Source organism: Talpa occidentalis, unplaced genomic scaffold (genome assembly GCF_014898055.3).
Source record: "Talpa occidentalis isolate TD23 unplaced genomic scaffold, MPIMG_talOcc4v2.1 talOcc4.13, whole genome shotgun sequence".
In the NCBI taxonomy this organism is placed as follows: Eukaryota; Metazoa; Chordata; class Mammalia; order Eulipotyphla; family Talpidae; genus Talpa; species Talpa occidentalis.
The window spans coordinates 82598270-82742448 of record NW_023601322.1 but is presented as its reverse complement, the minus strand read 5'-3'; the positions used below and the strand labels follow the sequence as shown (position 1 = coordinate 82742448).

Sequence of the window (144179 nt, the reverse complement as noted above, 5' to 3'; positions counted from 1 at the left end):
CATGGTGCAGCAGACCTCTCCTGTCTCACCTCATGCTCCCCTCAAGAGTGTATTTCAGTCAGTCTGCCCGTTCTGTTCCCCACTCTCAGGTGAAACCTCTCACCCCCTAATCTTCCCACATCTCTAGCCCATACCCCAGTTCTTGTATGCATAAACAAATAAATCTTTAAAAAATAAAATATTGTGAAAAAAGTAAAATTAAAAGTAAAATGATTGTGAAATCTGCAGTTGTGTGTGCACTGTGATACCATCTGACCTTCACTTGGTATGAAATTTGTCATTTACACATCTGCTTGTGTTCTCTTTGTATTATTCCACATTTTGAAGGATCATTTTTGCTTAAAGACATTATGAGACACTAGCGCACATCGGGGGTCTTCATCGGGGTGATTTTTCCATCCAGGGTACATGTGGGAATATTTTGGATTGTTACAACAGTGAAAGGGGGTTCTAGCAGCTAGTAGATAGAGGCCAGAGATTCTGCTAAACATCCTATCATGCATGAGACAGATGCCCACAACAAGGAATCATCTAGCACAAAATGTCAGTAATAGGGAGATTAAGGAATCTAGTTAAGGCAAATGCTGTCAAATTCCTCCTTTAGTATTTACTTATAAATGGCCTTCTGGATGACCAAAATATATTTCAAATAAAAATGTTAGAAAATTCAAAAAACAAGTATAGAAAGTCATTATATCTTTCCAAAAATTTCCTGAACTCCTTCGAATATATAAAATTGAAAATTCTAAGAAGTTCAGTAACTACTACCATTTTGAAGAAGCTAAATTCTTTACATAATATTATAAAATTGTGACCAGGCACTAGGATTTCTGACTCTTGATCTATTTTTTTAGCCTGTAGAATTTATATACTAGTAGAATTATTCCAAAATATCAATAAATTGAATTCCATCAGAAAACATTTGCTTGACTTGTTATGTGATATTGATACCTCACAAAGGACATATAAAGTTCACTTACAGAATCAATGTTATTTTATAACCTATGATGTGGATAATATACATTACCACAAAGGGCTGATGGGTGTGAGAAAGTCTGTAAACTGGAATTATGGATTAGTAGAAAATTATATAGCAATTTAAAATCCAGTATCATCCTCCACCTATCAAAAAAGCATTTATTGTATACACTTGTAGTGTGGCATGATCTTTCTAAAGTTCAATCTCAGGGCAAGCACAATGTGTGTTTTTCCTCCCTAGCAGTATCCATATTTAATGGGCTTTAGCTGAATGCCTAGAAAATAAACTCTTGCTAAGGATAAAGAAGCAAAAATGCTTCTAAACCTCAAATTCCAGTTTGCTGCAACATAAATTGTGGGTCATCTTTAACACATGCACTTGTGCATCAACCCTTATCTAAGAGGTAGAATTGATGAAAACACCAGTCTAGAATCAAGCAGCATTCCTTAAATTCCATATGGTTCTGATAACTGATTATCCTCCCTATAACCTACCTCCTCATTTGCAAAAGAGATGATAGTAATAGTTCAATTAGACTTTCAATGACTAAATGAGGCAATACTGAGAGAGCTTAGAACAATACCTGGCACTTGATAAGTTCTTAATAAAGGTTTGCTATAATTATTTCTTTATTTGAGTCATTATAGTGAGGAATAATGAAAGAATTATAAAAACAGCTGATGAGGATTATTAAAACCTCATTTTTACAACTGGATAATTGAAATGAAAGGCGTTATTATGCCTAAAGTAAACCATTTTCTTAATTTTCTTTGGGCAATAATTCCACTGAAAATGTGTCCAACTAATATTTTTCACTAATTCAAACAAATAAGGACTTCATGTGCACTACCTATGCTCCAGTGCAGATAGTCTAGTGTGGAGATTCAAAACTGAGTAAGACAGATGTGCTGTCCTCAAGAAATTAATGGTCTAAAGGCAAGCCGATATTGGCACAGAACCAAATTACAACAAAAAATGCTTTATTCCACTACATTTTCCACTGGCTTACTTAAAAGTGTTAGTGAATAGTCCACAGTCAATGATAGTGCAGAAAAAAACAAAGAGCTAAAGATTGATATTTCCATGCTTTAGAAAAACTCTATTAAGAAATATACTGATATAGATCTGGGAAATCATTCTAAGCTTCTTATGTGGGTTCACAACACAGACACACACACACACACACACTTAAAGCACATAACATTTTTCCTTTCACCTCATGTAATGTTCAATAAAATACTCAGAGAAGTTCCATTTCAATGTGGACTTCATTGAAATAGGTGATGGAATTGGCCCCAGCACAGAAAAGACAAAACAGAAAACCAAATTATAGGTATTGCATTGAGAACACTCTTGCCATTTGCTAGATTCCCTGCAGCGTAGTGAATGAGGCATGGCCTGTACATATTGTGTGTATTTATAACCCTACCTAGCTTCTGTAATATTCCTAGTTTTTGTCTGCTTAGAGTATCAAAAGAAGAGTATTGTGAAAAGGTATAAATGATAAAGTAGAGCCTTTTGCAGAAAGCAGGAGCTTAAGAAATTAACCAAAAGAATATGCAATTACCCTATGATAATATTGTTTGTGAAACAGGGTGGTCCCCAGGAAAGGGGGAGGTTCCAGGTTCCCTGCCCAACCCAAGGGAGGGTAGAGCTGAGCAGGGAGAGAAGAAGCTGCAAAGGAGACTGAGGAAGGAAGCAGGATGGAGATTCAGAAGGAGACCTGGAGGAGGCACATGGGGCCTAGAGACACGTGAAGAAACTGTGCTTGCCTTTTGGTCATGGACTGGGTGACACAGATGTGGGTGAGAGACCCGTTGGTAGGTGACAATGGCGGTTTTTATCTTGATTTTGATTTTGCTCTTTTCCTTCCAGGCTTGTCTGGTTGTTTCTGACCCTTTTCTGTGGGTCCCCACTGGAAGATGCTTCATACCTGTGGCAGGCTTTGGGGCCTTGCTCTGGGCCAATCCTGCTTGGGTGGACTTTTACCCACGAAGGGACGGGTAACTTTGGGTGCTTGATGCGGCGGATGGCAAAACCCATTTAGAATAGGCAGGTTTGCGGGGTTTGGGCTGCACCTCTCCCTGCCCTGTAACACTTGGGGGGATATTTCTACCTGCAATTCAAGTCATTATCCTTGCTTTGTAATATTTACATTAATCAAAGTAATAAAGCTATGTCACTTTTGGAAAATGAAACAATGTGGTATCACATTACTGATAATTACAGAGGGACCATATTTAAGTGTTATTTAATGTTATAGAAGGAAATTAGTTTTAACCTCTTGTATCTGCCAAAACCATGATGGACTTGAGATTTTACCCTCCTCATAATCTTACAATGTAGGCTGACACAATTTTATGGGCATATTTTTGAGAAGATACACTCCTGAGTGAGAAACAAAGCATGATGTTACTCACAGCACCAGAGTAGCCAGAGTATCAGTTACTCCAGTTCTTTGAACACCAGCTCCTGTGAGTCACTACAAAGAGCCAGGTGCCACCTATAGACAGTGGGGTACATTACAATAAAGGAACTTCTGAGCTTGGAAGACTCCAATATTGGAGAATTTCCTCAAAATGATGCAGAGTGAAGACATGGCCTCCTCCACACACTCACAATTAAACTGCAGTGGAATGAAGTCAATAATCCCCCAAATACAAAGGACCAACTACAGTGCACATCAGGAGCAATAGACCAGCAGAAGAGGGGGAGGAAGTTTTCACTGAGCTGTGCTCACAGTGCAATCCGTGACAGGGAGGGGTGGCTTCTGCATGGAATCCCCTACAGTTGCTGACTGGGGGGCACAGCCCCTCAGGGGACTTTGGAGATCTGGTCCTGAGCTGGCTGAGGGGGTGCACAAAGATGGCATCCAGGACAGAGCATGCACTATCGAAGAACTGTGAGAGCAGGGGTGCAGAGTGAGGATTACTGGCTTCAGACTAAAGCTCCCACTACAGAACAGCTGGAGCCCAAACCAGCAGGGAGACCAGGTCAGACCACATGTGAAAACAGCAGAGAGACCAGGTCAGATGATGGTGTCTCCTCAAAGAAGAGGCTACATTTGGAAGCCAAAGCTCAGATATTGACTGACTAACCTGCCCCTAGGGCTAAAATTGAGACAAAACTGAACACTTTCACTAACGAGTTTAAGCATGGTTTCACAACAGGCACAACACCTCAGGAGAGGTCTCTGTGCTGCAAAAGAGAAAAAGTCCCAGCTTGTGACCCTGTCTCAACTACAATCCATGCCCAGCTCTGCATCAGAGGAGGAAGATGTCACAAGACTCTAGAGACACTCACACTGAGGAGCTGGCTTGGAGGATCCCCACCACACAGTTCTGACTCCCACAGCACAGTAGGACGCTTGAATCCCTGTCATTCACTGAAGGGGACCCTTGAGTACCCCACTGCCTAATCCCTTTTTAACTATTACCCCTGCTGGCACCAGTCCTCTGACGGCTCCAATAGGTACAAAGGCAGTTATCTGAAAGTTCATGAAAACTAAAAATGAGGCCTTCCCTGGTGGTGCAGGCGGTTGAGCACAGCACTGTGAAGCCGTCTGCAGCCTCGGCAGTGCCGGTTCGATTCTGGCCTGCTGGCGAGGGTCTCACATGGTCTGGCAGACCTCTCCTGTCTCGCCCACTCCTCCCTTCAGCAGTGTATTTCCTCAGTCTGCCTGTTCTGTTCCCCACTCTGTCCCTGGTGAATCCTCTCGCCCTCCCACGCATCTGGTCTGTACCCCTGTTCTTGTATAAATGAATAAATAAATATTTTTTTAAAAAAACTAAAAATGAAAAGATAGATCATATCACAATGCTGGAGTAAAGAATAAGCAAAGAAGTTTCTCAATTCTGCAAAACTGCTGAATATACACAAAGAGAAATTCAAGTAACAGTTATAACAGTGCTCATGGGGATTCAACAAAAACAATAGATGATATAAAGATGAGGAAAATGAGAGAATTATAATCAGAACTAAAAGATCTATGAAATGCTATCACCAAATTAGAAAACACAGTGGAGAGCCTCAACAGCAGACAAATGCGAGCAATGGAGAGAATCAGTGAGCTCAAAAGCTTCAATGATTTCTTTTAGGCAAATTAAATGGGTCTCTAATTCCTATTTATAAATTGCACCTGTGAAGCAACCAGAATTCCATTTTATTTCTGTGCATTTCAAGTCCTTAACAAAAAAAAAAAATGAAATATAAATACTTGAGTCAGTGTTGTTGGGTAAAACAAAATTTAAAAGCTGCCCTGTCAATATTTACATGGCAATGTCAACATAGGTTCAAGGGACTTAAGATATTAATCAAAATGCTTTTTCACTTGGGCTAGCAGTTGCACTATTGAGACAGATTTCACATAAATCAAGTTTGATGCCATTAAATAAGACAAACGTGGTAACACTGTGTAAAAGTTGCACTAATCCAAAAATGAGAAACTCATTCTGCCTTCCAAAAGCTAATATAGCAGGAGGCTGAGAAGAATAAAACAAATATACACAATCCTTAATAGAAGGCAGTAAAAGAGATAAGTCAAGTTTTATGTAAAATATTGATTTCATTTTAATTCCAACAGACCAAATTAGTAAATGTCTGCTTCATGCTATTATGTTATTAAAGATTAATGATTAAACTTTTCCACAATAGCTAACTGAACACAAAAACTTACTTATGCACCCTCCCAAAATCTTAAAAATGAGAGAAAAACATAAAATTAAGGTCATGTGGGAGGAAGATAATTTTGATTTATTGTTAATCTTTTCCAAGAAAGACTGCCATTTGAAAGAATCTAGCTACTTTTATTCCACCAATGCAAACAAGAAGTCACCTTAAATTAGGGGGGAAATACTTGACTCTAAAAGGTGTTAAAATATCTGTCAAAATTAATTTTTTTCTTTTCTTCAGACCTTAATTTTTTTTTTAGGGAAAGATGGAAATTTCATGAAACCAAAAGATAGACAACAAGCCGAAGAATTTATATTAGGGCCTCCCTGGTGGCGCAGGCAATTGAGCGCAGCACTGTGAAGCTGTCCACAGCCTCTGCAGTGCCATTTCGATCCTTGCCGGCCTTGGAGCAACCCACATGGCCAGCAGACCTCTCCTGTCTTGCCCGCTGCTCCCCTCAGCAGTGTATTTCATCAGTCTGCCTGTTCTGCTCCCTGCTCTGTCTCTGGTGACTCCTCTTACCCTCCCGTGCATCTGGCCTGTACCCCGATTCTTGTATAAATAAAAAATAAATAAATCCTTAAAAAAAAAGAATTTATACTATACTATTATTCCTATCTAAGGCAAATACCAAGGAACATTCAGACTCTACTCTTTCCCTTTCCCTCTTTCTTTCAAAGTCATGAGTTCTCAACTCATGTTATTTAGAGCCCTCAAACCACATAGCTCCCTGGTGTCCTAGGGTAAGAGAGAGAGGTCTGCCAGCAACCCTTTATTATGCTCTATAGTCAGATTCATTTGCTTTTTTAATAGTAGAAAGTATTGCCAAACATTTTAATTATTTCCCTGATAGAGAATATCTAAGCTTGATGATACTTTAATTATAACCTCCTTAACTCACTTCAGGCAGGTTCTTACCTCATTTAGATTTCTGAGAGGAAGGCCATTTCTGTTCTCTGAGAGAAATTAACTAGCGACCTCGCATAACTTCTACACAAATACTTTTCACAGAAAATGTTTATACAGATGGCCAACAGGAACATAACAAAAGGTTCATATCATCAGGAAAATGCAGATAAAAATGAGTGATCATCTCACACCTTAAGAATGGCCCATACCAAAAAGACTAGAAACAACAAGTTTGACAAGGGTATACAGAAAAAGAAACCCTCATACACTGTTGGTGGGAATGCAGACTGGTCCGGCATCTACGGAAAACTGTATAGAGAATGCAAAAATACTACTTTGTGGGAGTAACTACACTGCTGTGTTCATTACAGCATTATTTACAATAGCCAAGTTATGGAAACAACTTAAGTGCCCAAGAACAGATGAGAAAGATCAGATTACGAAGATGTGGTACATAAACACAATGGAATATTACTCAGCTATATAAAAAAGATGAACTTATCCTATTTTCAACAGCATGAATGGAACTAGAGGGTGTCATGCTAAGGGAAACAAGTCAGAGGAGAAAGACAAATACTGGATAATTTCACTCACATGTAGATGAAGAAGATACAAAACAAAGAGACACGCCAAATTAAACCCAAACAAACCCTAGAAATCAGACTTTAGAATTGAGGCTACCAGAGGGACAGAGTGGGGAAGCAAAGAAAGGAGGGAGCCCAGTGGACTAGGATGGATGTTCTGGGTGCTTTGGTGTTGGGAGTGGAGAAGTAACACATCTGAAGAGGTGTAATCCTATAAATACCCATAACTCATAGACAGTGTTGTAGACCAATGCTCTCTATATAAAAAATAATATGAAAAAGAAAATTTTCAAACATGCCACGTTATCTCCCCTGTTTGGATATGTATAGTAATTCCATCTGTGGGAGGATGTAAACCAAGCTTTGCCTCAGAAAAATAGTCAGTCTGGCAAACTCATTTGTTTCCCATAGAAAGGTGCATTGACGTGTCATCTTGCTAAAGGGCCCAGAGATTTTTCTGAAGGTCTCCAATCCCATCGTAAACCATGATGAACTTTATGTAGGTTACTAGTTCACTAAAGAACAGTGAGAGAACCAGTTTTTCATTCTTACTTCAGTTGTAGGAATGTAATATATCATGATTACACAAACACCACAGTCCACAAACAATAAGCAATAATTCCCACAATGTTCCCAACATTTTATTTCTAAAATGCAACTTTAAGAATATACTTCATTCACTTATTTTTTATTAATGGCTCCCTACTTCTTCAAGGAATATCTTAAACTCCTTAGAATGAGTGGGAGCTGGGGATAAAGAAGAAGCAGGGAGGGTGCACAATAAGTATGGTAGAGGGTTATGGATGATTTGGTAGGGGATGTGGTAACATACCTTTAAGAGGTATGAACTTGTACCACTGAATCACATATAATGTTGTAAATCAAAGTTATGTCAATAAAAAATACAATAAAAAATTCCCTTCCATGCTTTGATCCAGAAACAAGAAGTTATTAAAAGAAGAAAAGGAAAGTTAATGAATATATCAATGACAAAATATTTAACGTGGAATCACTCTTTTCATCTTTATTTAACTTCTACTTTTTTCTACATTGCCAATCTAAATGCAAAATTCAGATCATAATGTGAGCAATGAAGGTTAACAATGTTTTCCCTGTTTTGAACAAGAATCAATTTCAGAAAACCATTATAATACTGTTTGAACATAAAGCATAAAATTTAATAAAAAAGTAAACACAACCATGTCCTTAACAAATAATAAACACTTTAGCATGAACTTTAGACCTATGTATGAGCTTTGTGTAATTTCTATCCAGCTACACATTTTCTTTCATTAATTACCAACCCTATCAAACTAAACTACTTCTTTGGAAAAAAGAAATTAAACATTTTCAAGCCTACTCTTCTTCCAATACTACTGTCATTTGAAGTCATGAGGTGTATGCTGAAGATAAGTTATGAAGATATGTGACTCTAAGACACAGATTAAGTCTAGAATCCAAGTATAAGCAAATCAAATATTTGGATGTCTCCAGGGCTGGAGACTGATGAAGGAAAAATCAAAAAGCTTATAAGGGTGAGAAAACAGGAATCTAGGTTGACAAGAAAGACAGATGACACTTAGAAATACCACAAAGACTGGGAGAACAATAACACAGCAAAGCAACTGATCCTCAAGAGCGGAAGAGCACGTTCCATGGCCGAAATAAAAGAACAAAAATTTGAAATCAAAGACTTGAGATCTTAGCAGTTGAGTAATTCTAATCCATGACACATGGCAGCTGTTCCATGGAGAGTGCTAAATTTGAATTGATTTCTAAGACTTGTGAATTAGAGAAGGACAAAGGACCATGAGGCTAAGATTTTGAAGAGGATATCAGATCAAATTAGTTAAATGAAGTAAAAAGGAAACCTTGTCTTAACTGCCAAATATTCTCCCGAATATGGAGGAGTCCCAGGAAGGAGGTGCAGAGTATAGCATTGAAAAAGCACATAATTCTCAGCTCATTAAACCTAAAACCAAACACATCCACCTTAACTGCTTTAAATGAATATATCTTAAGATAATTGCCATTTAAAGCCAATTCCTCAAAAAAAAAAATCTATAGAGTTTATTTACATTTTTATAATGGATTAAAAAATGAAAGATATATTTTAAGCAAAAAAAGACAAATTTCCTGCAAATGGCCAACAGGCATATGAAAAAATGTTCAACATCACTTGTAATCAGGGAAATGCAAATCAAAACTACCATGAGATACCATCTTACACCAGTGAGAATGGCACATATTAACAAAACTAGCAACAACAAATGTTGGCGAGGTTGTGGAGAAAAAGGAACTCTTCTGCACTGCTGGTGGGAGTGCAAACTGGTCCAACCACTATGGAGAGCTGTGTGGAGATTTCTGGACCTACTAAACATAGAGCTTCCATAGGATCCAGCAATTCCACTCCTAGGTATTTACCCAAAGGACACAGAAACATCCATTCCAAAGAGCACCTGCACCCCTATGTTTATAGCAGCACTGTTTACAATAGCTAAGCTTTGGAAACAGCCCAAATGCCCAAAAATAGATGACTGGATCAAGAAGATGTGGTACATATATACCATGGAATATTACTCAGCATTCAAAAAAGATAAACACATGCAATTTGCAGCAACATGGATGGCACTGGAAGGGATCATGCTCAGTGAAATAAGCCAAAAAGAAAAAGAAAAATACCGGATGGTCTCACTCATAGCAGGAATCTAGAAAACTTAAATAAGGGACCAGGAAAATGAATAACTATAAGAAAGTGAAAATCTAAATCAACAAAAAACTATGAACCAGAGACACTTTTTGGGGGGTGGGGGGCGGGAGGGGAGGGATTGGAGTCAGAATGGGGGGGTTGCAATTGTATGGGGAATATAAAAATAAAATTTATTATAAAAAAAAAAAAAGACAAATTTCCTGGCTTAAATACACAAAGTTGAAAAATTTTAAGTTTAATAAAAATCATGTAAAACTCCTGGGAGTAAAAAGGTTGCTTGTAAATGCATGTTAAGATAACTATTTAACTCTCTGACAAAATTTAAAGAGACTTGATAAATTTGAAAAGACTTGATAGAGTTGTAAAGAAAAAAATCAAATGACTTGATAGATTTGAAAAGAAATCAGAAAGAGAACCCCAGGCCCAGCTGCTTGAGTCAAATTTTTCTCTAGTATCCTTATTAAGAGCAGAGGCACTGCTGACATTCAGCACTATTGCATGCTTTGACTGTGTTACCCACAGAGACAAGAATAGATTTTTATTAGAAATGCATTAGATAAACCGAAAGTATTCTAGGTTGTCTCTCAAAGAAAAGAAAGGTGTCATAAATCATTAGATTATATGAGAAAAAAAATGTTATTTCAGTAAATGCCTTAAAAATAGCTGTAGCGGGCCTCCCTGGTGGCACAGGCGGTTGAGCACCGCACTGTTTGAAGCTGTCTGCAGCCTCTGCAGAGCGAGCTCGATCCTGGCCGGCTGGCAAGAATCCCACATGGTGAAGCAGACCTCTCCTGTCTTGCCCGCTGCTCCCCTCAGCAGTGTATTTCGTCTGTCTGCCTGTTCTGTTCCCCACTCTGTCTCTGGTGAATCCACTCACTCTCCCGCACATCTGGCCTGCACCCAGTTCTTGTATAAAAATAAATAAATCTTTAAAAAAAATGGCTGTAGCTTTAAAATCAGCATTAAAGTCTGCACACAAAAGTCAGATCTGGGCTCTACCTTAAGCAGTGAATAATATGAATAATATCAGCTGAAAAATCAGGAAGCTTAACAATTAGGTAAAGGAAAATCTAAATATAGCTGTGTATGTACAAGTTTAGAGAGGGTTCTTGAGATATTAACCAACATTTTAAGTTATTCTCATTAATTAAGACATTTTAAATTGTTGAAGACATCAGTGAAAACTGGAAAACACATGTCTTTTAAGTCAAATATTTTAAAAACTCGGAAGGCAACAGAAAAAGAAATGCATTACAAAATAGTTCATTAATGTAAGAAACTGAGAAATAAAACAACACAAAAATTTTATGATTTTAAAATTTCAAAACTTCATTTTTTTGGTAATGCTGTAATTATCTAAGTGGCCATCTAAATATAGAAAATGTGCTATTCCTCCTTATCACTTTACAGCTATCAATAAATAATAAAATTATGGTATTTTACATCATTTATATCAATAAATTACAAGCGAGAGTGATTTAGAATTAGAAAGATATTTTAAATTACTCCAATAAAGAGGTGTCTTTTTACTCCTTTTCATTTATGTGCTTTGAATTTGTACCTTAAGTGGTAAGTGTGACTATGCTCCCCTTTGTTCATTTAGGTGCCACAAACTTTATCTCATAGATATGCTTCAGAATATCTGTCAGAGAAAGACTTAATATATGAGATGTGATCTCTTGTCTCAAAGGGAATCAGGACAAAAAGCAGTGACACCACCACTCCCAAAGTGTGAAATTTAGGGCAAGAATTTTTTTAAAGATTTATTTATTTATGCATACAAGAGCTGGGGTATAGGCTAGTGGGGTGTGGGGTGAGAGGATTCACCAGACACAGAGTGGGAAACAGAACAGGCACACTGACTGAAATACACTGCTGAGGGGAGCAGCAGGTGAGACAGAAGAGGTCTGCTGTGGCATGTGGGTAACTCCCTGGCAGGGGATCTAACTCATGGTGCAGTGACTGCAGATAGCTTCATAGGTTGCATCTTAACCCCTTGTGCCACCAGGGAGGCCCTAGGGTAAGAATCTTAACCTGAGTCTGTTTCTGCCTTTGTAATACCTACTTCATAGAGTGGTTGGCAACATTCAATGAGATAAGGTTTGTTAACTTTAGTCCTGTGTAGGAATTAGAGAAAGTGCTCAATAAATGGCAGTTTATATTGCCATTATAATTGGAAACCAGTATGTTAGACAGGACAGGCACTAAAGGAAATGCAATGCAACATATCCTGACTAAGGTGAGTGACAGAGTACCAGGCATTACAGGAGTTCACAGAAAGGGCACGCGAGGAACAACGCAGTTCCCCAAAGATACTTTGAGATCTCGCTTCTTGTTGGACTTTACAGACAAAAGAAAGCTCACAACAGATATGAGAAGTGAAGAGAATGAGGAAGGTCCTGGGGTACATGCATAGGATGTCTTTGATAACTACCTTAGTGCAAACAGAGATTATGTGATGGAGATTACGGGACATGCAACTGAGGCATAAAATAGAAAAGAAGACAGAAGAAAGCTGTAAATGTCATAGCAAGGAGTCTGGATGTAGCCAGATGTGAAATAGTTTCCTAAAGCCATAATTTTTTTACAGGTGTGTTTATATGTACTGCTAAGCTAATTCACATACACTGTCAAAAATTATCTCATGAGATTTCTCAGATTGGGTCTATATTAAAAAGTCAAAAATATAAAATAAAGCTTATCTTTCCTGGCATTTTTCCCCCTCTAACTTCTTTTCCTGGCTCTTAAAATGGCAATGCAGTCCACAAAGCCTAGCACAGAGTGAATATTCAACACATGGTTCTTAAATTTTAAATGAATTTTAGCTATTAATAATAATGGAGAATAGGGACATGTGTATACAATGTCACCTTATAATCCTAAGAAATATGTTTTCCAATAATTCAATCTTTCTCTACTCTAGTAGCCAACAAGGAGGGAAGAGTGAATGATTAGAATTCATCTCCTTCCTCTTCATTGATTGTACATGTCAATGAACAAAGAAATAGCAAAAAAGCAGGAATAAATGGCCAGAGGTGAAGTCAGTAAATGACAAAAAAAGCAAGTCAGCAAAATGAAAAATCACTCCCTAAGTAACATATGTTGATTGTACAGTATTATGTATAATTAGCCTTTCAAAAGCACTTTAACAATGAAAATCATTTGCAAACAGCTATCACTTGCGTAGTCCTAAAGGACTCGCGTCCTAATTGCCCCTAATTACACTTGTTACTGCCAAAATAATGTATGTACAACACAGGGCCCTAGAGTTCCCTTAATGTCAAGTATAAGTGGGGCACATGGCAGTCCATCCAGAGCTAAATACTATTAGGAGACAAGAATTTAAGTGGGTAACCCTATAGGCAATGGAGCCAGGCTGCCCAGGTCAAATCTTGGTCCGATCATAGCCAAAGTTCCTTTGCCTGAATTTCTCATCTATAAAATGAGGCTAATATTGGTACCTTTGCATAAAGTATACAGAAGTTCATTCATGTAAGAATGTTAGGAACTTGGGCCTCCCCTGGTGACGCAGCGGTTGAGCACTGGGCTGCGAAGCTGCCCCCAGCCTCTGAAGCGCTGGTTTGATCCCTGGCTGCCAGCGAGGGTCCCACATGGTGCGCAGACCTCTCCTGCCGCCCGCTGCTCCCCTCAGCAGTGTACTTCGGTCCTTCTGCCTGTTCTGCTCCCTGATCTGGCTCTGGTGAATTCTCTCATCCTCCCACGCTTCTGACTGTACCCAGTGCTTGTATAAATAAATAAATAAATCTTTAAAAAAAAAAAAAAGAATGTTAGGAACTTGACAAAGTCAATAATAATTAGTGGTGTGAGCAAATGATACAAGATTCCCATAGCAGGAAGCAATTTACTTTTATATATGACAAGGGGTGGGAATCATGGAAGGCTTCAAAGCAAGATATTTTAGTTAGGTCTGGAAGTATTGCTATGAAGGATAATGGAGAAAGGATATACAGACAGGGGAAAAAAACAGAACAAACAAGACTGAGGGATATGGAGGTGGCTGGTGTGCCCCAAAGGTGGGGAGTAGCTCTGACCCCTGGAAGCTTTAGAGAGTGAGCTCAGAGCTTAGAGGCTGGGATGTAGATTAGTAAGGACTTCAAATTCAGTAAACTTCAGGCAACTGGAGACTTTTTAAGCTTGAGAGACATAACATTTAATTAGACATAAGGTTTAGAACTTGGACAGCACCTTAAAGGCTGTTCCAACAAAAGGTGAGATAGTGTAACAGCTTCACTGAAAGATGAGGAGTATACTGGAAGGCTACAACTGCTAATTATTTAAATTGTACGATGTATCACACAATGTGCTAGAACCTGTTTATATAATCATTTTCAGTCTTTAACTGGTCTTATAAAATAAAGAGTGGTCATTACACTCTGAATAAACTAAAGAGGAATAAACTAAACAAATATAGCTAGTAGAAGAGCTGAGTCTTCAAACATGTGGGTTCATTGGCATAAGAACAAGGTTCTCATTCTTGCCACAATACCTGGGTCCCTCCCTAGAAGTGTTCCATGGCATTAATATAACACAGTCAACAATGTGGAACTGAACAAGTGTGTCACAAAGTAGATGAAGAGTGGATGATTATCTCTAAACCCACATGAGATCTGGAACTGACAAGTATCTTGACAATGGGTTATGTGAAAAAAGAAGATGGTAAAAGCACTTCTGAAGTTCCTAGCATACGTAACCATCTTCTTGATGAAAGCAACGCTATGTGAAAGGTGGCAATTAGTTTGGAGATTTGGTGGGTTTCAAGTGCCTGTGGGATATCTATGTGGGAAGATCCAGCTGGCAAACAGAAATAGAACTTGAATCTTAGCAGAGAGTTTAACCTATGGAGACTTACGAAATACCCAATATCTATCTTGGAAATCAGGAAAGAGTGGTTTTGGCAGGGAAAATAAGTAAAGGAGTTAAAATAAAAACAGAAGGAAGAGCTTTTGTGAAAGATACTTGATGAAGTTTTCAGGCCTTGAAAATCCAGTAGCATTAATTCCATGTTACTCTACTTGGATCAAAGCTACTAAAGTGCTCTAACAGGGCCTCCCCAGTGGCACAGCGGTTGAGCGCTGGGTTGCAAAGCTGCCCGCGGCCTCTGCTGCGCCGGTTCGACCCCCGGCTGCTCCCCGGCCACCGGAGGAGGGTCCCACATGGCACGCAGACCTCTCCTGCCGCCCGCTGCTCCCCTCAGCAGTGTACTTCGGTCCTTCTGCCTGCTCTGCTCCCCACTCTGGCTCTGGTGAATTCTCTCACCCTCCCACGCTTCTGACTGTACCCAGTGCATGTATAAACAAAACAAACAAACAAATAAATAAATCATAAATAAAAATACATGCCTCTTTAAAATAAAAACAAAAAAAAATAAAGTGCTCTAACATCCATGGATGACAGACATTTTTCAGTTCTTGTCTGTATTCTGAGTAGTCAAATATATTAAAAAACATCCAAAGCATTGCCTAAATGTACAGCGCACACTCTTGTAGAATTCATTGACCATCAAAATTTCTCTACAAGAAAATGAAAAGATTTTCTAGAAGAGTCATAGTTTAAATCGTGTGATACAAAATAGGAGCTCTGCAAAATCACTGGTAAGGCTGAACACAGACACGGCTCTCCGTATTTCCACTCCAAAGCATTATTCAGTGCAGAGACTGCATCTGTTGACACAGTATGCATCTGTCCCTCCTTGGGACTGACTTGAAACCAAATCAATTCAAACTGTTGTCTTAATTGCTTTAAAATTATAATTGCTATTTAATCACTACTAAATTGGGCTTGGCTTTGGTTTCTTGGCAAATTTTATTTTGTTAGTAATATACTGAATTTCCTTCTCTGTATTTTCCTACTTTTTGCCAAAAATTCTTTCTAAAATGACAATATGCAAGTATCATTTTTTAAAAAAACATTATGACTATAGTATCAGGCAAATAAGTTATAATTAAGTATTCTTTTTCATTTAAGAAAATAATACCATCATTAAGCATCATAAAATACAAAACAAGTGTTATACTGGTGAGAATATTTTTCCAAGCATAAATTCCCTTTTACATGGTAAATAAGCCTAACTGATATGTAAGATATCTAACTTAAATTGGCAGGGATTTTGTACAATATCAAATTTCATATGTTGTGTTTTTTTCAATAATATGAAAGCTCAGAGAGAGAGACTGTATGGTCTCACTTATATATGAAATCTAAAAGAAATCAGATTCATACAAACAGAGAATGGCAGTTACACAGCTGGGAGGCTGCAGAAAATATGGAGATTTTGGTTAAAGGATACACATTTCTGGATGTAAAACAAATATATTCTGAAGCTTTAATATACATAATAGTGACTATAGTTAAGACTACAATACATACATATACTTGAAAGTTTCAGTAGATATTAAATGTTCTTACCATATACACAAATCACTGTAATTAAGTGATATATATATTAATGAACCTTAAAGCAGTAATCATTTTGCAATATATGTGTATATCAAATCATCATATACAATACCCTAAACTTATAAAACTAGAAATTTAGAAAAGAAGATAAAAAACCTATACTTTTTTTTCAATTTGTGGAATACTGGTTTGAATTTTAGAATCAGCCAAGGAAAAGTATTGAACTAATATCTGTCAATATTTGAGTAAACAACACAAATAATGTTTATGCAGAGAAACTGTATCTTCTAATAATTGATACATAATTATCCTGTTAAAGTTTAATATAGTCAATCTCTTAATATTCAGATAAAAGAGGTGCAATTAGTTCCTAGCTTACATAATCTAATGTCATATTCAATACAATGTTTCCTTTATTGTTCCTTAATGATTTTTAGGGCCTCCCTGGTGGCCTAGGGGTTCATATAAATTTATTTTAAATAATTTGAGAAATCTCCATATTGTTTTCAATAGGTGCTAGACTAGTCTACATTCCCACAAACAGTGGGAAGTTTCAAAGCACAACTTCATTATTAGATAAGGTGAAGGACCATTTTGTTTGCTTATCTATAATGCAAAACAATTAAAAAATATATAACGTTCTTTCACTATGCACATTTTGGATTTTTGAATCCAAATTAGAATCTAAAATTAGACCCACAATTGTGGTTTAAAGGCTTTTAATATCTTTTCCATGAGGATGCAAAGTTCCACTAATAAAACTTTAATTTCAAGATCATGGACATACAATTGAAGAACTTGGGAGATAATTCTGTATTTGATTTAAGAGACAGAAGTTGCACTAAATTAAGCACAAGGAGACTCACTAAATGCTACACTATTCACTTAAGTTCTGTAACTAGAAAGCTGGAATTAGTTAGTGTCCCCACTACTAATACATTAAAATTTCAATATGAAAAGTTATTCTAATGACTTTGCTCTGATGACTTCTTGTCAGTCATATGCCAAAAAAAAAAAAAAAAAGACCTTATGGAACAGCACACGAGGGCATGGACAATAAGTAATTAACTGCACTTCATTTAAAATCTTTTATCATACAAGCCAGAAAACTGTCTCCCAATAACACTAACTTACTTAAAATGAATAATACATGGCAAGGAATGGGTCCCTGAAGTTCAGAAAGGGGATTTGACTCTCTTGGTGCACTGGGCAGATGAGGCAAGGCAATTCTCATTAAAGTGTTGAGTACAGAGCTGAAGACCAATGAGGCACAGAATAATTACATATACCTCCTCAAAGACAAAGAACATTAATTATGTTCCCTTATATACTCCTCCAGGATCAGGGCTGAAGGGAAGTTATAGATCACACAACAATTTTCTCTAAATGTTCCTGCAAGGAATCTGATTAAATTTTTACGATATTCTGAGGTTCTACTTTCATGTATTTTGAAAAGATACTAAGTATATAACAGATTTATGAGAAGATGAAAATAAACAGAGGGATAATTTTTATTCCTTTCTAGGTTAAATTATTTCATCGACTTGTTAAATATCTAATATATTTAAGTAGCGCAAAGGACAGTCTTTGAGTGGGGTTCCCTTAAATAAAATCAAACTGAGTAATAATTTCTATTATAGGCAAAACTATGTTTTCTTTAAATTTTGCATTAGCAAATTTAAGCATATCTTAGACAATTTTGAAGACATCTCTGGCGAAAGGGGTTTATAATGCTAACTTTGGTGTTTCCGTAAATCTAAGCGGTTTACAAAATAACTCTATTTTTCACTAAGGTTTTGAAAAATTATTCAGTAGCTAAAAGAAATCATGAATTGAAAACAACCATCTATCCTAAATTTATATTTTTAACAGGTACACTATTTCTATTTTTGATAACATTTTAATAAAAAAATGAATGCACACAAAAAATAACAGAAAGGTCCTCTCCGTTGGCGCAGTGGGTTGAGCGCCACACTATGAAGCTGTCTGCAGCCTTTGCAGCCCAGATTAGATTCCCGGCCAGCCAGGGAGAAACCCACATGGCACGGCAGACCTCTCTTGCCTCGCCCGCTGCTCCCCTCAGCAGGGTCTTCGGTTCGTCTGCCTGTTTTGCTCCCCACTCTGTCTCTAATGAATTCTGTCACCCTCCCATGCCTCTGACTGCGCCCCAGTTCTTGTATAAATAAATAAAGCCTTTTTTAAAAGATTTATTTATTTATTTATTTATACAAACACTGGGTACAGTCAGAAGCGCGGGAGGGTGAGAGAATTCACCAGAGCCAGATCGGGGAGCAGAGCAGGCAGAAGGACCGAAGTACACTGCTGAGGGGAGCAGCGGACAGCAGGAGAGGTCTGCGCGCCATGTGGAACCCTCCTCCTGTAGCTGGGGAGCAGCCGGGGATCCAACCAGCGCTGCAGAGGCTGCGGGCAGCTTCGCAACACAGCGCTCAACAGCTGCGCCACCGGGGAGGCCCCAAATAAATAAATCTTAAAAAAAACACAAAAAATAACAGAAAGACCATATTTTCAATAAAATTAAAACATTATTTTCAAAAATGTGTTCTTAAATTTTTTTTGCCATGTACTAGCTTTATTTTTAAATGAATTATCTGAAATGTTCATGACAACAGTTAAGATCAATAATTTCTAACCAATAATTTCAACAGCATATCAAAAACTTCAAAATATAACTTAATTACTTAACTTACAACGAAGGCATACATTTCTTTATGTAGCTTTCTATAGACAAAGATGTTCTGCAATTTCCAATAGTGGTTATCCTAGTAAGGACTTTCATACACATATATAATATTAATGATCACAATGTTTAAGATTAAGATCAGATTTTGATTATTAAAATATTTTTGAAAGGATACAAGGGTTGTAATTTAAGTAAATATGTAAATACATTATATGTGTTTGTGTAGGTTATAGATTTTTAAAACAGTGTTTAGAATTTTTTTTCCTAGGATGATTGAATTAAATTATTTCGGAACTTTTTCCCCCCAGTCCAGAGACCAAATTAAAGGAGAAGTAGGGTAAATGCAAAAAAAAAAAAAAAAAAAAGGCTTTGAGGAATGCTGTAAACTGTAGGTCAAAGCATCCTATTCCACTAACCACACCATCTACCAAACTTAACCTTATCTATAAACTAAACTCCATCCAGGAGTGAAGTCTTTCTCAGCCTCATCCCATCTGATTCTTTAGGAACTATTCAAAACAAGTAGTTTATGGGCTATATAAATAAGCCGCAAACAAAAAAAGAATGAATTTATTTCACTGCTTTATCCTAGAGAATGGTATTGTAGCACAGGATATGAGACAGCTGAGAAGGAACCCAAATATGTGTCCTTACAGGAAGAATAGTGTATTAATATTACACAACACCCAGATTAATATTTGTTTGTTACCCATCACCAGAAGCCACCATTGGGAATTCTAATTTCACTTAGGGATTTTTTTTTTTTTTTAATTTCAAAAGCAACACAGAAAAAAATGGTTTTGTTCTCCTGTTACTAGGTTTATTATTATTTGATTGTAAAGGTATTGAAACACCGGTAGACAACTCATAAAGTATACTGTGTGAAAGGGACCCTTGGTTAGTTATTATGAAGAGGGATACCAGATGTTTAATGTGACCTTATTTTTCTATTTTAAATTGGCATTGTTTCATTAAAGACTGGGAAATGACAAATCGTAATTGTTTGCTTTTGAACATCTGCATGTATATCACTTCCAATTTTGATTCACCAAGTTTAGTACAGCTAATTTGTTTTCTACTTTATTTTTTAAAAGAACAAAGTGAGACTTTAGTCAACCAAATAAACAATTTTGGGGTAAGACAATTTCACTTTAAATTGGATCATTAAATTTGCCCGAAAAGGTCTTACTCTTATAAGATCAGTTATACAGACACCTGTTTTGTTTTGTTTTTTAAGATTTTATTTTATTTATACAGGAACTGGGGTACAGGCCAGAGGCGCAGGAGGGTGAGAGGATTCACCAGAGACAGAGTGGGGAACAGAAAGGCAGACTGAAATACACTGTTGAGGGGAGCAGGGGCTAGACAGGAGAGGTCTGCTTGCCATGTAGGTTGCTCCACGGCCGGCAGGGATCGAACTGGCACTGCAGAGGCTGGGGACAGCTTCACAGTGCTGTGCTCAAGCCACTGAGCCACCAGGGAGGCCCCAGACACCTGTTTTTAATGCTTAAATACTCCTCTATCACTAGAGCAGGCTATCCTTCAAGTCAAGTAAGATATTCTACTTATTCTGTGCGAAAGGCATATCAATTGTATGTTTACACAGCTTTGAACATTAGGTAAAGCCAGTCTGTTGAATTATCTACAGGGTTTTAATCCAAAGAAACAGTTCTCAAGCTTCAGTGACTAAGACTCCCCTGGAGAACTTTAAAGTATAGTTTTTGCTTTTTACCCTGAATGATTTTGATTCGGTAGATGGGGGATTGGATCCAGGAATCTGCTTTTTAATAAATCTTCAAGTTGTTGGTGGTTTGTGATCATACATTTAAAACATTTATATAAAAGGTTGGAATTAACACCTGAAAACATTCTAAAATATCAACTTATTTACATTGTTCACACATTGCTTAGATAAACAGCTGTTGAGGTATACAAAAAGAATGAGAAACTTTTGTAAAAAGCATGCTATCCTACCTAGTATTTACTATCACATGGATTAGCCTATTAAAGTCTTTGTGCAGAAAAGGGCACACGTACACCCATGCACACACATGTGTACACACACACAACTGATATATTTGGTCATTTATTGTTCCATTTAAGTCCATAAATCACAACTTTTAAAATTACTGATGTGGACCTTTGAGATATCTGAGGAGCTGGCTATGTGACTTTTTGAGCAGCTAACTTCCCTTCTATTAATGACAACTGAAGTGACCCAGAAAATGTGAAGTGTAAAAATATGCACAAGATAGGGTAGTAATACTACAAAAAGTAAAATGATAATACGGGATGGCAAAACTATTAAACACTAATCAAATTGAAAAAATAAATAAATAAAAACAAGTTTGCACCAGATGGAAGTAAAGAGTACTCCCAAAATCTTGAAACATCCAAGAGTCATGATTAGACAGAGGGACAATAGGAACAAAAAATTTCATGTTTTAAAAAATGACAACTTAAATGAAATAAATGAATTCATAGAACCAACTTACATAGATGTACTTAAGGAGAAACAGAACATCTGAATAGTCCTGTATCTATCAAATAAGTAAATGTACAAATAAACAATTTTCATAAAGAAAATTTCAGCCTCAAAGGCATTATTGGTTAATTCTAAGAAACATTTAAGGAAAACTTAAGCCATTTCTTATACAATCACTTTGAGAACAGAAAATGAGATCAACCAAGTGTACAACAGTAGTATAACTTTGATAGGAATCTAAGAGGGTCACTTGTTTTTAAAGACTATATGAATATGCAGGAACCAGGTAGCTCTCACTTCTCTGCCAGTGTCCCACAAAAAGATTAATCCTGACACCCTAAAATTTCCATTATGTGAGTTAATTTCTCCTGTACATCTAGAATGGTTATCATACATGACAGAATTGAAAAATCATTCTGATAATTTTTAAGTTCTCTATTTAAATCAAGAATATCAATTAAGAAAAACTAGCAGATGATTTTGAAGAAACAAAACAAAGAACTGTATCACCATAAAATAAGATTAGTTCTCAGTAATGAAGTAAGTTTGATATTTCAGGAAAAGATAAAAAGACTAACAGAATTGAAAAGAATGTTCAGAAACAACTCTGCACAATCACTGAGTTTGATATATGACAAAGGTGGTGCTGCAGAGTAGGAAAGGTTAATCTTACAATTAATACTGCTTATTAATGGGATGTCTATGTCTGTATTTAGCTCTAGATTATTTTACTCTTATTTTTCTCTACTGACAAAAATTCCATTCCACATAGGGTATAGATCAAATATAAAATGTAAACAATAATACTTCTAGTAAGCAACATTGGAAGAATACTTTTTATTAATATAGGATAAAGAGAATGAATATAAATGAAAATATTTGTAAGTAAGCTATTAGGAACCCATATTCATAAAAAATACCATTAAAAGTGTGAAAATACAAGCCACAAAGTAGAGAAGATATTTTCAGTGTACATAGCCACGAAAAGATTCCCTAACATACACACACAAAAAATACGTATCCGCTTCAAGAAAGGATTCATCCAGTTAATAACCCTGGCCTTTGATTAGTTGATTGCTTTCAGCTACTAGCATCTTCAGCATCTCCTGCTTTTGAACTAAGTGTCTCCTGCTTTTCACACTATTTCAGAGCAACACTACCCAAAGGAAGCAGGAATCCAAGTTACTTTTTTCTTGGGGAGGCACCAAGCTAATGACTTTACAGTACCGCTGTTTAATAATTATTTTGTATTTTTAACTCTTTGTCTGTGGCTGTTTCCCTAGAACACAAACTGTGACAGATTTGTGTACAAAACACATAAAGAACTTTCAAAAATAAAATAATAACTCATTTTTAATGGACAAAAACATGAATTGGCATATTCACCAAATAGGATATCCAAGAAAAGCTGCTAAACCTCATTATTCCTGGGGGAAATGCAAGCTAAACCACAATGGTTTATAATTACATGTCCACCAGAATAACTAAAATTTAAAAGATGAAAATATCAAGTGTCAGAAAGTAATCCATTTGGTAAAATTTTTGGTGATATAACTAAAATACAAAATATAGACATCCTATAACTCAGCAAGTCCACTGTTAAGTTTAAATGCAAAAGAAGTGTGTGCATATGTGTATGTGTGTGTACCAAAGTATATATTAGACTTCACATGCTGAAATGTTCTCAGTAAGAAACAAAATCCTGGAAAAAAAACCAACAATCAAGATTTAAAATAATTAGATCAATGAAAATAAACAAACTACTTCTACAAAGAATAGCATGGATGGATCTCACAATATTAAGCAAAAGAAGTTAGACATAAAATAATCATACTATGTGATTTTACTTATATAACATTTTAGATCAGGAAAAGAAAATTTTGTGTGTGTGTGTGTGTGTGTAGAAGAACTGGGGTATAGGCCAGAGGTTTGGAGATTGAGAGGATTTACCAGAGACAGAGTGGGCAAAACAGGCAGATTTATTGAAATATACTGTTAAGGGGAACAGTGGGCGAGACAGGAAAGGTCTGCTGCATCATATGTGGGTTTACTTCCTGGCTGGGGATAGAACTCTGGGCGTAGAGGTGAAGTGCTGAGACTTAACCCCTAGGCCACCATGGAGGCCCAGTAAAAACTAAACTTTGTACTATAAGTGAAGATAACAGCTACTTTTAAGAAGTATTGCCTAGAATAAGGCAAACCTTTCTAACGTGTTCATTTTCTTCTGCCTGATCTGGTTGATAGGAAACTGTATATAATCACTTTGTAAATATACTTGGACTATACACTCATTATTTGCATACTCTTCTGAATATTTGGTATACTTATATGAAAAGGCTTTATTTTAAAAATTGTAATATTGGGGCCTCCCTGTTGGCACAAGGTGTTAAAGCACTATGAAGCTATCAGAAGCCACTGCAGCATGATTTCCATCCCTAGCCAGAGAGCTAATCCACCTGGCACAACAGACTCTCCTGTCTTGCTTGCTGCTCCCCTCAGCAGTGTATTTCAGTAGATCTGCCTGTGCTGCTCCCCATTCTGTCTCTGGTAAATCCTCTCATCACCCCCTGCACCACCAGCCTATAATTTATGAATGTCATTTCGACTTGTACCCAATTAATGCAGTCCCTTCTTGTGTTAATTTTGCAGCAATACGAACGAGCATAATTACTCCAGTCTTGGTACTATGAAGTGATTACACTAATAAATATTGACCACAGAAATCAATCTGATTGCTATAAGGTCACATCACACACTGGGGAGGCCATGCAATACAATTTTGTAAGGAAGTAAGTGATCAAAGAAACTCCACAATGAGGAGGATAATGCTGAGGGTCACAAGTTAACGAAAGAGGTCCCAAGGGCCAAAGATAAGCAACCTGAACAAAATAATGAAGGACTGAATTATAATCAAAAGCATAAAATAATTATCCTTGAATCCATGCTGATATAAATATATAATTAATTTAAAAATGAGGAAAAATAACCAAATACTCCATGCATAAAATTTCCAAAAATTTGTTGAAGATATTCTGCCCCCAAAGAAATGAAACATCACTCTCCACTGTGTTCAAGGCCAACATCAAGTAATACATCATATTTATAGTATATATGCTTGGCATGATTTTGATATGATTTGATGAGAACAGCACTTGAAATTGGAGGTTTGCCTATCAAAGCCCATAGGCACAATCTAAGAGAAATGATCAAACAAATCCCAATAGAGGGACATTCCATAAAATACCTAGCCAAGGTCATCAAAAACAAGAAAAGGTTAAGAAATTGTCATAGTCAAGAGGAGCCTCAAGAAGCATGATAACTTAATGTGATGTGGTATTCCAGATAGTATCCAGAACCCACAAAGGACATTAGGTAAAGATAAAGAAATATGAATTAAGTATTGACTTTAATAATAATGTATCAATATTGGTAGTGACATTAATGGTGACAAATGCACTATTTAATGCAAGATGCAAAATATAGGGGAAAATTGAATATAGTCTGTAATTCAAAAACTTTTCTAAAATAAAATTTTATTTACAAGATCAAAGATGATTAGGGAGGGCCTCCCTGGTGACACAAGGGATTAAGATGCAGCACTGTGAAGCTCTCCCCAGCCACTGCAGCATGAGTTCGATCCCTGACCAGGGATCTAACCCACATGTCTCAGCAGACCCCTCCTGTTTCGCCCGCTGTTCCCCTCAGCAGTGTATTTCAGTCAGTCTGCCTGTTCTGTTCCCCACCCTGTCTCTGGTGAATCCTCTCACCTCCCCACACCTCTTGCCTATACCCCAGTTCTTGTATGCATAAATAAATAAATCTTTTTTAAAAAAGATGATTAGGGGGCCTCCCCGGTGGCACAGCGGTTGAGCACTGGGTTGCGAAGCTGCTCATCAGCCTCTGCAGCAACGGTTCGATCCCTGGCTACTCCCCGGCCACCGGAGGTGGGTCCCACATGGCACACAGACCTCTCCTGCCACCCGCTGCTCCCCTCAGCAGTGTACTTCAGTCCTTCTGCCTGTTCTGCTCCCCGCTCTGGCTCTGGTGAATTCTCTCACCATCCCACTCTTCTGACTATATTCAGTGCTTGTATAAAATAAATAAATAATTCTTTTTTAAAAAATTTAAAAAATTAAAAAGATGATTAGGAAACTATGTAAGATTATTTTTAAGTAAAAAAAAAAAGCACCTTACATATATAGCTAAATTTTTGTCATTATGATGTAGTTTTGACCAATTCTTAATGCTTTCAAATGTCCTATTAGTTCCCTATTCCTTCAAGTTCATCCTTCTTAATAGTCACCTATAAACCTGTTTTAGTTTCTTTTAAAGGAGTTCAGTTAAAGTAAGTATAGGAAAAAAATGAGCTTATAAGGAATCAAAAAGATTAGTGCCATCTTTGACACTAGCAGAAAATGAGATCTCAAGCAACTCACTAGTCTCCTTATTTCTTCATATTTCTTATCTGTAGAAATGTAATGTAAGATATATTTTTAAGCGCTAAGATTTCTAGGTATTAAGATACTCTTAGTTATTAGGAATGATCAATGAAATCTTACCTCAAGAATCTTCTATCATTTTTAGTAGGCATCGCCAGCTATTAATAATTCCTGATAGTGGAGGAACTAGAAAAAATAAATGGAATAGAAATAATTGTCATAATAGGTCTACTGCTTAGTAGATTTGGTTCAATCTCTAAGAAATGTATTTTTTTTCCAAATTTTCTAAATATTCTATAAATAACCTGAAAATCCAGGTTATTTTTATTTATACCATTTGTTGAAATACAACTTAGTCTGACATAGCATATAATAAGCTGTAGAGATTCTAACAGTTTGCAAAGACTTTGCCCTAATCCTGATTTATACCTTTTTAAACCAGATTTTTCATAAATATTGGATAATAAATGCATTAGTTAACATAATGTCTTCTTCTCCTCCAACTCCTCTTAAGAGGACAGTTTTTTCTGGAAAACACTAACTGGCCTATACCCCCAAAACAAGTATTTTGTCCCCCTTTATGGACAGTTTTACATAAATCGTTGCCTAATTCTTATTGACTGCATTTTGGTCATTTGACCAAGACTAGCTGTGAGAGAAGTTGGAAAATAACAGGAATTTTTTTCCCTAAATAGTCATGTTTACAACAAATCATCCTTCTGTCTTGAAGATGAAGGAAGGATGTCGCAGATATGTAACCAGCATCCTCTGCCATGGGTGTGTCCGAATTTAACATTTCAGAGAGAGAGCAGTTCTTGAATGGTAAAGTCCAAGAGTAATAGTTTGCTGAAGTATAGAGAACATAAAAAATACTACTGTTGGGGTATTTTAAAATACTTGAGGTGAGGACATTGGATGGATTATTATCCAGGACACTTAATTTTGGGAGAAATCTGTGAGAAAATTAATTTCTACAAAATCAGATGTGATTTTTCATAAGAAGAACATTCTGTAACAGGGTGGAAGAGTCATTCCATAGAGTCAGTAGACTTTTAAGTGCATCCCTTTACCCATCAGACTAAAAGATACAGAAGGTAAGGATGAATGAAGGATTTTGAGCAATACGGGTAAGAAAGAAAGCATGTCCCTTCCCAAACTCCAAATAGATTTGGAGTTTGATCACAACCTGGTCATTCATTATTTTTGTGATGATTGACAAGGTCTAAAAGCATCTTGTTTCCTCATTAATAAACAGTCATAATTTCCACCTCAAAAGTGTCTGGGAAAGATTAGCCAAAATAACATTAAACATTGCTGAGCTCATAGTATATTATCAAAAACATTCAGCTACACAATCTCCTCCACCCACAAGTTTCAAACCATTCTGATACAGATTTTTTTTTTTTTTTACATTTGAAAGTAGTGTTTTCTAGAAAAAAAATTAAACAGAGTACAAGAATACTCTGGTAATGCATTAAATGACCTTCAGTTAGAAAGGTACATATTAGAGGTAACTTATGATGAATGGGGGCCGTCTGCTAGGTCATAAATTCGGCCACTTGTTTTTCTTAGTAATCTCTATTAGACATTGGGAAAGAGAGGGTGCTGTGAGTCTCAATGCCATGTTGGAAGAATAAGCAAATATCTGCCCAGGGTGCCACTTTGCTAAGAGCTTGCCATATGTCCACGATGCACTGAAGCATCAACAGCACATCTCATTTATATCCCCATTTGACAAGCACAACTTAAAGCAGGCTTGCACGTATGTGCTTGTCTAATTCCCATTACTGCCAATTATGTGCACACGGCAGGAAAACCACGTCTCTTCAGAATAAGGCTTCTTTTTCCAAAGAAGAAAGCCTGTAAACTTAGAAAAGAGCAAATGATTTCCTGTATGTATTAGCACTTTGTCTACCAGTGGATATTTAATTTTATAACCTTAACTATTATTCAGTTGTGACCACATACCCTATATGAGCTTTCAAAAAAATAAAGACATTTTTAATCTATTCCCTGGCAAGCCCTAGCGGCAATTTGTCTTCATAAAGCACCCTTGCCATGTCATTTTCTGAAATTCAGAGTCCAAAATTTGTCTCAAGGCTAAGATGCATTAGGAAAAGAAATGAAATACATCAAAATAAAAACACTTCTATGTCTTTTTATTTAAATTCTAATAAACTAGAGTGTGCCATTTTTAAAAGGAGATAAGGAAATTTTAAACCAGTTTTCATCTTCAGATTCTACAAGGGAGTATTCATGACATATTTTTTTGCCATAACAGCTCAATACATGACACTGTAGCATAAACAAGAAGCACATTTCTATGTTCAGTTACCCCCAGGATATTTATGATGCAAACAAAAGTCAAAACCTAATAATATTTTCTTATTTTAAAGTGTTTAAGATTAGAGACCATCAGAGAAAGTATATTTTCATAAGAGAATATATGATCAAAACTGTGGCACTTTAAATCATAACAATAATAAAGCAGATTGATTGTATTCTTTCACCAAAATCTACCTACATTTTAGAGAAACCAATTTGAAGCATAATTGACATGTATTACACTAGTTTTATGTATACAGTATATTGATTTCAAATCTGTACACCATCTAAAATATTTACCATAGTAAGTCTTCCCATTTACTCTTGGAAACTTCTCAAATTTGTAATAGTATATTATCATATACTATGTTATTGGCTTTGGACCCTATGCAGTACACTCCCTCCCCTAGTTTGTTTTATTGCTGGAAATGTGTACCTCATGATTCCATTCACCCATCTGATCATCCCTCTCCACCCGCCAAGGCTCTTTTTGATTAATAGATCCTGGTTGGTTTAAATAATTAGTCAGTTGGGAGGTTCCTTTTCTTGTGCTTTAAATTCCCGCAGTTATGATTTTAATTCACCAATAAAGAGTAAGTCCATGAAATCCTAAACTCTCACTCTAGGCCTCAATAAAAAGAATCCCAGGTCATGCGCTCGCTCTCTCGCGCTCTCTCTCTCTCCACACTGACCTCACTGTGTGTCACTGGGTATACTTTGTATGCTCCAGAGTCTCTAACTAATAAACTTTTCTTTCTTCTCAGTTTCCTGATGGTTATCACAGAAGGGCTTACTACAGTCCTAATAACTACAAGGTTCAATATTAGGTCCAGCCCTAATATTGGCTGACAAAGGAAAATGCCTACAGGGAAACTCACTGGAGTCCAGGTCGGTGCCCCAAGCACGTCTAGCCACTAGCAAGTATGATTATAAATAGGCTGAGACAGACACAAAAGAGCTATACAGAAGCCTTTTAGTTTGACAGAGTCCCATGTATTTCTTTATTTTTACTGTCATTGATTTTGGGTTCAGATTCCCCCCTCAAAAATCTCTAAGACCAAAGTCAGGGAGGTTACCACATGTGTTTTCTCCTAGGAAGTTTATGTTTTCAGGTCTTGCATTCAAATCTTTAATCATTTTCAGTTAATTTGTGTGCACAATGTAAGACGGTGGTCCTGTTTCATTATTTTATATGTGACTGTCCACATGCAGTGACCTTTATTCAAGGAACTGTCTTTTCCCTGTTAAGTTCTTAACTCCTTTGTTATATAAATTGACCATTTATGTGTGGGCTCATTTCTGGGCTTTCTTATTTTAAAGTGTTTAATATTAGAGACCATCTATGTCTCTGTTTTTCTGCTGGTACAATACTGAGAAAAACCCATATATTTTTTAAAGATTTATTATTTATTTATTTGTTTGTTTGTTTGTTTGTTTGTTTGTTTGTTTATTTGTTTGTTTATACAAGCACTGGGTACAGTCAGAAGTGCGGGAGGGCGAGAGGATTCACCAGAGCCAGATCGGGGAGCAGAGCAGGCAGAAGGACCGAAGTACACTGCTGAGGGGAGCAGCGGGCGGCAGGAGAGGGCTGCACTCCTTGTGGGACTCTCCTCTGGTGGCCGGGGAGCAGTCGGGGATTGAACTGGCACTGCAGAGGCTGCGGGCAGCTTCGCAACCCAGCTCTCAACCACTGCACCACGGGGGAGGCCCCGAGAAACCCATTTTTTATGGAAAATCAAATAGTAAAATAAAATCTCTTCTCACACTATAATACCAAAAATAAGCCAAGACCCAATGCTTCGAGATGCAGTTTATACTTGCTTTATTTATCCCTAGTAAACATATTGGCTTTGTCCACAGTGGAGACTAAGCAGAATAATACCTTCAAGACTGAACAAATAAAAAGCAACAGTGAACTAACAAGACATTCTTTAAGTTGGGTATGTGCAAAATAGCTCTTTTTAAGAGTCATGGTTCAACTTGGTTATTCTAAACAGAAATGGGATTAGTTGTTATTTAGCTGTTATTTTTAAGTGAATTAGATAAACACTCAGATTGATTTGGGTTTCAAATCAAACTTCTGGAAAGCTAAAAAACAAAGTGCTGTAAATGTACATGAAAATGCATCATTAAAGGGACAACCAAGTCACCAGGTTCTGGCTTGCTCCTTAAACTCGCAGTTTTATTTTATTTCATATTTAAAGAGAAGGTTTATTAGGGAAAGGGACAGAGGAATAAAGGAAACTTGCACAGACACAAGTGGGCAGGAAGAGCTGCCCCTAAAGAGACAGGTTTGCTAAGAGAGGCCTGCATGGTTGCAGGTGGGCAGCCTTGAGGAGAGTGGCCTCCGCTGAGGGAGATTAGTGAAGTGAAGTCACTTGCAGTTTTAAACTGGCTGCCAAGTCTCTCTCTGTTGAGTGGCTGTTTAGGTTGCTGGCTAAATAGCTGGAATCACAATATCATAATATAAACAAATAACTTCTACATTGCTCCTCTCTACCTCCTCAACAGCCCTAAAGTTTTTGACAGTATTTGAGAAATAAAACAAATAACATGGAAAAAGGTGAAAATGTTAATATGCTTTATAATCCATTTAAATAAGTACATTTTCAGGGAAAAATGAGTTTCTTTTCCATTCACATTAAAGGCTACTTGCCACAAAAATTTACTCATCACATCTACCTATAACGTGTTACTTTTCCCTTTAAAAACAAGGATTAACTAGCTGATATTCATAAACCACATTTATGTCCAGCCAAAAATTTTCTCTTTTTGTATATATTACCTAAGTCTGATACTGGCACCAAACAACTTCCAGATTTGAAATCTGGAAGTCACTTTTGCCATTTCACCACACTTACAGCTAACCCTAGCCCTCCTTCCATCACCACTGGCGTTACTCTCCTTCAGGCTAGACAAGGGTCCAGTATCAGCCTCCACTGCAGCTTCTCGGACTGATTCTTCCCTGCACTGTGCACATTTCTGAGAGAGTAATCTTTCCATGTCTTGCTTCTGGCTAGCTTAGCTCTCCTGCCAAACATATTCACCAGTTCCTGAAAGTCTTCAAGGAAGTCATTCAAGTCCCCACTGTGAACTGACCCCAACTTCTCCCATGTGGTTTTCCAATTTCTCCCCTTCAAATCATGCTATGATCAAACATTTACATGACCAATCCTGGAAACCCCTCCTATTGCCAAGTCCCCCGTATCCACTGTCCAACATATTTCCCTTCATTTAGTGAGTCAGGCTCCTCAATCATACAATAAATTCCTTCTCAATTCTACTTCCCTTCAGGTCTCTGCTTTCATTCCACTGCCTAGGGAAAGTCTTTGTCAAAAACCCAGAACAGGTTAGGTCTTCTGTTTCATACTCAATGAAATTCCTGTTTTGTTTTGTATACATGATTAGCTAAATATTGATTAGCTAAACATTTGCATAATTATTTGTTTAATTCTGCTTTTGCCACAAGAAAGCAAATGCCATGAAAATGAGGACTGGTATGTGTTTTCTCTGTATTCATAGCCCCTGGGAATACAGCAATCATTTCCTTTTTCTTTTTTTTTTTTTTTTAATCTCCTACCTGCAACTTTTCTGTTCCCAAAATGGAATGTTTCTTAAATGGAATATGCACGATCGGAATGTGCCATGAAGATGTGCACTATATGCATGTTATCTGTAGTCTTCTCACTTTATTCACCTTTGTCTCCCTGATAGCACTTTGTACAAATCAGTAAAGTCTGTGTTCAGTACATGTTTGTTTAATCTAGTTGACTACAAAATCATTAAGTGAATGGGTTTTTTGACACTGTAAAAGCCATATGTAAAAAATGACCTTTGGTAGGTTGGAATTATTAGCTCAGACTTCAGATAAATTGTTATAAGAACAAATTTACACTTTTTTCCATTTCATTAAAGTGAAAGTCTTAAAACCAGAAACTTCTTGTATTATTTCTACATAAATTAGTTTTATGTACATCATGTTTAATCTGCAAATAGAACTTTCTTCACATTCATACAGTTCAAACTCTTTTCAAAGTATTTCTTTTTTTCTATGTATGTACTAGACTTCCTCACATAGATCAGACTTCTAAAAAGTTAATATTGTTTCAGAAACACAAAATATTTGCTTGATCTGTGGGTCTCTCCATGTCATCAATCCAATCAACTTTTCTTGAGGGTTGACAACATACCACAGCAGATTCAGAACTTTTTTCCAAAAATTTTACATGGAAATTTAGCATAGCAAAGGAAACTATTGCCAAGTTTATGGAGACATTTCATCAATGATAACCCAAAGGAACATAAAAAGATGTTCATAATCACAGACCTGAAACCATAAAATACACAGAAGACAGCATTGGCAAAACACTCCACAACATGGTCTTCAGTGATGCCTTTGTGGATTCATCTCCAACAGTAAGAAAGTAAAATAAACTATAAACAACTGGGACTACATCAAACTAAAAAGACCATCCTTAAAAACACATTCTACTTAATGGTAGAAAATAAAGACATCTTTACAGACACATCACCCAAAGCAGTGATAGTGAAGGCAAAGATAAACAGCTGGGACTACATCAAATTAAAGAGCTTCTGCACAGCAAAAGAGACAATAACAAAAACAAAGAGAAACCCCACCAACTGGGAGAACATTTTTGCACCCAACACTAATGATAAAGGACTGATCACAAAAATCTGCAAAGAGCTGATGAGACTCAGCAACAACAAAGAAAATAATCCAGTCAAAAAATGGGCAGAAGAGCTAAAAAGAAACTTCTCTGAAGAGGAAATGCAAATGGCCAACAGACATATGAAAAAATGTTCAACATCACTTGTAATCAGGGAAATGCAAATCAAAACTACCATGAGATACCATCTCACACCAGTGAGAATGGCACATATTAAAAAAACTAGCAACAACAAATGTTGGCGAGGGTGTGGAGAAAAAGGAAATCTTCTGCACTGTTGGTGGGAGTGCAAACTGGTCCAACCACTATGGAGAGCTGTGTGGAGATTTCTGGACCTACTAAACATAGAGCTTCCATATGATCCAGCAATTCCACTCCTAGGTATTTACCCAAAGGACACAGAAACATCAATTCCAAAGAACACCTGCACCCCTGTGTTTATAGCAGCACTATTTACAATAGCTAAGCTTTGGAAACAGCCCAAATGCCCAAAAATAGATGACTGGATCAAAAGATGTGGTACATATACACCATGGAATATTACTCAGCATTCAAAAAAGATAAACACATGCAATTTGCAGCAACATGGATGGCGTTGGAAGGGATCATGCTCAGCGAAATAAGCCAAAAAGAAAAAGAAAAATACCGGATGGTCTCACTCATAGCAGGAATCTAGAAAACTTAAATAAGGGACCAGGAAAATGAATAACTATAAGAAAGTGAAAATCAAAATCAACAAAAAACTATGAACCAGAGACACTTTTTGGGGGTGGGGGGCGGGAGGGGAGGGATTGGGGTCAGAATGGGGCGTTTGCAATTGTATGGGGGAATATAAAAATAAAATTTATTATTTAAAAAAAAAAAGAAAATATTTGCTAACCATATATCTGACAAGGGGCTAATATCTATGATTTACAAAGAACTCACAGAACTCAACAAAAAGAAAGAAAATAATCTAATCAAAAAATGGTCAGAAGAACTAAGTAGACATTTCCTTTTTTTTTGTTGTTAATTTTTATTTTGTATTTTTGCATAGAAGAACTGGGGTATAGGCCAGAGGTACAGGGGGTGAGAGGATTCCCCAGAGAGAGAGTGGGGAGCAGAGCAGGCAGATCTACAGAAATACACTGCTCAGGGGAGCACCCCTTCTGCAGAAAGAGGACTACATGCATGATCTGTTGCTCTTGTGGTAGTTAGATTAGTTTAATTACAATGCAGGTATTTATGTAAACATGATTATGCTATTTGTAGTCAATTCTTTGTAAATTATTTCTTATGATTATTGCAGATGTTAAAGGGAAAAATGAGCATCGTTACCATCACAGCAGTTTTTATAATTGAGTATTGAATAATGAATGAGTCATATACAAGAGTATAATTTAAGAGCTGTTTAGCGGGCACATTATTTCTGTTGAAAGATATAATATTACATAACAGAAAGGCATCAGTGTTAATATCACTAAATTTAAATTTTAAAAGAATTCCTTTTCAAAATTTCTTATAATCAATGTAATAAAATCAAGTAGATATTATTTGAAGCCTATAAAAAAACTAGGAAGTTTTCAAATGCTTGGTATTAGTTGGAATTTACCACGATAAGGCCTATCCTTCATATTGAACTAAAAATGTGTTGAAAATATGCTATTTTATTTTTAACAATAGTTACAAATAGAAGAAAAAGAAAAGCTGAAAATTTGAGAATCTAAATTTTTTTCTTCTTTATTAAGGCAGTGTACATTATGATAACTGCTTTTCTAAAAGTTTGGTAAGATTTTATAAATTTACAAAAGAGCAATGCATAAAAAGAAAAAAAGGGAGAGGGCCTCCCCGGTGGCACAGCGGTTGAGCGCTGGGTTGCGAGGCTGCCCGCGGCCTCTGCGGCGCCGGTTCGATCCCCGGCTGCTCCCCGGCCACCGGAGGAGGGCCCCACATGGCGCGCAGTCCTCTCCTGCCGCCCGCTGCTCCCCTCAGCAGTGTACTTCGGTCCTTCTGCCTGCTCTGCTCCCTGCTCTGGCTCTGGTGAATTCTCTCACCCTCCCACGCTTCTGACTGTACCCAGTGCATGTATAAACAAAACAAACAAACAAGCAGACAAATAAATAAATGGAACATGCCTCTATTAAAAAAAAAAAAAAAAAGGGAGAATATGCACAATCAAAGAGTTTCTCTGGAGGATCTGATAAATAATATAGATGTAACTATTTGGAAAATCTATAAAAGCATAAAGAAGTTTTCAATACCATCTATTCCTTGGTCATGTATATATTCCATATTCATAGTTAACTATTTTCTTTAATAGTGTCTTAAAATGTACCAGAGAATTCGATTTAGGTTTTACTTTATTTTAAAGATTTATTTTTATTTATGCATACAAGAACTGGAGTGTAGGCCAGAGGGGCAGGACTGAGGGTGGCGGGGTGGTGAGAAGATTCACCAGAGACAGAGTGGGGAGCAGAACAGTTGGATCTACTGAAATACACTGCTGAGGGGAGCAGCCAGAGAGATAGAAGAGGTCCGCTGCGCCATGTGGGTAGCTCCCTGGCTAGGGATCCAACTCTTGCTGCAGTGGCTGGTGATAGCTTGATAGCTTTGAGACTTTAACCCCTGCACCATCAGGGAGACCCCTGACTTAGGTTTTAAATATTTTTTAAAAATTTGTATATATTTTATAGCATTCTTTATTTTTCACTGACATTTGGTACAGCTCATGGAAACTAAATTTGTGAAAGGTGTGAAGGCAGTAAATCTAACTGTACATATCCTGCAAAAAAAAAAGTAAAGGTCAAGAATAAACAAGGGCCAGCGAGTGATCACTTTATAGCAAAATTTAATTGGCTACTGCAGCTCAAAATGTCACAAGGTTGATATATAAAGAAAGTCAGGTCATCAATTTGAAATAAAAAGCTCATTTTTACCACTTCTCAACAATCATCAAAGGATGTTTAAGTTACAGAGATTGCATTATCACCATTTGGCTTTCACAGCCCTGACAGGTATCCTTTCTCTTCCCACAAGAGTTTGTTTAGCTGACAACAGAATGTGCCAGACCAATTGTTAATGACTTTTTTCAATATGGCACAAATAATCTTCACCAGGAATACATTTTTAATTAGTTATTCACACATTTTATATGTTCTTGAATCATATTATCGTTTCAAGCTTCATTTTCATTATTATCCTATTTATTTAAAATAATGTCTCTGTGGAGTGCTTACTCTGTTCCTAGCAGTATGCCAAGAATTTTATAGAAATGATCTCATTTACTTCCTACAACTATTATTTTCATTTTATATATGAGAAAATTAATTTTTAGTTAGGATTTCTTTATCTATTTAGAGGCAAAGCCTGAGACTTTCCCAGATGTGTATGAGTCCTGAGATCATACCCTTAGCCAAAAACTCTCCCTGCATGAATAAAGAACATAATCATACTATTCAAATTATCATCTTAATGAATATTATTGCTCATAAAATATTAACTTCATTTTATTGTTAGATTAAAAACTAGAAAATAAAATTCCTTAAATGTAGCAAGAAGATAACCACTTTCGTAAGCAAAGCTGCTCTCAAGTCTTGATCTCTTCAGACTATGAGCATTAGCAATTAATACCAGATTGATAAATATTTTGTATCAAAGATCAGAGCAAGTTTTTTCTATTCACCCCAATTTATTCTATAGAAATAGAACACTTTTAAAATATACGTACATATTAATTGCATGCATTAATTTCTAAATTATAGACACTAATATATACTTTAGAGCAAATGGAGAATCTCATAAGATCAAATGCCTGCAAACACTTGAACAACTTTTGGGCCTCCCCAGTGGCGCAGCAGGTTGAGCACAGCCTCTGCAGCACAGTTCAATTCCCAGCAGGCCAGGGAGATTCCCATATGGAGCAGCAGACCTCCCTGTCTCGCCTGCTGCTCCCCTCAGCAGTGTATTTTGGTTCTTCTGCCTGTTCTGTTCCCTGCTTTGTCTCTGGTGAATTCTCTTACTCTCCTGCACCTCTGGCCTGTACCCACAGTGCTTGTATAATTAAGTAAATCTTAAAATAAATAAATAAGCAAATAAATAAATAAATAAATAAACTTAAACAAGTTTCAAACAGTACATGACTCAGCACAGTATTCTCTAGACTTTAAGAAGCCCACTACATCCTAAATCTCTTACATTATGCAAAGCATGGACTTCCCTTGATCTCTTCAAATTACATTAAAAATGTAAAACCTTTCCAGTTCTATCTATCTATTTAGAACTTGGGGAACACAACCTGTGGTTATTTGTTCAGTATATCCACTTACCTAACCTTCCCACATCCATAATATTCCAACTGGTTGATCTATGATTCCAACTGGTTGATCTATGATTCCAACTGGTTGATCTAAAAAGCCCCGGAATTAGCGAATACTGACACCGTAAACTTGTGTGACACTGTATTCAGAGGTTAGAGGTTGTCCAAACAACTTCATGCCCTCATAAAACATACTAATGCATTATACAATAAAGTCATTCCCAGCATATGGTAGACTTAACACTGAGTACTTTATGTGGTTAACACAAAGACAAACATTTTTCATTTTGATGGTAAGGTGCTATTACATTTATATCAAAAGACATTAATACACCAAAATGCCTATAATTTTGTGAAGCCAAGGCTAAATCAGTATTTAGAAGGTATTGTTTTCTCTTTAAGAGAATCATTTAACAGAAAATATTAAGTAAATAATAGAAGTACTGGTTTGTGAACAAAGTAGGGCATGAAAATTCTACAAGAATTAGTTAGGCTTGAAAAATAGCAATATAATTTTAAAACTAAAAGTTGACCACGGTCTCAAAAGAAACATCAAAATTATGCCAACTCAAATTACTTTAATATTCATTGTTGTTATTGAAATAAGAATTAAGGAATAATGTGGTTAATATTAGAGGATAGTATCTTCAGGCATATCTTCAAGCTAATGTTTTATTCAATGTGACACTGCAAACATTAACTTTTACAAATCAAGCCAACAAATAAAATGTGCTACATTTTAAATAATGTGCTTCACTTTATAAGGACAATAAATACCAAGTAAGTGCTTCCTAAAGGATTTCTAGATGTTCATTTAAGCCAGAAAAATGAATAACCATACAAAGCTAAGCAAAACTGAAAGTAAAGTAGATGTCATTCCTCAAGCTATGTCATAAGAAGAATGTAAGGAAAATGTGGCTCCATTTAATAGGTACATTTAAAATGGCAGGATCGGGCCTCCCCTGTGGCGCAGCGGTTGAGCGCTGGGTTGCGAAGCTGCCCGCGGCCTCTGCGGCGCCGGTTCGATCCCCGGCTGCTCCCCGGCCACTGGAGGAGGGTCCCACATGGCGCGCAGACCTCTCCTGCCGCCCGCTGCTCCCCTCAGCAGTGTACTTCGGTCCTTCTGCCTGCTCTGCTCCCCGCTCTGGCTCTGGTGAATTCTCTCACCCTCCCGCGCTTCTGACTGTACCCAGTGCATGTATAAACAAACAAACAAACAAATAAATAAATAAAACATGCCTCTATTAAAAAAAATAAATAAATAAATAAATAAACCATTAAAAAAAAAAAATAAAAAAAAAAAATAAAAATAAAATGGCAGGATCTTTGTAAATCAAATTAGGACAAAAAATACGGCAAATTAGCTTCCATACAATCCATCACTGTCTTTTATTTTCTGAAAATCGGTGAGATGTCCTTGATTCACATAGCTTTACAGGACCTGTTTAATGAGGATATGTATGAAATTTTGGATTTTATCCACAATCAGCTCCCTCAAATTGTGTAGTTTTATGGCTTTCTTAGGTATAAGGGATAAAAGAAAATTCATTCTTAAAAATGAATCTATTTAAATAAAATAAGAATTATTTCCTCTGTTTTTATTTGGAATGTAATTTTCTCCTTTGAGCTGATTTTATAGAAAAAAACTATAAATACTAAAATATAAAGTAAATACAGGCTACACCAGAGTATTTTAGACATAAGTGGTTTCCTACCAAAGGTCAATAGTTTTTTAATTCAGAGGTAAATGACACATGAATGATTCTACACATAAAATCCGTGTAATGACTGTATGTAAATGATACTTCAATAAACAAAACTGAGTGAGAAAAATTATAGAAAGAGCCGTGAGTAACACTGATTCAGGAGATTTATGGAATTAGTCAACTCCTGGTCAGTGCTTACTGAAAATGATGTTGTGGCAATGATCCAAAAATAACAAATTATACTTCACAAGGATTTGTCATAAAAATTGTGACAGACAGTAGCTGGGAGGCAAATTAGAGCTGAGCCTGAGGCACTTCAGTCTGCCTGAAAGATGAATCAAATATATGTCTGGCTAGACTGAAATGTATTCAGCTTCAACACAGCAAAAGGGATTGGCAAAGTCACTACGGATAATAGGTAGAAATATACTTGTACACATGACAGTCATCATCAGCAATCCATCACCTTAACGGCCTCTCCACCGTCCACCAGAGGACAGTGAACGTGAAGGATTGAACACGAAAATTCCGTCTACTTTCAATTTATGAGAGTAAGGTTTGAATCGAATACTTATTCTTTCCCCTATGATATTTTATTGATAGATATTTATTTATTCCCCCTTCTCACATGTTTCTCTCTTTTCCTCCTTCCTATATTCCTTCCTTCTATTCTCCCCCTGCCATATTTCTTTTTTCATTTCTTCTATAGTCAATTGTTTGTAGTACACTTCATGACTATCACAATCACCTGTCCTTACAAGGCTCGTTTGGAGTTTTTTTTTTTTTTTTGTTATAATCTGCTTCATCAGTTATTTCCAGCCTCATTCAACAAACATCCAGGTGTCAACAACACACAGATTTATTCTGAAATTTATTAGTGTTCCATGTGTCCATAATTTATAATTTTAAATGAGGATGTTCAATAAATCTTCTTTTTAATCTTTTTCCTGTTCTTGATATTTATGTTGCTATATAATCTAAGGTCATTCTTTCTGTCTTACTACCATTCCAAAGTATGCATATGGTACATTTATGATATCCAATACCTGTAGCAGCTACCAGCCTTCCTGAGAGAAAGAAATATTACAATACGAGGTTGTTGCTGCTGTGGTTTAACCATACAACCTGCTGATTCTGAAATAATTTATTCTAACTCTCTACTCCTAGAGCCTGCATCAAGTAAAAAATCTTTCATTTTTTAAAATAAGAAAGATATACATAATAAATAACTAAAGCATGTTGTTAATCTTTCACAACTAACCTTTAGCAGAAAGAGACTGTCAAATTAGCTTCCACACAATTTATCATTGTCTTTTATTTTCTGAAAATTGGTGAGATTTCCTTGATTCACATAGCTTTACAGGACCTGTTTAACGAGTTCCTAAGGATACATATGAAATGTCAAACAGATATTGCTATCAGACTTTCTAGTATTTTAATGAGATCCTTTTACTTTCCCTTCTCTTTCTCATTACTTGCTCCTTATAGGCCCCAATTGGTCATTACTTTGGCAACAATAGATGATTTTATAGATGTGACTACAAAGTCTCTGGAATAAAATTCAAGTTCTTTAATTTGAAGATAAAATAGTCAAAGTTTATTGTAATATAAATATAGATGTTCGGCCTTTTCTCCCACTTCTTTGTATTAAGGACTCCATTATACGCTAACTGTAATACCCTCAAGTCTCAATCAGGAATCTGAATTTAGAATTATGAGAAAAAGAAAAAAGTAGATAGCTGGGAACCTTATGAAGCTGACTTAACCACATATAAGTGGTTACCTATCTATATCTATGAACCGTGCCTAGCAAAGTGCGTGACAAAATGTACTCAATAGTGATTTTAATTTGTTTCCTCTTCTCGAAATCCCACTTTTGTGTCTTTTGTCGTGCTCAACATTTTGTATTTCCTGAAAAACCCCAACTCATGAAAAACTCCACTATCTTAACAAAACTGTCCCAAATCATTATTCTTTTTTATTTAAATTTTATTTTTATATTCCCCATATAATTACAACCCCCTTATTTTCACCCCAAGCCCTCCTTTCCCCACCCCCCATCCCTCATAGAGTGTCTCTGGTTCATAGTTGTTTGTTGATTTTGATATTTTCTTTCTTATAGTTATTATTTTCCTTGCCCCTTAGTTAAGTTTTCTAGTTTCCTGCTATGAGTGAGACCATCCGGTATTTTTCTTTTTCTTTCTGGCTTATTTCGCTGAGCAAGATCCCTTCCAGATCCATCCATGTTGCTGAAAATTGCATGTGTTTATCTTTTTTGAATGCCCAGTAATATTCCATTGTGTATATGCACCACATCTTCTTGATCCAGTCATCTATTTTTGGGCATTTGGGTTGTTTCCAAAGCTTAGCTATTGTAAATAGTGCTGCTATAAACATAGGGGTGCAGGTGCTCTTTGGAATTAATGTTTCTGTGTCCTTTGGGTAAATACCTAGGAGTGGAATTGCTGGATCATATGGAAGCTCTATGTTTAGTAAGTCCAGAAATCTCCACACAGCTCTCCATAGTGGTTGGACCAGTTTGCACTCCCACCAACAGTGCAGGAGAGTTCCTTTTTCTCCACGACAAAACTGCATGGTATTGGAACAAGAACAGACACACAGACCAATGGAATCAAATAGAAAATCCAGAAATAAACCCACAGATTTATGGTCAACTAATCTTTGACAGAGCAGCAAAGAATATGCATTGGAGCAAAGAAAGTTTGTTCAATAAATGGTACTGGGAAAACTACCATGAGATACCATCTTACACCAGTGAGAATGGCACATATTAAAAAAACTAGCAACACCGAATCATTATTCTTAAGAATTTATGTTCTTTTGTTGTTTGATAGTGACAATGTCATCTGTCATAATTTTATTTTCCTCTTCTCCAACCTGTCATAATTTTAAAGAGTGATTGATTACAACACAGTGGAAACTCAAAAAAAAAAATTTTTAGTTAAATTAAACAAAACAAAAACAAACTATTAGATTCTGGCAACAGAACTGTGGTCACCAGAGGGGGTTGGGGTAGGAGGGTGGGAGGAATTGAAAGTAGAAATCAGTTTTATGGTGGTAGGTGGTGACTAGAATTATGGTGGTGGGCATGGTATGGCATATATGTTTACTGAGGTATGAAACTGAAACTTAGCAGTGTTGTAAAGCAATGTTATCTCAAATGAAAACAAATTAAAAATCAAATAAATAAAACTGAAACAGTGTGTTAGGCATAAGGTCAGAGAAAAGATACCTAATTCAATAAAGAAATAAAGTAAAGGAACAGAAAATATCAAACCAAAGCAAATCCTACAAATCTGACTGGGGAATAAGGGTTACCTGAGGGGAAGGGTGGGTAGGGGAGAGTGATGGGGGTGCTGAGGAGATCTGAGTTGACAATGGTGAAGGATTATGCGTGCTTTAGTGGTGAGGGTAGTATGGTAACATACATCTGAAGAGATATGAACCTATTCCCCTAAATCATGTATGGTGTAAACCAAGGCTCTCTCAATAAAATAAAATTGCTAGGTATGCTTCTAGCATAAATGAAAAAATATTACCCAAGAAGAAACCTAAAATGAGTAGACATGTAATATCCGCCAGATGTTATAATTGATATCCATGAATTTTTTAAATTATCTTTGGATTTCTACCTGGTAGCAATGCAAGTAATAATTATCTAAAGTTATTTTTGCTCATTCTTGATGATCTTTACTACAGGTTCTTTTTATTTTTATTTTCATTTTTTTTTTCTTTTTTTTATTGTTATTTTCAAAGGAATAATATCAGATTCATTGATAAAACCTTCTGGGATTTTTGTTTACTTATATTTTAATTTTTCACTTTCTTTTTACTAATTTTAGAAATTAATTTCTTCTACATGAGATGGGGATTTACTTTTTAATTAGTTTTATTTCCAATATTTCATTAGAATCATGTTTGTCATAATTTTTTAGTGCACTGCTTTTGATATGTGAGGCACATAATGTTGGCCAATTACCATTTACATTTCCTCTTGAACACAAACATTATAGCTGTTTGTGTTTGACTTTAGAAACCTCATTATGCTCTATCAGGAAATATGACCTGCTGGAAAACAAATTTTGCTATTTGTTAGCATTCACTCCAAGGCCTAAATGCAAATAATTTTTTGCTTGTTTGAAAAAATATATACTTGACATTTTGGAAATAGAAAATGCATAAAATTCTATAAGATCAACTGTAGTTATTTGAGATCATAATTTTCAATAGTCTTATTTTATATTTAATTTGTCTGAATGATGGATATTAAATTTCCCTCAATGATTACTGATTTTACACCTCTCAGATTGTCTAATAAATTTCAAGCAAACCATTAAGTGCCTAAAGTTTCCAAATGTTGCATTAATCTTCTTGTTCTTCATGATGAATTATTCTTCCTATTATTGGGAAACACTCCAACATCTTCCTTGGTTTATTTGTTTTGTTAATGAATATATATGTAATGTCTTTTATAATAAGTACGTATCTTGATTTAAAGGGTCTTAAATCAATCTGAGTCTCTGTCAGTTTTAATATATGTATTTAACACATTCACATTTACTGTGGTTACCAACATGGTTGTTCTTTCTGCTATTTCATATTGTATTTTTGTTTTGACTATGCTTTCATTGTTTTTCTTCTTTCTAATTTTTTGGGGAAAAAGGATGTGACTTTTTGTTCTCTTTTGTCCTTATTAGGTTTTTTCTTCTAGTCATTAATAAGTTTTTATCACTGTGTTTAAGATTCAATCATCCTGGTTCCATTCCAATAGGATAAAAACATAAAAATGCTATTTCTATGTTACTCTTTCTCGCTGTTCCTGTCCCTTATCTCCCATGTTGATAGTTTGGAATTTTCATTTCAGATTGTTTTTAAACATTTTAAAGATTCCACAGGTAAAGTTAGCAGTAAGTTTCCTAATTTATTTGTTCCCTGCTGATTTTTGAATCCCACTATTACTTCATTTCTTTTACAGCACTTTTTCCTTTGAGGATGTTTTATCTTTCAAATCAATATTCTGTGTATTTCCTCATAATAACTTAGAAAATAGGCCGCATATATATATATATATATATATATATTTCAAATAATTTATAAGTTTATCATCTGTTTTTAGTGATAGCACTATTAGAAAGACGAGAGCAGAGCCTCCCCTGGTGGCGCAGTGGTTGAGCGCTGGGCTCTGTAGCACCAGTTTGATCCCCGGCTGCCAGCGAGGGTCCCACAAAAAAAAAAAAAAAAAGAAAAAGAAAGAAAGACAAGGGCATAGTGCATACTACTTTTAATCCCATAATTCATACTTAAAAGTTGTCATTTACTACCACTACTACTCACTATGAACAAATAAGAAAATTTTAACAATTCACTTTCCCCTCCTCAGTATTTTCTTCTGCATCACCAAATTTGGACTGACTGTGCAATTATTTTTATCTTTGTAGTCTTTTATTGTAGTCAATGTTTAGGTGAGTACTTTACATGTATACATCACCTATTATTTTAGCCATTACCTATTTAATTAAAAATGGAAGTCAGTACTGTATTATTATATTATCAAAATCTATTTTTATTTTTAATACAAATATAAATATGCATTTTCTCTATAAAAAACTACAGAATGCTTGTTTGTGAAGATATAGATATCAAGCCCTCACCTATCTTTGGCAACTCTTGCTAAATTCAAATGGAACTTTCTTGAAGGTTGGAAGTATATATTCTGCACTGCTTTTGATCTCAAAGTTTTTCAGGGTGCATTAGCTTTTTATTTTTTTAATTGGGTTCTCTGAGATAGTCTGTATTATCAATTGAATTGAATTGAATTGTATGAAAAAATCAATTCTACAGTTTTCACAGGACAGACTTCTCAGGCAAGGAAAGAAAGAAATTAGAATCACTCCAAGTATCCATTGCAAACTTTGACAAAGTCCATTATCTTTACTATTTTTCAGTTCACAAGAGTAATTCAAACTGACTGTAAATATTTAAGTGTAGCAGAACTGTGTTACATAGAAGGAAGTCACCTATGTGATGGTGCACGGGTGATAAAGTAGTGGAACAAGCATGGGGACTACTCCTGAAGGGAGAAACCAATTACTGCACAAAAATGAATGATGATGTAAGAAAATTTTAAAAATTAAAAAATAAATAAAAGAAAGAAGTCCCCTATGAGCCAAGCCAAAGTAAGAAAATGAATGAGAGCTTTTTTAACAGCCATTTAGATAAGTATCTAATGTTTGTTTTTGTTTTTAGGCATTTATAAATATTTAAGGTTTTATTTTTGTTACCTTTTAACAAAAACATTGGCATAAGTGGGATTTAATTTACTTAACTTTCCATTTTTAGGCAACAATTTTCTTGGTTCTAATATTTTACAATTTGGAAGTGAGAGTAAAATGAAATGTACTATGTATGTGTGCGTGTGCATAGTATACTTACAGTTCTAGGAATCGCTTTGCCCAATCAAAGGGTACATACATTGCATATTTTAATGCCTATCACTAATTATTATTCTATGCCCATTCTAATTATTATTAGAATAATAATAATTCTAATGAAAAGGACAATGTGATTTTTTTTACCACATTTGTCATCAATGCTGGATGAGATATTAAACATTTTTAAAAGTTGACTTTGTCAGCAAAAGATTCTAATGGAAACACATTCCTCTTCCTCCAGAAGAGCAAAAATAATTCTAATTAAGGAAACAAACCAAAGTCTCACCGAAGGGTTATAATAGAAAGAGTAGTTCACGTGATGATTAAAATAACATTCTAACATGCACCAATTTTTTGCAATTTTCCACTAAGTAGTATGAAGAACTATGCCTGTAAAATATTCATCAACCAGAAAATAATTATTTCCAGCTCAACTGTGACTCTTACTAAAGATATAGCAGAAAATTATTGACTTCACTGGACTGAAGTTAAGGGTGTCTTTTGACTCTGGAATAAATTTTCAATTGCCTTTTTTTTAAGTCAATTTAAAATCAGAACCCAGGGGCCTCCCTGGTGGCCTGAGGGGTTAAGTCTAAGCACTGTGAAGCTACCTGAAGTCACTGAAGCATGAGTTTGATCCCAGCCAGGGAGCTACCCACATGGCGCAACAGACCTCTCCTGTCTTGCCCACTGCTCCCCTCAGCAGTGTATTTCAGTAGATCTCCCTGTTCTGCTCCCCGCTCTGTCTGTGGTGAATCCTCTTACCCCCCACACCTCTGGCTTGTCCCCCAGTTCTTCTATGTAAAAATAAAATCTTTTCAAAAATAAAAACAATAAAATCAGAATGCATTGTCAGCTCTACATTAATTTTCTACCTTAAACTTAATTATTTCCTCTAACAAAATAGCAATATCATATATACTAAACTAAAATGAGGACTCTAGTGATGTTATATTTTCTTTTATGTTAATAGAAAGAATTAAGTAGAAATAAAATTACAACCCATACAACTAAATTGAAATCACCACTTACCTGAGTCCTTCAAACACTCATTTAATCAATATGTGTTTTTAATGATAACAGTTACACGCTTGCTGAGAGAGCTTAATTAAGAAATACAATGATGAAACTGGTTAAGGTACTAAAGAAAGCCATCTGGACATTTAGTCATTCAACCCATAGACTATCTGTATTCACTTCATGTTTATAAAATGCATTTAGGAATAATTTGGTGAGCCAACATAGCAATACCAGATGTACTTTGCAAGCTGATTACGAAGCAGATGGTTTTATGATCACACTCGTGTTTTAAAAGGTGTTATTCCATTATACAAGGCTCGCATTTATGACACATGCTTCTTGTTTAGCATTGTGGATGGTGTCATCTTGTCAGAGTATCTTGCACATTTCACTTTCCTTACATCTGTTCAGCAAGTATGCTCACTGATTCTCTTAGGGGATAAATTATCCAATTACGTTGGAAGTATGGTATATTATACAGCTCTAATTCCCTTATTAACATGATGACATCAGTATAACTTATAGGATCGGCAACCAAGGAAACTCAACAGATGTCTAAAAGCCAAATCCAGTTGCCCTCCAGTTTATTAAATATCTGATTCAGGTAACCTAACAAAAGTTGATGTGAACACTTTGTTCCTTAATGGTATCTTTCTGCTATATGCTATATCAGTTTTGCTTAACTAAGCTCAAAGGTAAAACATAATCCAGAAGTAATTCTACATTAAGGGACTATAGCCATAATTACTCTAACCACACAAAAGTAATAATAAAAATATTAGCCTCTACTTAGCAATAATAAAAAATAAATGTGAGTACAATAATAAGCATGCCTTTCTGAAGAAAGTAATTAAGCCCTATACCTTTTGCTCATGCAATACATTTCAATTTTGTCACTTCTTTAGCATGTAATGAAATGGAAAAAAAGACATTTCCGGAAAAAACCTGACTTGCCCATAAACTCCATCTAAGGGTCCTGACATTCTGGTAAAGCTTCCTGCCTGATTTGTCAAGGTAACACACTTCTGTATTTAAATGATCCAGTGGAATTTATCCTATTATCTTAAGTGAACAGGTTAATAAAACTGATAAGAAGTCGTCGTCATTAAACTAGCATTTCCTTGCCACCTACTAAATGTTGCTGTGCTAACCACTAGGAATCATCACATGCCTTCAAGGAAATCATAGTATATTGTAAAGCAATAGGTAAATAATTGTGTGTGTGTGAGGGAAAGAGAGAGAGAGACAGACAGACAGAGAAAGACAGAGAGACTGAGAGAGGTTAAATATGTTGGAGTGAAAACACAATAAAATGTTAATAGAATCTGGAGAGATTGGGTATACCCGGTGTGTAGTGTAAACTTGGAAAAGAAAAGAAATCAAAATGCTTAAAAGTGAAAAGATGAGGAAAGGAGCACAGTTGTTTTTTATTGCAAGCTGAGAGTGAGAGCATGAGTAAGATTAACTGGACTAGGGTCAAAAATAGGGTGAGTGAAGACAAGTGAAATAACTGAGAAATCAGGGCAGGGAACTTGAAATTTCACCTACTAAGCACATATGGATTTTGAGGCCATGCAAATTTTGTATTTGTTGTACATAAAAAGAGAGAAGGAGCCAATATTTTAGTATTCAAGGAATGAGAGGCTGGCCTGTGTGGGCCTAACAGACACAATATAAGGTGACATATTCTGATGACAGAAGCTTCAGCATGCGAGGTATCTCTGGAAGGAGGGTGGGACAATGCTCTGGATACAACAGAAAGAAACAAAAAGAGTATTTGTTCCACTTTCAGGCCTAGAGGTACAGGAGTCATAAAAGTTAGCCACTACAAAGAAAGCTATATTATAGTAAAAAATGCAAATTAGCAGATGTAAGCATGGAAACCAAGAGATTTGCAGGATTAATAATTATACATTTTCACTTGGAAAATGTCTCAATAATAAGCTAAAATGTACAGATGGCTAGAAAAGAGTAGTTCTGATATAGTATCTCAATATTTTTGATTTAGAAATATTTAAAAGACATAATATTGTAATTATAAGCATATTTCTATAATGTACCCTGACACACTAAGGGTCAAAAAAACAAGAAGCATAGTCTTTGCTGCAGAGTTGCATTAAACAAATCTTCATGTTCTTCCTGCATTAACTTAGCCACGCATATGACGCCTTTAGTACACAAACGATGACATCTTATACATTGGACTGACACTAGAAAGACGCTCATCTGATATTGTCAATGCAAAGGCAATGAAAAATGGATTTAAGTCCTATAAATATATTAATAGGCATGACAATAACAAGGAACACTGTTTCTTAAATAAAATATTAAGCACGATTTTATAAATGCATTTTTATTTTTGGTATCGTGTTTCAATACACTTAGAACACAAAACTTCTCTATCAGTGGATCCATATAGAGAGCACTTTTCATTAAGAATGTAGGTTGTGGGCCTCCTTGGTGGCGCAGCGTGTTGGGCACTGCGCTGTGAAGGTGCCTGCAGCCTCTGCAGTGTGGGTTTGATTCCCAGCCGGCAAGGAAAAAACCCAGCTGGCACAGCAGATCTCTCCTGCCTAGCCCCCTGCTCCTCCAGCAGTGTCTTCGGTCCGTATGCCTGTTCTGCTCCCCACTCCGTCTCGGGTGAATTCTTTCACCTGCCTGCACCTCTGACCTATACCCCAGTTCTTGTATAAATAAAGAAATAAACAAATCTTAAAAAAAAAAAAAGAATATAGATTGCTTTTGTTTGTTTGTTTTCCACAAAGATAGCATCAAAAGCAAAGAAGGAAGCCTCTGTCCTTCCAAAGCCAAAGTCAAAGCAAACACTTTGAAGGCCAAGAGAACAGTGCTGAAAGGCATTCACAGTCAACACACACGAAGAATGAAGATCCATAGGGCACTCATCTTAAGAAGGCCTAAGATATTGCAGGTCTGAAGGCAACCCAAATATCCTGACACTAGTGCCCCTGTTAAGGGGAAAGGATGTCCTGTGCCAATACCATACAGGCTTTGTGGATGCCACCCGCACACCATCAAGATGCTGGGAACTACAAATCCCATGATTTCCAAAAGGAGGTTGCAAGGACCTAAGGGCAGAGTTAAGTAGCCATTTTCTCTGGCTTGTGTTTATAACCAGCCATGTTAGTGGGGTCTTGCTCTCTTGGCTCATGCTCTTGGCCAGACAGCGCTTGGTCTCAGTGGGTCATTGGGATTTCAGTTAAGCGGAACAGGTAGGACGCATTTAAGAATTTATCTCCCTCTTTTCCTCCTTGGGTTGTTCATTCCTCATTCCCCTTTCCCTTGTAAATAAACCTTTTGTTAACCTTTTGTGTATGCCTGCAGTTTAAGTCCTCTTTAAGCATGTGGGTGAAGACCCACTGGCAGGCAACCTGTTTTATATTGGGGTTGCCCTGTAACACCCCCAGGAGAAACAAGCTTTGACCACTGTGCCATTATCAAGTCCCTGACCACTGAATCAGTCAAAAAGAGAGTAGAAAATAACACTCTTGTGTTTACAGTAGAGGTCAAGGACAGCAAGTCACAGATCAGACTGGCTGTAAAGAAACTCAATGATATTGACATGGCCAAGGTCAATATCCTGATAAGCCCTGAAAGAGGGAAAATGGCAAATATTTGAGTAGGTTCTATAGTGCTTTGGATGTTGCCAACAAAATTAGGATCATCTAAACTGGGTTCAATTGGATCACTCTAAACATAATTTTTTCACCATTAAAATAAAAGAATAACCAAGCATACATTGTTGCAACTGGTTCCTACATTTATTTTTGTTTGTTTTTATTGAAGTAGGATTGCCTTGTAACATTTTGTTTCCAGAGGGCATCACTGAAAATCAACATGAATAACATACTACATTAACTTCACCATTGAATCCAAGTCTATCCTTCACTATAGAATTATCCCTTTTGTCCTGATTTCTCCAACCTTCTTCCTTTATCCTTGCTGGTAATCAGTAATTGATTAATGTTATAATCTAAACACTTATTTTTAAAATTTTAGTTAATCTGTTTGTTTCTCTGCATACCGCATATAAATGAAATCACAGTGTTAGTCTTTTTCTGGCAAGCTTATTTCACCCACCATAATACTCTGTAGTTCCATCCACATTGTTGCAAATAGCAGGATTTCATCTCTTTTCTTTTTAACCAAATAGAGTTCCATGTGTATATACACCATATCTTCTCTAGCTATTCGTCATCCAATCAGCACTTAGGTTGTTTCAAATTCCAGTTCTTGGCTAGTTTAAATAATGCTTCAATAAACATGGGGTTGCATATATTACTCAGTATTTCTGTTTTATTTTGTTGTACTCCAAAAGTGGGATAACTGAATTGTATGGGATTTATATATTTTTAAAAGATTTATTTATTTATTTATTTAGATAAGCACTAGGTACAGTCAGAAGTGCGGGAGAGTGAGAGAATTCACCAGTGCCAAAGCAGAGAACAGAACAGGTAGACTGACGAAATAAACTGCTGAGGGGAGCAGTGGGCACGGCAGGAGAGGTTTGTCACGCCATGTCGGACCCTCGCAGGTGGCCGGGGATCGAACCGGCACTGCAGAGCCCTGCGGGCAGCTTTGCAGTCCAGCGCTCAACCACTGTGCCACCAGGGGAGGCCCTGGGATTTATATTTTTAATTTTTTGAGTAATCTCCTTACTTCTTTCCATCATGTGCACACTAATTTACATTCCTACAAACAGTATACAAGCTCACTTCTCTCTATACCCTCTCTGACACTTGTTTCTTGTCATTTGGATAAAAGCCATTCTCACAGGTGTGAGATCATATCTCATTGTTGTTTGAATTGCATTTCCCTAATAATAAGAGATGATGGATATATTTTTGTATGCCTACTGGCCATCTGTATGTCTTCTTTGGAAAACTGCTCAGATCTTCTGTTCATCTTGTAATTAGGTTGTTTTTTAATTGTTGAGTTTTATGAGTTCTGTATATTTTTTGGATGTTAACCACTTGTCAGATGTATTTGTACTAATAACTTCTCCCATGCTATAGGGAGAAGCATTTTAATGCATTTTTTGTTGTTGTTCAAAAACCTTTAGTTTGATGTAATCCCATTTATAACTCTTGCTTTTGACTCTTTTGCCTTTGGAGTTGAGTTCCTAAACATCTCAAAGGCAATCAAGGAGTATAATGCCTGTTTTCTTTTATAACTTTTATGGTTTCAGGTCTTACATCCACGTCCTTAATTTATTTTGAATTAATTTTTGTGTATGGTGTGCTACAGCATCACCCCGATCTGTGGGACTTTCTAAGTGCTGAGTTTTTTAGGTTAATTTTATTTCTTTAGGAGTCAATCGTTGCCATCTTACTGACATCAACTTCCTACATTTAAAAATATTTTTATTGTATTTTCTTGTGTTAAAAATGACAATATTAAAAGTTCAAGTCCCCAAAACTGGGGGGGAAATGACAAATATTCCAAAGACAAAACCATTTCACAACTTTGCTATGGAAACTATCTTGCTAAATTTGTAATTATAAGGAAAATCAAAATCTAAAACTATAGCCTTGTGTTTTTGGCCACAAAACTATTACATATGGGTGATTAATCATTCTGTCATCTTCATAAGTCTGTTTTTCCCACTTCTGGTTAGGTATAGTATTCTAGAGTTGGATGGACATAAAATCATTTAATGTTAGAACACTGTCAAAATTCTAATTAAAACTGATCTTTCTTAACTATTTCTGTCAGTATTTGGACTTGACACACATCAGCAATAAACACATATTTAGCATTCTCACATGAAATACAATTTCTTTAACATTTTTTCATGATTTCTAAATATCTCGCTTTGTTCTGTTTACCTGTTCAAATTTCCTGATCTGCTTCCACTGATAGAATACTATTTATCCTATTGATGTTTTGTTCTATTGAATTTACAATTGGAGGAGAAGGGTATTATTTATTTATTTAATTATTAATGTTTCTTATATTGACTGGACACATGCTAACATATAATCATTTTTTAACTATAACCAATAGAACAGAAGTGAGGCAACCATAAGAATTTGAACATATATTTTTTTATATGTAGTCTGATTGTAGTCCTTCATTAGAACTGCTAAATGTCAACAGTAAAGATAAAGATGATAGCTTGGCACATGGCAGGCTGATGGTGTTGTCAAGAAATCTTTATCCTATCATCTCGGATTTCTGACAGGAGGTTATTATTCATGATTGCTTAATTTAAGCACTATTAGAATTATCAGTCTTTTTTTTCATCCAAATATCAACGATTAGAGCAACTCCACTTAAAATTTAGTACTATTCTATAAAGATATATACAGTATTTAAATCAGCATATAATCAAACATAGCTAATGAGCTACTCTCCCAAAACCCGAAGCAAATTAGGTCGCCTGAGAGATAAATTATGGAGTGAGCACTTCAACATTTAAGACTGTCTTCCTTCCATTTACATTCTTCTGTTGAAGTTTTATGTGAAAGTTTCAATGAAAATGATCTTTGGATTCTCCAGCATCCTAAAATCGGTCATTCTAGACCCTTTGATTTTACAATTGATCTTGATCTTCTCTCCATCCTAGGGCCTATGCAGCCTCTGACATTCTTTCCTTTATCTCCAGTTTTCAGTTCAACAATCACTACTTTGACTTTGTAACAGAACTTTGTTTTTTGACTTTTTTACATTACATATAGCATATTTAAAAAATGATTTGGTTCTCCCTCTCTGGTTTTTTAATAATAGTTCACTCTGGGTAATCAAGATGGCTGGTCAAACTACATACAGCTACAGTGCCCCCACCAACTTGGTGGTTTGTGATTCCCCACCTCAAGATAATCCATATCCTATTCCCCTGTTTTTTCCTTTTGATTCTTTTTTTTCTGTGACTTTCTTTTCACCTAGTAATAAGGAAACTAGTAAGGAGAGGTAACATTTCAGTTGTCTGAAATAATACCTAAATCTAGGAAAATAATGGAAATAGTTGAGAAGTCTATATATCATTTCTTTTTTATTTTATTTATGCATACAAGAACTGGGGTGTAGGCCAGAGATACGGGAAGGTGAGATGATTTATCAGAGACAGACTGGGGAGCAGAGAAGGCAGACTGACTGAAATACACTGGTGAGGGGAGCAGTCAGCTTCCTGGTGGGGAATTGAACTCAGGCCACAGTGGCTGGTGATAGCTTGATAATGCTGAAACTTTAACCCTTGCACCACCAGGGAGGTGCTATATATATCACTTCTAATTCTTCCCAGAAATAATATGATCTACTTTTCTTATTCTCTGATCAAAATATTACATTAAGTAGGATTAAGACCCCAGTGAAGTGGGGTATTTTTTTTTCAAATTTTGTATTCATTTTCCAGCAGTAAAAATGAAACAGAAAATTCTATAGTCAGTTTTCAAGCATGCTAGTAAACCCATTCATTTTTAAAAATGATAAAAGTTATCAAGTATTTATCATGTCTCTGACATAGAGATCTATAGATATGTAGATACTTGACCATACCCTATCAAATATGACTATGCCTGAGTCAAATAGTTGAAAGGAAAAGTGTCTCTTATAGAAGTATAAAAACTCTCCAAAGAAAAGCCAACTATGGAATTTAAACATCATCATTTGAACATCACCATTAAGAAATTAAAGGAGTTAAACAACGATTATTAATAGGTATTGATTATAGGTATTGGAGTCAAATACCCTGGCTTTCCATAGAGGGACACGGTATTACCAATGAAATTAAAAAAAAAAAAAAAAAAAAAAAAACAGAATTTGATTTAACCTCCTGATCTAACACTAGGAAATAAATATATGGAGGTGGGAAGAAATTCAAAAGGTGCCATGGTATTTCTGGTGATTTTAGTGCTAAAAATAATACAAAAGTATTGAAAAACTCAAAATGTTCATAACAAACTATATCTTATAGTTTAAAAGTGTGAGTAATATAGACACTGAAAGCTTAGCAAAACACTCTAACTAGGTCTGTTTTCTTTCAGGGATTATAGCTCCATATAACATGGTTTCTTTGAAAATTATATATGATAAATTTATGATAAATTAATTATATATAAAATTCCATACATTTTATCCACTTTTCTAGGTGTTTATAGCAGGAAGTTACCCCAGACCTTGTTGTTCTCTCAAGGCTGGAAGATGAATCACTTCACATTTAATTTTTAACTTGATATTTCATATTTTAAAATAAAATTTTGCTGAATCAAAGCCAAGGATGCCCTCTAGCTGTGGAACACAAAAATATAAGCATTCATTTTAGGACAGATACAGAATAAACAAGACAAATGACTGAAAGTGTCATCCATAATACGACGGTGTCTAGGAGGGCCTACTTGAGGTTTTCTCTGTGATCTTAGTATCAAAACTAAGATCAATACTTAGTATCAATACTTAACTTCTAAACAATAACAGATATTTTATGTTATGAACAGTTGGAGCTTCAAAAGAACTGCACTTTATCCCTATATTTTTGCACGATCATATTAGAGTTGACTCATGGCTCATCCCTAAAAATTTGTATAGAAACTTTTATTTTGTAATTTTATCCTACACGTTGTTTATCTATTTATAAACTTCAAAAAAATCTATGTGATTAAACTCTTTCAATTTGCTCTATCTTGAATAGATGCAAGGTTTCCTTGCACAAATCAAATCTCAGTCATTCACAATTCATTTGTGGAGGCTTACAATTGTTCTGGGTTATCAGAGAGAGAGATGTGCCGTTAAGGGGCTGGGTGGGTGGAGATGTGAGACTAGCTCTGTCAAATTTTAATTGAAAAATAACCCTCCATAGGCAAAAGCTTTTGGTAACCAAGAAGCACAGTTTCCAAGCAGCAAAGGCTCTGAGTTTCTCCATCACAATCTCTTTTATCCCACAGTTCTCTCAACTCCTTCTCTCTTCTGTCTATGTACTGTATCTAGGTGAGCCCAGCAAGACAATTAAGATTGCAGTATGTATTCTAAGATTTCTAATTCTGTGTCAGCCAGTGACTATATTTTTCCTTCTTTCTTTTCTTCTCTTTTTCCTCCTTCTTTTACCTCCCCAACTCCCCTTCTACTTCCTTCTCCTCCTCCTTTTGTTTTTTCTTAATACTTTCAGTAGCCTTTATCTACAGTTTACTCTTTTTTATTTTTTAATTTTATATATATTTTTACATCATTTTTCACTTTGTCCCAATGTATGCATTTTCATCGTGGTTATAGTCCCCATACAATTTCCACCCCCCTTGTTTTGATCCTACTCCCTCCTCCCCACCCCAACCCCCGGTAGTGTGTCTCTGGTTTATAGTTGCTTCCTGATTTTGATTTTTACTTTATTATAATTAGTCTTTTTCCTGGTCCCTTGTTTAGGTTCCACATGATCCAGCAATTCCACTCCTAGGTATTTACCCAAAGGACACAGAAAATTAATTTAAAAGAGCACCTGCACCCCTATGTTTATAGCAGAACTATTTACACAATAGCTAAGCTATGGAAACAACCCAAATGCCCAAAAATAGATGACTGGATCAAGAAGATGTGATACATATACACAATGGAATATTATTCAGCAATCAAAAAAAATAAATAAACTCGGGCCTCCACTGGTGGCGCAGTGGTTGAGCGCTGGGCTGTGAAGCTGCCCACAGCCTCTGCAGCACCGGTTTGATCTCTGGCCGCCAGGCGAGGGTCCCACATGGCGCGCAGACCTCTCCTGCCACCCGCTGCTCCCATCAGCAGTGTATTTCTTCGTCAGTCTGCCTGTTCTGTTCCCCGCTCTGGCTCTGGTGAATTCTCTCACTCTCCCGTGCTTCTGACTGTACCCACTGCTTGTATAAATAAATAAAAATAAATCTTAAAAAAAAGATAAACTCACACAATTTGCAGCAACATGGATGGAGCTGGAAGGGATCATGCTCAGTGAAATAAGCCAGAAAGAAAAAGAAAAATACCAGATGGTCTCACTCATAGCAGGAATTTAGAAAACCTAAATAGAGTTTACTCTTGATTGAATCTTGTCCTTTTGGATGGAAAGGGAAGAGGTTTTGTAGATTTATGTTTTATATTACCCTCCCCCCACCCCACATACACCCCCCAAACTGCATTGAGTTGTTTTGGATAGATAACATTCCAGGCAGCAATAAAGAGTAAAAACATTAGACACCTTCACTTCAACATAAACTCTACCTACCACTTCTATTTATATTCCTTTGGACAGGAAGTGGTAAGGTAGTCAAATATCTATCTCTAAAGGAGGTTAAAACAGAGTCATATTCTAGTTGGCCAAATATATTTTTGGTTGTCCCAGCTTTTAAAATAATCAATGATTGTTCTGCAATATCAGATGAGAAAAACAGTTAATATCCCAAATTCTCAATCTCCATCACAATTATTACAGAATTATCAATCTAGAATATTGTACAGCAAAGAAGAAATCCTGAAACAAGGGTTCAGTAATCAATATTTGAAGGAATAATAATAACAAAAGAGATCAACTAAAGATAGGAAGTTAAGGTAAGTAAAAACAATATTGATAATGCAGGAATCAACTCAATGGTGAAACACTATTGGAACTGTTTCATAGGAACAGGTTTTGTCTATTGAAGAGAAGAAGAAATGGAAAGTGTAAAATACCTGACTACCCTGGAACAAAATTTCCTATACAGTAAATAGAATAGAATGAGGGAACCCATCAATTCTTCACCCAGGAGTTAGCAAGACTGATAGACCATACCAGCAATTTGTCAAAGAGAAATCTGAGCTTGACTTCAAAAGTATTTGGGGTGGAGGGGAATCTTTTGGTCCATATATTAAGGAATTAGTTAGTCTTACACACAATACCCATTTATTATCCTAGCTTTACAGGTAAGGATCCTAAGATTTAGAAAAATGACATAGTTATTCAGGGCCACAAAGCTAAGAACTTTTAATGTTATTAATACACATAGAAGGATTCTGATTCCTATTTCATGGCTCTTGAATCTAGTTAAATATTCTCTTAGTAGTACCTAGCTATTCATCAACTTTTGCTTCCTCAGTCATGGAAGGGTCTTAGCACATCAATTTAGAATTCCTTTTTTCAGAGGCAAGGAATAGTGAGTCAAAAAGTCAGTTTAACCTAGTCATTTTATAATTAGCTAAATTCTACATTTCCATGAGGATTTATTTAATCTGTTGCTCATTCTGCCTTTATGCTCCCACTTATGAAGCTTTTTATTCATCTTCTATTACAATAGTCTTGGGTATAAAGAAAATCTGACTTAGGAATTTCCCATTCATAATATTCTCAATTTAACCAGGTATTCAACCTGCCCTACACCTCCTACATAAATCTAGGGAGTAAAATTCAGGCAGTAGCCTATTTTATTTTATATTATTATTTAAATTTTATTTTTATATTCCCCATACAATTACAACCCCCTTATTTTCACCCCAAGCCCTCCTTTCCCCGGCCCCCAACCCCATAGAGTGTCTCTGGTTCATAGTTGTTTGTTGATTTTGATAATTTCTTTCTTATAGTTATTCTTTTTCCTGGTCCCTTATTTAAGTTTTCTAGATTCCTGCTATGAGTGAGACCATCCGGTATTTTTCTTTTTCTTTCTGGCTTATTTTGCTGAGCATGATCCCTTTCAGCAGCATCCATGTTGCTGCAAATTGCATGTGTTTATCTTTTTTTGAATGCTGAGTAATATTCCATGGTGTATATGTACCACATCTTTTGATCCAGTCATCTATTTTTGGGCATTTGGGTTGTTTCCAAAGCTTAGCTATTGTAAACAGTGCTGCTATAAACACAGGGGTGCAGGTGCTCTTTGGAATTGATGTTTCTGTGTCCTTTGGGTAAATACCTAGGAGTGGAATTGCTTGATCATATGGAAGCTCTATGTTTAGTAGGTCCAGAAATCTCCACCCAGCTCTCCATAGTGGTTGGACCAGTTTGCACTCCCACCAACAGTGCAGAAGATTTCCTTTTTCTCCACACCCTCGCCAACATTTGTTGTTGCTAGTTTTTTTAATATGTGCCATTCTCACTGCTGTGAGATGGTATCTCATGGTAGTTTTGATTTGCATTTCCCTGCTTACAAGTGATGTTGAACATTTTTTCATGTGCCTGTTAGCCATTTGCATTTCCTCTTCAGAGAAGTTTCTTTTTAGCTCTTCTGCCCATTTTTTGACTGGGTTATTTTCTTTGTTGTTGTTGAGTCTCATCAGCTCTTTGTAGATTTGTGTGATCAGTCCTTTGTCATTAGTGTTGGGTGCAAAAATGTTCTCCCAGTCGGTGGGGTTTCTCTTTGTTTTGGTTATTGTCTCTTTTGCTGTGCAGAAGCTTTTTAATTTGATGTAGTCCTAGCTGTTGAACGTTGCCTTCATTATCACTGCTTTGGGTGATGTGTCTGTAGAGATGTCTTTGATGTGCATATCATGTAGTGTTTTGCTTATATTTCCTTCTATGTATTTTATGGTTTCAGGTCTTATGTCTAGTTCTTTAATCCATTTTGAGTTGGTTTATGTGTATGGTGTGAGGTAGTAGTCAAGCTTCATTCTTTTGCATGTAGCGACCCAGTTTTCCAAGCACCATTTATTGAACAAACTTTCTTTGCTCCAATGCATATTCTTTGCTGCTCTGTCAAAGATTAGTTGACCATAAATCTGTGGGTTTATTTCTGGAATTTCTATTCAATTTCATTGGTCTGTGTGTCTGTTCTTGTTCCAATACTACGCAGTTTTGATGATTATGGCTTTGTAGTACAGTTTGAAGTCTGGGAGTGTGATGCCTCCATTCCCTTCTTCTCTTTTCAGGAGAGCTTTGGCTACTCGGGGTTTTTGGTGATTCCATATGAATTTCATCAATAATTGTTCTATTTCAATGTCATTGAAATTTTTTTTTTTTTTTTGTCGATTCCTTTGCTCATGAGACTTGCATATTAGCTACTCAGAGGCCTTCTTCCTGTTCTCCATTCTCCAGGAAAGGTCAGATTGTCATTGAAATTTTTATTGGAATAGCATTGAATCTGTATATTGCTTTTGGTAGGATGGCCATTTTAATAATGTTTATTCTTCCAATCCATGAGCAGGGGATGTCTTTCCATTTCTTTGTGTCTTCTTCTATTTCTTTTAACAGTGTTTTATAGTTTTCTTTGTATAGGTCCTTTACCTCTTTTGTTAGATTTATTCCCAAGTATTTGATTTTTTTTTTGTTTCGATAATAAAAGGTATGGTTTTTTGGATTTCTTCTTCTTCAGATTTATTGTTTGTGTATAGGAAGGCTACTGATTTTTGCATGTTGATTTTGTATCCTGCCACTTTACTGAACTGATTGATGAGTTGAATTAGTTTTTCTGTGGAGTTTTTGGGGTTCTCTATGCATATTATCATATCATCTGCAAATAGTGATAGTTTGACTTCTTCTTTTCCTATTTGGATTCCTTGTATGTCTTTCTCTTGTCTTATTGCTCTGGCTAGGACTTCCAGTATTATATTGAAAAGCAGTGGTGAGAGTGGACATCCTTGTCTTGTTCCAGATCTTAATGGAAATGCTTTCGGCTTTTCACCATTGAGAATGATACTGGCTATTGGCTTGTCATATATGGCCTTTATGATGCTGAGGTATGCTCCTTGTATCCCAAGAATTTCAAGGGCTTTTATCATGAATGGGTGTTGCACATTGTTGAAAGCTTTCTCAGCATCTATTGGTATTATCATATGGTTTTTATATTTCTTTTTATTGATGTGTTGGATAACTTTGATTGATTTTCGGATGTTGAACCATCCTTGTGTCCCTGGCATGAATCTTACTTGGTTGTGGTGAATTATCTTATGGATACATTGTTGTATTCTGATAGCTCAATTTTTATTGAGGATTTTTGCATCAGTGTTCATTAGGGAGATTGGCCTGTAGTTTTCTTTTTTTGTGTTTTCCTTGTTTGGTTTTGGTATTAGTGTAATGTTGGCTTCATAGAACGTGTTTGGTATTGTCTCTTCCTTCTCAATTTTTTGGAAGAGTTTGTGAAGGATAGGCACGAATTCGTCTCTGAATGTTTGGTAGAATTCATTTGTAAATCCATCAGGTCCTGGGCTTTTGTTTTTGGGGAGGTTTTTGATTACCATTTCAATTTCGCTGCTTGTAATTGGTCTGTTTAGGTGTTCTATTTCTTCTTTATCTAGCTTTGGGTGTTGTAGAGTTGTAGGAATTTGCCCATCTCCTCTAGATTGTTGAACTTGTTTCCATATAACTCTTCATAGTAGTTTCTGATTATTCTTTTGATTTCTGCTGTGACCGTTGTGATTTCTCCTCTTTCATTTATGATCCTGTTTATTTGTGCTTTCTCCTTTTTTTCCTTTGTGAGCCTGGCTAGGGGTTTGTCTATTTTAATTATTTTTTCAAAGAACCAGCTCTTGGTTTCATTGATCTTTTGGATTTTTTTTTTTAGTTTCAATTTCATTTATTTCTGCTTTGGTTTTTATTATTTCTTTTCTTCTACTGGTTTTGGGGTTTTTTTGTTGTTCTTTTTCTAGATCTTTGAGCTTCGAGATTAGGTTATTTCTTTGAGTGCTTTCTTGTTTGTTGATGTGAGCCTCTATTGCTATATATTTTCCTCTTATTACTGCTTTTGTTGCATCCCATACATTTAGGAAATTAGTGTCCTCCTTGTCATTCAATTCGAAGAATTTTTTTAATTTCTCCTTTGATCTCCTCATTAGTCCAGTGGTCTTCCAGTAGTGTGGTTTTCAATCTCCATGAGGTAGGAGATTTCCTTGCCCTCTTTTTATGGCTTATTTCTAGTTTGATGCCTTCATTGTCAGAAAATATGGTTGGTATGATTTCAATCTTGGTGTATCTGTTGATGTTTTCTTGTGTCCGGTTATGTGATTGATCCTAGAGAATGATCTGTGTGTGCTTGAGAAAATGTGTACTCAGATTTTTTTGGGTTTAGTGTTCTATACATTTCTGTTAAGCCCAAGCACTCTAGATCCTTATTTAGAGCTTTAGTGTCTTTACTTATTTTTTGTTTAGTTGATCTATCCATTGTTGATAGCAGTGTGTTGAACTCTCCCACTACATATGTGTTTTCTCTGATGTCTGTTTTCAAAGATGATAATAGTTGTCTGATATATTTTGGTGCTCCTTTGTTTGGTGAATATATGTTAATGAGTGTTATTTCTTCTTGAAGTATTGTCCCCTTGATCATAATGTAGTGACTGTTGGGGTCTCTTTACCTTTTTGAGTTTGAAATCTGTTTTATCTGATATAAGTATAGCTGTTCCTGCTTTCTTTTTTGGTCCATTTGCTTGTAGGATTGTTTTCCATCCTTTAACTTTGAGTCTATTTTTATCTTTCATAGCTAAATGTGTTTCCTGGAGACAGCAAAAGGTTGGGTTTTGTTTCTTAATCCAGCCTGTGATGCTGTGTCTTTTTATTGAAGAGTTTAGTCCATTTACATTTAGAGTTAATATTGATATGTTAGCATCTGTATTTGCCATTGTGTTTGTCTTTCCTTTGATTTTATTTATTTATTTTTAATAACTTTTTTTTGGCCTTCTTTCATTGTTATTCGTCCCTCTGAGGTTCTGGCTTTAGGACTCCTTGTAGTATTTTTTGGAGTGGGGGTTTAGTCGTAATGAAATTCCAGAGTTTCTGTTTGTCTGGGAAGGTCCTTATTCTTTCTTCATAGAGGAAGGAGAGCTTTGTGGGATAGAGTATTCTTGATTGGCATCTGTTTTCTTGGAGCCTGTTGACTATGTCCCTCCACTCTCTCCTTGCCTGTAGTGTTTCTTCAGAGAAGTCTGATGTCAGTCTGATTGGTTTTCCTTTGAATGTTATCTGTTTCTTCCCTCTTGTCAGCTTCATTTTTTTTCCTTGTCTTGGATTCTTGGGAGCTTTACTATTATGTGTCTTCCTGTGTTTTTCCTTTCATCATGGAAGTTTGGTGTTCTTCTTGCTTCTTGTATATCAATTTTCAGCTCCTTCTTCACGTTTGGGAAGTTTTCTTCAATTATTTCCTTGAATAATTTCTCTGTTCCTACATCTCTGTCCTCTCCTTCTGGGATTCCTATAAATCTTATATTTCCTTTCCTCATGGAGTCAGATAGTTCCCAAAGTCTTTCTTTGGTCTTTTTCCTTCGCACTTCTCTTTCCTTTACTGTTTTGGTTCTTTTTATTTCTGTGTCTTCAAGAGTACTTATTCATTCTTCCATTTCATCTATTCTGCTTTCATAGCTTTTCCCAGAGTTCTTTAGCACCTCCATTAATTCTTTGATCTCCTGCATTTCTTTACTTCCCTCTTTAGGGAGTCAATTTCATTCTTCTTAGCATTGTTTTCCTTAATGACATCCATCAGTTTTTTCATCATGGCAATTTTAAATTCTTTTTCTGGAAGGCTCAAAAGTTCTTCCAAGTCACTGTAGTTGCAAGCTGGTGGGTGCTTTTTTTTTTTTTTTTTTTTTTTTTGTGGTGTGTCTTTTTTCTGAGGCATTGCTACTTTGCTTGTAGTTTTTCTTTTCCCTGCTGCCTGTCTTCTAATTTGCCTTATGCATTGGGACACTGTGCTGCTGGTACTGGCTGGCATCTTTTTGGTGTGTTCTTTTGGGAGTTTCAGAAACTGGCAATCCAAATGAGTCAAAAACTGTTATGCCAGAAGTCTAGTGAGGCAGTGGTACTTTGAGTATGTTAATGGTCACTGTCACAGAATCTCTCCTCCTTCTGTGTTTAGTTACAAAGGTGCGTCTTCAAGTCCCACAGACTTCCCTGGAGGTGGGGCAGCTGGATTGCACTCTGGGTTCAAATCTCTGGATCCTCCTCTGGGCTCCGACTTCCTGCCTGGTGGGACTGGGCTTGTGGGGGCCTTCAGCTCAACTCCGACTAAGCAGGGAACTTTCTCCCTCTGGCTCCAAAGGGAGCCTTTTGCCAGATTCAAGCAGTTTTTATTGAAGAAAGGTTCCTGTTCTAAAATGGCGCTTTGGAGACAGGCCCTTCTGCATGCCCGGTCTGCCCCAAGCATAGTTGCCCGCTCCCCCTCTGGGTTCAGACTGCTAGCCTGAAGGGGCCTGGCGTGGGCAAACTTCCCAGCTCACCTCTGGCTCCTCCGGGAGCCTTCTGTCAGTTTCAAGCAGTCTTTATTGAAGAAAGGTCCCTATTCTAAAATGGCGATTCGGAGACAGGCACACTCTCCTGCATGCTGGATCTGCCCAGGCAGTGGGTGCCCGCTCCTCCTCTGGGCTCAGACTGCTGGTCAGAAGGGGCCTGGCTTAGGCGAACTTCCCAGCTCACCTCTGACTCCTCTGGGAGCCTTCTGCCAGTTTCAATAAGTCTTTACTGAAGAAAGGTCCCTATTCTATGGGGTGTTGGTGATTTTTTTTTCTGGTCGCCAGTAGCCTATTTTAATAGTCTAGGTGTGCTACCATATGCTGAAATAAAAACAAAACAAAATGGTGAGCAAAATCAGAAAAGGCAGCTTCTGATACTGAGCTTAGTTTAGTAAGGAGAAAGATATTACACAGCACAATAATAGCCACATAATTTTAAAATTTATATGTACCAGTATTTCCCAAACTGGTAGACATAGTCTCAACAGACTTGATAAATGCACCATGATGTGATCTGTGCTGCAGTAAGATTAGAAACAACTAGTTTAAACATGACTGGGAGGTTTCTTTATTTCAAAAACATCAGAAGATTTATTTTATATTTTGGTTTTTTTTTAAACATTCTTTTTTTTTAAAGATTTATTTATTCATGCATACAAGAACCAGGGTACAGGCCAGATGTGCATGAGGGTGAGAGGATTCACCAGAGACAGAGCAGGGAACAGAACAGGCAGATCCACCAAAACACACTGCTGAGGGGAGCAGCAGGCGAGACAGGAGAGTTCTGCCATGCCATGTGGGTATCTCCCTGGCCGGCTGGGACCAAACCCATGCTGCAGAGGTGTGGATAGCTTTACAGTACTGTGGTCAACTGCCTGTGCCACCAAGGAGGCCCTATTTTACATTTTGAATGTCTCTTAACATTATGAATTATAAAGAAAATTCTAAATGTGTTTGATTATAGAGTCATTTTTTTAGCCAGACTTATTGCTGAGAGGTGTATTGCACAGAACATAATTTGGCAAATGTTTCAAAATGAAAGCTGAAACACTAGGGGTAGAAGATGAAATTTTTCAAGGAATAAACATGCACCAAAAGAGGAAAGAAGCAAGAGCATAATCTGTTGCAAAACACAGCTACAATTAAAAGTTAATTTATGTAAACTTACAATTAATTATATTAGAAACAAAAGTAATACTCAAAACTCATTCCTTCCTTGTTTTTGTTGTTGTTGCTGCTATAATCCTACTACTATCTTGTTTTTTTAAAGATTTATTTATTCATGTGCACAAGAACTGGGGTACAGGCTAGAGGTGTGTGGGGGGGTGAGAGGAGTCACCAGAGACAGAGTGGGGAGCAGAACAGGCAGACTGACTGAAAAACACAGCTGAGAGGAGCAGTGGGCCAGTCAGGAGAGGTCTGCTGCGCCATGTGGGTTGCTCCCTGGCTGGGGATAGAACTCGTGCTGCAGTGGCTGCAGATAGCTTCATAGGTTGCACCTTAACCCCTTGTGCCACCAGGGAGGCCCATGCTATTTATGTTTTTGAAGTCACAGCTGTTCAGTCTGCATGGAAGCTGCTATACAACAGTATACTATTGCATTTCTCTTCTGATCCCCACACTAAGTGACATCTTGTTGATAATCTCACATAGGTAATGGTGGGACTTATACCATGGATAAGAGCAAATACCACAGATCAGGGCTTAACTTATTGCTTTATTGACTTACTCTAGACTTAAGACAGTGAAGGACAAAATGTTAATGCAGACTGAATTTTAAAGTTGGCTGTCTATAGTGAGTCATTTGAAAAGCAGAGTGCTCTGCCAGTATTAAAAAACACTATCCAATTAATCAAAGTTGCCCTTGTCATTTGTGAATAAATGAAATTTCAACATTTCTTTGTTATCTTCATTTTCATCTACACATTCATGTGACTGATCATATCAATCAATATTCATGTAAGAATTATTCTATTCACCAATTGAAACCACCATTTGTACAGGGATATAAGACTTCAGTAACAATCAATGAAAGCATCTTATGGGAATCAAGTGGGTCAATGTTAGTAAAATTTGACTAAAATATATATTTTTTAGTCTTTTGTGCAACTTATCTTCTATACCAGTAAAATATATATGTACACACATATATATATATGCCCACCTTTTTTAGACAGGTCAAATAAACATTTACAAGCATATATTAATCCCACAAGAAATATTCTCATGAAAGTACAAAAATGAGCAGGTATGAGGATGGTCAATTCTGTATTATGTATGATGACGGGTAAACATGAATAATTGAAAGAATACATAGAATAGAATTTGAACACATGCAGCAATTAGAAGGATAGGCTTAAAAAATACACAAAAAGAGAAATTACAGTCACATAGTGAAATAATCCTTATAAAGACATAATAGTGAAAATTTTAAAATCAAATTAGGCAACACTCATTTTGCAAAAACATTTGCCCTCTCAAAAGAGATACACATCAAACACAATACAATAATAACATCATAGGGTAGTGGGTGAAAATAGGAATCAGTAAACAGGTAAATAAGTAAAACAGGTAAACAGGTAAATAGGTAAAACGGGTAAACAGGTAAATAGGCAAAACAGGTAAATGGGTAAAATGAGAAAGGAAACTTGCAACTACCATTGATGAAGATTTGCTATGAACAAAAGACTATGAATAACTCAGTCCTGATATAGCTCTAACTTCTGGGGGGATAAAAAGCTGATGTTTCCCAGAATCTTGGCAGTTCATTGCTATACAAAGTGGGTAGTTAGGGCCTCCCTGTTGGCCTAGGGGGTAAGTATCAGTGCTATCATGGCTAAGGCCTGAGTTCAATCCTGGCTAGGGAGCTGACCCACATTATGGTGCAGAAGACCTCTCCTGACTCGCCCACTGCTCCCCTCAGCAGTGTATTTCAGTCGATCTGCCTGTTCTGTTCCCATGCTGTCTCTGGTGAATCCTCTCACACCCTGCATCTCTGGCCTGTACCCCGCTTCTTCCAGGTACACAAAAAAGTGGGTTGGTAAAGACATGTACATAGATTATTAGTTCTCAGCTTTAAGCACTACTGATGTTTGGCTGGGTAATTCTTTGTTGAAACAATAGTGTCTATATAGTTAGGATTAAGTATGAAAAAGTAGAACATGAAGCAAGCACTACCCTATCTGCCAAGAACTTCCAGCTAAGATAACATTGCAGGTAGGGAGCAAAAGACAACAGGTATCACTGACTCAGCCAACACATTCAGGTAGGTCAGCCCTGGCAAAGAAAAGGGGTGAAAATCTTATACCTACAGTTCTCTAAATTCTAGTTAATTAGCTAGGAAATCATTGATGGACCTGAATGTAGTTTCGGTAGAACGGTAACAGGATTCCCAGGTACAATGAATTGAGAATAGTAGAAAAATGAAGAAGAAGAGATAGTGATTTTAAGAATCTTAACTATGAAGTGGGGAAAAGTTTTTCTCTGATCAAAATACTTTGAGAGAAATGTATTGAATTTCTTCATGAAGAGGCTAAATGAACTGCTAAATTTAACTCCTAAATGTATATTAGGATGTACATTTTCTCTCTCATTTGGTTTCCATGGACAAGCAACTCAAAAGACTTGCAAATTCTTTGCTCCTTAATGGTCACATTCAAATTAATTTTTTTTCTAACTAGATTTTTATACCATTCTTTTCATTCTATCTGAAATTTCCATTTATATAAAAATAGAACTGTAGCAAGATTTCCTATAAAAATTACTCATTTACAAATCTATAAATTCTCACATATTTTAAAACTTGTTTCTCCCATGCCAGTAAGATTCATTAAGTTTGAATCTTACCTCAAAAGACTCCGCTTCATTTTTTAAAAAATTTCAATAATTTAAGAAAATTGTAATTTTTAGGAGATGTTTATATGTGAAATATATTTATGAAATCACAAAGGTTTCAATTTCTGTCTAAAGATGTGTTGAAAACTTAAATGAAAATTCATTTAGATGCCTCATTCTATTTGTGACATAGTGTCACATGGACAGTAACAATAATTATTTTTTAAATCTTCTAATGAACTTAACAGAATGCTATGCAAAATAAAAGTGACATTATGTGCTCAAAAATATTGATTAAAATGAATCAAAGTCAATCACTGTATTTAAAATGAATATGAATTGGGTTTTAATAATGTTTTCTGAACTCAGCTCTAATTTTAATTTGTTGCATAATCTTGCACCTATCTTGGGTTAATTGGCAGAGTTAAAAGAATAAATCACATATGAAGGAAATTATGGTTTATAAAGTGCATTATCTCATTAATTATTGCATGATCAATCAATAATTTGGTGAATGGGAAAAATGCACGGTGGTCATAAATTACTAATATAACCTATACATTCATATCATAGACTTGTTATAAAACTGCCACCAGTGATTTTTATGACAGGAGACTGGAGTTGCCCTCCCAATATACCTGTGTGACCTCAGGTATATTTGTTACTCCTAAAATAGGAATCTTTCCTGTGTATCACGTTTATCTTATGAAGTTACAATCAAGACCAAAAATGAGATAAGGGGCCTCCCTGGTGGCACAGGGGTTAAGCACCACACTGTGAAGCAATCCGCAGCCTCTGCATCATGAATTTGATCCCCCCGCCAGCCAGGGAGCAACCCATATGGTGCAGCAGACCTCTCCTATCTCGCCCGCTGCTCCCCTCATCAGTGCATTTCAGTCAGTCTGCCCTTTCTGTTCCCCACTCTGTCTCTGGTGATTCCTCTCATCCCCTGCATCTCTGGCCTGTACCCCAGCTCTTGCATAAATAAATAAATAAATAAATAAATAAATCTTTAAAAAAAAGATCAAATGATATAATAGAAAATAATGGTTTAAATTATTAAGAGGTAAATATTCATCAAGAACTCTACACTGTTTTCATTTAATCATTACAGCAATTATAAGGTTGATTATAATTCCCATTTTTATAAACAAAGAAACCCTTGGGATTACATAATTAGCCCAGGGCACATAGCTCTAAGAGATAGAATTTAAACATGGTATCAGATAATCTTATTCCAGAACCTCAACTCTTAATCAAAATTCTTTATTCCGGCCTCCCCTGGTGGTGCAGTGGTTGAGCACTGGGCTGTGAAGCTGCCCTCAGCCTCTGCAGCACCAGTTCAATCCCTGGCTGCCAGCAAGGGTCCCACATGGCGTGCAGACCTCTCCTGCCACCCGCTGCTCCCCTCAGCAGTGTTTTTTGTCTTTCTGCCTATTCTGTTCCCCGCTCTGTCTCTGGTGAATCCTCTCACCCTCCCACACTTCTGACTGTACCCAGTGCTTGCATAAATAAATAAATAAATCTTAAAAAGAAAAAATTCTTAATTCCTGTGTCACCTGTACCCACCCAGCATTTATAAAACTTGGCTATATAACATTAACTAGCTATTTGGAATTTTTAAGACATAAAATTCTTACAATTCTTTAGACTTCCTAGATATATACGGGAACAAATCTAATCGAGACATCATAAAAATTCAAATAAAACTCTGGCAAAAGAATAATGGTAGCAGATTGATTTAATAGACATATTAGCCTAGTGGCTTGTCAATTACCTGTCTCCTACACAGAAACTAATTATACTCTTTGTATGTTATATGTATAAATACATATAACTAAATCCATTAGTTATCAACTTGATGATTTATTATTTATTAATTCACTTTAAATCAGAAATTGAAACTTGCAGAGTTAATCTTAGACATTAAAAAAATCTGATAAATCCATCTATTTTTCTTTTAATTCAGAAAATGCTATCACAGGTCTTTGAATACTTTCTTTAAAATTCCAACTTTCAAATTGTAGTGTGAAATTTGGAGAACAACACTGCCATCCAGGGGATGAAGGATTAAAAGTGCAGAGCCAGAGACACAATGCACAGGTTCTCAGCTGAATTGAAACACTTGGTTGTGTTATAAGGTGAATTATTAATAATAGTTTCAATACTAGGGAATATAAATGACATGCTTTAAAACCATGGCAGGCTTCCCCATGATAACTTCTCTCTCACCCACTCATTCAAGAAAGAAAACCATTATACCAGTACCAGCCCATATATTTCTATTTTAAAAAACAATTTTGGGCCTCCCCTGGTTGAGTGCAGCACTCTAAAACTGTCCGCAGCCGCTGCAGTGCCAGTTCAATCCCACCCGGCTGGCGAGCGTCCCACATGGTGCGGCAGACCTCTCCTGTCTTGCCCGCTGCTCCCCTCAGCAGTGTATTTCATCAGTCTGCCTGTTCTGTTCCCTGCTCAGTCTCTTGTGAATCCTCTCACTCTCCTGCACATCTGGCCTGTACCCCAGTTCTTGTACAAATAAATAAATAAATAAATAAATAAATAAATAAATAAATAAATGAAAACAATTTTATTGAGGTATGATTGATATACAAAAACCTATGGTGTTGTACATAATTACTATACACAACTTTGTGAGTTTGAAAATAAGTATACAACATGAAACTGTCACCACTATCTATGCTATTAGCCTATTCATCACCTCCAAAAGTTTCTTACTCCTTTTTATTATTACTGTTGTTATTTAGATGATCAAAACAACACAAACTTTATCCTCTTAGCAAATTTTTACATATACAATAAAGTATAGTTATTTTATGGGCACTATACTGTACAGCAGATCCCTAGGACTTACTCCTTTTAGATAACTGAAATTTTGTAACCCTTTAATTAAAACTTCCCCATCTCCCTTCCCCTATTCTCTGGCAACCACCATTCTACTCTGATACAACGATTTGACTGCTTTAGATTCCTAATATAAGTGGCACTACGGAGTATTTGTCTACACCAAACAAAGCATAATAAGGGAAAATAATATTCAACTGTTTGCGTAAATATTTTTAATCTAATCATCCAGTAGTGGACATTTAGGTTTGCTTACGTGACTTGTCTATTATGAATAATGACACAATAAACATTGGAAGTATAAATATTTTTTTTCAAGATTCTGATTTCAATTCCTTTGGCTGTATAACCAGAAGTGGGATACAGAAGTGGTATTTTTGGTCATATGGGGTTCAGTTAGTTGTTTTTAGAACCCTTGTAATTTTTTCCCACAGTGGTTTTATCAATTTACATTTCCACATTGTACAAGGATTCCCTTTTCTCCACATCCTCAACTATACTATTTACATTAATATTTTGTTTGGTTGATTATGGCTCTCTCAGTGAAGTGATATTGTGGTTTTGATGTTTCCTGGAGAGTTTTTGACATTGAACTTTTTTTATACACCTGATAGTGATTTGTATGTCTTCTTTGGATAAATACCTTTGTCCATTTTTAACTTGGATTATTTGATATTTTTCTATTGAATTATACAAGTTCCTTATATATAGATTGAACATTAACCCTTTTTCAGATATAGGGTTGGGAAATATATTGAATCATTCTGTAGGTTGACTTTTCATCTTGCTTATGGTTTCTTCACTTGTGCATCTTTTTAGTTTGATGCAATACTGTTCACCTATGTTTGCATTTGTTGCTTGAGTTTTTTTTTTTTAAGATTTATTTACTTATGTATACAAGAACTGGGGTACAGGCCAGAGGTGTAGAGGTGAGAGGATTCATCAGACACAGAGTGGGGAACAGAAAAGGCAGATTGACTGAAATACATTGCTGAAAGGAGTAGCAGGCAAGTCAGGAGAGGTCTGCTGTGCCATGTGGGTAGCTCCCTGGCCAGGGATCGAACTTATGGTGCAATGGCTGAGGATAGCCTCATAGGTTGCATCTTAACCACTTGAGCCACCAAGGAGGCCCCTGTTGCTTCAGGTTTTTGATGTCATATACAAGAAATAATTGCCAACATCAATGTCAATAAACTTTTACTGCTTGCTTCTAGAATATATGTGCATAGTCCAATTGGGTAAGAGTCCAATTTCATTCTATTGCATGTATTCAGATTTTACATTATTTATTGAAAAGACTACTCTTTCCCCCACTGGGTATTCTTAGTATCCTCTATTTCTAGACTATTCAGTTTCATTGGTATATCTCTCTATTTTTATGCCAAGCTATATTGTGATTATCATACTTTTATAATACATTTTATAAAAAGGAAGTAGATGCTTGCAGCTCTGTTCTTGCTCAAAATTGCTTTGGTTATTCTGAGGTCTTTGTGGTTTCTTTATACTTAGGATTGTTTTTTACTTTTTCTGTTAAAAATGCCATTGGGATTTTGATAGGTAATCTATAGATTTTGTTGAATCTATAGATCACTTTAGGAAGTATAGACATTAACCAATTTTAGTTTTTCAGTACATAAACATGGTATGTCTATTTTTAGTGTCTGCTTTCTTTCTTTCATCAGTGTTTTATAATCATCAGTTACAAATTCCTCAGCTCCTTGATTACATTTTTAAGTATTTTATTCTGTCTGCTGTCATTGTAAATGGGAATTTCTTCTTAATTTCCATTTTGCATAGTTCATTTTAAGTGTATAGAATTATGACAGAATTGTTTGATTTTTTTTATCCTGCAAGCTTACTGAATTTGTATATTAGCAACTTCTAACATTATTTTTGTACATGTGTGTGGGACTTTGGAGATATTTTACATATCATTATGTCATCTGCAGAACTAATTTTACTTCTTTTCTAATTTGGATGTCATTTATTTACTTTTCTTGCCAAATTGTTCTGGCTAGGACTTCCAGTACTACCTTGAGGTGGTAAAAGTGGGCATCTTTTTCTCCATCTTGATGAGAAGGAAATCTGTCAACTTCCACCATTAAGTCTGATGGATACCTGAAGGTCTGATATATATGATCTTTTTCATGTTGAGGTACATGTCTTCTATACCTAATTTGTTGAGAGTTTTCATCATGAAAGGTTGCTGAGTTTCTCTTGTTCATGTATTTTCCTGATTCTGTTTGGGTTTATATTGCTTTTATCTTTTAGCTCGCTGAGCTTCTGAAAGACAATTATTTTGAATTATTTCTTAGAAAATACATAGATATCTATTTCTCTAGGGTCAGTTACTAGAGCTTTATTTTGTTCCTTTGGTGGTATCAAGTTTATCTGATTTTTTTGTGAGCCTATTAACGCTGCATCACTGACTGCACATTTGAAGAGGCAATCACCTCTAGAAGACCTTCTAGACTGGCTCCAACAGGGAAAGTCATTCACCAGTCAGTCTGGTGAGAGATTCAGAGTCCTCAGGTCAGATAGTTAGGGGATCTCTGGATGGTGGGTTGTACAGATGGTGAGGTCCACAGAAGAGCAGGCCCACTGTTAGTTCTTCAGGGCAATGTACCTGGTGCTAAAACCTGCAGGCAGATAGGCCTGTTGCTAGGTCCATACCCATACCCCTCTAACAAGTACAATAAAATTAGAATACATGTGAGGAAAATACTTAAAATGGGGGAAACATGATCAAAGCAATAGGAATGAAAAAGGCAAATGATAAAATTCAGCAACAATTTCTACTCATATAAAAGATGATCAAAGAAAACTACTTGAAATGTATTATAATACATTATGAACGTATTATAATGTATTAAAATGTATTATAATGTATAATAAGTAAAAATAGGATTTCAAATGATAAAATATTAATTCCTGAACAAGCTAGACATACTGGCACTTGTTATTACTTATCAGTGTTTTGAAGTTGTAGTAATCTAGTAAGACAATGAATTAATGGGTATAAATACTGAAAGCAGATGTAATTCTCTTTCTAACAATATTGTGGTATACCTTCAAAAGATTCCTTGCTCAAAAATAAAACCCATAAAGTTAAGTGATTGTATAACATGTGTAGCAAAAATAAATTATAGCTTATATATATTCTGGCACTATCCTCTAATACAGGCAGAAATGAGAGAACATATACCACTCAAAAGTACAGCAAAACCCATGAGAACATATTGTATATTTTATTTGTTTTAAAAGTTTATGCTGGCATATGGTGCAAATTTAAAAGCTACAGAAGGTTTAAAAAAAAAAAAAAACAACTTTTCCCATGTTCCTGAGCCACTGACTTCCCCTTCAGGGAACAAAGATCCTACACAGGACCTCCCTGGTGGCGCAAGGGGTTAAGCACAGCACTGTGAAGCTATCCACAGCCTCTCAGCATGAGTTCAATCCCCGGCCAGGGAGCTACCCACATGGCGCAGCAGACCTCTCATTTGCTGCTCCCCTCAGCAGAGTGTTTCAGTCAGTCTGCCTGTTCTGTTCCCCACTCTCGTGAATCGTCTCAGTCCCCACACCTCTGGCCTCTACCCTAGTTCTCGTATGCATAAATAAATAAATCTTTAACAAAAAAATCCCACACCATTAAGTAAATGTGATGTGTATGTATACATCCTTCCTCCAGACACACACAAACAACAGCATGCTATAGTATAAGACCATTTGATTTATTCCCTAAACAATGTATTATGAAGAGCCTCCCATTCCAGCAAATAAAAAGCTGATCATTTTTCTTGATGTATCCATTAATTCCATTAGTTATGTGTCAATGGGAAGTTGCTCCAATCTTTTGCTATTACAAACACTTATTTAAAGAATAGCCTTGTATATGCATCATTAATTCATACCAATATAACTGTAGTGTATTCTCTTAGAAGTAGAATTTCTAGTTCAATGATAAGCACATTAATTTTTTTGAGGTGTGACTGATACACACGAAACTGCACGTAATTAAAGTGTACTGTTTACCCCTGTTTTGATGTATACAGTGTGATACCAAGGACCAAGTAAAGATAATGAACATCTCAATAACCACACAATATTCCTTCATGATCTTTTGTAATTTCTCCCTTCCAGCATTCCATCTTCCATGCCCTTTGTCCATGGGAAAACACTCATCTATCTTTTGTCTACACATTAGCAATTCCTAGAATTTCACATAAAGAATAATACATTATGTAGGTCTTTTGTGTAGTTTCTCTCAGCATAGTTATAGTGAAATTCATCCATATTGTAGTGTGTACTATTTTTATGTGTGAGTGGTAGTCCATTATGTGTGTTTACTACAATTTATTCCTATACCCACTAAATGGAAATTTGAGTTGTTTCTACATTGTGGTTATTACAAATAAAGCTTCTCTGAACATTAATGTGCAAGTCTTTATATGACATGTGTTTTCATTTCTTTATTGATGTAGGAGGGTAAGATTTAGATCATATGGTTGGTGGATGTGTAATTTAAGAAATTATCATGTTACCCTCATACATATGCTTGAAAGTTCCAGTTGCTTAACATCCTCCCCAGCACTATTTAATTACTTAATTCTAACTGTTCTAATAGGCCTATAGCAATATCCTATTGTGGTTTTAATTTGTGTTTCCCTGAGGATGATGTTGAACTTATTTTTTCACGTGCTTCTTATGCATACAAGAACTGGGGTACAGGCCAGAGGTGTGGGAGGATTCACCAGAGACAGAGTGGGGAGCAGATCAGGCAGACTGATGGAAATACACTGCTGAGGGGAGCAGCAGACGAGTCAAGAGAGGTCTGCTGTGCCATGTGGGTAGCTCCCTTGCCAGGGATTGAACTCGCACTGCAGTGGCTGTGGCCTAGCTTCATAGGTTGCACCACCAGAGAGGCCCTCCATATCATTTTAGGTGAAGTAGCTATTTAACCTTTTGACAATTTTTTTTTTTAATTGGGGGAGTGTGTGTGTGTTTGTGTGTGTGTGTGTGTGTGTATATTTAACGAGTTTGGAGCATTCTTTATATACTCTAGATAAAATCTTTTATAAAACAAGGTATTTTCCCATGTTGCCTCTCCATGTGTGATTATTCTTTTTACTCTCTTAACAGTATATTTTGAAGAGGAGACATTTTAATGTCGATCAGTCAATTTATTAATGTATTTTATATGGATTCTGCTTTTGTTCTGGAAAAAAAAAATGTTCTGCTTTTGTTAGGCAAAATTTTTTTGCCTAAAGCTAATACACACTACAGTATGTTTTGTCCTGTTTTCTTCCATAAGTTTTATTTTTATATTTTCTCTCTAGGTGTGTGATCCACTTTAAGATGTTTTCCTTGTATTTATTGTGAGATGTGAGTCAAAGTTAATTTTTTTTCAAATGGTTATCTAATTACTTTTTTTTCAATTTTTGAAGTCTACCTTTTCTTTACCAAATTATCTGCAATTTTGTTGAAAACAGGTTGTCTGTATGTACATGTATGTCTATTTCTTAATTCTGATCTTACTGCTAAATACTCAGATTTAGTTGTAATCTAAAAAATATATCACCACAATTTTTAAAAGTAAATAATGGCAGAAATGGTAGATCCTGGGCAAGTGAGATAAGAAAATGCTTACTTCTGAGGTAATTTTTTCTTTTCATGTAAAATGGGGTTTATTGCCTGAATTGTGTCCCCCACTCTGAAATTCATATATTGAAGCTCTAACACCCAATGAGATGGTATATGAAGATAAAGCACTTAGGGATGTAGTTAGGTAAAATACGGTCAGAAAGATGAAGTCCTCATCTGTGAAGACTAGCATTAGAAGAGAAATCAGAGAAGAGAAATCAGAGAAGTCTCTTGCCCAGGGTGTATATTAGGAAAGATATGTGAGGGCACAGCAAGAAGGCAGCCTATTCAAACCAGGAAGAGAAGGCTCACCAGAAACAACCGTGGTGACACCTTCATCATGGACTTCTGGCCTCCACGACTGTGATAAAACAAACGTCTTGTATAAGCTACAGAGTCTAGGTATTTTGTTATGGCAGCCCCAGGAGAAAAACACAGTGGCATGTGAGAAGCTCTTGAGAAACTTGAAATTGGAAAACCTGACTCTCTATTGAACATGTCTGTGTTGACTTACTTCCACTAACTGGAACACTACAATGCAGAGGAAAAAGGCTGCCACAGTCCCTTTGAATGATGATAATTTTTGTTGTTTTACATATCTGACAACATTTTAATTGCTCCAGATCAGTCCTTTGAGAACAGAAGGGGAAAGTGGCTTGATGTGTTGCTTTCTAGAAGAACTTAGAGCTTGCTGAGTACAAATATATTATTACTAGAGGAAATGTGAATAGCTTAATGAGAGTATAGTGTAGAATCACCTCTGAAAACAAGCAAATTAAAATTTAAGATTGTAATATCAAAAAAGGAAGATGGATTAACTTTGAGGTAATATAGCAGAGACAAGTGATTTTACATTAATACAGTCACAATGAAAAACTTGTTGCTTGATAAAAAGAATCCAAGGTTGCTGAGAGTTTATAATATAAAAGAACACTGTATACAAGAAATTTCAAATTAAAGTCAACTATTGTAAATATAACAGTCAACTGTGGATGTGAAAAATTCACTCTGCTGAAGGCTATGGAAAGGATTTTTAAAAGGGATGGATTGAATTTGCTCTGGTCTTTGAAAGTAGCACTTAAGAATGTAGATTTGGCAGAAGGACCATCACAGGCAGTGGAAAGAGCTTGGGTTGACAAAAGCCACCAGAAAAACAAAAAACCAAACCAAACAAAAACAAACACCAAGCCTCAGGAAACTGGTGACTAGAGAAATGAGGTGTTGAAGAACAAGCAGGGTGGAGAAAACCCTACAGAGCCTTTAAAAGCTACAAACTCTATATTTAGATTACATTTTCTGAAGCATTACAGAATCACAGCAACACCATTCTCTGAAAGCAGAAGACACATTTTCTATAAGGCGCTATATTTATCTTTGACACCTTCTTTCCCATGTATTTATGTATGAAGTACCTACTACCCACCTGGGGAGAAAATGTCCCTGTATACTAGGACCTGGGCTCTAATGAAGGAAAGTAAATGAACAAATAACTACTATGATCTATTCATGGCAAAATCTATCTTTATGTGGCACTAGCCAAACAGGAAGTCAGTAGTTAATCCATTTGTGCTCAAATCACACATTAAATTAAAACAATATCAATTCAAATATAAATCTGAGTAACTGTAAATGGAGTACAGAATCAGGGCCTGAACTTTGCTTTCTTCTTGCATGGGGGCTCCTAAGTGAATCTGGCTTAAATATTCTTTCAACAGTCTTGAAATTCTTAACAATCTATGTGCATTTTAGTTTTGGAAGTGAAGTTCAGCAACTGTGGGATAGACGCCAAGGTCTGTCCTTAGGTCAAGTGTGGTTCTGAACTTCACATTTTCCCTGGGAGTTCTCACTTCCCACTCCACTGTGTCTTCCCTGAGTTTTATGGCAGGGGTCCCAAGTACCTGGGAGGGTCTGCACTTGACAATGGAATACCACATAAACTACCAAATTAAACACCCATGACATCTGGAGAAATACTACAAAAGAAAACCTGAATACACTGAAGATCTCAGAGGCCCCCATCCCTATTTGGACCAGCAAGAGCGCAAAACCATTTCCAGAGGTTTAATATCAGAACAAGCTCTGTTCTGTGAAGAAGTCATGTAAGAACCTGATGGCTGTGGGAAAACCACCACTTATAACCAAGGAGTCTGCTAAGGAAGATTTTCACAGTGGGTTCTGGCTTTTGCATCTCCAGGGTGTAGTCTTTAGAAGTTAGGAGAATTATAAAACCCTTAGCCCTCTTCAGCATATAGATCACATACTACTTTAGGGTGAGATTAACTTGGGCAATCGAAAAATCTAAATTTATAAAAGAAAACCAAAATCCTGCCCTCACTCCCATCCCCATCCCATTGAGAATAATTACATTTTTACCATCAAGACTCAACTGTCCTTTTTGTCCTTCTTGAGGTACACTACTCTGTAACAAGGTATATAAATCGAACTCAAATTCCGAATTGAAGAAGTAGTTCCCAGCTTCCTGGGTTGGAATCTTCACCTTGATTACCTAATAAACGCTGCATCTAACCATTTTTTAGACTTCAGTTTAAAACCTGGAAACAACCCAAATGCCCAAAAATAGATGGACTGGATCAAGAAGATGTGGCATATATACACAATGGAATATTATTCAGCAATCAAAAAAGATAAACTCATGCCATTCACAGCAACGTGAATGGAACTAGAAGGAATTACACTCAGTGAAATAAGCCAGAAGGAAAAAGAAAAATATCAGATGGTTTTACTTACAGCAGGAATATAGGGGAACCCAATAAGACATCAGTGTAAAAAATAATAACAGTACAAAACACAACAAAGCAAAAAGGGACAATTATAAATCAGAGACATACTGCAGGGGAGGAGGAGGGAGAGGGATCAGAGGGAGAAAGGAGCACAGGGGACTGAGGTGACGGTGCACAGGTGCCTTGGGGAAGGAAACTCTATGGGGACTACACCTGAGGGGGTGGGGGGAAGCAAATATTGTTTAAAAATGAACAATGATGTAAAAAATAAAAATATTAATATTAAATTAAAAATGGAAAAAAAGAGGAATCTTTTTACCGCTTTTTGAATGAGGGCTCCTGCATTTTCATTTTGCACTGGGACCTGCATTTTATGCAGCCAGTCCCAGCTCCTGCAACAGTGGAGACAGTCCCAGCCCTTAACTCTGGCCAAGACATTAGACTCCTTTGAAGTCCATTTCCACATCTGTAAGAGAAGAAAAATAGTTCCTATCTCATTGAATTTCCTGAAAAATTTGGAGATAATTGATGCCCCATCATTTGAGTCATGTTAACACTCAAAACTACAAGCGTTACCTTGTAATACATTATCTGAGACTCTCCCTCAGGTCTCCTCTGCCTATAGGCTAGTACTTCCAAAGAGCCATTCTCGCAGGCACCTGCAAAACAAGGTGTATCTTGGTTTTGCTTTAAATGTTCACTATGTAAATTTAAACCTGACGGTGAGCAGGGAAATGAGCCCACGTCTTTTATATATACATATATATATGTATATATATGAGATACCGGAATTGTCAGGCCTAGTGTCCCAGCCAGGAACAGATCCCAGGCTGCAGGGGCAGTGCTGAGTCCCAGCCACTAGGCCACCACGGGATGGTGTCTCACGAAGCCGCAGCAGGAACTTCACAGACTCTCAGGCAAGCAAGCGAGAAGAGGCAGGTTTGTTTAGATTTTGAGGAGAAAAGGAACAGAAATAAAAAGGGACTCCCAGGCCATGAAACCAGGCCTGGGAGGGGCAAGGAAGCCAAAGTGGAGTCGTGTCTCAGGGAATATATATCTTCTTTCCCTAATTATTCTAAAGCTCCACCAGTCTCTTTGTGATTGGTTAGTTCTCGGCTGTTCCACTTAATTTGCTTACTGACCGGGGGATCTTCACATTCCTTATCTAACAGGTTTGTCTTTCCCCCATTTATTGCATCTTTATCTTTATGGCCCAGTCCTCTGGATGAGCATCCCTGCATTGAAGTTAAACAGCTGCCCTTCTAATTTGTCCATAAATTAAACCACTCTCTATTTCTCCAATCTCTGCCTCCCTTTACCACCTGAAGGAAACCAAGGCCAGCTTTAACAATGTTGTCCTTGGATGTTTGTTTTTCCAGGTGGAATTAGTTACATTCCTCTTGCTGCCCTCATCTCTGAAGCCTTCCTGAATTCTCCGAGGTCCCCTCCTGTAGTGTCCCTAAAACTGCCTAATTACCCTAACTCGCCCTGTGTCATATATATATATATATATATATATATATATATATATATATATATATATATATATATATAAAGATGTAAGAATATATGTAAAAAATGTGAGGCTGGAATATAAGGCTGCCTCTAATAATACGTGCCTGTTAGAATCTCAGGAATCTACACAAACGTTAGGTAAAAATTCGGAGCAAAAATTGGCCACTAAAGTGCTCTTTGACCTAACTGGGACCTTAAAATCCAAGGTCTTTAAAAAGTCGGGTCCAGCCTACCAACAAGTACCACCAACAAATCAGCACCTCAGAAGAATTTTCTAAGCGGAACAAAAACAGCCAGCACAGCGTCCAGGCGACAACCCCCCGGACCTGGTTGCTTGTGGAACGCGCACTTCCGGCGCGCGCAATCTAGGCTCCTGAAAAGCGCCCACCGAGGCTTTCTTTGCCTCAAGAATCCCTCGTACTACCCATACGCTGGCGCGAAGGAGAGTGAGTAAGTTTGGCCAAAAGAGGCCACCGTTGGGGGCGGGGTTACGCAGCCGCGTTGTGGCCCACGCAGTTCACGTGCCGGCAACATCTGCGGATGTTCTTCCTGGCGCTAACATGGCTCAGCCTCGGCCTCCGAACCTCAATAACGAGGTGAGCACCGGGGTGTGGCATCTCCGGGACACTTTTAGGGCGCTCGGAACAGCTCCTCTGTGTCCTTCCGACGGCGTGGGGTCTAGCCGGGGAGGTGTAGGGGGCGTGGCTGCAGGCGCTTCTAGCAAGGCTGGGGCGTGTTGTGCGAACTTGCAGCGTGGCGGCGGGGACACCCTGCGGGGTTTTTCTCGCTGAGTGGCTGAAACGAGAGACTTGTCTCTGGCCCTCCTGCCCCGTGAATTTTTGTCTGTGGGTTTTGGGGAAAATTGCTTTATCTCTACAGCCCACTGTCTTTGTAAAACGAGGCTCATGCTAGTACCTGCCTCTCAAAGTGGTTGTGAGAAATTAATTGGAATTTGTAAGTGTTTGCGAAGTGCTGACAGTAAATCCGCGGGACACTTTCCCTGAATTTGACTTTGAGAAGTGCCGGAATGGGATAAATAGCTTCAAAGAAGTTGCTGGTAAGGCTCACTTGGTTCTAAGGATGTACGTGCACTCATCACAGTTCTTCCTCCTGCTACAGGACATTTCTTTGCTTCATTTTACAGCAAAGAAAAAGCTGTTTATGCTTCTCTTCATGTTCTCTTCTCATTGTCTTAAATCTAATCTCATCTTGTTATAGGGCAGCCCCGATATTGAACGGGTTGCCTGGCTGTGGGTCCTCACCCGCATGCTTAAAAGGGACTTATTAATACTCCACTACAGGCACACACAAAAGGTTAATAAAAGGTTTATTTACAAGGGAAAAGGAAATAAGGAAAATGTACAACTCAGGGAGAAAATAGGGAAATAAAGTGTTTAATGTGTCCTACCCGATCCGACGACCTGGAAACCCAAAGGCACTCTCAGAGCTGGCCGGAAGCTGCTAGCTAGTGGAGAGCCAAAATGGGGGACCCCACCCCCCCAAACCCACGTGTCTGCCTTCATACCAACCTGGCTGCTTAACCCCACCCTCAGGTCCCAGCCGCCTTCCCTTTGGTGGTGATGGGATTTGGAGTTCCCAGTGTCTTTGGCTTTGGCCTGGGTGGGGGTGGAGTCCACAAAGCCTGTGTGGAATTAGCTTTAGGACATCCTTTTTCCCCTAACAATCTGACACTTGCCTTCATCATGTCCTCTACGTGTTAATGTTACCAGGCTGCCAGAAGCTCGGGAATCTACACAAACATTAGGTAAAAATTGGGAGCAAAAATTGGCCATCTAATTGGGACCTTAAAAACCAATTAGACTCTACCACTCTTCCTTCCCTTCGATTTTCTCCTTCAATTCAAAGAAGTGTTAAATCATCTGAGGAATTAAGTGAACTGGAAAAGTAAGGGTCAAATGAGAAACCCACAGCGCCAGCAAAGGAAGCGCTTTTATTCTCTTTATTCTGTGGAAGTATGTGTGTACTGTGAGCAAGGCACTGTCATATTATGCAGTTGTGTAAGTCACACTTTCAGTGTTCCAACTTAGAGACTCAGGTAGAATAAGGTAAGCAACAGCCACCTGTAACAGAGAATAAGGTATGATATAGAATAATGACCAGAAAAACTAGTAGTGCCAAAAAATTGCCTAAGAAACCAAAATCAAGTGATGACATTTGCCCTTGGTCTTTAAGGATTTCGCACAGGAGTTGCAGTCATTGATTCAACAAAGTATAAGAAGACCTATAAGTAGGGACACAGTAGTAGTAGAAAAACCGTTGGATGGCATAGGAATGGTTAATTCTCCATGAAGGACTAAAAGTGTGAAATAAGAAGTAAAACTGAAATATATTGCTACCTTACTGTCAGCTTACTAAATCTGAATTTCACTTGGCAGTGAAATACAGAATATTTTGAAGGGAATCTCTGAAGGTGTTTCATTCATAAACTTATGTTATATTTGTGCTAGTTGTACGAAATGTTTGATGTGATTTTTTTTCCCCCCCTGGGCTATAAAAGACCTTAATGAGATGCATGTCCTTAGGAATTTACCAGAAATACAAATGAGCTATCTGTTGAAAAATCAAATGAAATTACTGAGAGTAGTAATAATAGAGTTTACCACTGTTTCTTTAAAGCTTTTTTTCCCCAGCTAATTTCCAGACCTCTTCAAAATAGTTTAGATTTAACATTTAGAAGGTCTTCACTAATTCACTTATGGACTGAATGTTTATTCTTTTTACAGCCAGCATGCTTTCTACTCTGAAGACAATTATTTATCTGATTCTCTCTCTCTCTCTCTCTTGGTATATTTCTGTCGCCTGCAACATATATGTCATATATATTCTATGAATGTTTACTGGATGACTGAATAAACTTTGCAAATCAGGAGGTACAGTATATAATTCCGGCACTAAAGTCATATATATTCTAGTGTGAAGGTAGGGGAGAAGAGGGCAGACAAAAACAAATGATGAAAGGTCACAATTTAAGTTCATAGGGAGTAATACATTGAAATGAAAAACAAATTTGTCTGCATAAAGATTGCTAAACATCCCACAGAAAAGAAGAAGGAAACCAATTAGAAAAAACAAATACAACAGATAAAGGATTAATGTCATTATGATAAAGTAACTCATAAAAGGTAAGAGAAACTGTTGCATAGACATTTCTCCAGAGAAGAAATGTATCTCATAAAAACTTCATATTCACTATTTCAGGTCTTTGCAATACTTTTCCAGCACCACCCTTACCCTAGTCCTCACCACCGCTGTCTTAGTCTAAGTGTATCTCCCACCAGAACTATACTGTCTCTCCCTCTACCCAAACTGCAGCTGGGGCCTCTCTTGTTCCAGGCCTGAGAATGTGCTGTTGTTTGACCTGAAACCAGCCCTTTTCCTCTCATTAGTCCATTTTATGCCTTTTTGTCACTTTTTCAAGAAAACCATTCTTGAGTTTCATTTGCACCTTTTATGTGAAGGTCTTCATATACTTTTCCCTTTAAAATTTATAACAGTGCTTAATGTGTATGAGTGTGAAAGAAATTTTATCCCCTCCACCTGATTGGAAGATTTTGTTTACCATGGTACCCTCACCACCTATCTGTTGAGTGAACAGCTTGAGGCATCGTTTTTATGTTCCTTAATTTAATCTGGATCTTCTTAACTAAGACTCAGAAGTGTATACTAGAATTACTGAAATTTTGCATAAATTGATGTTTATATGTCTATCTCTGTGAGGGAAAGAATCCATAGATTTTATTAGATGTATGAAAATTAATAAATCTTTAGTATTATTTTTGGGATATTGGTACTCATTTATTTGATTGAGATTCTTGTTTTGTAATTTTTAGTAGTTGCTTTTTGTGACCATTTTATTTAGAATATATTTAATTTCTGAGAATGTCTTCTGTGAAAATGAAAACCTGTGTACATAGGCTTCCATTTAGATGATGTTAACTTTTAATTCTTCTACCCCAAATATTCTGTTCTTTTCAAGGTTTTTCCAAGAATAAAAAACTGATATTTGTAGAAGTTCCTGAATCAAGGTTGTTAAAATGTTTTCTTCTGAACTAGTATAAAGTATTACTTTTTTAAAAATAAACCATCACATTTTTCTCCATCTTATGATTATTTGTTGCATGTTTTATCTTTACTAGTACTTTATATGGACTTGAAGAGAAAGAATATTTAACTCACTTAATACAGCAACTTCTCTAACCTCTTGCCATTATACCTCATTGATAGAGGTAATTGGTAAATAATTGTTAGGCAGATGAAAGTGTGGACAGCACAATTTGAGTCACCTAAATGTTCAAATAAATAGGAAAAGTTCCTACTTTTTCCCCTCCTTTTCTGTTGGAACCAGAGAAAATTTCAAAACCATAAGTGAGTAGTTTGGAAACTAGAGCTGTATTTCCTCTGGTCATTTGTTTCTGTAGCAGTTATATGAAAAATCAGAATTAGATGAAACAATCTAATGAAATATTTTAATTCTATAGGAGGTAAAGGGCTTTATAGAAAAGTGCCATTATTTTGTTCTTCATAGAAAATTACCAAGAAAATTGTTGGGTTTTTTAATTTAAAAAATTTTTTAAAGATTTATTTATGCATACAAGAACTGTGGTACAGTCCAGAAGTGCAGGGGGTGAGAGGATTCACCAGAGACAGAGTGGGGAGCAGAACAGGTGGATCTACTGAAATACACTGCTGAGGGGAGCAGCAGGCCAGACAGGAGAGGTCTGCTGCGCCATGTGGGTCAGCTCCCTGGCCAGGGATCGAACTCCTGCTGCAGTGCCCAGTACTGAGACTTAATCCCTTGTGCCACCAGGGAGGCCCAATTTTTTTTTAATTTCCTGTAAAATAATAAAAGTGGGAATTCAGGTGCTAGAGAACAAAGTAGCTTGCCTCCAAATATTGTAAAAGAAAAATGTCAAGAACTGTGTACTTCTGAAATTATTGAATACAAAGCTCCTATTTTGTATTTGAGGATATAGTACTTTTTAATAATTTTTACTGAAGTAGTAAATCAGAGTCCCTCCCTAAGAAGAGAACCATTTCTGTTTGGTTGTTCAAGTATTCTGGGAAGTTTTGCTAGGTGGCAGCATATGCACAATAATGATTACGTTGTAGATAATCACGATTTTTTTTTTTAATTGTTGCTCATTGGAAATAAAAATATAATTCAACAATAAGTCATCACCCAAATAGCCAAATTAAAAGTGTTATCTGTAAAATTTTGACTGCTTTTGTTAACTGTGAAATAGTTTAAACAAATGGGAAATCACATAACAAATGTCAATATTTTGCCATGTTGTAATGCTTAATTCTTCCCACCTTCTTTTTCACTACAGAAGTAATGATGACTCTCATGGTGTGTATTTTCTTTGTTTTTTTCATGATTTTACTACATTCATGTCCAGTGTATAAAAGTGTGTTGTATTTTTTCCACCTTTGCATGTTTGATATCATACCTTATAAATGAGGTATCATACTACAGAAATGATGCTGAAAAGTTAATTTTTTTACCACACATTATTTTCAGGGTTCATCTATGATAATACATGCATATATCTTGCATTGGTTTAAAACACTGCATTGCTTTTGCTTATATATAGTATTTTATTTTATTTTTTTTTAAAGATTTATTTATTTTTATACAAGAACCATGGTACAGGCCAGATGTGCAGGAGGGTGAGAGGATTCACCAGAGACAGAGTGGGGAGCAGAACAGGCAGACTGACGAAATACACTGCTGAGGGGAGCAGCGGGCTAGACAGGAGAGATCTGCTTCACCACGTGGGATTATTGCCGGCCGGCCAGGAATCTAACCCGCGCTGCAGAGGCTGAGGACAGCTTCACAGTGCGGTGCTCAACTGCCTGCACCACCAGGAAGGCCCTCTTATGCAACATCTTATACAAATGCTGTAGTGAATAAGTTTGTGTATAGCCTTTGCTTATTGCTGGAGATGTGGTTTTCTTAACTGATTCCTAGAAATAGGATTTTGACTAGGTGTTGCAAGCTTTTCTTGATTTGGAATATACCATTTTCTATTCCTACCAGCAATGTATGAGAGTGCCTATTTTCTCACAGTCTCATGAACAGAATATGTTGTCTTTTTTTTTTTTGTATGTGCCATTCTGATTGATAGGCAGTGAATATCCAGAAATTTTAAGAAGTACAAATGTACTCAGATTTTTCTTAGTACTGCTAGCTCCCCTAGAATGATAATAGTTCTTAGAATAATTGTTTTCTGGGCCTACCCTGGTGGCACAGCAGTTGAGCGCTGGGCTGCGAGGCTGCCTGCAGCCTCTGCAGCACCGGTTCGATCCCCGGCCACCAGGCGAGGGTCTCACATGGCAGACAGACCTCTCCTGCTGCGCCCTGCTGCTCCCCTCAACACTGTATTTCATCAGTCCGCCTTTTCTGTTCTCCGCTCTGGCTCTGGTGAGTTCTCTCACTCTCCTGTGCTTCTGACAGTACCCAGTGCTTGTATAAATACAAAAATAAATCTTTAAAAAAAAAAATCGTTTTCTAATAATCATGATTTTTTGTTACAGGTTAATTCAAATGGATGGCAAAGGCAGTGCTTTACCAAGAGTTGACTCGCCAGCAAATAGTCAGCTGAGAGTCAATTCAACATAGCACTTAATATTATCTCTAGACCAAAGTTTGCCTTCAGCTGTGTATAACAGAAATTTGCCATCATCATCACCCAATAAGTATAGCTTATCTTCTCAAAAGGAAATTCACTGTGGCTATAATGTTCTAAGAGACTATATAAATGAAAAGATGTGTTTATTAAGAAACATATCTATTGGAGACAGCAACACTTATGTTGTAAAACACATTCTTTAGGTGTCTGCTGACTTGTGGGCTTTAGAATGTAGAATCATAGAAAGGGGTTTTAGTTGCATGATTCAATTTAGGTTATGCTGCAACTGTGCCACTAATTGAACTATTGCATTACAAAATTGAATTTCTTAAGTTTATAGTTGGGTGACCATTTTTGGGAATCTCCCTGACTTGAACTGCTTCAGCTTTTGCTCTTTGTGGTTTGCTTTCCTGTGTTTGTGTCGACTTTTCGCCATAATTCCTCTTCTCTTTTTCTCCATCATGTATGTTAGCTTTTCACTTGATTTACTAATGATCATGTTATTGTGCAGTCTACTGCAAGAGGTAATCCAGGTTATGTTGCTATGTTCAGATTTTACCAGATTAGCCAAGTGTATCTGTGTGCCCGTGTTCTAGGTAACACCACACTTTCAGCACATGTATTTTGTGTATATGTGTCTTTGCGTGTAAGTCTTAACTCATTTTCTTCTAATCTTACAGTATTAATTTGGTTCTTTTGCTACATGGAGGTACTTTTGGGGGGGGGGCTGTGAATTTTAGTGATAATGGCCTATGGATTTATCTTTATTTTTAAAAAAAATATTTATTTATGCATATAAGAACTGGGTTGTAAGCAGAGGTGCGGGCTTGGGTTATGTGTGTGAGAGGGGATTCCCAGAGACAGAGTGGGGAGCAGAATAGGACAGATCTACTGAAATACACTGCTGAGGGGAGCAGCAGGCTAGACCGGAGAGCTCTGCTGCACCACCGTATGGGTGGCTCCCTGGCCAGCTGGGGATCGAACTTGTGCTGCATTGGCTGACAATATCTTGATAGTGCTGTCTTTAACCCCTGTGCCACCAGCGAGACCCCTGGATTTATCTTTAAATTTCTGTTGTTAAACTCCTTCCCCTTGTTTCTTTTCTGTCAGCACGTTTCATTTCCATTATTATGCCTTCTTGCTCCCTCCTTTTTTCCTTGCTCACTTTCTCTTTCCTTATTTCCCTCCCAAACACAATATGCTCCTTTCACATTTTTAACAATCATAGTTCTGTTTGCTTTTGGTTGGAAAACTACCAAAGTGCATTGCCTTCAAGAAGTGCATTGGCCTTCTGATAATATTGGGTGTCTTAGGCCAGTATGTTGACTTTTGGGTTAATTTCTCACTATGTGAGGGACAAATAAACTGACAGCCTTTTAAATCACAAAAGACTTTTGGTAGCTCTTTGTTAAATGTCGAAAAATAAAGTCATATGTTTGGGGAAAGCTATGATTGGGGTGGACAGTGTGAGGCAAAAATTGTACTTCATTATTACATAAAGCGAATATACTTTTAAAAAATACTATCAAATTGTTTTTCTCCCTGTACACAAAATACTGAGAAAGTTAGAAAAGCATTTCCTGGCATTGACTTGCCACTGAGTACATGAAGCATTCCCTTTGCTTTTAGAATTCCCTTATGCAGTAATGACAAACATAGTACTTCTTAAATTGGAATTTTAAAATTGGAGTCTTGCTTTCCCATGATTGGAATGTAACCAGGGTCCAGCTCTGCCCATTGCAATTTATTAGTTAACTTTGGCTAACAGCAGTTAGCTAATGGTATGTAATCATCTCATGCACCTGCAGGGTACAGCATTTAGAAGTATGTGTTAATATATTTTAATGCATAATATATCACTTGCTATTCACTTATTTTTTGAATCATTTAGCTATCAAAAAGATTTATCACAAACTTGTATTATGTCGCTTACGAAAGGTAGCAACTCTTTTTTTCCAATTAAGCCTAGTCTAAGTGATATTTCCTTTCTGCAAGTAAGATTTTTTTCCTAAATGGACCTAACTTTGAAGCAGATTCAAAGTGATAAACATAACTAGTGGGAAAATAACCTGATTTTTCTGCATTCTGTTAATACGTATTTGAAGCAGAGAATGAGCAACTGAGTATTGCTACCTTTTTGATCTTTTATTTAACAAGTATTTGTGAACACTTACCTGCCTAATACCCCCCACTATGCTAGATAATGAGATGCATTGCTGGGGTGAAACCAGATACCTGACCTTCATGAAATTTATAATCTACTGGGAAAAACGACACATTGAAGAATTCACATTCATTCAAAGTTTTTAAAGGGGAATTTTGAATCTCTCAGGTAAGCCAGAAAGGACTTTGAGAAATGTGAATTAAGCCAAAATCAGAAAGAAGTGTTACCACAAGGAGGAAGAGCATTCCTTCTGGAGAAAACATCAGATGTAAAGCCTTGGTGGTAGATGTGAACATGGTGAGGAGGAAAGACTAGAAAAAATTCCCTTGTGCGGTTGGGACCATTGAAGTAAAGGAAAGGTGTGACATCAGGTCTGCCTGTGTGTTTAACTATATCTATATATATATATATATATACACACAGACACACACACACACACACACACACACATATATATTCTGGCAATGTTATGGATAATTGATTAGAGAAGGATAAAAATGATAGGGAATCCAGTTTTGAGTTACTGAGCCAATAGAACTAGCTGATCAAGATAGAAAAAAAAAATGGTGCCATTTGAGAGATAGAGAATAAATAAAAAGGACTGAGTGATAGATTCACTATAAAGAATTAGAAAAATGAGTTGCTGATAATTAGCCCTAGGTTTTCAACTGAATGAGTTGTTCTATACCCTGAAATGTGAAACCCTAGGGAAGTGCTTTGAGGTGATTTTAAACATAGTGAAAACATTTCAAATAGACAGTTGACACACTTGAAACTAAAAGAAATCTCATGAAAGTAGAAATTTTTGAGTCATCTTTGTTTAGGTAGCAAATTAAAGCTGTACACGCTTAAGATTTGTTTAGACTAAAAAAATCATCACTTAAAAAAGAGTTAGCCTAGAACTGCCCTCTTGAACTCTGGCATTTCTTGGTTTTTTTAGAGGTGGATGAGACTTCAAAGAAGACCTAGATGGAATGGCTACAAAGGGAGATGGAAAACCAGACACATATTCTGTCTTAAAAAACAAGGGGAAAGTTTTTTAAGGAGAAACTGGGTAACAGTGTCTAATCCTACTCTGATTTCAATTCAGATGAAGTTTGAAAAATTCCCATTGAGGGGCCTCCCTGGAGGCTCATGGGGTTAAGCACATCACTGTTAAGCTATCAGCAGCCACTGCAGCAAGAGTTCGATCCCCAGCCAGGGAGGTGACCACATGGCACAGCAGACCTCTCCTGTCTGGCCTGCTGCTCCCCTCAGCAGTATATTTCAGTCAGTCTGTCTGTTCTGCTCCCCACTCTGTCTCTGGTGAATCCTCTCATCCCCCACACCTCTGGCCTGTACCCCGGTTCTTTTTTTAAAAAGATTTTATTTATGCATACAAGAACCGGGGTACAGGCCAGGTGTACGGGAGGGTGAGAAGATTCACCAGAGACAGAGCGGGGAACAGAACAGGCAGACCTACTGAAATACACTGCTGAGGAGCACAGCAGGTGAGACAGGAGAGGTCTGCCATGCCATGTGGGTATCTCCCTGGTTGGCCAGGTTCGAACCTGCTCTGCAAGGGCTGCGGACAGCTTCACAGTAATGTGCTCAACCGCCTGTGCCACCAGGGAGACCTGTACCCCAGTTCTTTTATGTATAAATAAATCGTTAAAGAAAAAGAAAAATTCCTGTTGGATTCAGGAATTTTTCAAAATTATCATTGAAGTCCTTTATGACAGATTTTAGTGGACTTGTGGGAATAGAAATCAGATTGTGGTTATGAGATATGCGAATGGAGATAACAAGATATTTTGACTATTTACAAAAACTTGACTCTCTGGCATTTGAAGAGAGAAGAGGGTGCTACTAGTGAATATGTTCTGTCTTGTCCTTAACAACAGTGACTGTTTAAAAATCAGTGCGTAATAAATCCATTTAAGAGATTGAAGGTGCTAGAATAAAGGGACAGTCCTATAGTGAGGGTTTTAGGAAGGCGGAAAAGGATGGTATCAGAAAAGCAGTAAAAAGATTATCTCACATCTGTGTAGTGTTATTTCTGCAACTGCCTTAATAGAGGAGAATGGATAATGTAACTAAATTTGCATTCATGTTATTAGACAAATGATGGTTCCCATCTGAGGGTTATTTTCTCCATGAAATTCAAAGAGAAGAATAAGAAGGTGAGTTGTTTTAGGGTAGCAGACAAATATTTAAAAGTCATTGTAGAGTAATATTTAAAAGTCGTTGTAGAGTAAAGTAATATTACAGTTGCTAGAAAGCATAGGAGCTCATTTGAAGCTAATTAGGATGAATTTATAATCAGTAGACTGTCTCAAGCATTTCCTGGCTGTTGGGGTTGCTTTGATGAACTCAAAATGTTGTTTTCATCCTGGGTTAAGGTTTTGATAACCAGAGGGATAGGGAGTTTAAAGTGTTAGCAGCCTAAACTGGGTAAAAGGAAGACTATGAAAAGGACTAAAACTTTTTGAAAGATCAGTGAGCTGGTCACAGTGAAGTTAAAGATTGCAGTCGATGAAGCTGAGCAAGCTGATGGAAGAACTTGTGGTCTCAGGGTGGAATATATAAGTTAATGATTTTAGAAATGGAGTAGTTATGAGTGATAACGGACTAACGGTACTAACTGTATGATCGTGGAAGTAGGTGACTGAGATGGAGTAGATTAGGTCATTATAAAAGAGGAAGTCAAGAAATGAGACTATAATACTGGATGTCTACATCATTCAGAATGATGGCAAAACTTAAAGTAGAGAAAAATCGAAAGTTGGTTGCCAGTACCTTTAATAGTAGGGGGTGAAAGATAATAATGACTGATAAGAGAAAGCCTAGTGCCATAACCTTGAAGAAACAGGGTAATGGTCATATTGTTGTTTTGGAAAGAATTTGAGGGATTGTGTGTGCCAACAAGAGACAGAAAAGTAAATATTACAAGGTTCCTGTCCTCTATGAACTCATAGACTAGAAAAAGATAGTCACAGGAGCAATTATGAAGATTAGTGCTACCTACAACATAGAGTAAGCCCTGCAAGGGTGGAGTAGTTATCTCTAACTGAAGAAGTCATTGACAGTTTCACTGGAAAAAAATATGTTAACTGAATTTTATATAGTTCCTGAAGGAAAGAAGGGGAATACATTCCAGGATCAGTATAAGATGTATTACTACTAAATCTGATAGATAAAAATAAACTCAAAAATGGCTTCCCTGGTGACCTACGGGTTAAGTCTCAGTGCTGTCACCTCTGCAGCCTGAGCTCGATGCCTGGTCAGGGAGCTACTCACATGCGGTGCAGCAGACCGCTCCTGTCTCACTTGCTGCTCCCTCAGCAGTGTATTTCAGTAGATCTGCCTATTTTGCACCCCGCTGTCTCTGGTGAATCCTCTCACCCTTCCCTTGTCCCACTCCCAACACCTCTGGTCTACACCCCAGTTCTAAGCAAAATAAATAAATAAATATATGTGTGTGTGTGTGTATGTATATATATATATATATATATATATATAAATAAAACTCAAAATGATTAGCATCCCACTATATTAATACTGTTACATAGTTCTTTATAGTGAGAGAATTCCTATTTTGACGAATATATTTTTTTGTTTGTTCTTAGCTACTTTTCTGTTGTGGGATGACATAAAGTGTGTGCATGTGTGTGCGTACGTGTGTGCTTGAAATAATTTATTAAAAATAAATGCAGAGAATGCTTAATAAGTAAAATGTAGTCACTTTCACACATTTTCTTTTCTTAATACAAACTCTTTCAGTGGATTAAATTTCTACCATTACTCTTATTTTAAGATTTAAGAATGCAAAGGTGAATATGATGGTTTCTGATCAGGGAACTCACAGTTTATTATGTTCCAGGCTTAAAATACTAAACACTGGGAATACTGTAACTTTTTAAAAAATTGTTACTTTCTCTTAGTTCTCAGACACATTTTTAGAATGTTGATTCATTCCTTTCACTGTTTGTGGAAGAAGTTTGATTTCATCAGACTTAATATAGTTAAATAAAAATTTGGTTAAAGTTGTAGACTAAGTTGATGATATTTAGACTTAAGTTTGTTTCTTTCTTGAATTAACAGCTTTTCTACTTTTGGTTTTATTTCTCAAAGGTTGTGAAGATGAGAAAAGACGTGAAGAGAATCCGAGTTTTGGTTATCCGAAAACTTGTCAGGAGTGTTTCCAGACTGAAGTCAAAAAAGTTAGTCATTTAAAGTAATGGTCCTGTGACTAATATGTCAGTTATTTTTGTTCAGTATTTACAAAACTTGAGGGTGGGACCTAGAGGAATAATTAAATGTCTCTCTGATACAGCACTTTGTTAAAGTAAAGAGGATCTGAGTGTACTAGAATGTGCTGTGTCAGCATGTCTTTCTGTGGTGTGTGCCTGATAATCCCTTGAGAGATGTGAATTCTTATGTTTTTTCAAAACTCATTTTGGTCGTTCTGACCATAACTTAAATCATGTATGAAGATTTTATATTACTCTGTCCCTTCAATTGATAATTAAGTTGAAATCTTCAGTATCTTGTGAAAGCGTTTATTAAAATATAGTATTCTGATTTTTAATTTTTTTTTAATTATGTGAATTATCTATGAAATTATGTGACTTATATGTGAAAAATTGAATTTTTAGTATCACTACCGTTAAAAATAAGTATAATTTTTATACTTTGGGCATGAATACAGTCGTCAGGTGTTTTGTTCCTGATTAATTTCTTTCTCTTGTAAATGTTTCAGGAGATTGAGCTGCCTGATATAGTCATACATTTAGAATCTTTAAGTATTTCTTTAATTCCGCAGAATAAATTTTGCTCTAATAAAATTTTATGTAACCTTTAATAGTAGCTTATGAAATGTTTATTTTATTAATAAAACATACTATCAATTGAGTGATTAAAAACAGTTATTTGGCTTTCCCGTTAAGGAATTAGAAGGCATATTATCTATCAGTGATACAGTCATGTATGTAATGCTGGGACAATATGTATTTTTGCCAAAAGGATTTGTTGATGAGATTGAAGTATGTGTTAGGCAGAGGGGAAGAGTAGTTCAGGATGACTAGGTGCTTGGTTTTTAGAAATTTATTGTGCTTTTTTAAAAGAAATGAATTATCTTCATTATGATATGAGTCTCAAATTAATGTTTTTCCTGACTGCATGTTGTAATGTGTTTTTTGCAGGGGTACTGAAGATGCGCTGTCCAAAAACCAAAGACGGGCACAAAGATTGCTTGAAGAAATTCATGCCATGAAGGTAAGAACATGTGTGTATGTGTGTTTTCTTTCTGTCAGCCTGTAAAATGTGTGTGATGTTACTTATTTGAGGAGCTGTGTCTGTGTGTGTGTGTGTGTGTGATGTTGCTTCTTTGAATATTATTGTGAGCTGACAAAGAATTATTTGTGTGGGTCTGTTTGGTGAAGAATGCAGTACATTTAGAAAATTGTAATATGTTTAAACTTTGTATTTTTCCATGTTTTTTACTGAATTTTGTGAAAGTGCTAGACAAATTTGAGTTAAAACTGCCAGGCTAAACTCATTGATGTTTAATAATATCTCGTGCCTAAGTTTTTTTTTGTTTTTACTGTAACTTAAGGCATAGTCTACGTTGAGTTCAGGAATTAAAGTGTTCATACTATTTGGTAATGTAGATGGTAATATTGGCAGCTGACATCATGCTTAGCCTATTGCCAACTCAATAAATTTTTGTGTGGTGGTGTCAGCATTTTATTTAGCTCTGTAGTAACTTGAAGTAAAATTAGTATTGGACCAAAATGATGCGTACTTTTGTTTCTTCAGCCAGACTCTTCACTAGCATAATTTTTAGGTCTTCTCACTGCTCTTATTTTGTGGAAACTTTCATTTACCAAATGACATACTATTAAATGTCTGGGAGACTGTTTTATTGCGGAACTTAAACACAACATTTGGTACCAGCAATTATCTTAATTTCAGGGTCATTTCGCATGTATGTTTGACTACTGCATTTTGGTATAACTTTCAAGTTTTGAGATAGAAGAGCAAGAGAATTTTCTAACAGTATCTTAATTGAGTTAGATTATCAAAGCTTCTCATCATTTTTCCCTTTTGCAGGAATGGCAGAATTTTATGGGACAAAGTTATCATAATTAATCTTAGTGGAAATAGACTTAGGACCTGAATCTCATGGTTCTTCTTTGGAGTAGATTTATTTGTTCCTTGTGGGGTGTTTTCATTTGTCATCACCTGTCTCCAGCAAACAGGACTGCAAAATTCATGGAATCCATGTGATAAATCTTTCTTTCTCAAAGATTTAATCCCATTTTAATCCAATCACACAGTCAAATACTCTGGCTCCTAATTTTCATCTGTCACGTTGGTTTGTTTACGCATCACTTTGACTTTCTCCTATACTTTATTTTCCCATGAAATTCCTATAAGAAATAAAATCTTTAGAGATTTTCACTTTGAGGATAATACTAAGATAGAAAGTTATCATTTATCTCTGTCTCTTTCACTTTCTCTTAACCTAAGCCCTTACTAAATTACATTCTTACCTAAAAATTTCCCTGTAATTTCTTCTGAATAGTCATTTTTGTAGTCCTAAATTATTCAGAGGTTTTGAACTGCTATGTAATTGTTGATTTTATTTTACCATGGAAAGGATGCATTATATATATAAGTGCATGTGCAGAGCATGAAGAGTTTCAGAACAAACACCACTCAATCTTCACAATGCTTTTCCTCTAACTCAATGAATTTTATTTAGTTAATTTCAAAGAAAAATTTTCCTGTTTGGTATATGTGTAAAGCTTCCTCCTTAGTTTTCTTACATCTCATCAACAGTAGGAAGTCAGATTCAGTGATAGTTAAACATCATAGGTTCACAAGATAACTGAGTCACCACCATAGATCTTTTTTTGTATTTTTCCTTGTGTTTCATAATACCAATGTAATTGTTGCATCATAGGAAGCTAAATTTCTAAGCCTGTATTCCTTGGATTTATAAAATTAGTAGTATTTGTATTTCTTGAATTCTTGGCAACAATTATGGTGGTCTAGATTAAATGTTCCAACTTCAACTTTTGTAAAGCTGTTTAAAACAAGATTCACTTTAAATGAAATAAAAATAAGTAAAATAGAATAAAAAGAGAACTAGAGACACTGTGTTTGCTTCTCTGTCAGGTTAATTTCACTTCTCATTCATGGCTTTTTTGTATAATTGGCCAGCTTTCTAAAGAAACAAATATATAGGGCATTTTTTAAAATTGAATGGTCATTTGTAATTTTCTAAGGAAATGTTTATCGTGTACATGGGAGTATCAAAGAGTTAGTCACAAAACAGACAACTCAAAGTCACAATTAAATTTTGAGAAAAACCTCTACTTATTCTTTTTTCCAGATGATTTTTCCCCCTTGGCTCATATACCAATACATTTTTAGTCTTGTTCATGACTTACTGTCCTGTATTTGCTTCCTATGATAATAGGGTATTTTGTTGCAAGATTGAATTCCTCAAGAAGAAAACCTGAGATATTTTTAAAAATGGGAATTTGTTTTTTCTGGCCAAGGGGGGGAAAAAAACGGCCTGCTCTTTATGATACTATATTATCATAGGTTATAATTTTATAGATTCCAATGTATGAAATACCAAGACGGACTGTCTTTTCTATTAGTTTTGATACTTTTACCTTTGAAGATAGTATAAACATTGGTTTTGAAACTTCCTTTTCTTTTTTTTTTTAATTAAAGTAGCATGTCACCTTGTATAGATCGCCAAGTTATTTAGCTAGAAAAGAAAGATGGTAAAATTAAGACATATACTGAAATCAGTCAAAACGAACAAGAAATCTCAAATAATAGTGGCAACAACTAGCTTTTATTGAGTAATTACTGTGTGCCAGAAACTATATTGCATGTTTTATATTCTCTCTTATGAGGTAGATATTATCCTTATAGACTAGGGGAATGGGGACTTGAGCAACTTGCCCAAGGTCAAATAGTTGTTACGTGGTGGACTTCTTCACTGGTTATAAAACTAATGTGTTAGCTACTTTACTTTCTATAAGACAAGAACTTCCTGAAATATGTCTAGACTTTACTCTCCTAGAGATTGGATGAGATGATATGATTAACATGGTATTTGCTCTCTAGGAATAAAAGACCCAAAGATGTGCAAAATGTTTTCAGATTCTTTAGTTCCTCACAGATACACAGGGTTACCTAGGTCTGCCTCCCCCTTTTTTTAAAACACCCTCTTTTAAGGAGATTACTTTTCCCTGTGGTGAAATAGCACTGGTAGTGTAAAGATTAAATAAAGCCTTTTTAATACTTGATGGTATAAAATTTTTTCAGTTCTGTGGCTATAATTGTGAACTGTGTTAATTGTTTGCAGTTGTCTTCAGGGCAGTTAGAACAAAGTAGTGTTTTGCTTTAGATGCTTCAGCCTACTTTTTGGTTAGATCATAGACAATACTTCCATCTAATATCCCTGCTATAGACTAAAATCAGAAAACAAACAAAAAGGTGGAATAATATGAATTGAAAACTACAAAACTGGCTTCTAAGTCCTACAGTTGAGATATAATTAAAGTTATGAACTTGGAACTCTTTATGCTTCAGTTTTTTCATCTAGAAAATTAAGATAATTGAGTAGATTATCTTCCAAAAAGTCATTCCTTGCTCCTCAGTCCTGTTCTTTTGTCTGAATTAATTTGGAATTTACTGCCTTCACTCTCTCATTCTTTTGATCATCAGCAAGACTTTTTAGCTTCATACTGAAATAGTATTTTTTGTGATAGTCTAATAATTAGGTTTTGTCTTTTAATTACAAAGCAGTTGACATGTTTTTACATCTCATTATAATACTACTTACTTTACATAAATACTTAATTTTCTAAATACAGCTATTCCTTATTTTTTTTGTCTTTGGTTAAGGACCTTTCTCTGTGCTTACTTTTTTTTTTTTTTTTTTAAGATTTATTTATTTATTTATAATACAAGCCCTGGGTACAGTCAGAAGCGCAGGAGGGTGAGAGAATTCACCAGAGCCATAGCGGGGAACGGAACAGGCAGACCGACAAAATACACTGCTGAGGGAAGCAGTGAGCTCGGCAGGAGAGGTCTGTCGCACCATGTGGGACCCTCGCTGGTGGCCGGGGATTGAACTGGCGCTGCAGAGGCTGCGGGCAGCTTCGCAGCCCAGCACTCAGCCGCTGTGCCACCAGGGGAGGCCCACTCTGTGCTTACTTTTAAGCTTCTAACAATTTGCAATGATGATAATTATTTTTCAGATATGACAGTCATCCTTGCTTTAGTACAGAGACATAGTTTTTGGTATTTAAAAGATGACATATGATGAAACTCTAAAATTTACTCTAGGTCTTTGTTTCTTAACACACTGGTAAGTTTGTGCTTAGGTGTCTCATGGGAAAAGTCTTTTGCTTCTCCAATTCAGGGCTGTTCAGCTCTTATTGTGCTATATCCCTTTCTTTATTGCTTCAAATCCTGGATGTTCCTCAGCTGATAAACTTGTTTTCTGTCCTAGTACTTGTTATCATCTCTCCTTTCCCTTCTTACTAGATTAGTATCTTCTAATAATACGCTGTGAGCACGACCTGCTCACTCCCCTTCTCTCTTCAGCCTATTCAGTTTAGCGTCTGCCTACCTGTTTATCAGTGTCCTTGAGCAGGAGTGACACTGAGCCTCATGTGCTGGTTACCCCTTCATTCTTTCTTTATCATCTGTCTCACTCTCTACTAGCAAGTTTAACTGTTATTATCATTACTCCAAACACTTTGGAATCTCTCTCTAGTGAAAATCTTTTCTGTAAGATCTGCACTTATATTTAGCACCACTTTGGTGTTTTCAAATGCACCTGAAACTCAACATTTTATAGAATGCATTTTTTTAGCCAAGCTAAAATACTTTTAAGATTGTAGGATATCTTATGAAGCCTAAGGTTGTGAGCAGCTTAACCTCACCAGGGATTGGAGTTAGGACATGGAGAGCTCTCAGAAATGAGGCAGCTCTGTTTGTTTGCTTCATTCCTGTCCCCTTTTCCTTCCCTTTTATGCTCTCTCCGCTTTTCTTCATCTTCACCTCTCCCTGCTCACACTCCTCCCTCTTTCTCCCTTAATCTCTGACTCTCCAGAATGCTTCCATTCCTTAGCCCACAGTCACCTTATCATGACAACCTTAACTCCAGAACCCTCATGCTTTTTGTTCATGGAATAAACTCCCATTTGCTTCAGCTCTCAGCCTGTCCTGGGTTAGATGTTCATCTTGGTCCAGTCAGCTCTCCCATTGGGATAAGAGGGGTAAAAGTAAGGTATCACAAGGCAAAGAGTAAATAAGCAGATATTTCAAAAGTGGTCGGTATCCTAGCATTGATCCTAACAGTTTGTACCTCACCGCCATGCTGTAGTAAGATGTTCTTCTCTTCCAGAATTGATGATGGTACTATCATTTATCTAGTTTTTTAAGCTAGAAATCTAGAAATCATTTTGAATTTCCTTTCCCCTTAGCTCCCTCTTGCTCACAATCTTGTGTTTCACCAACACCTTTATATTTGTCCTCTAAATGTGTAGCCATTTCTTAGCTCAGGTCTTACAGTTCTCACTTGGACTTTCTGCCTCTGGCCTTATTCCCTTCACATCACGTTCAGCACTGTAATCAGTGACCTTTCTAAAATACAGATCTGTTCAGAGTACATTCTCCCTTTGTGGCAGAAAGGTATTTCGTCTTACTTTACTCGAGCCTCCTCTCTTCTTCATCTGCCTATTCCATACTTTTGGTACCAGCCTTATTGAACCCCCAGCATAGCTATGCCAGTGCGTCCTTGCATTTGACCAGGATTTTTACACACAACACATCTTTCTAACTGAATAAAACTTACTGTTCACTTCAGTACTGAATTATTTTGTTACTTGGTCTAGGAAAATTACACTGACACTACCCATTGACCCTACCTTCTATATACAACCCCTTAGTTTGTATCTGTTGGTGCCATTATATCACACAGCAACCTGCTTTCCTGCCATTCCTACTCTTTAGAGAGACCATCTTAAGGAAACAGGTCTTTGTACTCAATTCTTTGTCCCCAACACTTACTAACGTGTCAGGTATGTAGAGTATGCTGCTTGGCTAGCTGGTGACTTTGACTCAAACTTTCCTCCTTGTATCGACATGTTTAGAATGGTAAGGTTGCATTGAGTCTCTGTAAATAAGTGGAATACTAAACAACTGATACTAGTTGTCTGTAACCACAGAGTCATCTTTATTTTTGTTGTTTTTAATGTTAAGGATCAGAAACAGAAGAATGAGTAGTCTTCATTTTATAGTACTCTTAAGCAGTGATCTAAGGCCATCTGACTTAACAGTTTTTGAACAGGCAGATTTTTTATTGCTTCTAAAGTCAGAGCAAGATACCCTGACTTAATATCCTTCTATACCCATGACATTTGAAATAATAAACAGAAAGAGTGATATTTTAAAAGATCACTATATACTACTCTGTTTCCACTCATGCAGTGGCATTTAAAAACAGATCATCAGGTTGGAATTCCAGTTTGTTTCTTGACATGTGGTTTCAGCATCTTTAAGCCAGTATTTTGAATAAGGCATATTCCTGAAACCCTTAACATTGTTGCATTTTTAATATGGAGGTATTCTTGATTTTCATTGTGGGCTTGTTAGTATAAAGATGTTATATCAATTCTGTAAAGGTTTTGATATGTTTATATTTTTTTAAATGAGAGCAGTTGTGACACATGAAAGTGGCATTCCATCTCTGTTTTTGAACCTGCTTGCTTCAATTTGAAAACAAAAGTTACAGCTTATTGGCCACAGTGATGGAAATGCAATTACTATTTACAATTTATTTTTAAAATAAGGACTGATTTTGGAATTGCTTCTGTCCTGATAAAACTAGTTCAAAGACTACTGAGTATGTAAACAGGATTTAGGGGAAGGCAGTAAGAAAGGATTATCACATGAGCTTTTTTAAACTTTTTTTTTTTATTTTTGTTTTGATTTTATTATGTTTTGTAATTCTGGAAATTTGAACTTACAACCTTGGCAGAACATTTCTACTAACTGTGAACTTATCCAAAATCCCTTTTCAACTATTCATTCAAAAATTTGGACAACCAATACTACTGTCCTGATTCCATTATAAACTGATGTGGTGACTGAGAGAAGAGGCAAATATTATAACATATTTTGTTGGAAACATAATGGTAGGCAAACTACCATAGAGAAATACAGCAATAAGGACAATAAATAACTGGTCTTGCAAAATGGGATTTTCTTTTCTATTCAGCTGGGATATCACCTGAACTTGGGGTTAAGCAGATAAATTTTTCTCAGACATTTGTATTCATTAACTACAACACACATCTTGTATTGATAGACTTCTCTTGTAATAGAAACTATGTAATCTTTTTGTTTTTTCTATTTGCTAAAATAACTTATGTTAATGTTTTGGCTACTCAATATTTTGTGATAACAAGAGCTCAATGTTCCATTTTTCTTGAATATTAAGAATTTCATTAAATTTTCTCTGCCTGCTATTAAATTATGTTAGCTATATAGTGCTCTAAAATCGAAATCATGAGGGGAGTGATTGCTTTAATTTAAAAAAGCTTCTTTGGCAACTTATAATGAAAATGGATAGTTCACTTTTATTCTTTTAAAAATCAAATAGTTGTAGGAACCTAAAGAAAGGGTCTGTTCATTTACTGACTTACAGGATTTAAGGAAGATCTTACAGAAGGGGGGACACTGATTTGTAACTTGTAGCATCACTGTGATTCTGTTTTGGAAAGGGCATTGTAGATAACTAAAATACACAGATAACAAGCATGCATGTCTAAAAGTACATTGTGTGGGCCTCCCTGGTGGCGCAGCAGTTGAGCGCTGGGTTGCGAAGCTGCCCGCGACCTCTGCGGCGCCGGTCCGATCCCAGGCTGCTCCCTGGCCACCGGAGGAGGGTCCCACATGGCGCGCAGACCTTTCCTGCCGCCTGCTGCTCCCCTCAGCAGTGTGCTTCGGTCCTTCTGCCTGCTCTGCTCCCCACTCTGGCTCTGGTGAATTCTTTCACCCTCCTGCGCATCTGACTGTACCCAGTGCATGTATAAACAAAACAAACAAACAAACAAATAAAAAACATGCCTCTATAAAAAAATTAAGTAAAATAAAAGTACATTGTGTGACTTAGGAGAGCTGGTCAGCGATCTATTTCTATTATAGTATTACACACTTAGAACTGTAATTGTTTCCTTACATGTCTCCTTTTTTGGAGGAGAGGATATTGTTTTTCTATCTCCAGGGTTTAGTCTACTAAGAGAAGTACAATCATAAAAGAAGACATAAAAGAAGACAAATCAGCAGGTATTTCTGCAGTGATAAAGGTGGCTGAAATATGGAATGAATGCAGCAACAAACAGCTGAAGATAGTGGCTGATATGGTAGATGAAACTATAACTCAAAGTCTTGTAAAAGCAGTAGATGATCAAAGGTCTTTGAGTAATCATGTGCTTTCTTGAAAAATCTGAAGGAGAATGGAGAATTGACTACAGGAAAAGAGATTGGTGACAAAATAACTAGTTAGGAAGTAGTAGTTGACTTAATTTTCAAATGCCTCATGGAGACATTTATTATGCTTGACTTTATGGAAGATAATATGCCATGCAGTTTATTGTTCCTGCTCCACAAAAATCTTTCTTTGTCAAAGAAAGGAGCTGGTACACACGGTTTTAAAAATAGGATAAGTTTAATAAGTGCTTCAGAAATTTTAAAGAAGCAATAGATTGCTTTAGATAGTAACCGAGGAAGGTTTCTTGGAAAAGGTAAAAGTTTAATAACAAATACTCATGTTTTTGATTTATTAAATTGATATAATTTCCTTTATATTCTTTTATTGAAATATGCTTAGGTAGTAAAGATACTGTTTTATGTAACAACTTCACTTCTCAGACTTACATGTTATTTTACAGGGCTCGGAAGCTCAGCTTTAGTTCTAAGAACAGTTCATAAACAATAATAAGTTCTTAATAAGTTCTTACTGTATTAATTATTGCTTACTTTGTACCAGGTTCTTTACTAGAGCCTATAAATCATCTCTAACCTTCCTTGTAACTCTTCAAGTTTCCAGGTTAGCCCTATTTTACTTATGTAGAAACTGAGGATATAAGGGTTAATTGTTTTGCCGAAGGTCACACTACTAGAACATGGAAAAGTTAGTATTCAGCCCTCAGTCCATATCTGTCTGAATCAGTAACTCATTTTCTTTTTTTTTTCTTTAAAGATTTATGTTTTGTTTATACAAGAGCTGGGGTACAGGCCAGAGGTGCGGGAGGGTGAAAGGATTCACCAGATTGGGGAGCAGAACAGGCAGACAGACCGAAAGCACTGCTGAGGGGAGCAGCAGACGAGACAAGAGAGGTCTGTTGCACTATGTAGGTAGCTCCCTGGCCGGTTACGAATGGAACCTTTGCTGCAGAGGCTGTGTGCAGCCTCACAGTGCTGTGCTCAACCCGCTACACCACTGGGGAGGCCCAGTAACTCATTTTCTTAACACTCTGCTAAGCTAGCCTCTCTTTAAGTATTAAATGTACAACTTTATCACAAATAATTGATTGTTATAAAGAAATGGGCTTTTTCTGTATAATTTTAATGATCACTTAATTAAAAAGTAAAAATCATTGAGTGTATTATTGTTATCTCTTGGGAAAAAAGATAGGTTTCATTTATAATTTGAAGTAATTAGAATAGTCAGCATTCTTAAATATTTAAGGCCTGCTTTTTCATGACAGATGTTGTGTATGCATATAATATTTAGAAATTGTATTTGGACGCAAAATATCGAAAGAGTCATTCCCTTGGGACCATGAATTAGCGGCAATGATTATCTTTCTAAACAACTTTATTCCTTGCCAAATCTGGGACTATATTTTAAACAAATTTGAATGTAAGATAATTTTAGTATTAATTGATGTAGATTGTTTAAACTAGTAACACATGGACATGTATTTAAGAATAGAATATGACCTTTATTATATGTTCCCTTAAAAAGGATTACTGGAAACTTGAAGTTTCTAGAGAAAATACTTTGAGGGAACCAGAATTTGTAATAAATAATTTGACTTCCTTGGGATTTTGAAATACCACCTCTTATTCTTTCACTTAAGGACCACATTGTTTTAATATATCGCTACATCCCTGTAGCATATCCCTGTATCTTAGTCAAAATTACATATTTATAATGATTGCTTCCGTCTCCTAGTATAATTTCTCTTAGACCTTTTGGTGAATTTCCTGATTTGGTCCCTATGGCAGAAAATATGTTTTATGGGTATCTGTAGTTATGTAAGTTTGAGGGTTTTATTTTATTTTTTTCCTCTAACTTTTTAGAGTTGGACAAGGAAAACATAAACTTGCAATAGATAAAAAAAATTTAGGGGTTAAAAAAGTAATTATGTTAAGGTTTAATTTTGTCATTGTTTTATTTGATATGATGAGTAATAGTAACACCTATATACTTCTCATCTTCACTGATTTTAACATGCTATCCTGAATAGATCTAAAAGTGGTTTTAAATATTTTATTTATTCCTTAATAATTTGCCACAAATTTATGCTCTTTGAAACAAATGTTTGGATTCTAATTCAAAAATAGTAAACTTTTTCCCTCAAGGCCAACCATTTTATAGAAGAGAATTTGTAGAATGAAAAAAAAAAAAAAATCTCTGTTCACTTAGTCCTTAAAATGCAATATTCTGCATAGAATTTGTAGGCTGATGTAATGCTGCGTCTCATTTTCTCTGCCTACCTCTCTGAACAGTGATTTTATGTGCCAAGAATAGTTAAGTATTTATGTTTTTTTCCTTTGGCATTAAAAATGTGATCATGTTCGGTCACTTAGGTTAAAAAAAAACTATTTCGTCCTATTTTCTAAAATTTATATTTAATGTAAGAGATTGGACTGTAATCATAAGGGAATTTTGAAACTTCATTTAATAATTTGATAATGTTTGTTCAGTTAATTAATGTATACTTTTAAATGAAATGCAAATCTTTGGACTTAATTCAAGTTTTTGTGTTTGTCCACCGAAGTCGTGGTTATTTTCATGTCAGTAGTTAATCTGCTATCTTGATGAAAATAATTTGTAGTTGAAAGATGCATCAGTTCAGTTTTTAAAATATGAAGAATCAGCTTTTTATATGAAAGTCAACTTGGAACTAAAATGAGACATTACTATTTGTAGACATTTAGTATTTCTTTACCTGTCTGCCAGCAAAAACCTAATACTAGTAAAATTTCCTAATAGTAAACTTGTTTTGTTTTATACTGTTACTCTCCTATTCAGGAACCTAAATCAACTTCCTAGTATGTACCATGCCAGGTCTAATTCCTCCTGCATATTAATAACCTTTTTATCAGTTCACTCTCCTCATCCTCATCAGCTTTGCCTGTCATCTCCATTTCTAGACAGGACAATCACCATCATGTTCCCTAGGCATACATTGTGCATTCCTGCTTTTAAGTTTTCCTGTAGCTTTATACGATAACAAGGTACCTCACACATACTTGTGCAAAACCTTCACTAGCATCTACACTGTTAATTTTTTGGGAAAGACACTGAATGATGCCTGAAGACTCATGCCTGGAAATGTTTATCGTAAAGGATGGGGAGATTATACAATTTGAGAAAGACTTCTCACTAATTTGTGTATCTTTTTATCATTCCCACCATTGAGAACTACCACAACTAAGCACAAATTATCCTGCTTACTTCATCTTCATACATATATTACTTAGTGAGTTTTTAGCAGTTGGTTACATTGCATTTTCCTTTGTATAACCATGTCAGGTATTTGCATCTTATTTCAAAAATTAAACTGCACCGTTTTGGTTGTCTTTCTGTTTAGTGTCTGGTGTTCTACACACCAGAGGCTCTCAGTAACACATTTCAGAGGTTAATGTGCACATCTATAATTAAATTTTTAAAGAGATTATAGCTAAGCACAATTAAATTTTTGAAGACATTATAGCAAAGTACCTTTAAATTTTTCTAGTGAAAATGAAGATAAATCCTTATCAAAATTGTGTACTTATTAGTTCCATTTATTCTCCGTCTAATTATGCTTAGGACTTCCTTATTAGCTTGCTTTTTACTTCAGGTTTTGGATTTTGAATTTCAAATATCAGTGATTTTTTTAAAAGTGATATTAGCAATGTATTGATGACTTTTGAAATGTAGAAGGACATAATTATAAAGACCAAAAGGAATAAAACCATTTGTATTATTTCCTGAAATGTTTCACAATTTGGCTTGGTACTGCTTTTGTACCTTGAACTAATTATGTGTCCTTGTGTTTGTTTCTTTATCTTCAATCTGGAAATAATTCCTGTTTGACTTGTTTGGCAAATAAACTACACACTATCAATAGTCTCAATATAGGGCATTCTATAGTGTACTATAGTCTTTAACTCTATGTAAATGGTACAGATGAAATACTCAAGATGCCCATTACACCATTTTGACAAGTTTAAAAACTTTTTTAATGGCAGAGTGGTTCTGAACAGGGAACATCCAGTTCATCAACATTGTCGATATTGCATTGTGACTTTAGATCAGAAGATGAAATCATTCTTATTGTTTTAATTAGGACTGTAGGATTCAAAAAAACAAAACTTTTTACTTGACATTATTTAGTTCTGTACTTCACCAGGAAAATTCATGTTGAGTCATCCTCATGACCAATGCTCTTGATTTCAGCTCAACAAAAATATATTAGCTCTGTACTCTGCATGCCAGATAACTCTACTTGTTTATGGAAGTATAGAAATTAACATGTTGGTGTCCCTTCAAAAGCTTGTATAGTCTAATGAAAGAGATGACAAGTGAACAGAGCACTTGAGTAGTTCATTGGATTAGTGTTAATATGCTTTGAGACTTCAGTCCTGACTTCCTGTAACATGATACACCTGAGGTAAAAAGAGAAAGTTTCCTGATCCACTGTTATGTATTTGGGGAGGAGTATTGGAGAGGACAATGTAATAAAGAAATTATTTAGTGTGTTAATAGATGGTGTGCTATGGAAAATATATAGGACAGAGTGAAAAAGATTTGAGTGGTGATCTGATGCAGTCAATTTGATGTGTAAATCTGGGGTATTGAAAAGATATAGGTTAATGATAGAGACTTTGGGGAGTGGTTTATTGACATGTATGCGATATTTTAAGTCATAACACTGACTTGTGATTTAGCTCATTCTAGGAAGCTTAAAGTTTAAAGGAACCAGAAACTGTCGGGTTAAGTTACTCCCCATGCCAGTTATTTGATGCCTGTAAAAGGCTAATTTATTGAGCTTCAGAATTGGAGGTGTCCATTTACTCACTGCCATGGGTCAGGCCGCTCAAGGTAATATCTACACTAATCAAATACATGAGTCAAAGAAAAATGATTTGTCCCAAGTATGTGTGTGCTTTATAAAAAAGAACCTTCGAGAACTAGCAGAAGACAAATTGAGCTGTAAGAATTTTGTAAATGGGAATTTTGTCCTGGAAAAAGAGAAATATTTTGAGGAGCCTTGAAAAAAATTAGTCATGAGACTGGATGAAATCACTAGGAAATATTATGTAAAAGGCAAAGAAAAAAGTATGAAGAAGAGAATCCTAGTCCAGTCTTAAGGTAGGCAGAAGAAGATGAAATAGCAAAGGAGGGTGAGAAAGAACAACCAAAAAAATGTGCCCTGTAAGTCAAATGGAAAAAAAAGTAAGGAAAAATTAAATTGTTAAAAGTTGATGATAAGCTAAATAGGGGAAGATGACTTAGGCGCAACTGATATGTGTAGTAAGAAAAGTACGAAGACTGGCTCATTAAATTTAGCAACATGGGACTCTTGTGATATTCACAAAAATGGGACTGTTGAAATATTTCATGCAAAAGTCCACTTAAAATGGGTTTTATAGAAAGCAAAGTTTAGAAATAACAAGAATGACAAGTATTAGAATTATGGGTACCGCATGCCCACGTTTCCCAGTGATTTTCCTGATTTCCACCCCAGTGTAATTTTTATTTATTTTTTTTTTTTTTTTTTTTTTTTGTTTTTTTTGTTTTTTTTATAGAGGCATGCTTTATTTATTTATTTATTTGTTTGTTTGTTTTGTTTATACATGCACTGGGTACAGTCAGAAGCGCGGGAGGGTGAGAGAATTCACCAGAGCCAGAGCGGGGAGCAGAGCAGGCAGAAGGACTGAAGTACACTGCTGAGGGGAGCAGCGGGCGGCAGGAGAGGTCTGCACACCATGTGGGACCCTCCTCTGGTGGCCGGGGAGCAGCCGGGGATCGAACCAGCGCCACAGAGGCTGCGGGCAGCTTCGCAACCCAGTGCTCAACCGCTGCGCCACCGGGGAGGCCCAACCAGTGTAATTTTTAATATGCTTCATTTCACTCTCAGCTGTATCCTGGTTAGAATATCAAAGTGTTTGATTAATGTGGTTATTATGATGCACTGTTGTCTTTATTCCTTTTGACACCCAAATTTAACCAGTGGTATCCCTTTTAAGCTAGTTTATGTGATCTTTATAACAAAATATTGCTGGGCTGAAACTTTTCTTCCCTTTGCTTTCCGGCATTTCTCTAAGAAGCACTGCTTCATTTTAGTGGTATTTAATGGCCAAGAGTTGAAATGTGAGTAGATTTTAGTTTGGGGAAAAGGGATTTAGAGAAAGAAAGTCCACTAATAGAAAGTTAAAAAGCAAGTATTTGCCAACAGAACAGAGGTGGGAGAATAGAAATATTCAGGGGATTTTAAATGGGTGGTATCTGAAATTCCTAGAAGTATATTATAACATTGGAGCAAAAAGATATATTAAGACCAAATAATAAAAGGACTTCAATATCAGACTCTCTGTCCTTGACTTCATTTTATAGCCAGGACAGTGACATAATGGACCTTGAAGTTACTGGTCCAGAGGCAGGAAATCCACCTAATCTATAAAGAAGTCCTGAATCTGTGGGTAGGATAACAGTAGTCCAAGGGAGGAAGTCAAAATCAGCAGACACGATGGAAGAGGATGTATGGGGTGGGCCAGGTGGGGGGGGATATAGTAGGAGCATGCTGAGGAGGCCTGCAGTGGCAGGTAAATGAGCTCTCACCTGAGCAGCAGAGGTGGCAGATACCTTAGTAGCAATAAAGAACACAGAAATTGCTGAAAGAGACAGATAATTTACTTAGAGAAATCTCTTGGCAGTATACTAACTATAACCTAAATAAAATTCCATCTGTTAGAACTATATTAGCAAATAGTAGAGCAGTGTTTAGGAAATAAGGATTTTGTTGTCACCAAGGGCTAACCATAAGATTCCCATTGTGGAAAGTTCTCTCATGAGTTATTTCAGAGAAATGCAATTCTTGCCTCATTTTCAAATAGACAAAAAAAAAAAAAAAATAACTTCAAAGAATACAGACCTCTCTTGCCCTTGTAATTCTTTGCACCGGGGACTAAGCCCCCATATCCTAAATATCATATTGAACTTCAGTCACATTTCAGAAAATGCAAGCATGTTTTATATTTTAAGTTAGAAGCCCAGCTGTAATGAGAACCTCTTAGAATTAAAACGTTGTCAAGCTTACTACCTCCAAGTTCCTTTTTGTCTTTTCGCAGTTTCCCACCCCACTCTGTTTGATATAGATTAATTTGGTTGCAGCCTACTTTTCCCAGCTCAGCCAGAGACAGCACTGCTCTGGTTGTATGGTGTGAATCAGTATATTGCAGTGGTCAAACAAGTTTCTGGAGAGAAAAAAGACAAGTAGATAGCCAAATAACCAAAATTGGGATTACTTCATTTCAATTGAATTTGCTATTTTGAATATGAGCAACACAGTAGCATTTGGCATGGTGTGGAATAAGGGAGAGGGACTATTCCGATAGATCCAGTTATTAGTAGATGACTACCTTCAGCAAGTTAGTTTAAACTAATTCAATTAGGAAGCAACTACAATAATTTCTCATCACCACTAACAACAGGATATGGCAAAAAGCAACATGTGGAGATTCTAGGCCTGGCCCTTGCTATAATCCTGAATGAATCTTTCATTTTCTTGGGTCATTTTCTCTTCTGTCAAATTGAGTAGATGAAAGCATCCCCAAAACTACTGTGAACCTCAGTAATTCACTGGAATGATTCACAGGACTCAAAAATAAAAAAAGGTCTTTATACTCCCAGTAATGGTTTATTACTATTCAGTGGAACAAAATTAGCAAAACGGAAATGTATGTGAAGTGTTCAGGTATGAGCAAACACAGACACCATAAACCACATTCGTAGCATAAACAGTTGGTACCCAGTCACCCAAGGGCTCATAGCTCCTAGGAGCTGGACAAAGGTCATTCCTGAAGACAGGACATTCTCCCTAGGCAGCCACAGAACTTGAACAACCTAGACTTACGAATTAACCCTCTGTTAACACTGGTAAAGAATTGTGTGATGACTGAAGTTCCTTGTAGTTCTAATGATTTGTGATTGCAATAATAACTCCTAGCATGTATATTATAAATAGTATAGTATTTTACTTTGTTTTGCAAGTATATTACATATTTTTTTTAAGATTTATTTATGCATACAAGAACTGGGGTATAAGCCAGAGGTGGGGGGTGGTGAGAGGATTCACCAGAGAGAGTAGGGGACAGAACAGGCAGATCCACTGAAATAGACTGCTGAGGGAGCAGCAGGCAAGACAGGAGAGGTCTGCTGTGCCATGTGTGTTAGCTGGCTGGCCAGCCAGGGTATCGAACTCATGCTGCAGTGGCTGGCAGCAACTTGACAGCGCTGTCTTTAACCCCTGTGCCACCATGGAGGCCCCATATTTCATAAATCTGTTTGAAAGTTAAAAGAAGTAAACTGATGCTAAAGATATGCTAGATTGTCTAAAAATAAAAGAATAGGTGACTTATTTAAATCAGCACAGAGTCCTGCTGATTGATGAATCAGTTTGAAGTTTAAGATTTTCAGACTTGAGGAAATTTTAAGGAAATCTAAGGAAAAGAAACTATTTATACTTAAACATTGTTTCAGAAGCTAAGTTCAGTTATTATTTGATTAGCAAATTACTAATGGTTTAATTTCCTCTGCATTGATTGAACATTTTTTAAAATGAAAAACTTCTGCACCATTTTTATACAGTTGAGTAAAGCTGCTTATGTTTTATTTGTCTAATTTGGTATGAATCTTTTACATTCACTTGAAAGCTGTTTAGTATAGTTTAGCACCTTTTATATATCTCCAGTATCTTTATTTTCCCATTGTTTTTCCTTAATATAGCCTTTTTCTCAGAGAAAATTTTGTATCTTTATTTATATTTTTTGGAAACACTTAATGTTTTCAGGTTATATTTAAAATTTCTTTGAGTTAGCCTTTTTTTTTAATTTTCTTCTTCTAAATTGAAATGTATCTCATTTTTTTTTAAAGATTTATTTATTTATTTATACAAGCACTGGGTACAGTCAGAGCACGGGAGGGTGAGAAAATTCACCAGAGCCAGAGCAGGGAGCAGAACAGGCAGACAGACGAAGTACACTTGCTGAGGGGAGCAGCGGGTGGCAGGAGAGGTCTGCGCGCCATGTGGGACCTCGCCAGGCGGCCAGGGATCGAACCGGCACTGCAGAGGTTGCAGGCAGCTTCACAACCCAGTGCTCAACCACTGCGCCACCATGGAGGCCTATCTACATTTTTTTAATCCCATGTTAATAATATTAATACACGACTTAGGTATAAAATTTGCAAATTAGCGTATGGAATTTTTATCTGCATTTAAAATTGCAGAATATTGCAAAAAGACATTGGAATCAGTTTCATATAAAACAAAGCTAACTGTTTCTGTCTAGTTACTCATTTTACTAAGAATTCTACATGCTAAGAAGAGCACAATATGAAGTTATTACATGATCTGGTTTCTCTTCTTTGATACTTTCAGTCGATATTTTCTTAACCACATTGTAAGTTGTATACAAAGGGATCAGATGACTCTTTGCACTGAGCACATATTTAATACCCTTGGATTAGATATGTAGCTTCTACCTAAAATATCTGTTGCTGGGTATTGCAGTGGATCTCAGTTTTCCAGTTGGCATGAAATCTTTGCAGAAAAAGCAAAGTCTTATCTTGTAGCTGGTATCTGCCTGGGTAGTTCATGTCTGTCTCCCAGTCACTCACTACGTCATCTCTATGTTTCAGTGAATCCCTCCGTAGTGTTTTAGTTTCTCCCATGTTTATAAAAGTAAAACCTAGAGTAATGTAGAATACTTTTGAGGAATAAATGTTCTGCTTCGCAGCTCTCCAGTAGTCCTGGCTGTTTTTTTCTAGCATTTCTTTTCAGCTTTGCTTTTCTAAAGAAAAAGCCCACACTGACAACTAATTATTTTTTGGTCATATCCTGAGTTTGACTTTTCCACTGATGAGACTTTACTGACCTCTTTAATTTTTCTCTTTTTTACTAAGACATAGACATTTAAAATTTCTCCACTCTGTCCAGTTCTCTTCAATAAATGTGGCATTATCTAGCATCTAATAATCAAAGCTGAAAAAGGTACTGCCTCACACTTCTAGGCTCTTCATTCCATTTTCTGTCAAGAAAATTTAAGACAAAGGTTGATGTTTGCATAAATTATTTCCTGACTATTTTGTAGCTCCTCAGGCCATTTTCTTTTGACTAAATGGGTTACTGCCTACCCTGTCCAGCTTATTTCCTTCCCATGTCCCAGAAGCAGAACTATTCCCAATAAGGTGATTGGAGTGTCAACCGCTAGAGAACAATTAGTTGGAAAGCTGGAATTGTTGATACTCTTGAGTGTCCAAACCTCTTTTTATCTAAATTGGGGCTTTGAGAGTTTTATCCACAAAGTTTGCAGTACACCTGTTTTTCAAAGCTTTTGTTGAAAACCATTCATTTATTGTGAAGAGTAGATGCATTGTAATAAAGTATGGTACTGTAACCCCAATCCAGGAAACTACCCATTCCATGCATTCTGTGAAAACTGTGTTACTTGTGAGCTTACAAAAGTAAATTCCTAATATCCCCTACAGTTAAGCCACAGATCTAGTAAAGTTTATGTTTACTGGCTTTTATAATCAATTTAAAATGTAATTCTTTAGATTTGTGACCAAGTTATAACCCATCATTAAAGCTATTTAATCCAAGAATATTGAAATTAATTGCTAAAACTTCTCTCTTTAAAAGTGTGTTATGTATTTGGAGTCAGAATATACATATATCTAGAATTTAGAGCAACGAAGGGGCAGTTTATAAATCCTGGCAATTTTATGTGAACTTTCCAAGTATCTTCTGCAGCAGTTTCTTAGGATTCAAAAAACCTGCGGATTACATTCCCTTTTGTCTTCTATAGGGAATACCAATATTTGAGGTGCTGTCTAGCCATATGTGATAAAACATCAGAAACTGGTTCTAAATGCGTTACCTGATCTTTTCTGTATAAAGTATAGGGAATGAGGAATAATGCTATTATAGTTTTTACATTTCCTAAAAGCACATTTGATTTATTAGTTCCTCAGTGTTTATTTATGTACTTTTTTTGAACAAAAAGTAGTGTGTTAAATCTCCAGTCAGTATTGCATTTCCGTTTCTCATTTCCTGTAGTTTTTGCTTAATCCTGTTTCGTTTTTGGCTTTACCTGAATTTTTCTTTGACATAGGATATTACTTCCTGCTTTCTAAGTGTTCCTATTTCCCAGGTATGTCTTTGCCCATCCTTTATTTTTTAACATTTGTTTGTAACTGTGTTCCTTGTGTGTCTTCTATGGAAACACAGGCTTTTTATTTGTGATCCATTTTGAAAGGTTTTTTCCCTTCTAATAGGCACATTAAGCTAATTAACATTAAATTATATTCCTCATGTTCGCTCACAACTCTTTCGTATCATTTTATATTCTATGTACTGAATAGATATCTGTGTTGTTATTCACTGTGTTTATTTCTCCAGTTGATGTATCTTTTTCGAGATTAAAATAAATTTTGCTGATATTTAGAAAGATGTGTGTTTTTGTTCCATAGTTACTTTTGTGTTTGTTTTTGATAGTGTCCTTACTGTCACATTTTTAATGTAATCTTTTGTTTTCTCATTTGTCAATCCTTTGATGCCCACCTGCCAAATTTAGACAGTGGTCAGTGATCTTATCCTACTTCCCATTTCTCCTTTTCTCTTATTTTTTTTATTTATATTCTTTTTACTTAGGCTAAATATGTATAGTTTACCTATTGTTCTTTCTCGTAGGCCCCCATATTTGTTTTAATTCCAGCTCTACAAACACATACTCAACATCAATCCTTTTATTTATCTAATGTTGGATGAAGCTCCTTCAGATGATTCTTCTAGAGAGGCACATGTGTAAAATATTTTCGGAATTTTTGCAAGTTCTAAACTATTTCCGATAGACTTGAAATGCATAGGGCTGTTTGAATGGATATAAAACCTTGGATTTTACATGTTATGTTGAGTTCCTTGAAAATGCTCCAACAGGCTCGTTTATTGTTCTGCTCTGATACCAGCCTAATTTCTTCACTGTTACAACTAGATTAATGTTTTTACCTAAGGGCTTTGAACTTTTTTCTGGTGTTTAAAATATATTAGTTTTACTAGGATAGGTTTTGTTATTGATCACTCCAAGTCACTTTAGCGACATAGTAAGTAAGGTCTTTTGTTTTTTCTCTTTGGTGGGTTTTTTCAGAAAGTCTTTTTTTTTTTTTAGAATTTTAGTTTTAAAATTATATTGGCTTTCTTTTGCGAATTATATTGGCTTTCTTTTGTGAATCCTTTTGAGAGGATTCACCAGAGACAGAGCGGGGAACAGAACAGGCAGACTGATGAAATACACTGCTGAGGGGAGCAGTGGGCGAGACAGGAGAGGTCTGCTGCGCCATGTGGGTTGCTCCAAGGCCTGCGGAGATCGAACCGGCACTGCAGAGGCTATGGAGAGCTTCACAGCGCTGCACTCAACCGCTTGCGCCAGCAGGGAGGCCTCCAAAGTGAAACTTTTTAATGGATGAAGATAAGGAGTTAATACATGTCTTTTTTCTGTAGGTTCCTTAATTTTTCTTTGCAGTCTTACCTTTACCTGTATATCTGAAAGAAGCAGTATAATCCCATTCATCAGTTCTCCTCAACTCAGTGCTTCCTCATTCTGTTGCCTCCAGAACCACAGTTTTTGTCATATTGTATATCTACTGTGATTCAGCATTGTTTTAAAATCAATCATTGGATTTTGTAATTTAGTTTAATTGGAGCAATATTATGAATTAAGACCATAATAATATTAATTATTTTCAAACAATAGCTTGATAACTATTAATATAGAAAATTTTAATTTTTGTGTGATCTTAACTTATCCTTTACTTCATTAGTGGAATGGACATCAAACTTGAATTCTTTTTAAGAGTTGTGTAGAAAGGTAATAAAATTAAGGTCATACAAACATTGAGTCATTTTACTTTCTCCGCTTTTTTGATTTTCTAAAGTAAATCTGGATTAATTGCATAATAGAAAAATAAAATTGTAATTTTCTCTAAGTTTCTGCATTATTCTATAAATTGATATGATTGCCAATATCCTGAAATGACATTAAAATAAGTAATGATGTCTTTTTGTTTTATTTTACATTTTTGAAAGGTTAGGTTTATTAGAAGAAAGGAAGGGAGAAGACTTGCACAGACAGAAAGAAAGCAGTAATAATATCTGTAAATTTAAGAAGGCTTAAGTTAACATTTTGAATTATTTTAATATTAATTCAGCTTAAGAAATATTATTGTGAAGGCAAATTAAACTTTCTGGCTTCCATGAAGTCTCTATATAATTATCTTAGGAGTATTAGTTTTTTTTTTTTTTTTTTTTTAAATACAAGAGCTGGGTACAGGTCAGATACGCGGGAGGGTGAGAGGATTCATCAGAGAGAGAAAGTGGGGAACAGAACAGGCAGACTGATGAAATACATTGCTGAGGGGAGCAGCAGGTGAGACAGGAGGGGTCTGCTCGGCCAGTGGGGATCAAACCAGTACTACAGAGGCTGCGGACAGCTTCACAGCGCTGAGCTCAACCACCTGCGCCACCAGGGACGCCCAGGGTATTGGTTCTTAAATTCATTTTGTTATGGTTTTAGTTTTAGAAGCATGATAATTCTTCCTCTGATAGGCATTGTTCTCTTCTAAAACTTAAGGATTTTTTTTAACAGCAAAATATGGATAATGACAATTTAAAATTAGAATTATAGCTAAAATTACTTTGTTTCGTTCTTTCACAGGAATTGAAACCTGATGTCATAACTAAATCTGCTCTTGGTGATGATATCAACTTTGAAAAAATCTGCAAAAAGGTATATCTGCAATAGATCCGGTTTCTTTTATGAAATGTTCCTTCTTTTATTGTTCACTTCTTTTGCTTGAAGAAAAAAAGTTCTGAATAACTATTAATATTTCACAGTAACTATTAATATTTCACAATTTTTCCCCAACATAAGCTTCTTTTTTTTTAAGACTTTTTATTTATTTATGCGTACAAAAACTGGGATGTACGCCAGAGGTGTGGGGTGTGAGAGGATTCACCAGAGACAGAGTAGGGAGCAGAATGGGTGGATCTGTTGAAATGCACTGCTGAGGAGCGCAGCAGGCAAGACAGGAGAGGTAGACTGCACCTTGTGGGTCAGCTCCCTAGCCTGAGATCCAACTCATGCCACAGTGGCTGGCAATAGCTTGATAGCACTGAACCTTTAACCCCTGCACCACCAAAGAGGTCCCCCACATGAGCTTCTATACTGCCACCAAAAAATATTTTTATAGTAACTTAAAAATTTTTCTTTCCTGTGATATCACATCTTTAAGTGCTAGATAATGACTAGTTTGTTAATCCTGTTAATTAAAGACTATAATTTTATTCTTTCCAAATCATTTTCATGAATATTTCACTTAATCCATGCAGTTGCCCCTTGGAATGATAATTTTTAACCCATTTTACAAATGAGAACACTATAGCTCAGAAAGAATGAAATGAGTTGATTAATGCTTGTGCCACCATTATAAGGACAGTTCGGACATTTACCCAAATCTTCTGCTTCTTGTGTTTGCTACTCTTGCTTCTTCCTTGTACTTCCCACTTTTCATTTCTACCCACTTGCTACTGCCTATGTAAGACTGTTCCACGGATGGTGGATTAATTGATTTTTTCTATTGCTTGTCTATATTCATTTCATTGACAATTGTTGTAATCCCCACCAAGTCTATGTTAACTGCATCCCATAGATTTGATGTGTTTGTGTTGCATTTTAATTTCTTTGAGTTCAGAATGTTTTATAGTTCCTTTGAAGCTTCATCTATGACCAGTGGCTTAATTATGTTGTTTAATTTCTGAACATTTATGGGATTCTCTGTATATCTCCCTGTTACTGTATTTTTTATGATCCATGGGCATGTTTTTTCATGTTTTTTGACTTGGTTAATGTTTCTGTTGTGGTTCAGAGTGTGGCTTTTTTGTAGTGAAAATTACATTTGCAAGTGTATTCTGTTGAGATGAGGGTCCTATCAGTGTCAGTTAGATCAGATTGGTTGGTGGTGACTACTATCTTCACTGATTTCTACCAAGTTGTTTTACTGATTACTAAAGATATATATATATTGAAATCTCCAATTGCAAATCAATTTGTCTATCCTTGCCTTAAGGAAAAAATACTGTCCATTATATCTGTGTAAACCAGCGCTTACTCCTCTACCCTTGATTCACCAGAGACAGAACAAGCCTACTGACTGAAATGCATTGCTGAGGAAGCAGCTGGAGACAGGAGAGGTCTGCTGTGCCATGCGGGTCATCTCCCTGGCTGGGGGTCGATCTCATGCCGCAGTGGCTACGGATAGTTTCATAGGTTGCATCTTAACCCCTTGCGCCACCAGGGAGGCCCTGGATATGTTGTTTTAAAGGATTTGTTGTAAGAATATGAAAAGCTGTTGTTTGTTTGGAAGAAGGGAGGATTGCTGTTATCCTCATCATCCTTGTCAGAAAAGTAACACCAAGTGTTACTTTTATGAGCTTGATTTTACAAGAGCCTCTGTATTTTATATTAGCATGATTTTACAGTAAATATACTTATTTCATAGGATTCATTCATAAAAAGGCAAAAAGTAGTTTTACTATACTTTTTTTTTTTTTTTTAAAGATTTATTTATTTATTTATACCATTACTGGGTACAGTCAGAAGTGCAGGAGGGTGAGAGAATTCACCAGAGCCAGAGCAGGGAGCAGAGCAGGCAGAAGGACCGAAGTACACTGCTGAGGGGAGCAGCGGGCGGCAGGAGAGGTCTGCGCGCCATGCGGGACCCTCCTCTGGTGGCCGGGGAGCAGCCGGGGATCGAACCGGCACTGCAGAGGCTGCGGGCAGCTTCGCAACCCAGCACTCAACCGCTGCGCCACTGGGGAGGCCTGTTTTACTATACTTTTAAACTCGTGGTTTGGTCTCTATTTCAGACAAAATATGGTATGTGAAACAGAATAGTGGTAATTCTGTAAAAATATGGCAAAGTGTATTTTTGTTTTCATGAGCATTTTAAAAAATAATAACTTGAGCCTTTACCAAAATAAATTTTTTTGACTTTCTCGTTGCTGAATTCTAAAAGTATTTCATTCATGTTTAATTTGTGGTGACAATAAAAAGCAGTTTATTTTAGTTCCCTAGTAATACTATTTCCATTTTAGCTCTAACAGTAAAACTTTGCAGTATTTATTACTTAAGTTTAACTTTAAAATATCTAAAATAAAATATCCCATATTTTATTTTCCCCCCTTTCAGCCTGATTTTTTTCACTTTAGAAGGTTAATGTATTACCTATAGTAGCAATTCTTAAGCATATTTTCTTCCATTTACAATACAATCCTTTGTTCAGTCTTCCAGTGTGTAAAATGTCATTTATCTTAAAAATGTGTCCACACATGTCTATGTTAGGTTATCATTGTTATTGTGTTAATAAGTTTTATTTGCATATAACTTGATTTGTAATGATGAGATTTATCTTAGTAAGTCAGCTAGAAAGTTTACAATCTCATTAAAGTATTTTCAAGTGAAACCTGATTATATTTCTGTTCTTTTGTACTTTCTCCAAATTGAAGGAAGGGAGGGAAACTAGGCAGGGAGGAAAGGAAAGCAGTTCTGTTTCATCAAAGTTATTGATGGAACTGTTGAGGGATTTAGGGCCAAGGGAAACGGCCCTGCTTAAGAATCACACGTTTCTTCCAAGCTATTTACTTGAGCTCTACTTTTACTATTTCATTTCATTTGTGATTTACATTGGATTTACATTAGATTTAGGTTCTTTTATTTACCACTTTTTAATTAGTTAAACCTTTAAAACAAAAATAAAGCAAGCAGTGGAGTGTCCTAAATGGAGAACTGATGATTTTGTCAAGGAAGGGGGCTGGGTAGAAGATAACTAAACGGAAAATAAGTGTATTACATATTGCTCTGCACTATATGTGTATGTATTACGTATACTTCTGACTATCACAATAGAGCAGAGCAAACTAATTTGCATAGCATATTACAGCATGCACAGTTCTTTCATACACATTCTTACCTCACTTTATTTTATCTGTTCTTTATAGAAAACAATGTATGCACATAATGTGTGTACACTTGTGAGTGTGTAGTAATAGTGTCTTCATTTTTCAAATGTGGGAAGGGTTAGAATGGTTCAGTAGCCAGTTAACACGAATATGGTGAAAATTTAGAACTGGAGAGTTAGGAACTGTAACTCTGACCTTTCCTGACAGCTTTTACCGGAAGTTTAGGAGCTTCTCAATTCAGCACATCTGTTGTGTGCATAGAAATAGCCTATGCACTATAGTAAATTTGAGGGGCATAAAGGACAGAGTATTTTGTAGAAGAAAATGTTAACTAGTAGAAAATTTGTTAGACAGTTATATTAAGCACTGTTGGCTAAGAGGAAGCAAATTAACATGTTTGTTAACATATGTCAGTTGCCTGACTTGTTAGATGCTTTATAATGCTAGCTCTCAGGAAAGATGATACTAATCCCATTTAGCAGATGAGACATCAGGCATATAAATATCAAAATCATACCTACAGTTAGTAGGAAATGACAGCTTCAGAGTCTAAATCAAGGTCTCACCTATAAAACCAAATTTAGAACAATAATGGAATAAGTCCTCATAGGTAACACTACATTGTAGAATGGCATTATAATGATTTTAAGAGTTCAACAAATGCAAGAAAGTCTTCTGTTTCCTTAAGAGTGGACTCTGAGCGTCAGCTTGCTTACTCTGCCACGGTGCGTCTGATCTAGTTGAATCGGGACTGTTTGCTGTTATCTCACTAAATGCGAGTACAGATGTAAGTGTGTTGGTTGATATCTTCAGGTAACACCTAGAATTGGAATTAAGTCTACTTAATATTAAAAGTAGTGTTACTAATTTTCTACCACTACCAGTTCATTTTGAGTCAGTGTTCTTAAGCAAACATTTCAAAGGAATGGACATGGCATTTAAGAGAGCCTTTTCATTTTTAGACTGTTTACATTCACATGTACATTCTCAAAATTCTTCAAAATTGAACACCAAATGCTTTGTGTTCACAATAAATAACCATATGCCAAAATAAAAAATTTTCCATTAAAAGATGATGTGTTTTTCCTTTTTTATTTAATTTATTTGAAATGGAAGAAACTGGAGGTGTGTGAAAACCACAGTTTCCTGAGAATTTTCCACAGCAAACACTGTGTCATTTTTAAATAAGGAAAGCTGTGGTTTCCTTCATATTCCCCAATATTGTGAAGACTTTTTCATGCAGGTGTAAAAACTATTTGTTCATAGAGACTACTTAGCCTTTTAAGCTTCAAAATAAGTTTATTTAAATATAAACTGACTACATAAGCTTCAAAATAAGTTTATTTAAATATAAGCTGTTTGTATTTGAATTCCTTCTGTGTACTCCATAACATTTTCTATCTCTGTGAATTTTATTACCTCTGCCTTGGTTTAATTACTGGTATTCGTGCCTCATGTGTGAGAGTATGCCTTCACATAAGGGCTCAGTAAATACAAAGAGAAAGAAAATAAGTGAGGAAGGAAGATGGACAGGAGAGAAATGGTTAAAGAAATTGAAGTCACCCCCAACAGGGGCTGCTCGATTTATTCTAGTGAGCTCCCACTAATTTAGCCCCATGTCTTGAAGAAAAGGTAGACACCTGAAATGCAGCAGAGACCCCACACAATGCCAGGGATAGAAATCTGAGCCCACTTGCCTCATCAGTCTATATACTTTTGTTAATATTTAATTCCTTTCCCAAAAACATTTGAGAGGCCCGGAGTTGTCACAAATTGGCAGAAATGCATCTGAAATAGTTTAGAAGAAAACATGTATAAGAATACAAAACTGATTTCAGAAACTTGATTTTGAGTTGTAACTTTGTTCCTGACTGGCTAGGCATTCTTGAAATCAGGTTAAAACTCAGTTTAATTGCTGTATAAAACCTTTGGATCATATTCCTTTACTTTTTGTTAAAATTTACTGTAGGAAATTAAATGTAAAGATTTCAGTTGCTCTCTTAATACAATTAAAGAGAAGTTTAAAGTGACAAATTTGACATTTTTTACTTAGGAGAAATTAAAAGGTCTATTTAAATGATTGCTATGGTTTATAAAATTCGTTAGTTTTAACTAGGACTTTCTTTAAATCAAACATTTTAAGAACTACCTGTGTAACCTTTTATTGGTCCCTAAGAAAGAAAAATTAAATCCACTGTACTAAAAAACACAGCATTAATATGTCATTAAATTTTCATTTGCACAATTTTCCCCATTTGAATATTTTTTCTACTTCAGAAATCATAAGGTACAAAGATTTGCAAATCAGAACATCATCTAAACTAATTAATTAGTTCAGCATCAAAATTAATTAATTTAAAATAGCAAACTATACGGAATTTTGAAGGACAGGCATCAGTATAACTCCTCTCCAGTGCATTCAGTCTATTAGCAAAGATTCTCTATTAGCAAAAATTCCTGTTGAGCAGAGGGAAGAGACTTGGCATTTCTGCATTCTAAGTAGTGTTGCTTTGCCACTAGCTGCAAAATTCTGGTAGGTCTCTTACCATTTCTGCCTCTTTGCTCATTTCTCTAGACAGGAACTCTTCCAGATCAAACATTCTGGTAATGGATTTTAGTGTCCCTTCAAAGTTGCTGTTGCACACACCACAAGATTTTTATGGTCTTTTTGTACTTTCTATATTTTGTTACTATTAAGCAACTCTAACATTTTTTATATTTCACTATAACAAGATTTGTTCCCTAAGATGGTCATTTTCATCAGAATTTCTGGTTTATAAAACTTAAAAGCATTAAGAACATTTTGAAAGTCATATACACAAATAACATGGTACAGAATAAGTATGGCACATACCTGCAAGGTAACTTTTTTTGTTATAAAACAGGGTTTCCAGCTAAATGAGTAAAAAATTGAGAAGCTGTGTCTTTTTCTTTTTAACTAAAGGTGCTTCTGTGTGAACCTAAAAACAAATTGTGTGTACTTTGTTTGTGGCATTTTTTTTTTTTTTTAAGATTTTTATTTTTTATTATTTATACAAGCACTGGGTACAGTCAGAAGCGCAAGAGGGTAAGAGAATTCACCAGAGCCAGAGTGGGGAGCAGAGCAGGCAGAAGGACCGAAGTACACTGCTGAGGGGAGCAGCGGGCGGCAGGAGAGGTCTGCGCTCCATGTGTGACCCTCCTCTGGTGTCCGGGGAGCAGCCGGGGATCGATCTGGCGCCACAGAGGCTGCAGGCAGCTTCGCAACCCAGCGCTCAACCGCTGTGCCACCAGGGAGGCCCTGTTTGTTGCATTATTGAGATATAATTGACATATAATATTGTGATAGCTGACCCTCCTAGCCTTTGGCAACAAACTTTGTGCTCTCTGCTCCTATGATTTTGGTTTTTTTTTTTTCAGATTCCACATAAAAGTGATGGCATGCAGTATTGGGTTTGTTCTTTTTGATTTATTTCACATAGCATACCTCCAAGTTCAGCCATATTATCATAAATGGAAAGAGTTCCTTCTTTCACATGGCTAAATAATATTCCATTGTGTGTGTGTGCATGTATATGTATATAGTGTATGTCAGTGTATATGTCTCTGTGTGTGTATGCCATACTTTATCAATTATCTTTATATGTCAATGGACCCCTACATCATATCCATGTCTTAGCTAGTGTGAATAATTCTGCAATGAACTTGGATTGCAGATACCTCTTAAAGTTAGCAATTTCAATTCCTTTATGTGTGTGTGTACATATATATATATGCATATATATAAATATATGTGTGTGTGTGTATATAGGCGGTGGAATTATGAGATCAGGTAGCTTCATTTTTAATTCGTTAAGGATCTCCATACTGTTTTCCATAGTGATTACATCAGCTTACATTCTCACAATAGTATATCAAGGTTCCTTTCTTCTAGAACCTCACCAACACTTGTTATTTCTTGTCTTTTTGATAATTACCATCCTAACTGGTGTGAGGTGGTGCCTTACGGTGGTTTTGATTTGTTTTTCGCTGATGAATAGTGAAATGAACATCTGTCTTCTCAGGTACCAGCTGGCTCTCTGCATGTATTCTGTGGAAAAATATCTATTCATATCTTTTGCCCAGTTTTAATTTTTTTTTGTTTTTGCTCTTGAGTTTTATGAGTTCCCTACAATATTGGATATTGACCCCTTGTCTTGTGCATGATTCACCTATACTTCCTCCCATTCAGTAAGTTTTCTTGTTCATTTTGTTGATTGCTTCTTTTCTATGTAAAACCTTGTTTGGTATAGTTCCGGTTGTTTATTTTTGCTTTCATTGCTTGTGATTTTGGTGTCACATCCAAAAAAGTCACTGCTAAGAAAAGTGTCAGTTTTTTCCTGACATTTTCTTCTAGAAGTTTTTACATTTTCAGGTCTTATGTAAGTCTTTAACCCATTTCAAATGAGCATATTTCTTTTTCTGCATGATATTTTCATCTGTAGTGTTTGTTATAGTGTTACTTTTCTGTCTTCTCTCTGATGTAGCACCAAACTCCTCATTAGTTATTTAAATTCACTTTCAAGATATTTAATATACTAGGCATTATAAATAAATTTGGCCTCATCCTTGGAAATCCTTTTGCCTAGCTCTCCATTTTTTTGTGTCCCATGCCTTCCTCATTCTTTTCTTTCTTTCTTCATTTTAATGAAGCTTAGCTTCACTAAAGGGTTGTAAACTTTTTTAAACCTGTATGTCTCTTAAGTATTTTTATTTTTCTCTAGGTTGGAAACCACTTTAGAATTTCAGAAGTGCTTTGACTTCCAATTCTGATTCCTGGATTTTTGGTTTTTGATTTTTTTGTTGTTATTGTTGTTACATCTTTTTTCCTCTGAAAGTTTGTAGACCCTAACATTCTCATGTGATTAAATTCTCTTCAATCTTTTAGCCTGCAAAATCATGTCCTTCCTTGGGAGTTCTATGTTACAGCTTTTAAGATCCTTCCTTTTAAGACTCAAGCAAGCAGGTTTGCCCCTTCAGCAGTCCAACATGTTGCTTAGTGATTCAGAATACACTAGCATATCTCTCTAAGATAGACAAAATAGGTTAGCATCAGGATGCCCTGTGAGAGTTGAAAGAGCAGAGGATTGAATTAACACTGTAATAAATATTCGGCCCACAAATGTACTGTATTTCTTTTATAAGATTGATCAGAGGCAATTTCCCTGAGGCTGCTATAACAAAGTAACACAAGTTGAGTGGTTTGAAATACAAATTTATTCTCTCTATTTTCAGAAAACTAAAAAACTGAAATCATGGTGTAAGTAGAGCTGTGCTTCCTCAGAAGTTTCCAGGAAAGAAATCTTTTCTTGTATCTTCCAACTTATGGTGGTCCTAAGACTTCTCTGACTGTGGCAGAATAACTCCCATCTCTGCCCTAGCCTTGTTCCCTCTCTGTCTGTCTCTGTATCTGAGAGTCCTCCTTCTAATGACACCAGTCATATTTCATTGAATGAGATTTCCCAAAGCCAGTGTGATCTCTCATAATTAGTTTTATCTGCAAAGACCTTGTATCCAAATAAGGTCACACTCTGAGTTTCTGGTTTGACATGATTTGGGCAGTACTCATAGTACAGAAGGTGTTTAGATGGACCTAGCACAGGGTTTACAGAAGCTATAATTTAAAGAAGTTTTTTAGTTGATATTATATAGATAAGACCTCCAAAGAGAATAGATTTCAAACTGCTTTTATTTAAATACTCATATGTTTGTATTACTATACCAGACAAATTTATTCATTTGCTTTATGGGATGTTTATTGAATACCACCTATTTCCAGTTACTCTTCTAGGTACTTTGTCCATAGTGAGGGGGAAAAAAAAAATTAAATCCCCTACCTTGCAAATATGAAAACATTTGTAGTTAATGTAGTATTAGCAAATGTGAAATAAAATATAATGGAAATCGTTATATTAGTTCAGATGGTATTTGAGCAGAGACCTGAATACAATAAGATCAGCCATGCGTATTTTGTGGAATAGAGCCTTTCAGGTGGAAAACAGCTTATGGTTGAATAGCATGACCTGGTTACTTCTTCAAAGCTCCTTGTGACTGCTCTGTGGAAAATGGGCTGTGGGCCAGCAAGATATGAAGAGAAGTAACCAGAAATAAGCTTATTATATTGGTCCAGGTAGAAGGTTTTGGTGTCTGGCCAAACGTATAAAGAGTAGGAATAGTGAGAAGTGACTGGTTCTGGAGATAATTTGTGGAAGGAACTTTTAGAATTTGCTGAAATATTTATTGTGTGGTGTAAGGGAAGGAGAAATAATGGTTGAAGAATGTTTAGAATTTCAGGCCTGAGCAACCAGAAACATTGAAATTAAGTACCATAAGATGGAAAAGACTACAGAAGTGGGCTTGACAAGAAAATCAAAGAATTCTCCCTTAACATGTCAAACAGATGTCTGAACATATATATGAGTCTGAAACTCAAGTTAAAACTGTAGGTAAAACCTTCAATGTTGTCAGCCTACATGTATTTAAAGCAGTTGGCCAAAGTATGAGTTTTCCAAATTCATTGATACATTAAATATTGTAATCTCTACCTCTTCAGTTATCATCACTTATTTAAAATGTGTTGGCTATAAACCAGGCTCTTTGGTGGGAGATTCTGAGAAAGATTTATTTATTTATTTATTTAAACAAGCACTGGGTGCAGTCAGAAGCACAGGAGGGTGAGAGAATTCACCAGAGCCAGAGCAGGGATCAGAACAGGCAGACTGACGAAATACACTGCTGAGGGGAGCAGCGAACACAACAGGAGAGGTCTGTGCGCCATGTGGGACGCTCGCTGGTGGCCTGGAATGGAACTGGTGCTGCAGAGGCTGTGGGCAGCTTCGCAGCCCAGCGCTCAACTGCTGCACCACCAGGGGAGGCCCTTTAGTAATAGATTTATACCCGGGTTAATACTTGTTACTTGTTTCTTTCATATCAACTTGGTTTTCTTAAGTAGATATTTTAAGCTATTAGAGAGCAGGAGCTTTTTACTTTTTTTTACTTTTTAAATCACACATCATCATCACAATTTGGGAAAGATAATACGTACCCAAAAATATTTATTAATTGATCACATGATAATTAATTGTTTAAAAGCAGTAGTATTTTTTTACCAGCATGTTTTTATTTCTCTTTAATATCAGTTATACAGATGGCTTATCTAATGAGAATATTGACAAATTGCTGTTTCCTGACAGTAATTTTAAAAGTAATGACAGATGTTATTTTATTCATTTTTATCTTAATGCTACATTCTCCCCCTCCCCCATTGCTTATTTCAATTTGCAGCCTGATTCTACTGCAACTGAAAGAGCAATTGCCAGATTAGCAGTGCACCCTCTTCTGAAGAAAAAAATAGATGTGCTGAAAGGTATGAATTTAATAACTTGTAAGCTGTGTACTTAAATGCATTTGGCACATGATTTTTTTTTTTTTTTTAGATTGGTTTATTTATTTATACAAGCACTGGGTAAGGTCAGAAGCGCGGGAGGGTGAGAGAATTCACCAGAGACAGAGCAGGGAACAGAACAGGCAGACTGACAAAGTACACTACTGAGGGGAGCAGTGGGCGCGGCAGGAGAGGTCTGCTCACCATGTGGGACCCTCTCCTGGTGGATCAGAATCGAACCAGCGCTGCAGAGGCTGCGGGCAACTTCACAACCCAGCACTCAGCCTCTGCGCCACTGGGGAGGCCCCTGTGCACATGATTTTTAGATAAATAATCATGTATTTGTTTCTGTGGTCATTTTTCTGTGGAGGGTCTTTAATATTGTAGATGTCACTTTCAGATATTTCTAAACGTGGAAGGTGACTGTAAATATGAAGGGTTTCTGATGTCTAAAGAAAATATAAATGCGTATTTTTTACTATGTCTGAATATATGGTTATATAACATTCAGATATATGTTCATGATCTGGGATATGATTGATTCTCTAAATATGTAATTTATGTAATCTTTATGTAATTTCTGTTACCTTTGTAATTGCTATCAAATAATTTTCATTTGTGTGTGTATACTATAAAATGTATTTAAAAATTAAATGTTTTTGTCACAGATTGGAAAATATTTTTATGCCTGAAAGTACTATTTATAGTACTATTTATAGTACATTATTAATAAAATTGTATCAATACATTATTCCCACAGAAATTAATGTCACCATTTTATCTTATTTATTTGTATTCACTCTTCTTCAGTTTTTCTGCTCTTCAGAATTTCAGGACATAAAGGACAATTTTCTTTTAATTTTAGAGACTTAAAAATGAGCATCTTCGAGCACTTCTCTTAAGTTGGTTTTTAAAAAGTTAGTAGATTTGTTTGTGAATGTACTCAGATCTGTTATATGTATTAATGTAAATTCCAGTTTTCTTCCTTACTGTTTCCAAGTAATTTAAGAAAGACTGCAATTAAATAGTGATGTGTCTTACATTATTTGTTTTACTGACAGAACAAGTCACGTGTTATTTCTGTTCCAGCTGCTGTCAAAGCCTTTAAGGATGCAAGACAAAATGTTACTGAAGTAATATCATCAAAGAACACTTCAGAAGAAACTCATTCCAAGGACACTTTGTGTTCAAATGATGATGCCAGAAAGTTACAACATGAAGGAACCATTATCAATGAGCAAAAAGCAAAAGAAACCAAAATATTGACAAAGAAGCCAATAAATAATGCAAAAGAAAAAATAGCCAAATTGGGGCATGGACCAAAAGCAGTAGACATTCCAAATTCTCCATCAAAGCCTGCTGAAAAGGATTCTATCATTTCCTCTGAACTACAGGAAACACCTGCTGAACCAAAAATGAAAACATTAAGTAAAATCAAAGAAAAGAAAGAGCCCCAAAACTCCTTTGGTGATAGCAGTGATGGAGAAGAATTACATGAAGAAGAGAAAGAGTATTTTGATGACAGCACAGAAGAAAGGTTTTACAAACAGTCTTCCATGTCTGAGGATAGTGATAGTGGTGATGACTTCTTCATTGGGAAAGTCAAACGGACAAGAAAGAAGGACAGTAGTTGCCCTTCTTTAGTTAAGGAACAGAAAGCCCCCCCCAAATTGTTACCTGAGGAAGATACTCTTGAAAGCCATCACGATTTTAGAAATGATAAAATCATGCCAAAAACAGAAGTTACGAAGTTTGAATCTGTGTTTTTCCATTCTTTATCTGGATCTAAAAGTTCTAGAAGGTAAGCATATTTTTCTATTCTGAAATAATTATTCTTAATTTTTTTTGAAGATGTGAAATCTCTATGCATCATAATGAAGACCAAGAGACTATCTCCCATACATATTTCTTGTTTGTACAGCACATCCTGTATTTAGACTAGCCCTCTTCAACTTTGTATTGCACACACACATATGGCAAAGCTACATTTATCTAGCTTCATAAGAAAATGAGATGTTAGTACTTTTTTTTTTTTTTTTTTTGATAAAAAGTGTTTAGAAATGTCACACTTCACTCTTTGAATAGACCTTTCTGAAAAGAATATTGTGGATTTTTTCTTGATAATCCAGGGCCATTATTGTAAACATCAACCATGTTATTATGTATTCTTATTTTAGGATATAAGCCTGCTTGCCCTAACACTGAGTTCTTCAGGCTGCTTTTATACTTAGTGAACTGCTACCTCTCTCCCTGCTGTTAACCACCACTTTTCACAGTGTTCTGTTGGGAATCATTAAGTTCAATTTCATTTGTGATCCTAATCTGATAGGAGTAGCTTCACATTTTACAATAAAGATCCTCACTAATAGCTAGTTTCTTTAATAGACTTTTTCCTCTTATAGGTCAATGCTAATTTTTAATAGAGAAGAAAAATGTTGGAATTTTCTAACACAGTAAGAATATGAAAACCATCTTTGGAATACTGAAAATAATTCAAACATTGTGTCTCCCAAACCTGCCTCACATGGCTGTCTTTTTCCCTCAATTGAAAATAACACATTGCTATCCCTTCCCTTCCCAGAAAATGTATTATTTTTTATTATATGTGATTCATTCCCATGTGAGAAAACTGAAATTCTTTATGTAGATGTCCCAAGAAGACAGACAGTAACCAAAAGAGGCTATTTTATGACCAGAAATCCCTATAGGGGTAGTAAGAGACAGAATCCCCTAAGTTTCTTTAGTAATATTGGAATCTAAAAATAGTCCATTGAATGAATTTTATCACCGTTTTTACTATTTTCTTAAAGTCAGAGGATCTGTTTATCTTTTTTTTTTTTTTTTTTTAATTTATACATGAACTGGGTACAGGGCATCTCTGGTGGTGCAAAGGATTAAGCACCACACTGTGAAGCTATCCACAGCCTGTGCAGCACGAGTTAGATCTCTGGGCAGCCAGGGAGCAACTCACATGGTGCAGCAGACCTCCCCTGTCTCTCCTGCTGATCCCCTCAGCAGTGCATTTCAGTCAGCCTTCCTGTTCTGTTCCCTGCTCTGTCTCTGGTGAATCCTCTCGCCCCCCGCATCTCTGGCCTGTACCCCAGCTCTTGTATGCATAAATAAATCTTTAAAAAAAAAAAAAGAACTGGGTACAGGCCAAATGTGCGGAGGGTGAGAGGATTCACCAGAGACAGAGTGGGGATCAGAACAAGCAGACTGACTGAAATACACTGCTGAGGGGAGCAGCGGGCAAGACAGGAGAGGACTGCTGCGCCATGTGGATTGCTCCACCACCGGCGGGGATCGAACTGGCACTGCAGAGGCTTCAGACAGCTTCACAACACTGCAGTCAACTGCCTGCGCCACCAGGGAGCCTCTGTTTATCTTTTTAAAGTCTTACTGCTGTTTTTCTTCTAGATCTTGCAGGGAACAGGTTCCGAAAAGCAAAGCCCCAGGTATGTATTAATGGCCATCTAATCTCACTATGCAATGAATCAATGCTTTGTCAGTGAGGAGGGATGAAAAATTTTGGTTGCTTAAATAGGCTGAATGGATTTTGTATACAGAGATGGAAACAGAGCATCTTATAATTATCAGTGTAATTTGTCTTTTGTTTATTTTCTCCTAGATTGTATTGAGAAATTAACATAACTTAATCACACCCAGATTGCTTCTTACTTTTCTTTTTACACTGTGTTCTGCCGGTGGGAAAGATATAGACAAAACTTATCCGGAAAATTTGTCTTTTAAATTTATCCTGAAGTAAATCAACGTATTCTTTAAATTATTATGTAATTTACATTTCCGTCAACTTTTTGCCATAAGATATGCAGTAACAAGTACATTATTTTGTGAACATTTCCTGATTATGTCATAGTAAATCAAATTTAATCTATTTGGCTAGGCTGACTTCTGTGCCTAATCCCAAACTCTCACTGGCTTAATAAAATTTGTTTTGCATTCACATCACAGTTAACTGTGAAATAGCAGAGGGACTCATTGTGTGGGGAGAGAATAAAGGATCGAACATGAGATATTTTAATTGTCAGGCCTTTTACTCAGGTTTCATTAGCTGTAACTTGGTCACATGGTTTCATCTAAATGTGGCTGGATGAGAAGTATTCAGCCTGTACCTCCCAGAAGGGAAAGAACTGGTTTGGCAAACACATGACAATCTGCATCATTCAGTGTATATTCACAGGAACTTGTAACTTAGGGCACATCCACATTTTCCTAATGAAGAGATTCAAGTAACAGAATGTGTACTTTTTTTTTTTGCTTAGCTTATTTATTTATATTAGTTTACTTATATATATATAAATTTGCTTTACATAATTATATAAAATATACATTAGTTGAAAAGTAACTGCCATATTCAAATCTCAGTTTTCATGAAACAGTTTCATCTAGCATTAAACTCTTCACATCATCACTAAAGCCACTCTGAACATTATAATGTAGGTTTCTAGAGCATGTGTGATTCTAAAACTATGTGGACTTTGTAAATCTGTGTATAATAATGTTTTGGAAATGTTACCCCAAATCACATGCACTTGTGTGTATATTGTGGCATTATTTCCTAGGGAGATCTTTACAAGACTTTTGACAATAATGTCTAACTTAGAGCAGTGAAATTGCATACCCCTAAGACTGATTAATAAATGCATATTAAGTTTTCTTCCTCCCTTTTTTCTTTCCAATTCTATGTATGTGCATTTATTCATGTTTTCTCAATCTAGTATATCTCCCCCAAATAGTTCTTTATTGTTCAAAAATCATGTAATTAAAATACTTCGTAGTATAAAACAGGCTATACATACTAGAATACAGGTTGCCACCCATCTGATAGATAATTACTTTACAACTGTGAAAGAAATTTGTTTTACATTTCAATAGATTTAGTAATTAACCTTGAAATCATTTTGAGTGGAATTAATAGCCCTTTAAAAAAATAATCTCTTCCATCAGCTTTGTCAGATCCAGTTCCTTAGTTGTGACATGAATTTTCTGACCGGATCTGCTCCAAACACAGATATAAATTAGTGACATTCCTTTGAAAATATAAAATGTTCTTTTTTTTCCCTTCCATGTTGTCCATACTGTTTTTTTAATTGATGTCAGTGTAAATAAGGCAACATAGCATATATTAAGAGACATGTTCTTAACAGCTACTTGAAAGGATTAGAAAGATCATTCTAATTAGTATGTGCCAGAATTGTAGACTCACATACACATGTGTTTTAATTCCAAACTGTTCCTTGTTATACTTCAGTTTTAAATGGTGAGCTGAGGAAAACTTAATTTCTCCTTAAATACTGATTTGAGAAGGTGGGATATATTTTTTTTTGTATGCTGCTTAAGTGTATAGTTGTCATTATTTTTCTTTTCTTCCAGGTTTTCAGCAAAATGAATCTCAAGTCAAGAATCACCTTGATAAGAGTGCTCAAAGAAGATTTGAAAATACAAAACAGAGCTCACAGCTGCCTCTTCATCCTTCATGGGAAGCAAGCAGAAGGCGAAAAGAACAGCAATCTAAAATTGCTGTGTTTCAGGGAAAAAAGATTACCTTTGATGATTGATTAGAACCTCTTTTCATGAACTTTTTCATCTAAAAATGATTTTTCTTTTTACCAGTCTATTACTTAAACTTGTATTTGAACAATTCTCTTTGGAGGGATTATAGAATAAATTAAGTTTTGTTTTGTTTTTTTTCTTTCTTTTTAGTGTGTCAAAGTTATATTTATATAAACCTCCCATAAAGCAGGTACATCCATAAATTGATTTTTTTGATATGCCCCAGACTATTCTCTCTATAAAAAATGTTGAGATTATAGTTATCTAAGATTTTCTTATTTGTGATTATCATAAAGTGTATTTCACTGGATAACCTGTATTTCTTTGCCTTGAAAATAAATATTGAGATGTTTTAAGAATAATAATGGACAAGTATGAGGAATTGTAGCTATTTAAAATAGATCAGTTTTGCTAAATATTTTTCTTTTTAGCAAAACTGACATAGTAACTTTTATTATGAGTATATAGAAAATAAATTATACAAAAATATTTTTATTATAGTGTTACTTAGTTGTGATAATATACTTTTTTGGTAATTCTAAATAGTTTCCCAAGACAACTGTGGATTTCTGAATTAGATTGCAATTACTTAGGTAGTGTACATGTAACATCACAACCAAAAATCGATTTTCCATTTCATTGCATATAAATATTTCCATTTAATCCAGAATGTGTAACAGCGAATTATTTGACCAGGTGTCTCACAGAAACAGTTTTTGAGGAATCAAAACTTGGAGCTTATATGAAAAAATTCTAAAGGAGGTATGACTGAAAGAACACCTTCACTGATAGCTCTGCTCCCCTAGCATAGAAGTTATGAGCTGACTTGCTCAAGCAGGAACTGCTTTGTATATCATAATACAGTTACCAAAAGGAAAACATGATTTTAAAAAATTCTTTAAATGTTTCAATTTTTGCTACTCTGGGTGAATTGAAAGCTGAGTAATGTTAGCTAAATCCCTGTTTTCTATACATTGATGATGTTAATGAAGGAATCTCTGGTTAGCAGAACTCCACAAGCTCTGAAGAGTCATTTCTGTCCTTTTCAAGAGCTAAGAATTTAGATATCTAGAATAATGGAATTCAAGAGTTATGCAGTAAAAAATTTGTTGAGTGTAAGGTTTTTTGTACTTTAAAATTGTTATTCTGCAGTTTCGCTTAAGAAAAATTGGAATTTTAGTTATGAAGTATTATTACAGGAAAAGTGAAAGAAAAATATCTCTATGCCTACTTAGGTTTAGCCAAACTGCAAGGTTGAGGGCACTGTCTTCCATACTGTCAAGAGTACCCACGACTTCTTAACCCCAACTGCAAGGAGGTACAGCCAGCCATAACATTAGAGGGAAGAATCCACATGAGCACACTCTGACTTCTACACCAACTGCAGGTTTGTTGGGGTGGGGACTGGGGTGGGACATCCTAAATACCCTCAACTTCAAAAATTTGCTGGGAAAAAGTCAAAGAAGTCACTGAAACCTATTATATTCATGGTTGCAGTTTATTACAGAGAAAGGGTATAAATTATAACTGGCTAAAGAAAGCGATGGGTAGAACCTTAGAGGACCTTGAATGCAAAAGGTCATTACCATCCTGACATCAGTTTGCATGGAGTGTTGTCAATCTGAAATACTCACTAAAGCTTCAATGTCCAGAAATTTTATTGGGACTTTGTTATATAGGTTTTCTCGATTGTCCACGTGTTTGTTACAGATGGGCTGATAACACCTAACCCAAAACCCCCATCCTAAATAACGTGATTCATCATTTTTGGTATAACGTGCCCTAAAAAAAAACGCTTACCAGGTATTACATAGATTACCTCCAGAAATCAAAGGATGAAAGAATTGTTTATAAATACATATGCATAAAAGAACTGTGGTGTAGGCCAGAGGTGTGGGGAGTGAGAGGATTCACCAGAGACAGTGGGAAGCAGAACAGGCAGATCTACTGAAATACACTGCTGAGGGGAGCAGCAGGCGAGAAGGGAGAGGTTTGCTGCGCCATGTGGTTTGTTCCCTGGCCGCTCTTGTTGCAGTGGCTGCTAATAGCTTGCTAGCATTGTCTTTAACCCCTGTACCACCAAGGAGGCCCTAGTTCTTCACTTTGGACAAAACCAAGATCTATGCTCTGCAATATGCTTCACCCAAATTCACCCAGATTTCCTAAATACTAACATTTTACTGCTTCGACTTTTATCCTTGACTCACATTCTCCCTTTCTCCTCTTCCTTCACTTTTGTTTCCTCTTTCTCCCTTTGTCTCTCTTCCCACCTCTCTGTGTCCTCCTCCATCTCCTCTCTTCCTGTCTCTTTCCAGGTATCAGATATTCACGTTGCCATTTTGTCACAGTTTCATCTGCAGAAAGTCCAGACGAAAGTCCGTGCCTTTAGCTCAGTTGTCAACTTCCATTTAGTGGGAACAGTTTCTGAGTCTGTCTTTGTGTGTGATGACACTGATATTTTTAAAAAACACAGGAGAGTTTATTTTCATTCTTATTGTCCCTTTATTTGGATTTGTCTAGTGTTGTCATCATTAAATATAAGTTAGGTGTTTGGGGCAGGAATGTCACAAGAGAGATGTTGTATTTATCCCAGTGCATCAAGTGATGATGTTGATAGGACCTGTGATTGGTTTCTCTTTATCATAACCATTATCTTTGAGTCTGTGTATGTATGTCCTATTCCGAAGCTGCCACTTACTAGTTTTATCATTCATGATCCTTCTATATGATTGTAACCACTGCAATCTTAGTTGTAAATGGTGATTTGGTAAAATATTTTCATCTTATTGTATATTTAGTACCTAACTATAGTAAGGAAAAGCTTTCCTCTCTTCCCTATTTATTTTTTAAATTTATTTCAGTATGATCTCAGGATACCTCTTTGATTCTATTTTTATGTCCTCTATTTTATATATTGTTTTATTAAGTGAATATTTTTATTCATTTTGTCTTTCATTGACTTACAAGGTTATAACATACATTTTTCATTATTTCGTAGTCCACAGATACATGCCACTTTACATATAAACTATGTTCCAAGTTTTTGTACTATTTACATACATTTTGCTTCTATGTATAACCCTACAATCCATTATTTTTGTTGTTTTTGCTGTAATATCTCCTTTGTCTCCTTACCATGCTCATAATTTTTCTTTATAGCCTATAAAACATGAAACATTACTCGCTCTTTTAATGATCTTATTTACAGTGTTTCTCAACTTGGGTCAGTTTTTACCCCTAGGGTATATTTGGCAACATCTGGAGACATTTTGGGTGTCAGCAACTAGGGACAGGGGCACTGCATTTGGAGACCGTGAACCTGGGATGCTCAGTAAACGTTCTATAACATTTACAGCAGAGAATTACCAACTCCAAAGTGTCAACACTAAGGTTGGGAAAACTTGATCCAGGGCTCATTTGGCCCCACTGCTCAGGCATCATAATTCTAAGAACTCTCCTTAATGTCTTTTCTGTGAGAAAAGCTTTCTGCTTTGTCTGATGGGAATACAAACTATATTGGAGATATGTGAACTAGGATTGTTCCTTCTCTTTTCTGATATTTTTTCCCCCTAATCTTTATCGATTCTTCATACATATTGCTCATAGATCGCTGGACTATCTTTCCTCTTTATGTGCTGCTGCATCTTCAGTGTTTGTTTTTCAGAATTGTGACATTATATTCGTTTAATTAATGTCCAGTTTTCAACAAAGCATTATAAGACAAGGTTGCCCAGATATCCTCATCTGGCTTGACAGTTCTGTTTATTTAGAAGTTATCTTTTGCCTGTTATCACATTTGAAATTAATGATGAAGATTGCGTCATCCTTAGGGGACTTTTACAGGTTTTGAAACCCACCTCTTCCCCGAACAAGTTTGGGAGAACAAGAATACTTTTAATGAAGAACATTGAAGCTAATGTTGGGCCTTACAAACAAGCAGAGAAGTACTGTTTTTGAGAGAAAGATGTCTCTTCAGTTTCATATGGTAGTGGCATCTCCCAAAAGTTCTTTCCAAAGTACTTCTCAGGACTGCCTTATTTTTTCCCTCCTTTGCCCCCATGCCTTGAAGCTACCATGTGTAAGAAGAAATGCCACTCTCCTAGGTCCCGCTGGATGGACCTGAAGTCTAATAGACCTTTGTGCAAAATCTCTTGTCATTCGAGATTAGAAGGATTGCCTTTTCCATCCTGTAGCTTTCGTTGTCTTTGGGTTTTTTGCTTGAAAACAAATGGCCACTAATAGCCAATCTTTTCTCTCGCTCACTCGCTCGCTCTCCCTCTTTTTTTGTCTATCAGTATCTCTTTCTCTACTGATTTGAAATGTCACCCTATGTGATCATGGTAGTGTTCCTAGACTCTGTCCTTCCCACCTTTCTCTGATCCAATATTACAGTTTAAATTTTTCTACCTTTGTATTTTATATAATTATTTAGGAGTCTGGTTTACTCTTGGGTCTTTTCTCAAAATTGTCTTGGCTATTCTTAGGTCTTTTCTTTACAAATAAGTTTAAAATTAGCTTGTAAGTTTTATTTTTAAAATTAATTGGCGTTAATTTTGATTACTTTCAGAAATTATAATTTCTGGGAAATATTTATATTTCAGACAGGGTTTATATTTTGTCCCTTAGTTGATTATGGATCTGAGTTCATAAATGAACCTATATTATAGAAATGTAGGGGACAGGAACATGTTCAGGAACATGTTCAGTAGCCTGAGTATCATATCAACATGCAGAAACTAAGTAGCCCTGAGTTGGATACTGGAATGTTGTTTGTACTTTGAACATGTGTTTCTCTTCAAGCAAAAACTTGTTTTGAAAGAAAGTCATTCTCCATGTTGTTTTCAGGATAAAATTAAAAGGATGTTTTTCAGTGAAGTCAGCCAAAACTTAGAGGGTCAAAGAAAGGAGGAGGGTTATTTGTGTTTATTTTTAAACTAAACATGGTATGAATATTCAGTGTTCAACTTAGCTCTCTATCATAGACAGAAGTTCAGAGCCTTCATATATACCAGCAGCAACTAGTTTAGCTTATGTCTGAAATAGATTAAGAACTAGTTGTGAACTTTTTTTTATCACAGGTATAAAAGGAGGGGTGATAAAGGAGGGGTTTTCAGACCCTGTCAAATTTTTAAAGAAATGTAAGCATCTTAGTGCATTAATAATGCCTAGTGCTTGAATCTATATTAATTTTGTCAATTTTATAATCACTTTGAAATCTTCAAATCTCCCTCTGACCGCTTTACAAGCCTCTGCTTTACAGATTCTCTCACGTACCTTAGAAAAGTTCCGCTGACTATTCCCTGCTTCTTACTCGATTTTCTTCTATGACATTCATCACCTCGCATGTATGTTTATACGGTTGTCTGTCTCCCCATCTGTAATATAACCTCTACAAGTGCAAAGACTGTTACCTTTTTGCCGTGTTCCAAACTTGGACAGAACCTGGTACATAGTAGATGCTCAGTTTAGTATTTGCTTTCCAAAGACGTTCTAGAAATGTTTGGGTAAACAGTTTGCATACATGCAAGTTTTTTTCAGTTTAGCAATGATTCATGTAGTTGAATAGTTTCAGTTACTGGTTAGGAAATTATTAAAATAATCCAGTTACCTGAGAAATAGGGTAGCTTGACTTGGGTAGTAGCAGTAAGAAAATGAGATGGGAGAGAAGGTAATGTTTCATTATAAAGGAGAAGATGTGTAGTAGAATAGCTGATATGAGAAATGGTATGATAACAGCATTAGGAACCCACTTGAAGTTTACACTCAAAAATTTAAAGTGAGAGCAATCAGCCCAGCCATTCATATTTTCATTTGTATAAATTGTTTTTGACCATGTTTATTTTGGGCTGTAGATTTTTTTTTTTATTACTTTGTAGGTACTCTTCGTAGCAGAGAAAATAAGTCCTTTCTCTGCTACCAGATTTGCAGATAATTTCCATTTTGTCATTTGTCTTTTGATTGATTTCATTTTTTTTCCCCTAAGCAGAATATTTTATTTTGTTCATGTTACAAATGATGTCTGATCTTTAACCTTCTGTCTTGTTGTTGGTATATGTGACAGCTGCTCTGATTTACTGATAATTTTCTCTGCCACCTTATAAAACTCTCGCTGTTTTTAATAGTTACTCCATTGTTTGTCTTGCATTTTCCAGGCTCAGAATGATACCATCTTAAGATAACGACCATTTTATCTACTTTTTTAAATTTTTGTCACTCCCTGTACATAATTAAAATGACTACTAATTCCACTACAGCATTAAATAATAGCATTAGAGTAGACCTCCTTCTCTGCTACTAACTTTAATGGAAATACTTCTGATACTTCTTAAATGTGAAATTGAGATTTAGAAAGGTGTTTTATGATGTCAAGCTCTGTAATCTATACTTCTTACTGAAGTGTATTTTTACTTATTTCTAGATGAGTTAATGGTTTTCCTAAGTAATTATGCATCCTTTTCTTTGTATGCTTTCTTAGCCATATTCTGATTTATTTTGATATCTAGGCTACTGTTTTTTTTTTACTTTATTCAGTTTCTGGTTTTTTTTCCCCTCTGCTATTTTGTAATTTCTTTAATACCATTTATTTATTTGGTTTGTTTAAATTTTCCAATGAAGTACTATTCGTTTGCATCATTTTAAGTATTTGGAAGCATAGGATTTCCCCTTCAGGTGTAGTCACTATAGCGTACTCATCACCAGTGCAGCCATAGATTTTAAGAGAACATTCACTTTAAAATTTAAAGAGGGTCTTTTAAAATCCTTCAGGTTTTAAAGTAAAATTTTCCTAAAATCTGAATTTCAGTAACTGTACTAACCTACCAAAAAATAACTTAGTCCTCATAATTCTTTCATCATTTTTTAATCTGGGATGCATTTGTATCATCCCAGGTCTGTCTGTTAATTTTATCTCTCACTTAGACTTTATTTCTTCATACATTCATTGTAGGTTACTTACATGTTTACCAGTTTCTTTGTTTTGTCAATTTTTCTTTGCCTCCATTCTTTCTGGTATTATTTCTTTGCTTTCTTAAGTATATATTTTCAACACCCTATAGTGAATATCTGTTAATAATTAGTTTTTGGTTATAAGAATGTCTTTTAGTTTTCATTCTCAAATGAAAGGCTGTCAGTGCAATTAATCTTGGTAGTGATTTTTTTCATTACTATGAAAATCATTGTTTTCTGACTTTGTTTCTACTGAGAAATCTGCTGTCAGTCATTTTGTCTTTATTTTTAGGCAACGTTTGTGTTAACATTTTATGTAACAAAAAAGACAGTAAATAGTATTTGCAGCCCATAAGGTTTCTATGATATCTACTTGTCTGGTGTTATGGCATCAGCAGCCTCCATGTATAAACAAATGTACATTCTGTATCAGCATAAACTTTACAAAAACCAGTAGTGTGGCAGATTTGGTTCATGGTCTCTAGTATTTACTGCCTAGTCTGAGTGATAATAAGGTTAAAATATTCTTCCTTTTCAGCATCCTTTCCTCTGCTACTAAATAATAGTCAGTGGTATTGTCTTTCTTAGAATTTAGCTTTATATTGATAAATTTAAGAATAGATGAGTGACGATATATTTTTTCTGCTTTGAATTACCTATTTTTGCCCCAGCTTTAATAATAGGAGGAAGTAAGAAACTTACATTTGTTAGTTATACCATGCCTACCTTAATAAGATTCTGTTCTATCACTCTAATCTTTGTTGGTCAGGTGATTTATTGAAGGTCACATAGTGAGCTAGGGGGTGAAGCCAGGATATAAAAAATTAGGCAGCCTATGTTGTTAACACCTTTGTTATATACCATCTGTATTTTTCTGAAACTTGGGTAATCTTCACTAAACCTACGAAGATTATGGGGGATGGCAGAAATCAGATCATTTCTAAATGTGGATGTGAAAATGTCATAAGGCCACACACCAAATTCTTTATATTTTTTAAGTTGCCTCTCATTATCATGGTTAAATTTTAGGAACTGAATTTGATTAAATATAATTCTAGTTAGATCAATAATCAATCTTTTTTTTAATCCCAGTAAAACATTTTGAGATTCATTAATCACTTCATTTTTAAGCACAGCACATAAATATCTAGGAATAGAAGGTTAGTGTTTGAACTTGAAAATGAGTATCTTAGACTAATAGTCGATACTGCATTTAATGTGTAACTGTTGGGAATCAGAAACTTAACAAAGGTGTCTTATGGAGGTTTTACTAGGTTTTCACTCAACTTTGTTCTAAAGATGAAGCCAATGCAGTTAGAAAGAAAAGAAATACAAAGTTTCATGGGTACAGCTAACATTCACTTGTCTGGGACTGACTCACTTGTAGAGCAATACCGCATTGTTTTATTCAGTTCCACTCTGATTGTTGTTACACTAGGGGTTTTGGGTGATTTGATTATTTATTCCCTCATCTTCATATAAGGTATCCATGTTCTTTTACCCTTTTTCAGAAGTACCCACAAGTATCCGGATTGTTGAATGAAAGTTATCTTTCGGTTAAAAGTCAGGGGACTTTGCACTCTGGTCTCGGAACATCTGGAAATTCTTGTCCTTCTTCTTTCTGACCATCTCCCTGTCCAGTTTAATTTCCTACACTACCATCTTTCTCTTTCTTCCCCCAATTCCAGTTTTATGTTTCGTTGAAGGAGAGTAAAAACAGCTGTGTAGGTACACCTATAAGAGCTCATGAGGCACTTCAAAGCTGAGGCTTTTGTGAATTTTTGTCTCTGAGTAAAAATGAACTGGGAATAGAAAAAGGACCAATCCAGTGTAAGTTAGAAAGATGAATGAAAATATCCAGAATGCAACCAAATACTGAGATCTCACCCTGCCACATTTGCAAATAGGATTCTACACATACAGCATGTAGGTCTCTTTGACATGCATTCAGTACATATTCGCTATTAAGCTCTTGATAAACTCATCTGGTTTCCAGTTACTCATTTCTAACCATTATCTGTGTTTTAGTAGTTGCAATTGCTTATAATTAAATTTTTTTTTTGGAGAAACCATCATTTAATTCATTTAACATGCGAACTGGAGCTATTCATCTATTGCTTGGTATAGGGCACCATGATTTATAATTCCATGTGGAAGAGGTAAATGCCCAAAAAGAAATTAGGGTATTAATTTATTATAAAAAGTAAGCAAGTTGATGTTAGCCACAAAACTTTCTTGAAGCTTTCTCTTCAAATCTAAAAGAGAAAATGCATGTATGTGAATCTATAAAGAAAGAAACACCTTAATAGTTGGAGAGGCAAAGCCCTATGTGGTCAAAGGACAAGCACTTTACCCCTAGGGAGACAAGATTTCTAAGGAAATAAACGACTGTCTGGTTTGGAGGAGAACGTGAAGTGGGGAATTGGGACCAGATAAAGGAAGGCTTTGCATGTCAGTTAGGGTTCTTGAAATTTAGTTCACAGGAAATTGAGAAACCAAATTTGAAAGTGAAAAACTTGAAGAAGAAAGCTAAATACCGTGTAGAGATTTAGAAGTATGTAATATGACTGCCTTGCCAAGTGTCCTTAGCTGTCTCAGATTTCCAGTAACTAACCTCTTTGAAAATGTTCTCAGTCAAAGATTTTTCATGATATTTCAAATCAACAGATCATTTGTGTAAGGTTAAAATCGCACTTGACAACAATGGGGGGGAAATGTACACATGCACAGAGCTCCAAAAACAATGTTTGGTCTTTTCTTATAAAAGAGCACATGCACCTTGAATGTCTTTCATAAGATTCCAGAACTATCTCAGTTTACTAAAAAGAAAATAAAGGTCCATTATCAAGTTTCATGTTAAGTGTTATTTAATTTAATGAAATATGTTAATGGATAAAACATAGCTAGAATCAAATACAGAAACATATATGCCATTATTGAACAATCTTAGTTCTTTAAAAAAGTATCAGGTTTTGATGATGGATCAAGCAGTGATCATTAGTGGCTGCTAAATGAATAGGTGAAAATATGAGGGGGAATTTTATAATGGATGACTCAGACTCACAACACTAACCCACTGATCATCCTGAACATCACAAAAAGATAGCAACATCGTGAAGGACATGCCACACCTGGAGCAAGTCTTCTTGCCACCCCAAATCAAACCTAAATCTTGGTAAGCCTCTCACTCTGACTTTTTATAGGAAATACAAGGAAAAGAAAAATGTATTCAATGATCTACCAGGATACAATCTGCAAGATCCAGAACTTGGAAATTCTATAAGATAAGAAGTATTCACTAAAGAAAAAAAGGGATTTTAAGTCTGTGTGTGTGTGTGCGTGTGTGTGTGTGTGTGTGTGTGTGTATAATAGTAAAGAGACTTAAAACAATAGCTGAATTTTCTCTGTAGACCTTGTTTGATCCTTATTCAAAGAAACGAATTTGGGGAAAAACAAAAGTTATAAGACAAGTGAAATTTGAATACAAGATATTTGAAGATATTAAGGAATTCTTTGTTACTTTGGTAGTTACCTCAGTGAAATGAGCTTTATATATTGATGACAACAAACTTAAATGATTTTATTGACCATGGCGGATATACTGATTTTGAGTGACAATCCTAAATATTCTAGTAGGACAAAGTCCAACTCATAAAGAGTTTTTTCCTAGCAGATTCAAAGGAGACCAGTGTTTGAGAATAAAGCCTTCTCTCGGGCTTCTTGTTGATTCGTGAGAGAGAGAATCCCAGAGGAACCCCTGCAGCTAAATTGTGAAATCCTGTACATGAAGAGAGAAAAGGAGAATATGTAAGTTTTTTTCCACATCTCTGATACTCAAAAGTATTCCCCTGAGAAAACTGGGAAGAAAGGGACAGGGAACAAGGCGACATGTGCCTTGCTCCTGATAAGCCTTCTCAAACTGTGGAAGAGTAACAGGATAACTCCCCATGGACTGAAAGGCACCTCTGGTCAGACTGGGCCTTGGAGAAAATCTTGGCTTGGTAGATGGTTTTTCCAAAGAGCATGTTGCCTGAATTAGTAAAGAAGTCACACCATGTGTGTTTTGTAGTCCATCCCGTGGAGCTCATCCCCTTAGATCTCTGATCTGCAATGCAAATTTAACCCAGTCACTGATGCTTTTGAACCTGAGTTCAAGAAGCCTCTGGGAAATGTCTTGTCTTTGTACCATTCCCTCCTTACCCAAGTCATCAATCACGGGTAAAGTTTTCTATGCTCTGGATTAAAACAAATGGTGTAAACACTAAAACAGAGAGAGATGGGCACAGCTGACTATTTATTACTCTCATCCAAGCCTATCATTATCATGGCAGTCCTTCCAGAACACTGGTATTTTGCTGTATTTTTTCCTGAGGTTTTCTCTCCCTCCCGCGTTACCCTGCCATTGAACCGTATTCACTCTACAGGAAATGTAAGTCTATTAAAAGCACAATGTAAGTAGTAGAAATAGAGTGTGATGCCCTTTCCAGAGGGCGCCTTCATTGATGGTCAAAGACAAACTAGCAGAGCAGAGGGATGTTGGGAATGAGTGCAATTGGAGCAAAACTTTAAAAGACTGCCTCTTTGTCATTTTCTTTTTCCTTTTTCTCTTTGGATTGATCCTCCTTTTTGCAACTCCAGTGTGCTTGGCTAAATAGGAAAAGACTGGAATATTCTTTCACTTGTACAGATGAACTTTCCAGAAATTCCCTAGTAACGCTTCATGAAACACGGAAGGTAGGGTGGATGTGGCAAGCTGTTTTGCCTGCCAATCTTGGAAGAATAGTG

General features: G+C 36.1%; 1 protein-coding gene and 1 long non-coding RNA gene across 3 annotated transcripts; one reads left to right on the top strand and one right to left on the bottom strand.

Annotated features, from left to right (window-relative positions):
- Positions 1 to 26025: 26025 nt before the first annotated feature.
- LOC129145646 (uncharacterized) lies at positions 26026 to 80346 on the bottom strand. The gene is made up of 4 exons (XR_008551504.1): positions 80318 to 80346; positions 79119 to 79201; positions 78862 to 79008; positions 26026 to 26081 (listed from the first exon to the last, which is right to left on the bottom strand). It is a non-coding gene; the product is annotated as an uncharacterized LOC129145646 (long non-coding RNA).
- A 91-nt stretch (positions 80347 to 80437) lies between these two features.
- SRFBP1 (serum response factor binding protein 1) lies at positions 80438 to 143201 on the top strand. Of its 2 annotated transcripts, XM_037509467.2 has the most exons (10): positions 80449 to 80653; positions 92988 to 93076; positions 94058 to 94130; positions 116172 to 116243; positions 126776 to 126857; positions 127965 to 128676; positions 130293 to 130330; positions 132270 to 132639; positions 133685 to 133836; positions 143068 to 143201. In XM_037509467.2, exons 1-8 carry the CDS (start codon positions 80618 to 80620, stop codon positions 132452 to 132454), a joined length of 1287 nt encoding a protein of 428 aa, XP_037365364.1. In that variant the 5' UTR covers positions 80449 to 80617; the 3' UTR covers positions 132455 to 132639; positions 133685 to 133836; positions 143068 to 143201. The 2 variants fall into 2 exon arrangements, with proteins under 2 accessions (XP_054550473.1, XP_037365364.1); XM_054694498.1 differs by having other exon boundaries at positions 80438 to 80653; positions 132270 to 133836.
- Positions 143202 to 144179: the final 978 nt, after the last annotated feature.

What these genes read in the sequence shown, in the direction of transcription:
- SRFBP1 (XM_054694498.1), top strand. Translation starts at nt 80,618, where the DNA reads ATGGCTCAGCCTCGGCCTCCGAACCTCAATAACGAG. An exon ending in CTCCGAACCTCAATAACGAG is followed by an intron (nt 80,654 to 92,987) that starts GTGAGCACCGGG and finishes TATTTCTCAAAG; the next exon opens with GTTGTGAAGATGAGAAAAGA. An exon ending in AAGAAATTCATGCCATGAAG is followed by an intron (nt 94,131 to 116,171) that starts GTAAGAACATGT and finishes GTTCTTTCACAG; the next exon opens with GAATTGAAACCTGATGTCAT.